Below are 144179 nucleotides of genomic sequence, written 5' to 3' on the forward strand. Positions count from 1 at the left end.
CCTCAACTATTAAACTGCAATAAGACCACTCTTGCCAACCCTTTCCTATGTAATCTTGGTTTGTCCACTATATCTTACACTGCCGAAGATTGCGTCTGAATATGCAAGACTATAAGAATGCTTTTGTTTCTTGCCTTAAGAGTACTAAAGCTACTAGAAATGTCTATAGTTAAGTTGTCAAATCTGCAGTGTACCTTGGAATGGTTTCACTAATCTGGTATGCTTGACTGCCATCTTTTCTTCTGATCTAGCCCTAATTATGGCTGCAAACTGAAATTCTGCATCACTCTTATATACCTGCTACATCAGTGTGTTTTTATCTTTCTGAATCTAGCAATGAAATTTACTCACATACTCATGCTACTATGCTACAGTAATTAGGCAAGCAAGATTTCAAGATGGCTGATACTATCGGTCTACAACACAGTTCATTGCTTTCTGTTGCTATCTATTAAGAAACAAAAGGATATGGATTCAGCTGCTGTTCTACCTCACCACCACCTCACTCCCATTCTAGGTTTCATGTATGGATACTTCTATTATAAATGCCACTCATGTAAAGAGATTCACCAAAGAGGAATAGAAGGTCCTGGAAGTACTTTGAAACCATGGTGAATAATCAGCCAGCAAATATTTATGTACAATGGAGTGCAATTTGTATTTTGAATGCCAGAAGTTTGTGGTACATACAGGAACACTGCAGGGGGAGTGAAGGGGCACTTTTCCCCTTCAAGCTGGAAGTATGTGCTAATAGTTTGCTGTAAGCATACATTTAAGGTAGCCTACATAAATAAATATTTGGTTTCAAAACATTTGGAGTGTAATTTATTATCTGAACTGTATATAATATTAACACAAGTTGTTTGTTTTTAGATACCATGTTTGACATTTTGTATCAACTGCCACTGTCCACTTCCCACTGAAGAAGCACTTAACAGTTACACTAACAAATGCAGAGACAGCAACACAAAAAGAAGTAAGAAAGGTGTGTGTTTGCGTTTGTGTATGTGTGTGTGGTGTGTGTGGTGTGTGCGGAGCAATCTGTTCACAGGTCAATGAAAATGAATGACTGAATGAATAAAATCTTCTTGGTTTACAAGATATATCTCTTCGAATAAAGCACTCAGGCTTTTGATGACTGTCTCTGCCATCGCCATCACAAGTTAAATACCAGGGTTGGTGTGGTGTTTCACTTATATAGCTGTGATAGCAGCATCTGGAACCTGTCAGAGAGGGCCAAAGTGACACACACGTGGGGAAGTGAGTGAGTTGGGCAGCTCATAGTATCTCTGGCCCATTTCAGGACAGAGATGTCAGATGGTGCTAGGGGCCAGCAGTACTTATGAAACCATCACTTCTGCCTCCCAACAAGTGCCAAGTATCCGTCTTTGCTTTTGTTATACATCCAAAGTGTTCCCTCCATGCCCTAAAAAGTACGTACCCCTGGCCTCTGTTAAAATTGTTGTGGTTTATTTTAATCCCAGCTGCTTACTTTATAATGGAGTCCCAATATGATGATGCATAAGCCAAGACTCTTTTCTTTTCAAATTGTATTTTATGTCCATTTTCCAGGCTATGATCAATCACGACTGACTTCTCGTGCTTCTTTCATTTAACACGTTGTGTGTGCTTGCCACAACATGCAGCAACTGTGCAACTAGTTTGTCCAATGTAAATGCTATTGCATTAGCAGGGGATGCCACACATGGTGGGAACGTGAAGCTCTACATTGCCCTTAATGAGGCATACATATCTCGTATCTTGGAGCTGTGCCGCAACACTGGTCTCAGTTCATGTTCCTGCAACATGAATCCTATCTTGCTGTTTGTTGCTATATGGCATGGAAGGAATGCAGCCGGATTTGTCTCTTTTGCCAATTCATGTCTTTTCTGGTGGCAGCTGAAAGCATTTGTAGTGTCACTCTTGCTGTAACTAATTTCTCTGGACGTGCATCGCAAGTATTGCAAAAGTAGTAGTGTAGTAGCATCTAAATAGGACAAACTATTCACATTGTTGCTGAGTAATGTGCTGACTTCATACAACATATTAAACAAAGGAAGAATGAGAAATCAGCAGTGGCTGAACAGTGTCTAACGAAATGGACATAAAATACAATCTGAAAAGATGAAAGTTACGGTCCCATTATAAAGGACGCGACTGAGATCAGAATAAACCATGACAATTATTACAGAGACCAGGGATACATACTTAGTAGGGAGGCAAGCTCTGGATATTGATCAAAAGCAATGACAGAGGTCTGGAACTTGTAGGGAGCCAGGGGTGACAGTTTCACACACGGCACTGGCCCCTCATGCCACCTAACTTCACTCTTTCCCATGGTGGGCTGGAGCTGCTATGAATCCAACTCACCTTCCTGTGCATGCATCACTTTGGCCCTCTCTGGAAGCTAACACACACTGCTTTCACATCTTTATAAGCAGAACACTGCACCATTCCCAAAGTCTACTGTTTTACTTCTGATGACAATGGCTGAGACAGCTACTGAAAACTCAAGAGTCTTATTTGAAGTAACATGTTTTGTAAATCAAGAACATTTTTATTAAAGTTTGGCACTGCAGAGGTATCCGAGGACACATGTATGAATGTATAACCCAAGAGCACAACCCATGAATACAAACTTGTATAGCCTCTTTCAGTACAACATCAAACGACATTATTAAGAGCGATCATAAATGCTGAAACAGCTACATAACATAGATCATAGATCCAGGGTAACACTCTCTTCAATGCTTCCTTGTTACCTCTCCATACCAAACACCTGCAATTTTTATCTGACTTGCACAACATTTTGTTCATATAAGCCCATATCAAATTAAAGGGATGAAGCTAAGATCCACATTTCATTGAAGAAAATGTTTTAAAAATATTTTACACAAAATCTGCTACCTTACTTCTTCATGAGATGAAAACTCAGGCTGCAAAGCTTCAAAACCAGTAAAGCAATTTTCTATATTGTTGCACAGTTTATTGTTGACTGTTATTTTGAGAAGTCTGAGGATAATGACTGAGACTTTCTCATAGTAATCTCAAGATATTTTAAGGTATTTATTAAACAGCAGGAAGCTAATATACTGAGATTGAATACCCACACAAAACAGATCAACCTCCTGCATTGTTATTGCAGAAAGCAATCAAAATATTGAAACACACAAGCACTTCCACTTTCATATATAAAAATATTATATAAATAAGAATATAAAAAACAGGAATGCATCATTCTTGGAGAAAATATATTTAGCTTTCACTAAAAGATAAACCAAATATAATTTTTCTGCCTGTATAAAACATTTGTTGTGCTAATAGGAGTATTATAATTTGAAATTACAATTACAGATTGATTACAGCACAGCTGAATAAGTAAAATAAAAATAATGTAAAACTAAATCTGACTAGAAATTTAATCTAAAATACTTTTAATGTAAAACCTAGAAACTCCAAATCATATTTATGTGTGTGTAATGTGCACAAATTTCATTAATAATTCATTTAGTTGCTTTAAATAGAAGAGTTTGTAACAATATCTGTGTACAAAACAGTATCAAATAGTTAATAAGTACTTGACAGAGATGGTAATAAGCAAACAGTTATGAGACATGCATAGTCACAGTCGGGTAAGCTTGTAATTCCACATTGGTAGCTGAGGACTAAGGGTGAAACATTTTTGAGCTGGAGTGCTACATCAGTGGATTTCAATTACCTCCAAATTAATTAAGTGGCCTTACTTTTTGAAGAAGTTCGAAAGGTGGGTCACTGGCATACATTCATGATGGAACCCTGAAGACATATTCAAATATCACTCTCCTACACCTCTTACAAAAATTACGCACAGTGACATGTTAGTACCATACGTTGTGTGTTTTAAATTTAAAATTGCATGTGTCTTTCCTGTTCATCTTCTCCTTTACTTTTTTAAACAAATATCCAAAATAAAGCTGTGCATATTCTGTTATGGCAGGGCATATACACATAAACCACAAACATGGTAATACCTGAGGGAATGTGATTCATTATAAAATAATCCTAACTATAAAATAACTGGAATGGTTTCACAAATACTTCAATGTTGAAGACTTTTTGTACTTCACACATCAACCATCTAAAATAACAGATGTCATATTCATTAATTTATCATCACTTTATGGAAAAAAAAATTTCCAAGGTTTTGAAATCACTGCAAAATAGATTTCTCTCTCACTTGCAAGAGCAGAATTTTTTATACATTCAGGCAAGCAGATTTAAATCATTAGTTCTTCCACAAAATTGTTTACAATTCAACGCAGTGAACATTCCACATTGAATTTTTTTAAAAATATCGTCCATGTATTTATTTACTTTTCTAAGGAAGTTTGAAAACTGGATTACTAGCACACATTCATGACAGAATCTTGAAGAAATATTCAACCTGCAACAGTAATGCAGTGAAGAAATTGCTTTTCATCGAATAATAACAAATACAAAATAAGTGAACAACATACAAATAAACTCTCTTCTTCAATAAATCATTTACTAACCTCTAACAAACCATCTTCTGGTAAATCAGAACAGTGGATTGCATTTAACACCTTCGTTTTACCAAATTTTGCACGTAAAGTATTTGGACGAAGTTCTCTTGCCCTGTCCTGCATAAGGCAACACAAACACTGCGTCTTAATGTACAGTAGTGATGTTAATTACGTTTACAGTAACTAACTACATTAACCTATCCATAGTCAGTAACATGAAACAAAGACACAAAAATCTTAGAAGTCATCCTGGTATTCATTTTATAACACTACGTATAGATCTCTTTAATGATAAGAGGAAACACGAATTTAAAAAAAATTATCAGTTCCTGTAATTCAGTATGGAACACAAGGTGCTGCGATTAAAAATCCATTTCTATTTTTCCACAAGGGCATTGCAGCTCCTACAGTTACTAATCTATATTTCTAGAGACACAGAAAAATTACACTGAGTGGTAGTACACAGCACGGCAAATAGTGCATGGGCAGGAATGAATAAACAGCATAGCAGTTAAATTATGTAGCTTCTTCAGTCTTTTATGAAGGCATGACCACCAATTAGCTGTCCACTCGAATAAATGGCCAGTGCCAAATTGTGGTTGAGAGAAGAAGTTGACTGCCCAATGCAACAGGTAACTGATAACCAGTGTCATCAAAATCCTCCTCGTTTCTCCTCCCCCCCCCCCCCTCCCAAATACAGGTAAAATCGTTTTTGTGACACATGTTTCAATCATAGAGCCTCTTGGCCTCCATCTCTGCTAACTTCTGCCTCTACACCCATCTCCACCAATCTCCATAAGGGCCACTTCACTCCATTAATCTGTGTCCACACTCTTTTCTCTATTGTCTCCTCCTCTCCCTCATTTCTATTCTGTTCACTTGTTGCCTCTTCCTCCCAGCCATTAGCCTCTCTCCCTTCTCTTACCCTTTCATTTGTTCCTCTTACCTACCCAAATTGATACAACCACTTGGCCCAGTTGGGTTGTACGAACAAGACAATGTAATTGGGTTGAATAATGTAGCTGTGCATGTCTGTGTTTTTTATTAGCTCTGAAGGAAGCTACAGTTCGAAAGCTTAGGTGTGATTTTAGTATTGTTTATGAGTCTGTTGCCCACTCAATACTTAAACTATTGTGAGTAGTCACCTTTACTAGTTATATTATTCAAAGAGTACTTTGATCAACCACACAAAAAGTTTGCAAGATGCACTAAGTTTCTAAGTAAGTTTTCTTCCTGCAATTTTACTATTTAATATTTTTTTCCACAACTTCAGCTACTTTATTTGTTGTTACCATCTTTGCTTAAATTCACACATTCAATCTACTAATATCAAAGCATGACATTGCAAAAATTCAATTAGAGCAAGGAAAGTTTAAGGCTCAAATAACTTACAGGTTCAGGTGGGCCAACAAGAGCTCGAAATTTGCTAGGTGTGTCAGGAGTATCACTAACAATTTCAAGAGCTACACACGGTCCACTAACAAGTTGACTAACCATTGCCTGCAAACAAAATAAATACCAAGTCAGTAACACACTTCTACCATCTCTAACAAAATAAAAAATATTATTGGCAAACAGTAAACAGGATAATTACAGCAAATATTTTTAACGTTAATTCACTTTTCAAAAATTACAAAAGCAATTCTGGTAAACAGTTTCGAGAAGTGTCAGAATGCCTGGAATAGGTTTTTTTTAATGCAAAATTCATTTTTTGTTACCTTTCTCATCTCATTCTTCTAATTCATGGGCATTAAGAGTAGCTGACCTCTCCGGCAGACACCACCTTGATGGGTGGAGAGGCTTGCATATCCGCATGAAGCTGAGGGCTACGTGGAGGGTAGAGGACCTACTGCCGGAAAGACCTCAGCCGATGGATCAGACTAAGAGTGTCCCACAACGTCCAATCTTCCCTATCCACTCCTAGTCCTACCAATTCCATTTCTCAACCCAAGGTGTGATGCAATCCATGCCGAGGGGTGCATGGCACATGGGAAGATGTGTCACAAACTGAGCCTCAGGGATACTGGGCAACCTCCCTGAGTAAGTAGCCTTACAGCACGCAGGGTATTCGTGTTGTGGACCGTGTAGATCCCCAAATCTTGTGGGACCAATATAGACACGATTAAAGAAAATAAAGAAAAACAACTGAGACCTCAGATACCCAAACATCGGGGTCAGGACCGATGGAAGGCATTCCCACTATTGAATCAGGGTCTAGACCTGAGCCAGAAGTAGGAACTGTAACAGAGAAGTTGACCCAGATCAAGATTAAAGCCTGGTCTGGGGGCCAGAGTAGGAAACTCCTCAGGAAACAGAGACAAACACAAGTGGAGGGAATTAAAGGGACTTGAACCTTAGATCCCCCCTCAGGTTGAAGGGGATACGCAGACCCCCTCAATCTCAAAGACAAGCAGCGGGAGGATAAGGGAGGAATATAAGACTCCTCCTCCCTGGATAAGCGAGCCCAGAAAAAACAGAGGCAAGAAATAGGGGAACACACCTATAGTACTGCAGTCTCCATTTTTAAGATGACAGTTATCCAGGAAGGCTATCCACTGGTGGCCATCACCTGTAGCAGAAGGAATCTGTAGAGATGGCCCCCTTTGAAAAGATTGGGGTGTATGCTGGTCCAGGTCCCAACTTCAGGAGGGTCTGTCTAGATCATAATGCCCTCAGTTTTGTTTGTGAGGGGGTACACACGGTGGAATGGCTTAAGGGTAAGGTGCCAATGATATCCCTTTGGGAAGATGCGAAGCTCCTGGTCAAGATGGCAGCAGAACTTCTTAATACTGCAAAGGTATCAATATGTGTACCGAATATCCTTAAGGATGCCTCTCCTAAGACTCTGTTCGATAAAATAGGGACTCAGAACCCAAAAGTCTCGAAAGAAGATTGGAGAGTGATCAACCAGAAGGTTGCACCGGAAGGACAAACCCTGGTGATGGAGGTAAGAGAGAAGTACCTGAAGGCGATGAGAGAGCAGGACCTGAAATGGTTTTTAGGGCTCTCACAGGTCACTGTCAGGGTTCTCAAAGACCCCAAAGGCAATGATGGCAGCAAGACGGAGAGTGGAGGTGCTGCAGATTAATCTCCCACAGTAAAGGGGCCTCTGATGCCATGAGCCACTGCCTGGGGAGGTAGGAAGTGGACGTGGCCCTGATACAAGAGCCATACTTATATAAAGGGGGAGTATCGGGCCTCGGTGGCACTGGAGGTAAGCTGAAATCTAGAAATCTAAGAAACTCCAGAACAAGCATCTATGTAAGAAATGGAATTTCTTTCATGCCAATGATGGATTTCTGCTCCAGGGACGTAGTAACCACTGAAATGCAGAATTGTGAGGAAGGTATTGTGAGGAAGGTATCATGAGGGAAATTATTTTAGCCTCAGCATACCTTCCTTACGAAGACAACTCTCCTCCTCCTTTGGAGGTGAGGAGACGTAGAGGCTTGCCATCAGCAAGGTGACAACTGCTGCTGGGATGCAGTACCAATAACCACAACCCAGTGTGGGGCAGCAAGGACACCAACAGTAGAGGTGAATACAGTCTTCAATTTCTCTTAGCTAACAACTTGGAGGTCCTGAATAGGGGCAATGAACCTGCAGTCAGGAATAGCAGAAGAGAGGAAGCAACTGACATAACTTTTGGTTCCATGATGATGGACAGCTATGCCAAGCAATGGCATGTGGTGTTAGAGCCATCCTCATCGGACCACATGTACATTAAATTCAAGGTTGAAATAGGAATCAGACAGACCATGACCTATAGGAATCCTGGGAGACATATAGGAGGGACCTTAACTTAGGCTTATCAGAAATTAAAACCTAGATCAGGAATCCAGCAGAGTCTGTTACCTCTGCCATAGTGAGCTCATATCAGGACAGCTGCACAATCACCAAGAAGTGCACACATAGGAATGTGCCTTGGTGGAATAATAACTTGGAAATTGAAAGATAACGGGTACAAAGACTGTTTAACATTGCGAGACATGAAGAACAATGGGCTAAATATCGTGAGACCCTTGTCAACTACAACCTTGCAATCAGACAAGCAAAGAAGATATCCTGGAAGGCATTCTGTGAGGAACTGGAGAGCACAGCTGCTCAAGCCAGACTTCACAGAATCCTCACTAGAGTACCAATCAATCCAGGAGGTATGCTGAGGAAGGAGGATGGGGAATATACAAACACAGCACATGAGATGCGGGAACTGCTCCTCAAAACTCACTTTCCTCAATATGCTCTGATGGACAAGACAGACCAGAATGTGATCCCAGAGAGACAATGATTCTCAGGCACTCGAAGACAGGACTGGGACTTCAATAAAATCCAACGGGTGTTGGGAACATTCTGACCGTTCATGTCACCTGGCCCAGATGGAATTTTTCCCGCTCTCCTGCAACAGGCAGGTTAGTCAGGGTTAGCCTAGCAGTAGGGATCATTCCCAATGTTTGGAGGGCAGTGAAGGTTGTCTTCATTCCAAAGCCAGTGAGAACTGATCATACCATGGCCAAGGATAAGAGACCAATCAGTCTGTCCTCCTCCATTCTCAAAACATAGGAAAAACTGGTTAATGTATATGTTGGGGAGAGGAGGCTAATTAGGGCCCCTCTACATTCAAACCAACATGCACATCAACCAGGTAAATCAAGTGAGACAGCTCTCCACCAACTTGTTGGGAGGGTGAAGAAAGCCCTTCACTTCCTGGATATCCAGGGGGCCTTCAATAACACAACCATCAAATTCCATGATAAGGGCAGCAGAGGTGCATGACCTAGGGACCACTATGTGTAAGGTGGACCAGGGCCATGCATAGTGGAAGGAAGGTAGAGGCTACCATGATGAATGAAAAGATGGTAATTAACACCACTAGAGGTTGCCCACAAGGAGGAGTTCTGTCCCCTTTATTGTGGAATCTAGTGTTGAACAAACTCAATGAGAAACCAAATTCCAGACAATGTTTCTGCCAAGGATATGCAGATGACCTCGTCATGGTAACACTTGGCAACTTTACTAACACAATTAGAAATATGGCACAAGGAGGATTGGGCAATGTGCAAAATTGGTGCATTAAACAGGGTCTGAGGGTTAATCCTAAGAAGACTGTTGTGGTGCCATTTACGAAGAGGCATATCCAACACTCAAGTTGGAATCTAAAGCTCTTCGATGAAACTCTACCTGTGAAGGGGATAGTGAAATATCTAGGGCTAACCTTAGATAAGAAACTAACGTGGATCCCTCACATTAAGAGTATCTGCTCCAAGGCAAAAAATACTCTAGTGAGTACCAGAAGGGCTTGTGGTAAAAACTGGGGCCTAAGCCCCAGAGGTACACACTGGATAAACACCACAGTGGTTAGACCTAGGATTTCTTACGGGGCCGTAGTGTGGTGGAAGAAGGTAGAACAGTAGGTTGCAGCTAAGGAGCTTGCTAAGGTTCAAAGACTGGCCAGCTTAGCCATAACATGCAGAATTAGCAGCACACCAACCGCTGGGATGGAAGCCAAGCTGGACATGCCTCCACTAGACCTTTGGTTCAAGATGGAGGCAGCAGCTAGGGCATACAGACTTAAAACTGGATCTCATCAGGATATCCAGAATCACACACTAACATAGTGAGTGAGGTAAACATAGGAATGGCTTGGGAAATGCCTGCCAACTATATAATAGCCCCTAACAGCTTCAACAAGCCTTACAATATAATAACTGGAAGCAGGGAGCAGTGGGAAAAAACAGTTCGACACTATACGGGGAACATTGTTTGGTTCACCAATGGGTTTAAATCAGACCAAGATGGTGGGGCAGGGTTGTACGTGGTTCAGTCAAGATTGGAGGCATCATCTCTCTAGGAAAACTGGTCTCTGTATTCCAAGCTGAAATTGCTGCAATCAAGGTGTGTGTGTGGAGGAGAATATGCATAGATGCTACAATGACCGTAGCATCTATACCTATTCAGACAGCCAGGCAGCTCTGAAATCACTGGCAGCTCCCAAAACAAGATCTAAGATAGTTGCAGAATGCCACAGGGCTCTGGTGGAGCTAGGGAGAAGCAATAGGGTAAACCTAGTGTAGGTCCCTGACCCTCAGAGATCTGTGGCAATGAACAAGCCAACAGACTGGCCAGCATGGGGGCAATGATTCCATTTATTGGACCGGAACCTGTCCTGACAATCACCAAGACTATGATCAAACTAGAACTAAGGAACTGGCTCAGGAAACAGCAAGTAGAATATTGGACCAAGGTCCGTAAAAGAAACATCGTAAGATGATGATGCCCAAGCCATGTTTTAAAAGAAGCTCTGTAATCCTAGGACTGAACAGGAAAGAGATCAAACTCATGACTGGACTGATGACGGGCCATGACAATTTCAAAAAACAGACAACGGGTATAACAAAAGAAGACCATAAGTGTAGGATCTGTGATGAGGGTGAAGAAATTGCATCATACCTAATCTTCGAATGCATGGCATTGGAGAGCAAAAGATACAGAATCTTCGGGACAACTGTACTCGAAGAAATTGTGTATAACAAAAAACTGGTAAAGGGACTCCCTGCACTATTTAAGGGCATTGGTGGGCTTTATTAGATATACAGGGAGCGATACCGCACAATAAAACGTTTCAGTGTGGGCAGTGGTGGGTTATATCTAAGCTGTTTTAGCTTCCCTGTCAAAATCAAATCAAATCAAGAGTAGCTGATCAGGAGCAAGTAGCTGATCAGGGGCAAACGGATTGTCTGAGAGAAACAAGAGTGGTAGACATGTGAGACAAGAAGAGTAATTGGCCATTTCATCCACCATTCTAGCTATCAGTGTGCTGAGAGATGGTGGACATAGAGATTGCTATTAACAGCAGACCGCAAGTGCAAGTGTTTTAATGCTACATGGGAGAAATTGTGAACTTTTAGTCATTGTGATTCCCATACTAAATGTTTAGCAACCCATAAAAAATTAACTGCACCAATAAATTAAATTTGTAATGAAATTATGCAATAAACTGTGACAACAGAATGAAAAATGTATCAATGATGAAAGCAAGGAATGAATCGTTTTTTAACTGGATTCATTGTAACCTCATGAAATATTAAGCATGGTTGATTAATATTTCTGACATATAAGCTCTTTGGTATCCATATTCTTAAATTGTTAACTGAGAATTTATTTATTTTTTACAAATTAATTTGCAACTGCTGCCTTTAATTTAAAACACCAGCACTTATGATTCAATGTAATTTGGAACACTATGCAAAGCACAACACATCCACATCACTTAATAACACATGTCTAAGCAAAACACATCCTCCGAAAGCAGGCATTCAGTTCCCAGTCTTGGCACTTTCCAGAACAAAAACAAAATCTCACTGCTTTATAGAGAACTAGTGTGAGTTGCCTTGTACTAAATACAGGATCTAAACTTAAAACCTCGTTCTTCCCTTTAGCATCCACTCACTTGCCCTTCCACTCTGTCCCAATTTCAGTGCCTCTCCTCAGTTTGATCGTCATCTTACTGTACCACTTATTTCCACTCCTGCACTCTACTTTCATTGTCAACCTTCTCGACCGTAATGATCAAGTTAGTAGCATTGTAGTGATACATCCCATTCCTTCAATGAGAGGTGGTATCACGTCCTTAAGTACATATTGTCAAAGAAACGGTGTTAGTGACAGAGTAGTTGATACGTGGTGAGCACCCCACTGTTGGGAGGTGTTTTAAATCGTAGGTGCTGATACTTGAATCAACAATTCAGTGACTGCACAGAAGTGGATAGCACTCAGAAGACCATACCTGCTGAGGTGGAGATAGGCGTTCTATGGAGTGGATGGTGCGGAGGAAAGAGCTCCATGAAATCTAAAAACGTGAAATGTCAAAGATAATAAATATATTGTAATTGTTAATTATCATCAAGTTGAATATCAGGTCTGTACATAGTACGTAGTACAGAGAGGTAATATACGAGTTGATATCTGTCCTCATTTATCACGTATTGAGTTGTACTTTTGAAGATGATATAAGAAGGTGAATTAAATCTCACTACTTAATTAACTAGTGGGATGATTGAGGACAAGAAGTTAATTTTCACACTTGAGGAAGAAGGCACACTGATTCAGGACACAGACTAGCTGGACACTGATAAATAATAGGTTGGTTGGTTGGTTGGTTTGTGGGGGTTAAAGGGACCAGACTGCCACGGTCATCGGTCCCTTTTTCCAAATACTAAAAACACCCACAGAGAATAAAAACGAGCAACAGACGATAAGACAGATAACACAGAACAAGAGAAACGTACACAAAGACCAGAAAAGACGAACTAAAATCACACAGTGTGACGGTTGTTGGCCGACCATACAAACAAAAGGGGAAAAGCCAACCACCGGAGAAAAAAAAAAAAAAAAAAAATCAGACAAATCGTAGGCCATAGGCCAGAATCAACACAAAAACACACACTTACATTAAGCGATAAAATCCCCCTGCCCGAATAAAACTCAGAACTATGTCCGCTATGGAAGAGTCGTCAGATAAAAGCGCAGAGAGCGTATCAGGCAGCGCAAAAGTCTGCCTGAGCACAGTTAAAATATTAAACAGAATATGGACCACCGCCAAGGACGCCCCACAACAACAAAGCGGGGGATCCTCACAACACAGTAAATAACTGTACGTGAGTCGGGTGTGGCCAATGCGGAGCCGACAAAGGACGACTGATTCCATGCGGTTGGCTCGCATGGATGACTGCCACACAGTAGTCGTCTCCTTGATACGGCGGAGTTTGTTTGGCACGGGCAGGTTGCGCCAATCAGTGTCCCATAAATCGAAAACTTTGCGGCGTAATAGTGCCCGCAAATCAGTCGCCGGGAGGCCAATCTCCAGAGATGGTGCACTAGTGGCCTCTTTCGCCAGGCGGTCAACGGTTTCATTTCCGGGTATCCCAACATGGCCCGGGGTCCAAACAAAGACCACAGATCTGCCGCAACGGGCAAGAGTATGCAGGGACTCCTGGATAGCCATCACCAGACGAGAACAAGGGAAACACTGGTCGAGAGCTCGTAAACCGCTCAGGGAATCGCTACAGATAACGAAGGACTCACCTGAGCAGGAGCGGATATACTCCAGGGCACAAAAGATGGCGACCAGCTCAACAGTGTAAACACTGCAGCCACCGGCAACGAACGTTGTTCGGAATGGTCCCCTAGAGTTACTGCATAACATGATAAATAATACTTAACAGTAACCGAATATTCAGTAAACAACCTTAATTGTACATAAAATGAGTGTTCAGGTGACAACTCATTTAGGTGTTTGGTGCATGAGGTGAGATATAACAAACAACCACACAGCTGAACCCAATCTGGAACATTTCAGAAAGAAGCCGCTGATACCTTCAGAGTTGCAACTGTAGACAGAATTGAATCACTGTATGCACTGTATTCTACAGCTAGCTACTATATGTGACATACCCTTTTCTGCTGATTAAAGTTATGTATTCCATTAACATTGTGCCTGTAGACATTAGCATCACAGACACTTAAAAACCTCAACATGCATTTGGTGATGACTCATCAGAAAATGCCAATTGTCCGAATATAGACAATTTATTTACAATTTGGTTATCACTTGATAACACATACTTATGTCTTTACTCTGCAACCTATCTTACAGTCTATAGCTAACACTGTTTCGGGTGCAGTACCTTGTTGCCAAACGGCAACAGATAACATAAATGTACAAAATACTAAATGGACTGTATTGAAAAAATGACACTAAAAAGTCACATATCAGTTAATAAAAAATTTCTTTAATATACTTTAGTAAAGCATCAATTTTTGATTTCTGCTTTCTCCTTTAGTTTCCAATGTAGACAACCAACAGCAAAACTCTATAACAAAAGCTGAATTTTCCACTTTCTAGAAGAAATCTAATTCCCAAAAAATGAAAAAAGCCAAAAACAAAACAAAAAATTAAATAAAGGTGGCAAAATTGGAAGTTAACTTTGGTCTGTTTCTGTTAATAATGCACATTAATACCAAATGGCATTATACCCAAGACACACTGTTAATTTTCCTAGTATTTCAGTTCGAACTGTTGCCTCATTATTGATGCACCAGTCTTTTTGTCTGCACTGTTTTAATTTTGTTTTCTGGATGATTAATCAGACATTTCATTGCCTTCCCATACTTCTTTCTCCTTTCTGGCTGTAAGTCCTATAATATATACTTTTGATTACAAAATTCCTTAACACGTCTAAGAGAGATGAGTGTCTTCTAATTTATAATAATCATAGACTGCTACTACGCTCAGCTGTATGCTGTGCCACCGGGTGGTCCACTTTACTCTTGGTCAGTTTGGAGGATGAATTGCTGCTGCTAAACTGTAGCCCAGAGCATAGTGGATCACCCTGTGGCACAACATGCAGTTGAACATAATACACTTGATTTCAATGGCTTCTTCACAACCTCTCAACCACTAGTTTCTTTGAACTATGCAGATGGGAGTAATCCTTGCAACACATTGCTCACCTTTTTTGCCCTGTATGGTTCTCTCCTTTTTAGCTACCTGTCGTCCCCCCGCCCCCCTCCCAGCTTCCCAACACTGCAGCACTTTCCTGCTGCCTTCTAGTCCTTGGACACTCTGCCAAGTAGTATTCTTCTTCCCCTATCTGTACTCTGCTATCCCTCCCCCTTCCCTGCCCCACTCCAGTCTGCTGCTTTAGTTCAACACAACAAAGCCCCAGAGATAGCGATCATATGAACATGAGGCATGGTTCCTTAAAAAAAATGTGTGCATGTTTTCCTTTCTTTTCTGGAGAAGACTTTGGCTGAAAGCTCAGTGTGTAACAGTCTTTTCATTGTGGCTGTCTGCAACTCAACCTGCCTTCATTACAGTGAGTAGCAATCTCCACTTTTCACTAATATTGCTGATATTCCAACCTGGACTTTCCATTGTTCATTTTATAATAATCATATCATTTCTCAAACACTGTGCTTATTACGGATTCTTATTTCGGTGTAGTGCTTCAACTCTGGCTCCGCTGTTTATGTTCACATGTGATATTTGCTTGATAAACTACATATCTGTCTAATGTAAACAAAGAGTTAATTCAAATGTATTACTATTGCAGAAGGTATATAACATAAAACTGTAAATAACTTTTCTCAAACTATTAAACAATACCGTGCATTCAGGGACAACTCCTTTGTATACTTCATAAAATTCTTCAGCATTTGGATAGTCCATATAAAACATTTGCATTCCTGTAATTCTGAAACCACTTTTTTGAATTTCATATATGATATCACCCAGTAAACCTGCAAAATAAACATGCATAAAAAACACTGTGTTAAAAATGGTGCATATTTCACAGTCTAAATTTTTCAGTGTTATGAACAGAATGACTGGCCAGTACTTACATTCAGGAGGTGAAGTTACAGTACTGCCGATACACACACATGAAAGCATAAGAACTGCGCTAGCTTTCAGAACTCTTCCGGGAGGAACTAATAGTTTCCAAAATCTACGATATTTTTTGTACTTTCATGTGTATTTAAGTAGCAATTCTGGAACTTCACCTGACCTGCCCTTCAGTCACCTTATAATTTTATAGTAAGTATGTTTATTTTCATTCCTACCTTTAACTAACAATTGTCACTTAATATTCTTTTGAAATTGTTTTAGGGTATGAATTCCCTTCAGTTACATTTATATTTCATTTACTATGTCAATGTATTTCAAAGTCTGTGATTTCATTTTCAGGTGTAGGATATTAATCACACAATTCCAGAGACATACACCTATGATGAAACAACAGGCTTTAAAATGCATCATGCATAATAAATCAAATACAAGTGAGACAGAAGGTGCATTTCTCGGCCCAATCACAATTTGAATTAACTGTCATGATGCACCCCTGAACAATGTATACAGTAAAGTAAAATCCTTTTCATTTGCCAGGTAAATCGGCTTGACATCATGTAAAATGATGAAAGTCCTCAAAACTTAGACAATTCCGAACAATATGTCTGAACTGAATGCCATAAAATGAAATTGACTAAATGTAGGATTAAAAATCACCAAACTGTTTTGTCAAACAAAATCCTGAAATCAGTATTTGCAGCCAAGTTCTACCGTGTATTCAGATGAATATACACTACTGGCCATTAAAATTGCTACACCACGAAGATGACATGCTACAGACGTGAAATTTAACAGACAGGAAGAAGATGCTGTGATATGCAAACGATTAGCTTTTCAGAGCAATCACACAAGGTTGGCACCAGTGGCGACACCTACAATGTGCTGACATGAGGAAAGTTTCCAACCGATTTCTCATACACAAACAGCAGTTGACTGGCGTTGTCTGGTGAAACTTTGTTGTGACGCCTCATGTAAGGAGGAGAAATGTGTACCATCACTTTTCGGACTTCGATAATGGTCGGATTGTAGCCTATTGCAATTGTGGTTTATCGTATCGCGACATTGCTGCTCGCGTTGGTTGAGATCCAATGACTGTTAGCAGAATATGGAATCGGTGGGTTCAGGAGGGTAATACAGAAGGCCGTGCTGAATCCCAACGGCCTTGTATCACTAGCAGTCGAGATGACAGCCACCTTATCCGTATGGCTGTAACTGATAGTGCAGCCACGTCTCAATCCCTGAGTCAACAGATGGGGACATTTGCAAGACAACAAACAACTGCACGAACAGTTCGATGATGCTTGCAGCAGGATGGACTATCAGCTCGGAAGCCATGGCTGCGGTTATCCTTGATGCTGTATCACAGACAGGAGCGCTCATGATGATGTACTCAATGACGAACTTGGGTGCACAAATGGAAAAACGTCATTTTTTTTTTATGAATCCAGGTTCTGTTTACAGCACCATGATGGTTGCATCCGTGTTTGGCGACATTGCAGTGAACACACATAGGAAGCGTGTATTCCTCATTGCCACACTGGCGTATCACCCGGCGTGATGGTATCGGGTGCCATTGGTTACATGTCTCGGTCACTTCTTGTTCGCATTGACGGCACTTGGAACAGTGGTTGTTACATTTCAGATGTGTTACGACCTGTGGCTCTACCCTTCATTCGATCTCTGCAAAACCCTACATTTCAGCAGGATAATTCACGACTGCATGTTGCAGGTCCTGTACAGGCCTTTCTGGATACAGAAAATGTTCAACTGCTGCCCTGGCCAGCACATTCTCCAGATCTCTCACCAACTGAAAACGTCTGGTCAATGGTGTCCGAGCAACTGGCTCGTCACAATACGCCAGTCACTACTCTTGATGAACCGTGGTATCATGTTGAAGCTGCATGCCCAGACATATCAAGGCCGTTATTATGGCCAGAGGTGGTTGTTCTGGGTACTGATTTCTCAGGATCTATGCACTCAAATTGCGTGAAAATGTAATCACATGTCAGTTCTAGTATAATATATTTGTCCAATGAATACCCGTTTATCATCTGCATTTCTTCTTGGTGTAGCAATTTTAATGGCCAGTAGTGTAAAATTTGTCTAGTTTAGTAGACCAGCTGGAAGAACTGAAAACAATGAATGAGTCATTAATAAATAAGGACCATCAACATGAAATATTTCATGTGTGCATTGTGTTATTTACATTTGTTGTACTGTCACTGGAACAGTATTGTTGTACAGTAATTTACCAGCAAAGGACGTTTAAAAAGAGTACAACAGAATGGACAGGAGCACTTGGTAACCCCAAATTTGAAGCTGCCTCTCAGCTCACATCCCTGCAATAGACCCAGGTGCAAGACCTGTCCCATGTATCGTACCACTATTACCTGTTATCCCATCAAAGGCAAGGCTACCTGTGAAAGCACCTACATGATGTACAAGCTAAACTGCAACCACTATGCTGCTTTCTACATGGGAATCACAACTAAGAAACTATCTGTCCTCATTAGTGGGTTCTGTCAAACTGTGGCCAGGAGACAGCTGGACCATGCAGTTGCTGAACATGCTGCCCAACATGATGTGCTGCATTTCAATGACTGCTTCACAGCCTGCGCCATCCCAGTTCTTCCTACCAACACCAGCTTTTCTGAACTGCGTAGGTGAGAACTCTGCCCATAACATGTCCTCCTCTCCTGTAAACCCTCCAGCCTCAACCACTGCCAGTCCCTGTCCTCCACCTACCTATCCTCTTAGCTTCTCACACTCCAACAGTAGACATGCCTCCTTTCACCAATGCATCTACTAGTTTTTCCCTTCTCTCCTTCACCCTCTCTGTTTTCTGCTACCACCCACTCTTCCCCTGTCCCACCAGCACAACCTCCCAACTCTGAACCTAGCAGCCATATCCTGTCCTGACCATATTCTTGCATTCTCTCACAAGCAGGACATCTTCCCCTTATCCTGCTATTCCTCCCCCTCCCTGCCACCGCCTTACCCCCCCCCCCCCCCCACACACACACACACAAGCCTCCCCAGATTGCTGCTGCATGTGTGTGTGTGTGTGTGTGTGTGTGTGTGTGTGTGTGAGAGAGAGAGAGAGAGAGAGAGAGAGAGAGAGAGAGAGAAGGACCAGAAGTCTGGTCTGATATCAAAGTGTACAGCAGTAAAATAAATTATAGGAAGTTTTAATAATGGAAAGCCCGGAGTGAAATAAACAATATTAAGAAAAGGTCGATTGCAATACACTGCATTGGGAAGGCATTGAGTTGCTGATAGGCACCATGAAGAGACTACTAAATATTAAATTTTTTGGACGTAGTCCTTCTCTGGAAATAGAAAACAAACATGCGCGCGTGTGCACGCGCGCACACACACACACACACACACACACACACACACACACACACAATGGAATTGATGCTGTAATATGCAACATGTGTGCTGTGTTATTTTCTATAGTGCCAGATAATGTTTGACAATTGTCATTCACTTAGAAATTTGCTTACTGTAATGTTTGTTACTGCACAGATCATTCTTGTATAATTAAATGAAAGGCAACAACAGCAAAATTCACAGTGTAATTATATCAGCCTTCAACAAAAGTAAACTGATTATTAGTCCGTTATATATTACAGGTCTCATGCATATGAGAAGTTTGATGCGATCAAATAAATTTAGTCAAACAATTATAGGTTATCACAAGGAAAAGGTTTATAGAGTATGACAGATATTAGACTATCAAGTCATATTCAGTCATACTGCGACAAATTTTGCACACACAAAGATAAAATGTCTTCCTGTGTTAGTTAGTTAGTTAATATGACAACACAAATAATCATACATTACAACAAAGACAAACACCACAGCCATTTACATGAGACAGATGTACACAGGACACTTCATAACAGATTAGAGATATGCAATGGCAAAGTACTAACACTAGAACCTTGCTGTATGACATCTGATTACTACAAGGTGCAGAACTTTGCTTTCATCATTTGCCGACAGGTGGTGACAACAGTAAGTAGCGATCAAAGGAACAGTTCGCAGATGTCAGGCAGTTTGCTTGGACCTCAGTCAGCATAACCTAGTTCAATTTGTGTCTGCATCATAAAGTTGTCCTTGATTGAAGATGTCAGTTTACAAGCCTAATTCTCATCATTTGTGGTAGGTGTTACTGTTTTGTTGCAATATGAAGAAACAGTAGCTGAGTCTCATTGAATGCTCTTAAGTATGTACAGTAAGGACACTATTAGTGAAAAAACGTGTCGTGATTGGTTTCAATGCTTTAAGAACGGTAATTTTAATGTCATAGACCGGCATAGTGGTGGAAGAATGTTTTCGAAGATGCAGAATTGGAGACATCGCTGAGTGAAGATTCGTGTCAAACTCAAGAAGAACTGGCACGATTAGTGGGAGTGACACAGCAAGCCATTTCAAAATGTCTCAAGGCTATGGGCATCATTCAGAAAGAACGTGGGTCCCGTGTGAGCTGAAACCAAGAGACGTTGAATGGCGTTTACATGTTTGTGAACCGTTGCTTCAGAGGCAGAAACGGAAGGGATTTCTGCATTGCACTGTGACCAGGTACGAAAAATGGGTTCATTACGATAGCCCTAAAAGTAAAAAATCATGGGGATATCCCAGCCAAATTGAATATTTACGGCTCCAAGACAATGTTCTGCATTTGGTGGGACCAGCTCGGCGTCGTGTACTATGAGGTGTTAAAACCAAATGAAACAATCATAGGTGCCCATTATCGAACACAATTAATGTGTTTGAGCAGAGCATTACAAGACAAACGGCCACAATACAGCAAGAGGCACGATAAACTGATTTTGCAGCGCAACGACACTCGACTCACGTTGTTAAAGAGGTCAAAACATACTTGGAAACATTACAATGGGAAGTCCTATCCCACTCGCCTTATTCTCCAGACATTGCTCCCTCTCACTATCACTTGTTTAGATCAATGGCACATGGCCTGGCTGACCAACACTTCTGATCTCATGAAGAATTCACAAATTGGATCAATTCGCAGGTCGCTTCACAAGATGAACAATTTTTTCAATGCAGGATTTGTACACTGCCCGAAAGATGGGAGAAAGTAGTGGCCAACAATGGAAAATACTTTGAATGATACATGTGTAATTAATTTCTTTCATTAAAGCCTCAAATGTTGGGGAAAAACCGGTGGAAGCAAAGTTGTACACCTTGTACATGGTAATGAAAATGTCATTTGTATTACCAAAATTGTGGCAAATGTACAAAACTTTTCCCTGTAAAATAACTATCATATCACACCTTCCTGAACTGCATGAGGCTTTATTACACAGCATGTACAATTCTTGAATGTTGCTGTCGTCTTTGGAGTCATCTTTCCATCAAGATCACGACTGGATGCAGGGAAGAAGATGGAAAGCTCCTAGAGTATGAAATAAAACTAGATGTCAAAAACAGATTGTAATAATTGTAGGAGCACAATATACGCTGAGGTGACAGAAGTCATACGATTACAATATGCATATATACAGATGACAGTGGTATTGCGTACATGAAAAAGGGAAGTGCACTGGTAGAGCTGCCATTTGAACTCCGGTGATTCACGTGGAAAGGTTTCCGAAGTGATTATGGCTGTATGACAGGAATTAACAGATTTTGAACACGGAATGGTAGTTGGAGCTAGACGCATGGGACATTCCATTTCGGAAATCATTAGGAAATTCAATATTCTTAGATCCACAGTGTCAAGAGGGTACCAAGAATACCCAATTTCAGGCATTACTTCTCACCAAAGACTCGCCTGCTGATGGCCTTCACTTATTGACCAAGAGCAGTAGCGTTTGCGTAAAGTTGTCAGTGCTAACAGACAAACAACATTCCATGAAGTAACCACAGAAATCAGTGTGTGATGGCGACAAATGCATTTGTTAAGACAGTGTTGTGAAATCGGGCATTAATGGGATATGTCAGCAGATGACCAACGCGAGTGCCTTTGCTAATAGCATATCCCCTCCAGTGCGTCTCCTGGATTCATGACCATATCAGTTGGACCATAGATGGCTCGAAAACCATGGCCTGGTCAGATGAGCCCCAATTTCTGTTGGTTTGAGCTGATGGTAGGGTTTGAGTGTGGCACAGACTCCATGAGCCATGGACCGTTACTGTCAACAAGGCACTGTGCAAGCTGTTGATGCCTCCATAACGGTGTAAGCTGTGTTTACATGGAATAGATTGGAGCCAGTGGTCCAACTCAACTGATCATTGATTGGAAGTGATTATGTTTGGCTTCTTGGAGACCATGTGCTGCCTCTCGTGTTCCCAAATAATGATGGAATTTTCATGGATGATTATGCGCCATGTCACCATGCCACAATTGCTGGTGATCAGTTTGAAGAACATTGTGGACAATCTGAGCAAATGGTTTGACCACTCAGATCACCTGACACAAATCACATCAGTCATTTATGGGGCATAATTGAGAGGTCAGTCTGCGCACAAAGTCAGGCAGTGGCAAGAATTTTGCAATTATGAGCAGGTATAATGGCAGCATGGCACAATATTTCTGCAGGGGACTTCCAACGACATGCAATGCTGAGCTGTTGCACTAGACTAGGCAAAAGGAGGTCCGACACGATATTAGGAGGTATCCCATGACTTTTGTCACCTCAGTGTACTACACTTTCCAACAGCACTTTAATATAAAATAGTACAAAAATCTATATGACATAATACAACAGAATTTCCAGGAATCAGAAAAAGTCACACAGTTCATGATTTTGTATCAGTACCACAATTAACCTTGAAGGCCATTACACGATTACAATCAGATACAATGTTACATCGATTCTATCAAGTGCCGCAAGACAAGCTAAAATATTTGGGGACCCAGACTGATATATCTATGAAAACTGACCAGGAAACTATAATTGAATATGTTTCAGAATACAAAATCAAATAAGGGTAATGAAGGAGTAGGTTTAGTAATAAATAAAAAAAAAATATGAATGCAGATAAGCTATTACAGACAGCATGGTGGATGCATTATTGTAGCCAAGATAGACACAAAGCTCACAACTAACACAGTAGTACAAGTTTATATGCCAACTAGCTTTGCAAGATGATGAAGAGATTGAAAAAATGTGTGATGTGATAAAAGAAATTATTCAGATAGTTAAGGGAAACAAAAATGAAATAGTCATGGAAGACTGAAATTCGATAGTAGGAAAAAGGAAGAGATGGAATGGGGTAAGGAATGAAAGAGGAATCCACCTGGTTGATTTTGCACACAGAATAACTTAATCACAGCTAACACTTGGTTTAAGAATCATGAAAGAAGGTTATATACGTTGAAGAGGCCTGAAGAGACTGGAAGGTTTCAGATAGATTATACAATGGTAAAGACAGAGATTTAGTAACCAGGTTTTAAATTTTAAGGCATTTCCAGGCACAGATGTGGACTCTGACCACAATTTATTGGTTATGAACTCTGTAGGCTAAAACTGAAGAAACTGCAAAAAAGATAGGAATTTAAGGAGATGGGACATATTTAAACTGAAAGAAGCAGAGCCTGTAGAGAGTTTCAGGGACCGCATTAGGGAATGATTGATAAGAACAGGGTAAAGAGATACAGTAGAAGAAGAACAAGTAGCTTTGAGAGATGAAATAGTGAAGGCAGCAGAGGATCAAGTAGTAAAAAGGTGAGGGCTAGTAGAAATCAATGGTTAATAGAAGAGATACTGAATTTAATTGATGAAAGGAGAAAATACAAAATGCAATAAATGAAGCAGGCAAAAAGGAATACAAACGTCTTAAAAATGAGAACAAAAGGAAGTGCATAATGGCTAAGCATGGATGGCTAGAGGATAAATGTAGGGATGTAGAGGCATACGAGCGATACTGCCTACAGGAAAATTAAAAATTAAAGAATTCTTTGGAGAAAATAGAACCACTTGTATGAATATTAAGAACTCAGATGGAAAACTAGTCCTAAGCAAAGAAGGGAAAGCAGAAAGACGGAAGGAGTATGTAGAGTCAATACAAGGGCAATGTACTTGAAGGCAATATTATGCAAATGGAAGAGGATGTAGATGAAGATAAGATGGGAGATACAATACTGCATGAAGAATCTGACAGAGCAATGAAAGACCTAAGTCACAACAATTCTTCCATCTGGTGAGCAAGATGTATGAGACAGGTGAAATACCATCAGACTTAAAGAAGAATATAATAATTCCTATCCCAAAGAAAGCAGGTGTTAACAGGTTTGAAAATTACCGAACTATCAGTTTAATAAGTTATGGTTGCAAAATACTAATACAAATTCTTTACAGATGAATGGAAAAGCTGGTAGAAGATGACCTCAGGGAAGATCAGTTTGGATCCCATAGAAATGTTGGAACGCACAAAGCTCTACTGACCCTATGACTTTATCTTCAAAAATAGGTTAAGGAAAGGCAAACCTACTTTTCTAGCATATGTAGTTATAGAGAAAGGTCTTGACAATGTTGACTGGAATACTCTCATTCAAATTCTGGAAGTGGTAGGGTAAAATACAGGGAGCAAAAGGTTATTTACAATTTTTACAGAAACCACATGGCAGTTTTAAGAGTCGAGGGACATGAAAGGGAAGCAGTGATTGAGAAGGAAGTGAGATAGGGTTGTAGCCTATATCCCATGTTGTTCAATCTATCTTTACATTGAGCAAGCAGTAAAGGAAACAAAAGACAAATGTGGAGTAGGAGTTAAAATCCATGGAGAAGAAATAAAAACTTCGAAGTTTGCTCACAACATAGTAATTCTGTCAGAGACAGCAAAGGCCATGGAAGAGCATTTGAATGGAGTGGACAGTGTCTTGGGTCTTGAATGGAGGATATAAGATGAATATCAACAAAAGCAAAACAAGGATAATGGAATGTAGTTAAATTAAATGAGGTGATGCTGAGGGAATTAGATTAGGAAATGAGACACTTAAAGTAGTAAAGGGGTTTTGCTATTTGGGGAGCAAAATAACTGATGATGGTCGAAGTAGAGAGGATATAAAATGTAGACTGGCAATGGCAAGGAAAGCATTTCTGAAGAAGAGAAATTTGTTAACATCAAGTATAGATTTAAATGTCAGGAAGCCTTTTCTGAAAGTATATGTATAGAGTGTAGTCATCTATGGAGGTGAAACAAGGACAATAAATAGTTTACACAAGAAGATAATAGAAGCTTTCGAAATGTGATACTACAGAAGAATGATGAAGATTAAATGGATAGATCACATAACTAATGAGAAGGTACTGAATAGAATTGGGGAGAAGAGGAATTTATGGCAAAACTTGACTAAAAGAAAGGATCGGTTGGTAGGACATGCTCTGGGGCATCAAGGGATCACCAATTTAGTATTGGAGAGTAGTGTAGAGGGTAAAAATCATACAGGGAGACCAAGAGAGGAATACACTAAGCAGATTCAGAAGGATGTAGATTGTAGTAGGTTCTGCGGGATGAAGAAGCTTGCACAGGATAGGGTAGCATGGAGAACTGCATCAAACCAGTCTCTGGACTGAAAACCACAACAATAACAATAACAATAACAACAACAACAACAACAACAATTGAATGATTAATGTTATATCACAACTGTCATCATTTTTGGAGCACAACTGCTGGCACAGTTTCATGCAAAAAAGTCCTGCTTGCCTACTCCCACACTGACGTTGATAATCTGTCGTGCATTTGCAAGATATAAACTGAAAAATGCTCTTGGGAACCACAGGTTTCAGTGAGGTAATGGGAGCTAATCCATTTTTTTTCAACTACCACACCCACTAACCTGGATCCAAATAGTACAGTATATGTACTGAAGAGGAGTTTTTGTTGCACTGATTTGTATGGTCCAGAGGGCATAGCTTTGAACAAATATGCAACTCATATACCTATTTTGTACGAGGTAAATACAATGAAAATGCAATAACTGTGTTCAGTGAATACCTGGATGCAGAGAAGACTACCAAATCTATGGAGCGCTTGAGGTGGTTGACCAAAAAGCAGTCCCTGGAGCCACAATTTAGCAGCAGCAACACACCAACAGTTTTAGCAGTAAATTTCTATCAAATGTGAAAAAAAAGATAATGCAAAATGTAATGAAAGTGGAATTACCTCCAAGAAGGCAGCTGGTGATGCAGATGCATTTTTTTATGTGGACAGCAGAATCTCTAGCTTCAGATCACAAGTATGTTGCAGATGTGGGGGAAGATGTTGACCTTCTGGTCATAATAATAGATCTCCAAACTCCATTCCAATGTATATTTCCTCTCACCAGGGACAGGTATAACCGAGCGAGGTGGCACAGTGGTTAGCACACTGGACTCGCATTCGGGAGGACGACGGTTCAATCCCGTCTCCAGCCATCCTGATTTAGGTTTTCCGTGATTTCCCTAAATCGTTTCAGGCAAATGCCGGGATGATTCCTTTGAAAGGGCACGGCCGATTTCCTTCCCAATCCTTCCCTAACCCGAGCTTGCGCTCCGTCTCTAATAACCTCGTTGTCGACGGGATGTTAAACACTAACCACCACCACCACCAGGGACAGGTATAGCCCCTCAGCTCCTCTTCCATCCAGGAAATGCAGCAGAGAAGAGTGTTGCCAACCATAATGACCGTTGTGACTTTGTGACAGCATTATTCAACCAAGGCAAGGTTCAATTTCTTAAGACCCTCTCCAAAAATCCGGATCTAAAATAATGCATTACTAAATTCGCTGATCTTTTGGTCCACCCAAAAGAAATAGTAGCTGCCAGTGAGAAATTACTGACTGACCTTTATTGTGGAAACCACCCAAAAGCAACACTCAACAAGCTGAGGTATAAGTAGTGTGTAACATCAGCCTACAAGACAAACACAACTTCCATACCTCCCACTGAAGCTGCAGCTCAATAACACACCTTCAGATTTTTCCATCAGGTGGAGCACTGGATTAGAATCTACTTGGGTTGAGAGCAATGGGTGTAGTAGTTGACAAAAATGGGTTGGCTCCCATTACCTTACTGAAACTCCCATCTCCCGAGAGCCTTCTTCTGCTTATATCTTGCAAATGCAACAGATTGTCAACATCAGTGTGGATGCAGGTGAGCACGACTCTTCTGCATGAAACTGTGCAAGAAATGTGAAGGGGTGTGACAAATGTAGAAACCAAATTTGATCTGGACAAGCCTCTTTCAGTACTACTTCTGAAGGAGCTGAAGTGACACAAAGTATTATTCACAGAATATAATGCAGCATTATGCATCTTTGGTAATCAAGTTTTCTCTATCACAACATTACTCATTTTTTTTAAGTTGAAGAACAGCAACAATTCACTGTTCAGACTGGACCTTCCACAGCCACTGATGCTTTGCCTGTACCTTCAATTGCCCAAGACCCAACACCTGGAGCTACTAGTGTCTGATGAAAGCACTGCCTGAACGACCAACATCTAAATGAAAATGAATAAAAATACTGTGCACAATATCAGACATCAATACATTGACAGTTCACTATACAACTTACCAGTCTTTTGTACTCATATTCTATCACTAAATGCTTTCTTTCTTTTGCAGACGGAGAATTACTCAATATAATGATCCAATCCTTGGCTCAACATAATCCCATTTCATGATACATATATATTAATACACAGATTTCATAGTCATATTTCTGTTCAGTGTGATGTACCTAATACCTGTATGCTGAAACATAATTTGTTAATGGTGTCATCAAACATGATTTCCCATCAATTCATTCAAAACAGCAACTTTTAAGTATAATACATTGAATGTATATGGCTGATGAGAGACTGACAGGTTGGTGGGGTTGATTGGCTCTAGGGCACAGATGGCATTTTTTGATTTACTCCCTCCAAATCCTATAAGAAAACTGAATATGACATGTGTCTCTTGTATAAAATTTAACATACTTTCACATGGTATATGGGTTTCGTTGATAACACGTACATGTTTTGAGTTTTTGTGGGTGGAGTGGGTGTTTTTGATGTTTCTGCAGATGGGCCAAAAATCGCTTCACTTCAGCGAACTCTAGCGCTAATACTGCTCATCAGAAAATCAAACCTTTCTAGTGCTCTTTGTAGGAAATTTTGCCTGTTTCACTTTTGTACGGGTTGGTCCTCTTCAAAAGCAACATAATTTTCAAAATATAAGTGAAAAACAAAAAGTGCTAAAATTTTGAGGTTTTTTTCATATTATACCGTGAGGCTGACCTCCTACATGGCAGCAAACTTCAAATAAGGATTCAGCTTCCCAGAAAACATATAGAAATGTTGAGCAAATAGCTTCCACAATTTTGTTATGAAAATGCCTGTTTTGACCTCTAATACAGTAGACTATAAGGAATCAAGATGATAGAGAGATGAAGAGAAGAGCAGTTTGGGTAAGTTTGTATACTTCACAGCAATTCGCAGTGCTGGAACAATTACGCCCATGTACAGGAATCTAAGTGACAACACATTATTGTCACTGTGTTTACGAGGGTAGAGACAGAATGTGAATCAATGTTTCAGTCTTTTGATGTGGGAACATCTACTGAGAACAATGTTTGTTGGTTTCAACACAATGAGATTAGGCAGTTAGATGCCATAGGTTGTTTCAACAATGGGACAGTAAGCAGGTGTAAAGTTTTAAAATTGTTAGGAATAACTCCTTGGTTCAATATGAGACAATCACTACTGGCAACTGGCTCCATGCGAACGCTCGACCCTGAAAAATGGGTGCTTAAGGCAACTGCAGGCTACAACAAGGAGAAACAAGAAAAGGAAGAGAGAAGGTGAAGAATATCTAAACCATGAAGAATATGCATCTCGAATGTATCAGGAATAACAGAGACGAGTCCGTATCAAATATAAACCTTGAATTAAATTTGCAGATAACTGTATTTCCTGATAAGTTCATTTCATGCAAATAAATAAATAAATAAATAAGTAAAATAAAAAAAATAAAAACTGGAGCTAGGGATCTGAAACTTTTCAGAATTTTTCAGGATATCACTTGCAGTCTGCAGTCAGGAAACTGCTACAAACAGGAGTAAAAATACAAACTGAGCGATTATAAAAAGTAAGCTTTATTTTGATGATTAGATGTAAATATTTCTCATGTGAAAGCTTGTAAATCAAACAGCATGATTGTAGACTACTTTTTAGTTAGACGTACATGTTGTTGGTTTGTACTTAAAATTACTATCATCTATGTAATACAGTCAGTGCATAGAATCCAAAAATGTTGCTGTGGGAAAAAAATTTAAAAAAGACTGAAAAAGTCAAAAACTGCATAAACAAATCAAAATGTGAAATAGTGTGAATAGCTATGTATCATTAATGTTCAGCAAGAGACACTCCTTCATCCCACTGGGAGTTCACACTTGCGAGCTATGACATGCAAACATTATGAAAATTTGCTAGCATTTTTCCATGCACTCACAGGCAAGTGACCAAGATAATTCAAACTGCACCACAATGTGGACTATAAGTAGCAGAACTAAGACTTGGGTGATACAGCAGACAAAAAGTTTTTTCAATCATATGAAGTAGTGTAGTATCAATGTTGTGCACCTTCATATTTTCGCAGTGCAATGATTGTTCCACAAAATTTTGGGGGTGCAGCTGCATAGATTTCACTTATTCCTCTGATATTTGGGCTGTACGAGGTCTGTTCAAAAAATTTCAGAGCTCTGTCCACAAATTTTTTCTATCCTTACCTTTTACTTATTGTGCAATGTCTCCTTCGAAATACTCTCCACCACAATTGATACACTACTCCCAACGCCGTTTTCACTTCTGGAAGCAGTCTAGGTACACCCCTTGCTGGATCGCATGAAGTGTCATCTGTGAATTTTCTTTTATCTCATCTATCATTACAAGTCTTCGACCTTTCAACAGGATTTCCAAATCCGCATGGGCCAGGTCTGGAGAGTATGGAGGATGAGGCAGCAAAGTGATTTTGTTTTTGTACAATAGTCACGCCGCAACATGGAGTAATGCGCAGGAGTGTTATCATGATGCAAGAGCCATGAATTCCAACCACATTTCAGGCTGTTTCCTCACAGGCATCACAACACACCCCAATACCACTGATTAACAGTTTGTTCCTGAGACATGAATTCATGATGAACTAATCCTTCAAAATCAAAGAAAACTACCACCATGGCTTCGACATTTGACCTGACCTGATGAGCTTTTTGGTCTCACAGAACCTTTCCCAACCCCTTGTGCAGATTGAACTTTGGTCTCAACATCATAACCATAGACTCATGCCTGATCACCAGTTACGATTCTCTTAAGGAACATCTTGTTCTCATTTGCATGATCCAAAAGATCTTCAGAGATTGTGAGGCAAAGACCTTTCTGGTCTTGATTCATGAGCTGTGGGACGAACTTGGCAGAAACACGATATATTACAATATGCTGTGTCAAGATTTCATTATATGATCTAAATGAAATGTTACATGCTTCTGCAATCTCTCGGACAGTCTGTCTTTGATTGACATAAACAATCTCACTGACGTTCCTAACATAAACGTTGTTGGTGTATGTCGAAGGGTGTCATGAACAATTGTCACCTTTAACTTCTGTCTGGCCATTTTTATATCGTTTGAACCACACATAACACCAAGTACGGCTTAAGACTTCGTACTTCAATTGGTGTCTCTCTGTAAAGCTTTTCTGAGTTTCACCAAAATTTAATGCAGACACATTGCTCCTCAAACTCTGCCATCTCAAAATTCGCAAACTGTGCGACACATGCTCTACTCAATATAGCACTGAACAATAACAGACATACAACAATGAAACTTTTGGCAGTTACACATTAAATACAGACATGTGCAGGGATGCACATGAGGCATGTGCAGGGATGAACATGAGACTGGATTCATGATTTTCTGTCAGAGAGGTCACAGTTTGTAATAACTGACAGAAAGCCATAGAGTAAAACAGAAGTGATTTCTAGTGTTCCCCAAGATACCGTTATAGGCCCTTTGCTATTCCTTACCTATATAAGTGATAATCTGATCAGCTGTCTTACATTGTTTACTGAAGATGCTGTCATTTATCGATTAGTAAAGTCATCATCAGAAGATCAAAACAAATTGCAAAAAAATTCAAAAAAGATATCTGTACGGTGCAAAAGCTGGCAATTGACACCAAATAACAAAAAGTGTGAGGTCATCCACATGAATGTTAAAAGGAATCCGTTTAACTTTGATTACATGATGAATCAGTCAAATCTACAGGTGTAAATTCAACTAAATACCTAGGAATTACAATTACGAACAACTTAAATTGGAAGGAACACATAGAAAATGTTCTGGTGAAGGCTAACCAAAGACTGTGTTTTATTGGCAGGACATTTAGAAAATGTAACATATCTACTAAAGAGACTGCCTACACTTGCCCGTCTCCTTTTAGAATATTGGTGCACAGTGTGGGATCCTTACCAGATAGGACTGACGGAGTACATCGAGCAAGTTCAAAGAAGTGCAGCACATTTTGTATTATCGCAAAATACGGAAGAGTGTGTCATTGAAATGATACAGGATTTGGGGTGGACATCATTAAAACAAAGGTGTTTTTCATTAAAGCAGAATCTTCTCATGAAATTTCAATCATCAACTTTCTCCTCCAAAAGCGAAAATATATTATTGACGCCAACCTACATAGGGAGAAATGATCACGATAATAAAATAAGCGAAATCAGAGCTTGCACAGAAATATATAGGTGCTCATTTCTTCTGTGCGCTGTACAGAATTGGATTAATAGAGAATTAGTGTGAAGATGGTTCGATGAACTCTATACCAGGTACTTAAATGTGATTTGCAGAGTATCCATTTGGATGTAGATGTAGATGCAACCGTATTTCGCTCCAACACACTCCTGACATGAAGTTACGAATGTTCTGGAATTGTTTGAACAGGCTTTGTATACCATCCAGCTATCTTCAGAATGAACTGTGTGTCTGGTGCTCCAGCACTAGCTCGTTTCTTTTAAACCTGCAGTCCCCATCACTGCGCATGTGGCCACAGATACACAAGGTGTCACAGACATTGATTGGTGGCGAAGAGGGGTGCCCACAAAAGGTGGATGCTCAGTCGTGGAGAGAGACAAGAGCCCCAAGATGAGATCAAAGTCCATAGGCTTTGAAGACGAATCATGAGAGATGTCAGTGAGAATGACATCAATATAATCAGACGATTTACTTCCCATTGCCATCAGGAGTTGATGCTTCCTCTTCAATTTTTTGGCCTGGGGAGGCTTAAGAGCCACAACTCCAGCAGTCGTAGTTGCAGCTCTGGATTGTGGACTAGAGTGACCCTTTAGAGAGGCAGGGAGGTCTGCAACATCAGAAACCATGGCCTTTTCTAAAGTTCTGGATGTGCTTCGAAATAAATGCAGCAACACAAGAGCACTGACAAACATAGGTACTAGTGCTGATGCCACAAACCTCCCATTCGTGTTGCATCATCAGTTTTATGAACTTCCTGTTTAAGAACAGAAGCTAAGGAGGTAGTGAACATAAGGGGCTGAATGTCCTTATGGGTCTTTTTGGCTACACCATATGAGATGCACTTTGTTGTTTTAAACTCCTGTATCTTCCTTTCTTCAAGGAAGACATTGCAGTCCCTTCTCCAGACACTGTGATCTCCACAGTAATTTACACACTTTGGAGGAGATGAACAACTAACTTCTTCATGAGCAGCCTTCATCACATATGCCACAAGTGACTTCTACTTTACAGCCGAGACTGGTGTGTCGAAAGTGCTGGCATCTAACACAGTGCATTGGGTTGAGAACTAAGACCACACATTTAAGCCAAGGAAACCTGTTTTCACATGCTATGGAAGCTTTGTGCTGTTGAAAGTAAATATAAATGAGTATTATATTTTCAGTGTCAACAATCCCTTCGTTGGCCCACTCAGCTTTCAGTTCCTCTTTGGGAATACTGACAAGATGTCTGCATGACACAACATCTTTGCTGCAGTTCAAGGTGTTGTGCAGTTCAGTTTCGATGGCATACTCTCCAAGACACTGAGCTTTCTCGAGGTTCATTACTTCTTGGGAACTAGACATTTCTATTGACAGTGTCCCATTTCATAATCACTTGACAGATTTTAAAGTTCTGCCATGCCCTCTAAACCCTTTTGAATGTAAAAAGGGAAACTCTCTCAAAGCTGTCCTCTGTCCCTTTTAACTAATATAAACAAATTCTGACCAGCAGCATGCATTCTGTTACTATTAATATCAGAACTCTGGAAAATCCCAGAGTCAGGAGAACTGGCTCGATGTTGATATCCACCAGCGGTACACCCATTTTGCTGGAGTGGAAGAATTTAATTTCAAGGTTTCCATCGTGGTCCCACGAGCAGCTAGGAAAATTAAGAGTGCACCTGGACAGAGCCGTACATACCTAGGTAAGCCTTCCAGCTCACAAAACCTACTTACCCTACAGATAGTTCTATAGTTTAAGATACAATGCTCGGTGGGCAACTAGGTTGACCACTCCATTTCTGGCATAATATTTAAAAGACTGACTTTGCTGTCTTTTCAGAAGCCATGAATTATTATCTTGGACACATTTACTGTTTGAGCTCAACCATAAACGGCAACCTGACTTGACAACTGGAAGTAAATCTTAAGTAAAACCTGCCACATAAATTTCAGTAATCACAGCTCTTCGATTGTACTACCTGAATTAACCATATCCCAATTCTCTCCAAAAAAAAGAACCATCCTTAGCAGTACCTCAGATTAAACTTGAGTAAGAATAGTTAAGACACAGTTTCCAGAGTGGCTAAGCCATGTGTCTCCAATATACTTTCTTCCAGGAGTGCTAATCCTGCAGAGTATACAGGAGAATTTCTGTAAAGCCTAGAAGGTAAGAGACAAATTACTCTACTTAATATTTTCTTTTCAAATAAATCTTTCCATTTTTTGTCACACTTGAACATTTCCCAGCTGCTGACTAACTGGTCTCCTCGTGACTAATGATTCATAAAAACGTGAGATGGTCATATACTCAAACTGAAAGGCTACTCTTGATTCCGAGGCCATTCAGTCTTTGTGACAGTACAAACCACCAACTAATCACATGCTTCTTTCTCAGATGAATTGATTCACTGTAAAATCTGCCCTACAGATACGAGCACTATGTGCTTCTACCCATAACTTTAAAGACGAATATTAATGGGTGGACTACATATTACCATTGACAACATATTCTTCTGGCTCATAAGGTGTATGGATAATGATGTATTTTACATGCAGCTAATGTGAACAGAAAAAAATGGCACGAATATCTTTTGGGTTTTTATTTATTCAGTGATGTTGCAATCAAACTATCAGTAATTTTCTTTTCACCAACAAATATGGTGTAGTCAGTGAAATTTTTCTTTCCTCGACTGCTTTATATGGGTAACTGCCTCACAGGTTCATGAACTGTAAAATAAATATGCTGTACACTTCTCTGGATATTCTTGGTGCATCACTCACATTTCCTAATCCATTCTGGCATTGTTAAACTGAATTCCACATAAAGCCGACTATTAATCATAAGGTCTAATACCATCTTTTTGATATTTCAATCATGCTTCCCCATTCACCCTGTAGCTATGCACAGTTAAGGTTCATCAAGTTCTAGCCCCTTCAGGTGAAGTAAAAATCCACAATAACATCAACATCAGTATCAGGTGTGATCCACAGGTATGAATACACTCTTGTATTTGTTGTAATATGAAAGTAAACAGCATCTGAATGTCATTGTGAGGAATTTCTTTCCACACTTGAAACAGATGCTCTATAAGTTCATGAAGACTGCTTGCTCGAAGCTGGTGTTAAGGTGCAAGTTTTATTGTATTTTTTTTTAAGTTTTTCCTCAACTAACAATTGTTTGTATTGCTGTCTTCTGCTGAAATTAAACTGTTTAGTTCCTTTTTCCAACTGAAAATTTTTTCAATACTAACTTATTTTAAATCCTGGTTGCTTTCTGTCCTCCATACCCTAGGTGCAGCAATGGCACTTTTAACATACTTTACCACTCATGATAGAGCTCCCCCTCCTCCTTTGGTTCCTTGGCTTTTCTTCTATTAACCAAACCATGTTACCTATCCATTTTCTGCTGGAAAGGGCATGCCTAGTGTAATCACATCTGTTGCCAGAATCAATAGGAACCATGCCAATGTGTGACCATGCATGCAATGTAAGCAGTCATCCAATTCCAAGTTAACTCTCCTGGCTGAAGAGTTCAAATGAGGTCAGTCATAGCATTTCAGAACAGATACAAATTCAACACTGGTAACTCTCAATGGTGATGTTGCCTTCACCAGCTCACACATGATATTGTACCTAAGTTGCCTGTCAATACTACTGTCCAGAAAACCCACTACAACCACAGTGTTCTGTTTCCTGGATGCTTTACAAAGTTATCCAAAATCCTTGTCACCTGACACAGATCAGCAGGAGGTACAAAAAAAAATTATCTGTGACTTTGTTTCTTATCCAGGTTTATCCTACCAAAGTCAGCAAACACTTCTAGCACAAGAACCATATAACAACAAAATTTTCTCTCTCTTAACTTGACATCCTTATTTTTCTATTTATTATTGAAAAAATGTTGTGCCCTGTCTATACCTGTCTCTACCTAAGGATTACCCATTTCTAAATGAAGCAATAAGTCATAGTTATTTTTCCTAATATCACAAAGCTGTCAGATGAAGTTCTATGCCTGTTCCTTCTATGACCTATTACCATTTTTCACCATTCTTCCTCTTTCACCATCCCAAATCATTTCTAGCTATATATAATTCAGCCTAGGGCAGTAATTTTCTCGTCTCCTTCCATTATCTTCCTAACTCTATTGCCTATCCTACAAAACCACTGAAGAAATTCATTTACTTTCCTGATTACCACACCACTACTGTAACCCAATTGAAAAAAAAACTATAGCATCCATCACACAATACCAAGGAAACAACAATTCTAAGGCAAGTGAGACACTTTTGAATAATGATCAAATATTAATTTGGTAATAATGACTTAATTAAATTACTGAGAAACAAGGAAATACATTTACAAAAATTTGGCCTATACCCAACTGTGTGTAAAAAGAACTACTCGTACAAGTTTTATGGGAAAAAAAATTAAAATTTACACTACCTTCCAGAGGTATGAACTAAATAATGAAGAGATAAGCTCTACTTTAATTGCTGGATACACAAAAAAGTACAACTATGATTACAGTGCCAAAACATAGACAAAAATGTGACTATGACCAGACTTTGCAATCCTTTTGGGTTTCCCGGAATAATACAGAAAGAAGACTGGAACATTTTACACGGCTTAAACCACACATTAATTCACATACAGGGTGACAATTATTTAACTAGATGAAAAAAAAGTAAATTAGTTACAAACTACAGCATCACACACTTTATTCGACATGTAAACATCACTAGGAATATTTGGACTTATGTTATGACATTTGATATGCCCACCATCACTGGCGACTATGTAGTGCAGATGCACAGCGAAATTCTGCATGACCCGCTGAAGTGTCAGAACATTGATGCTGTCAATGACCTCCTGAATGGCTGTTTTCAGTTCCTCAATGGTTTTTGGGTCATTGCTGTACATCTTGTCTATAATATAGCCCAACAAAAAAGAGTCACACATGTTCAGATCCAGAGAATATGGCAGCCATGGCCCACGCCAGTGGCCTCTGGGTACCCCAGAGCCAGAATGCAGTTCCCAAAGTGCTCTTCCAGGACATCAAACACTCTCCTGCTTCAATGCGATCGATCTCTGTCTTGCATGAACCAAATCTTGTCAAAATCAGGGTCACTTTGGGTAATGGGAATGAAATTATCTTCCAAAAACTTTCACATACTATTTGGTAGTCACCACGCCATCTAGGAATATCACATTGATATTTGCATGACTGGGCATTGCAAACCACACAGTAACCCATTGAGAGTGAAGAGGCTTCTCGATCATGAAATGTGGATTCCCAGTCCCCCAAATGCATCAATTTTGCTTGCTGATGAACTCATCCAAATGAAAGTGAGCTTCTTTGCTAAACCAAACCATACATAAGCATACTAATTCCCATCATACCCCATGGTCAACTGTGCAGTTTGAATGTTCTAATGCAAACGATTCAGAATTTATGATGATTTTATTTCATATAGTTCAGTAACTGTCACCCTGCATTTATTGAGTTATGTCAACTACACCAAGTGCTACTGCAAACTAAATGACTTATATTTACAAGAGTACGAAACTCACTCATCTCACCATGTGCAGAGCTGCTAACCTTGACAGACATGGAAGAATGGATACTACACTTAGAACAGTACACTTAGTATGAAGACTGAAAATATACTAACTTATGTTCATTTTATATGTATTATTGCCACTTGTTGATTCAGGACATGTAAGTGACTGAAAATTTACTAACTTAGCCTATGTTCATTTTAAATGTATTATTGCCGCCTGTTGATTCAAAGCATATGTATTTTCCTTTTAATTTGGTAAACAGATAGCTTTACTTATGTTAATGAAAGCATGAAATAACTGTAGTACACAGAGACTACATGAACATAATTACTTCAACACTGTCACATCAACCACTACTTAAGGCAATTCTCCTCCTATGAAGCAATTAAAAACATAATCATCAAAAAAGGTATACCCTTTCAGCAGCTTCTACTGAATCAGATCCATGAACAGCATTGTATGATTTGTCTTTGCCGTACTTTGCTCTCACACTCTCTGGGGCACTTGTACGGGCAACCTCAGAATCTGTTGGTCCAATAGTTTCGCGCCATTTGGCTATACCATTTTCCGCAACTAGTTCCATTGCTAGTACAGGTCCTGATGTCATAAACTCAACTAAGAATCTGTAACACAAGAAATAACTTGTGGAGAAAAATACCTTTTTTCTGATTTTATATATATGGTCCACATACATATAAGTCAACCCTCAACTCACAATATAGACACAGAAGCAAACTGGCTTCAACAAGAGAAACAGAATCAGCCATTTTTTTCTCTCAATAAAACTATGCTATTTATGTGCCATCCAGATCTGTTTTGAACATTATCTCACACTATGAATAGGATTTCAAAGGCCTCTCCTACCTTACCTAAATACTACATCATTTCGGCTGTTTGCACATATCTCCTACAGCAAGGCAAAGCTTTCATCTCTTTCTCTCATAACAGAAGAAATCTTTATAAATCAAACTTTGCAGTGTACCTTTGTGTTTTTATTCAGGTAACCTTTGATACAATGCACAGTATATTCAACATCACTCCAAGTTTGACCCATACTGTACACCTGCTTCATAAATTCGTTATCACCAAACATGTGCACGACACACACTCCAAGCTCTAGATACTGAAGATTAGTCTAAAAAATTTTAGCCTTTGATCATACTACTGAAGATCTCATAATTTTAGTCTATGATGGAACTCACCGAAGGCTTCAACTTTACCACCCTTTACAATTTAATGTCATCACTACCACCTTAATAATCAATGTATCCATACATCCAGTTCCTTGCTAATTCCCTGCTTTCATGTAATCTATGTAGAATTTCAATGGCTCTTAGCCACAGAATAAAAATGCGAGACTGCAAACAATCACAGCAATAACACATTTGAATTTTCTCTCCAATAAAATGTGCTGCCATGTGCCTGGCACAAAGTACCACCATTACATGCAAACAGAGGTACATTCACTTCAAGTGAATGCAACAATAGCACACATAGTTGGAATGAGTTAGTAAAAATAAGTTAAAATAACTACAAATATCAGTTCAACCACCATTGCATGCTGTAACTTCTTGCTGCATTCGGGAACCTGTAGGTAGAAACTGTTGCTAGAGCCTAACAACAAAAGTAGAATGACCATTTAATCAACTTCCACATGGGTCTGACCTATCAAAATTCATTTGATAAATGAAGTCTCAACATAATTCAAACACAGAACTGACATAATGTAACACATGAAGCTGCTGTATAACTTATTTTTAATTTTATGATCAACTGCAGTCAGAGACCATTTTTCAGTAACTGCTATACAACGTTATGGACACAGTAACCATAACGTTGTACATCGGGTAATGGAAAAAATCTGTCTCACAATTAAAATTAAATTATACAGCTACTCCACATGTTACAGTATTTCATTTCTACAATTCAACAAAGCTTTCAAACACAACCAACTAAAATAATTCAAAAAGCTGCCTATCCCAACTGGATTCTCCCTCATCAGAGCAACAATTGCCATCCTACACTCAAAATATAGCTGTTCGCTATGCACAGATGACACAATGATTTACAGCTTCTCTGTCTTGCAATACTTTCTTCTTCAACGAAGTATGGAAACCAATGTATTCTCAAATTTCTACTAAAAAAGTAAATAACACTGACCTATAAAGGCAAGTAAAGAGGAATCTGACAGAAGCTGTTGGTTGATCTCTTGACTGCTTATTGATTTCAAGGTACCTTGTGTCTTCATCACTGGGGATCGGTACTGCGCAGTCTTGGAGAAATTATGGCAGGCAGTCAAGGATGGAAGCCTAAGAAATCTGTTACAAGGGATGCTGCTGCCTCACAATAACGCCCGTCCCCATACTGAAAATGTTGTAATGCAGAAGTTGCCCCATCTCCTGAAGTCAATGAGTGAGAATTGGTATTCTTATACAATTAAATCAGTCGTTAATATTAAATACAAATATGCCTGTGTTGGCAACAGTAGTCTAATTAGTGAGCTCAACACTGTTTAATTGCAAGTGAGCAAAATGTGCTGCTGGCTCGCAGTAAGGGCTAGTAGCACAAATGTATCGCAGAAGCCACGCCAACTCATGCAATCCCCTCATACAATTTTCACGCCTTTAGTCCTTAAAAAAAGCCTTGAAGGGTCGTCAGTTCCTGTTGGACAAGGATGTGCATTAGGCAGTTACAGTGTTTTATGAAATGAGTATCTTCAACTTGGTGCATCAATACAATGATTGGCTCAATACTCACAGCGATCTTACGTGATAGTCTTACTGATTCTGGACTGTACGGCCTCTGAATGAAAACTTTTTGATCACCCCTTATATTAATAAAGGGACTCTAAATAAATTCCATAACGGGACACAAAATAAATTCCATAATCAATGAGACACAGAAAGTACTGTGGTGTAATTACCCCTCTTCCGTGAAATAAGACTTTGAAATAGCAATAGCAAATGCAGAAATACCATTGAAATTAGACATGTGAAATTTTAATCGTAACATGTTAGCAGACAAATTGTGATCTTTTGAAAATATTCTAATTGATATCCAAATACATTTTATAATCAGTTAGAATAATTTATCATAAACAATCCGCAGTTTAATGACATTTGCAAACACAAAGAAAGGATGATGATATTCTTGATGGATCTGCAGCTGGATCATACAATCATCGAGGTAAAATATTTCTACAGTCCACCTGGCTTTCATCTTCAGGTGAGAATCTCCTGTGAGATTAGCAGGTAATTTTTTCACCTGAAGAGAGTGGCCAGATTGAGTGTAGAAACATTGTGTCTAGATGTCTGTATGATTCAGATGCAGACCCATCAAAAATATCAATTAATATGCTGGAAAAGTATAAATAGTCACATATAGAAAGGATTTATAACACACTGGTATCTAGTATGCTCATTTTCATTGACAGTATACTTTGCTTTACACGTACGGCAAAAATGGTTTTCCCTCATGTTCTTTATAAAACTCCTGTGCTTGTTCCTTTGTAAGGCGTGCCATCTTCAATTTTGTTATTTTAAAGTCATTTGCATAAATCATTTTCAGTATTTCACCATATTTATCAGCCACATCAGGCTTCAGCATTCCAAAAGTCCTGTAAATAAAAGTAGAAAAATTTGTAAACTAGCACACTAGTCAAATTGCTAAATGTTTCAATACTATGAAAAGTACATAAAAATTTCATTTGGGATAAAATATGAAAACAAACGAATATATTAAAGAAGTAATATAGCAGGTTCAGATAATAGAATATGGAACAACAGGAGTTATTAAAACTTTTATCCAATATAGATGTGCAACCAAGCAACTGTGATGAACAAAAACTATAATAAATGATTGCAACCAGATGCCTTTTGTTTACATAAGATATTTTTTTATTTTACCACTATCAGATACCATGTCACCTAGTGACATCATCAGATGGTGTACAGTTTTTAGTGTTTGTTTGTAGCATTGGGGGGGGGGGATCATTTGCATCCATGGGGTTAATATTGGTGCACTCGCAATTAAGTTTTTAAGAATGTGGGAGGTGTTAAATGTGGCATAGTTTGTGTAGCAGTGTAGAATGATCACAGCTGGCAAATAACTGTAAATCCACAAGTGCATCAAGATTAACCACACAAATGCAAATAACTCCACACAGCAATGCACACAAACACTAAGAACTGCATACAACTGCATACCGTATGATGAAGGTGACTTGAAACTGGTAGAGGCAAAATAAAAAATTTCTACCCTCAGAAAAGGTGACATGTAATCATTTCTGATAACTATGAAAGTTATTGTTGCAGAACTACAGCAACTGACAGCATCTTTTCTTGTTAAAGAATAAAAATGTACATGAAAGCAACTCATACACCAATGTCAAAAACTCTTTGGACAGGAACATCAAAGAATATTCATGTGTGCCTTCTCTGATATACCTTTCTTTATTTAATTTATAAATTTTCAACTGTTGTGCGAGTACTCAAACTTTTGTGTCTCACACATTTAGAATAAGTATCTGGGACAGGGTTTGTTTAATAATATTGTATTAAATATCTTATCCAATAATTATCTCAAGCAGTTAGAGAACTGACACATGATGGTACCATTGGTAATATCTTAGATTTCTTGGTGGCAGACCTCAACCAATTCACTTGCGAAGAGTAGGTCATCAGTAAACGTAAGGCTGTTGTACCACTAATCACGACAAATGTGAAAGAGATTGTTAAGAATGATAGGAAAGTATTTCTGTCTAGTAACTACGACAAGAAACAGACTGCAGATTACCTGAACAGTCAACTTTTAACATTTACCTTTGAAGCAGAAAATGAGAAGCATCAATGGACAACATTCAGGGGTATTGTACAGTACACTATAGACATGTATCTGCTGAGCAAGGTTGTGAAGGATGGGAAAGAGCTACCAAAGCTCAACAGCCATGTTAGAATGTAGCTAAAAAAGCAAACAGAGCTTCATCACAGATTAAAATAAAGCCGAGGTCTTTATGAAATTTCTGAGCAAAAGCAAAATTAGGGCTTAGGTGGGGGCATTTCCCTCCTCTCTATTTCCAAATAAAAATGGGTTGAGCCATCTACCCAGCAAAACAGTAATCAAACTGGCATCGGAACCGAGGATGACGAGACAACAGAGTAACTGGTCTTCGGAAGTTATTTCAGTGTAGAAATTGCAGTACAGTTCCTTCTTTCAACCATGGCACAAAAGTCTAAATGAGAGATATTTAAATATGTGATTGCAGAATAGAATTGCACAACAAATGAATCAAAAGAAATGCTGCTTCTCATAAGGAACTAACAATGAAGCATTACCATACATGGAAATTTGATGTGGCATTTTAACATCAAGAATTAAACCAAATCTTCAGACGATAAGAGAAATAACAGAGCTCATAAATAAATAGAATTTTTCAACAACAACAAAAACAACAACATTTGTCCTTAACACAACCTTATGAGGACAAAAAGGAATTGGCACAAACCAAATGGTCTTAAAAAGAAACTGATTATATTTTATGTCAAAAAGCAAAATTCACTTTTGAATCCTGCAAAAGTTCGGCAAGCAAGATCCAATTTCTTAAAATACAAACCATCAAAGATTTTTTAAAAACTGTTTTTATTTAACTCCTTACATGTTTCTCTATTTTTCGACATAGTTTCCAAATTTGTTTAAACATTTGTCATAAGCTCAGCAACTTCCCCCTCACCGGCAAGATAGTGCGACGGCCTACTCACCTGAAGATGGCGGGCAGATGGACAGCCGAAATATTGTGTCTGGATGACAAGATATTCCGGTTGGAGACCTGATATGAGTACAACGAATTATTACGCTGGGAAAGTTTACAGAGCCACATAAAGAGCCTCTACGGGGAGGAGATGTTTGAACTTGTAAGGAAGTTTGATAAACTTCGTAAGAAGAAGGAGAAGTTACTGACCACCCGCACTTTTCTGCTGAGATGCTGGACTGTAGGTATAATACCTAAATTTGCCAGAATTGTTCATTACAATGGGACAAGAATGGCCAACAGCATTCAGAAGCATGCTGGTTTTGTCTTAGTAAGGGAGCACATTCGTTTTACACGTAGGCAACTGGATTTCAAATCCAAGGATTTATTTTATTTGCATTTGAAAGTTTCAGCATTGCTGTCTGCTGCATCCTGGAATTGAGCTGACAGTTCATCCTGTGCAATATCAGACTGGGTCCATGCAAATGTCGTCAGTAGCAATCTTCCAAGTTTCAACAGCTTCCTTCTCAGTCTACAATAATGGATGATGACACCCATTGACATATTAAGATTAATCTCACAACCAAACAACTGGAATATGCTACGCTGGCAGTATTGGAAAAGGGATTGAATTTTGCACCTACACCCAGGAATGTTCCCATCATGGAATTCATTTCCACCATTGAACAAGTGGTGTCCAGGTTTCCTGGCGATCTAGCAGATGATGTTAGGCAAGAGGTCTCTCATACATTGCATCAGGTGCCACCCCTGCGACGTAACATTTCCTCACTTGAAAGAGCCGTGATCTGTTCCATCAGAAAAGACCAGGATTTAGTAATTCTTCCAGAAGACAAGGGTAATGCAACCGTTCTTCTTTTGCGGGACAATTATGTGGATAAAATGGATCTTTTGCTTGCAGACTTGGCATACCGAAGATTGAAGAATGAGCCAACCGAACGTATAAAATGCAAGACGCTTTCACTTTTGAAGAAGAGTTCATTATCTGACGATGTTCTGAAAAAACTTCGACCTGATGCTGCAGTCCCGCTGAGATTATATCGTTTACCTAAGATACACAAGCAGGGAGTACCCATTCAGCCTACTGTCAGCTATTCAGATGCTCCTACTTACAACTTAGCCAAGTATTTAGTGTCCATTCTCAGTCCCCATGTCAGAAAATGTGAACACCACATATCCAATTCTCTGGTTTTTATTCAGTGTTTGAAGTATTTGTGTCTCAGTCCCACGAATTTGCTTGTTAGTTTTGATGTTGTGTCTCTTTTTACCAGAGCTCCTCTTGAAGATTCTTTGCAGTTGATTGGGGAAAAATTGTATGAAGAAACAACTAAGCTTAGTCGCCATGTGTTGATGTCGGCGTATTTTTTATTTAATGACAAATACTTTGAACAAATTAATGGAGTGGCTGTGGGAAGTCCATTATCCCACATAGTTGCCAATTTGTTTATGGCAGATTTTGAGGACATGGCACTGAAGACGGCGTTCTTAAAACCAATTTGCTTCTGGAGATACGTTGACGATACGTTTATGGTACGGCCAATGAGAGGGATGCTCTAGATCATTTTAAATGTCTGCATCCCAATATTAAGTTCACTATGGAAATTCAAAAGGGTGGAAAACTTCCGTTTTTAGATGTCTTGGTCCACAAGAGAGATGATGGGACATTAGGATATAGAGTTTATCGTAAGCCCACGCATACAGACCGATATCTTCATGCTTTAAGTTGTCATCTATCGTATCAATGCAACAGGGTCTATGTACATTGGTAAAAAGAGCTCCGCAGATGACAAAGAGATTGATGAAATGTATGATGAGATAAAAGAAATTATTCAGATAATGAAGGGAGATGAAAATTTAATAGTCATGGGTGATTGGAATTTGTTACTAGGAAAAGGAAGAGAAGGAAATGTAGTAGGTGAATATGGAATGGGGTAAGAAATGAAAGAGGAAGCCGCCTGGTAGAATTTTGCACAGAGCATAACTTAATCATAGCTAACACTTGGTTCAAGAATCATGAAACAAGGTTGTATACATGGAAAAAACCTGGAGATATTGGAAGGTTTCAGACAGATTATATAATTGTAGGACAGAGATTTAGGAACCTTGTTTTAAATTGTAAGACATTTTCAGGGGCACATGTGGACTCTGACCACAATCTATTGGTTATGAACTGTAGATTAAAACTGGAGAAACTGCAAAAAGGTCGGAATTTGAGAAGATGGGACATGGATAAAGTGAAACAACCAGAGGTTGTACAGAGTTTCAGGGAGAGCATAAGGGAACAATTGACAGGAATGGGGGAAAGAAATGGGTAGCTCTGAGGGATGAAGTACTGAAGGCAGCAGAGGATCAAGTAGGTAGAAAGACGAGGGCTAGTAGAAATCCTTGGGTAACAGAATAAATATTGAATTTAACTGATGAAAGGAGAAAATATAAAAATGCAGTAAATGAAGCAGGCAAAAAGGAATACAAACGTCTCAAAAATGAGATCGACAGGAAGTGCAAAATGGCTAAGCAGGGATGGCTAGAGGACAAATGTAAGGATGTAGACACTTATCTCACTAGGGGTAAGATAGATGCTGCCCACAGAAAAATTAAAGAGACCCTTAGAGATAAGAGAAGCACTTGTATGAACATCAAGAGCTCAGATGGAAACCCAGTTCAAGGCAAAGAAGGGAAAGCAGAAAGGTCGAAGGAGTATATAGAGAAGGTCTATATAAGGGCGATGTACTTGAGGACAATATTATGGAAATGGAAGAGGCTGAAGATGAAATGGGAGATACGATACTGCGTGAAGAGTTTGACAGAGCACTTAAAGACCTGAGTCGAAACAAGGCCCCCGGACTAGACAACATTCCATCGGAACTACTGACGGCCTTGGGAGAGCCAGTCCTGACAAAACTCTACCATCTGGTGAGCAAGATGTATGAGACAGGCGAAATACCCTCAGACTTCAAGAAGAATATAATAATTCCAATCCCAAAGAAAGCAGGTGTTGATAGATGTGAAAATTACCGAACCATCAGTTTAAGAAGCCACGGCTCTAATTAACATGAATTCTTTACAGGTGAATGGAAAAACTGGTAGTAACCAACCTTGGGAAAGACCAGTTTGGATTCCATAGAAATGTTGGAACACGCGATGCAATACTGACTGCACAACTTATCTTAGAAAATAGATTAAGGAAAGGCAAACCTACGTTTCTAACATTTGTAGACTCAGAGAAAGCTTTTGAGAATGTTGACTGGAATACTCTCATTCAAATTCTGAAGGTGGCAGGGGTAAAATACAGGGAGCGAAAGGCTATTTACAATTTGTACAGAAACCAGATGGCAGTTATAAGAGTCGAGGGGCAGCAAAGGACATGGAAGAGCAGCTGAACAGAATGGAACAGAATGGTCTTGAAGGGAGGATATAAGACAAACATCAACAAAAGCAAAATGAGGATAATGGAATGTAGTCGAATTAAATCGGGTGATGATGAGGGAATTAGATTAGGAAATGAGATGCTTAAAGTAGTAAATGAGTTTTGCTACTTGGGGAGCAAAATAACTTATTATGGTCGAAGTAGAGAGGATATAAAATGTGGATTGGTATGTTGAAGAAAGAAACAAAGCCAAACAGATAATTACAGCATCCAAGAAGAACTCTTGGGAAGACTTTGGAAATAGGTTGGAGACCTTGGGTTAAGCTGCTGGAAAACCATTCTGGAGTGTAATTAGCAGTCTTCGAAAGGGAGGTAAGAAGGAAATGACAAGTATTTTGGACAGGTCAGGAATACTGCTGGTGAATCCTGTTGATGCCTTGGACAGATGGAGGGAATATTTTGAAGAGCTGCTCAATGTAGGTGAATACACGATCAGTAATGTTTCAGATTTCGATGTACAATGGGACAGGAATGATGCTGGAAATAGGATCACATTTGAGGAAGTGGAGAAAATGGTCAATAGATTGCAGTGCAATAAAGAGGCTGGGGTGGATGAAATTAAGTCAGAACTCATCAAATACAGTGGAATGTCAGGTCTTAAATGGCTACACTGGATAATTGAAATGGCGTGGGAGTCAGGACAGGTTCCATCAGACTGGACAAAAGCAGTAATCACACCAATCTTTAAACATGGAAACAGAAAAGATTGTAACAACTACAGAGGAATCTCTTTGATCAGCGTTGTGGGTAAAATCTTCTCAGGTATTGTTGAAAGGAAAGTGCGAGTATTAGTTGAGGACAAATTGGATGAAAATCAGTGTGAGTTTAGGCCTCTTAGAGGTTGTCAGGACCAGATCTTTAGCTTATGGCAAATAATGGAGAAGTGTTACGAGTGCAATAAGGAATTGTATCTATGTTTTATAGATCTAGAAAAGGCATATGACCGGGTTCCTAGGAGGAAGTTATTGTCTGTTCTACGTGATTATGGAGTAGGAGGCAAACTTTTGCAAGCAATTAAAGGTCTTTACGTCGATAGTCAGGCAGCAGTTAGAGTTGACGGTAAATTGAGTCCATGGTTCAGAGTAGTTTCAGGGGAAAGACAAGGCTGCAACATGTCTCCACTGTTGTTCATATTATTTATGGATCATATGTTGAAAACAATAGACTGGCTGGGTGAGATTAAGATAGGTGAACACAAAATAAGCAGTCTCGCATATGCGGATGACTTAGTTGTGATGGCAGATTCTATTGAAAGTTTGGAAAGTAATATTTCAGAGCTAGATCAGAAATGTAAGGACTATGGTATGAAGATCAGCATCTCCAAAACAAAAGTAATGTCAGTGGGAAAGAGATATAAACGGATTGAGTGCCAAATAGGAGGAACAAAGTTAGAACAGGTGGACGGTTTCAAGTACTTAGGATGCATATTCTCAATGGATGGCAACGTAGTGAAAGAACTGGAAGCGAAGTGTACCAAAGCTAATGCGGTGAGCGCTCAGCTACAATCAACTCTCTTTTGGAAGAAGGAAGTCAGTACCAAGACTAAATTATCTGAGCACCGTTCAATCTTTTGACCAACTTTGTTGTATGGGAGCGAAAGGTGGGTGGATTCAGGTTACCTTGTCAATAAGGTTGAGGTTACGGATATGAAAGTAGCTAGGATGATTGCAGGTACTAGTAGATGGGAACAATGGCAGGGGGGTGTGCACAATGAGGAAATCAAAGAAAACTGGGAATGAACTCTATAGATGTAGCAGTCAGGGTTAACAGGCTTAGATGGTGGGGTTATGTTACACGCATGGGAAAAGCAAGGTTACCCAAGAGACTCATGGGTTCAGCAGTAGAGGGTAGGAGGAGTCGGGGCAGACCAAGGAGAAGGTACCTGGATTCGGTTAAGCATGATTTTGAAGTAATAAGTTTAACATCAGAAGAGGCACCAATGTTAGCACTGAGTAGGGGATCATGGAGGAATAAGGGGGACTATGCTCCAGACTGAACACTCAAAGGCATAATCAGTCTTAAATGATGATGATGGTGATGATGATGATGGGCAATGGCAAGGAAAGTGTTTCTGAAGAAGAGAAATTTGTTAAAATCAAGCATAGATTTAAGTGTCAGCAAGTCGTTTCTGAAAGTATTTGTATGGAGTGTAGCCATGTATGGAAGTGAAACATGGACGATTAATAGTTTAGACAAGAAGAGAATAGAAGCTTTCGAACTGTGGTGCTACAGAAGGATGCTGAAGATTAGATGGGTAGATCACATTCTAATGAGGAGGTACTGAATAGAATTGGGGAGAAGAGAAATTTGTGGCACAACTTGACTGGAAGAAGGGATTGGTTGGTAGAACATGTTCTGAGGCATCAAGGGATCACCAATTTAGTACTGGAGGGCAGCGTGGAGGGTAAAAATCGTAGACGGAGACCAAGAGATGAATACAATACACAGATTCAGAAGGATGTAGGTTGCAGTAGGTATTGGGAAATGAAGAAGCTTGCACAGGATAGTTTAGCATGGAGAGCTGAATCAAACCAGTCTCTGGACTGAAGACCACAACAACAACAACACGTACTGCCTATGCACTAACTCCTTCACTCATTCTTCTGGCTGATGTGCTGGCTTTCTACTACACCCTTCACGTTTTCACATTTATCTGTCTGAAGAGCTGAGTCAACACCTCTCCATAATGAATGAGATTTGAATCTCAGAAAGATAAAATGACTTTAGTATTACCCACAACAGATATTGAGCAAAAGATTTTACACAAAGACACATTTTACTTTGAAAGAATAATGCATTATCATAAAGGTGATTTAAGTCAGAATTTGTTGCTGCAATGAAGTAAGAGAAAATCTGTTAACAATGAAGTTTAATAACAGCTTACAAAATAACATCACAACAAAGAATGTGATATGCTAAGCGACCATGCTAATACGTCTATTAGATGTACTGATGGATTTTCTTACATGCAATTACAGTTATATGTTTCATCATTATTCAAGTCATTTCATGTGTAAAAATCTGATTAAGAGAACTCAGCTGTTCATTTATGTGCCTGTTTATTACAGACAAGTACAAATAACTATTTTGATAGATGCAGAGTACACCTACACACTCAGAAAGATGTGAGAATCCTAAAAAGGGCTTGAAACAAAATTTAAAAAATCTTATTTTCCTTAGATGGTTCCAATTCTCCAGAAATATCACTTGAAGCAGTACCAGCTCAGTATCTACCTGGCAAATTTCTACCTTCCGGCTGCACTGAACCAATCAGCTGTTGTTAATCATGGAAACAATACCAATAATACAGATACATTTAGGATGACGAAAAAATAAGTAAAAATGTAATATAACAAGTTAATGTGCCTACTTTATGAATGCACCAGAGCTGTACCAATGTAATGTTCATCACTGAATCTAAATGTAGTGTTAATAATCACAAATTATTTAGATAACTCTCAGATATATTTCCAGTTTTACAGTTTTTATGAACCATAAATATGAGCCACAAAAAAAGACTGAATATTTTGAGGTTGAAAGTAGATACCTAAATTGGACACAGAGGACAGAGCGACCATGGACAACTGCTAAATGTCAGTATCCGAGTAATGATATAAACATATTAAAAACAAAGATTCCAAGACTTACCAAGCGGGAAAGCGCCGGCAGACAGGCACATGAACAAAACACACAAACACACACACAGAATTACTAGCTTTCGCAACCGATGGTTGCCCTCTCCTTCCTGAAGAAGCAACCATCGGTTGCGAAAGCTAGTAATTCTGTGTGTGTGTTTGTGTGTTTTGTTCATGTACCTGTCTGCCGGCGCTTTCCCGCTTGGTAAGTCTTGGAATCTTTGTTTTTAATATATTTTTCCCATGTGGAAGTTTCTTTCTATTTTATTTACATAATGATATAAACAAATTTTTAATCTCAGTTGATGCAGACCACTGAATCACAATATACAGTGCTTTCGAATAAATGGGAAATTATGACTAAAAATGTCAGTTCACTGCAAATCATATCCAAAATTGACCAAAAGGTCGAATAACAAGAAATGTATAAAATTATTAGGTGAAGATATTTTTCTTACTTCTATCTCCTTTTCACAAAAGTGGCAAGAAGTGACACTTGGACAAGAGATTTGGATTGAAAGAAGTTCAACATATAAAAAATTCAAGCACATAATGATTAAAGACTCACAATTGCAAATTTTAATGTACAAGCTGTTTTTAACACTCCAAAATGAATTTGTGACTAAATATTATACCTCAGAAAACTTGCAGTGCATAATTTGATCTTAAAAAATTTAGAAATCACCTAAATGGTCAGCAAGTTTTCATCTGTATTTTCCACTGAGAAGATGTACTACAATTGTAAAACTGACTCATTCCATATTATAGCAAGAGGTCACAATTATGATCAATGGAAGATACGAATAACTAACACACTAAGTAACTAATTATAGAACCTGAAAATTCAAGATAGCACTTGTTACTTGTAGAAGGAGACATATGGCACATTAGAGTAAACTGAAATCACATGTATGTGACAAAATATCACGCAAGTGACGTGGGCATAAGCAGAAGAAATTTATGTTGGTTTCTGTATTTACTATGCCACACAAGAACCATCTGAACTTGCAGTCTATTTATCACCCACTTTGAAACATTACTGTAAAATAGAGACACCTTCCTCAACAACGGGCAAAAATCTTATGAAGTTGCAGTACGAATCTTATCCTTCTATTGTCCGTAAAAGGCTGTACTACAATTTTCTCAACTGTAAAAATAACTAAGACTTTCCCTACAATTCCACAGCAAAATGCTTATGTATTCCACAATGAAAGAAACCTGTTTTGATTTTTAATATGACAGAATCTGATGGATATTACATTGAAGTAGCCTTGAAGATAAAGGTTTGACCTCTTCTATGCATGTCCCTATACACAAAAAAATTTCCTACCACAACTGCAAAACTTAAGGACATGTTCAGAATATATAAGGATTGGAAGTGAAATAGTGGTAACTATTTATTCACAACTGATACAAAAGAGTAATATGTTTGCAGCTGTTACTGTCCTTCAAAGTAGTCACCAGCGCTGTGTAGATCCCGTTGCCAGCGATGTGGAAGGCGTAGTATACCATTAGCAGAGCCTGCTCTATTGATGGTATGAATGGAGCAGTCTACTGCCTGTTGAATCTCTGGAACAGTTCTGAAGCGAATGCCATGAAGTGGTTCCTTCATTTTCGGAATCAAATCAAAGCCACAAGGACTTAAGTCGTATTACTGTTCATCACTTTCTGCACAACCCAGCCATCATTTTGCAGAACAATGTGGGGACACATACAGTGCAAGCCGTGGCTGCTCTGTTCGGTCGATAGGGCTGGGAAGTACTGTAGCATCTACCATACTCCCCAGACTTAAGTCCATGTGACTCTGATTTGATTAAGATGAAGGACCCACTTCATGGCATTCGCCTCAGATCTGTTCCAGAGACTGAACAGGTAATAGACCGCTCCATTCGCACCAGAAACAGAACAGGCTCTGCTAAAGGTATACAACGCCTTCCACATCGCTGGCAACGGGTTCTGCACAACGCTGATGACTACTTTGAAGGACAGTACCAGGTGCAAACACGTAACTCTTTTGTATCAGTTGTGAATAAATAGTTGCCACTATTTAAGTTCCTACTCTTATATGAGAAGGAAATGATTCCAAGGGAGTCTCATGAATATTACTACATTCTATTGAATGCCTGAAACAAACATCAAAGAACGCTCTCATGCAGATTGAGGGTTATGTGAATTGCATGTTTTGTGAACGGCAGTATTTGACTGAATCTCTTGTCTACAGTCTGTCCTGATGCTTTACACTGTAAAATGTGTTTCAAAGCAATAAAATTTATACTAGATTCAGTATGTCTATTTCATTTTTTGCAATGTGTCTGAAGGTGCAATAAGTTTTTCTAATGCCACAAAATACAAAGGAGCTATACCGCCCTCCCCTCTGCTCAAGGTGTCAACCAAAAGAGAGCAAGAGGAATTCCAGAGAACAGATACGTGGAAAGGCTATACTGAAGGCCTCTACAAGGGTGAGGAATTGTCTGGTAATGTGACAGAAGAAGAGAAGTCGGTCGATATGGCAAACATAGGAAATCCAGTAGAAGAGTGAGAGTTTGGTAACAGGGATTTAGAAGGTTTGCTATCCAATAAAGCAGAAGGTATAGGTCAAATTTTTGGTGGTAGTGGGTACCAGACGACTAATTGAGCTGCTTTGTGGAATCTACTAGTGTGGAGATATATCAGACTTCTAGAAAAATATCATCCACACAATCCCACAAGTGCAAATAAGTGTGAGAACTATTGCACAATTAGCTTAACAGTTCCTGCTTGCAAATTGGATGGCGTATATTATATCTTCACAGCCACTGTTAATGTTGTTGTTGTTGTTGTTGTTGTTGTTGATGTGGTCTTCAGTCCCGAGACTGGTTTGATGCAGCTCTCCATGCTACTCTATCCTGTGCAAGCTTCTTCATCTCCCAGTACCTACTGCAACCTACATCCTTCTGAATCTGCTTAGTGTATTCATCTCTTGGTCTCCCTCTACGATTTTTACCCTCCACGCTGTCCTCCAATACTAAATTGGTGATCCCTTGATGCCTCAGAACATGTCCTACCAACCGATCCCTTCTTCTGGTCAAGTTGTGCCACAAACTTCTCTTCTCCCCAATCCTATTCAACACTTCCTCATTAGTTATGTGATCTACCCATCTAATCTTCAGCATTCTTTGCAGCACCACATTTCGAAAGCTTCTATTCTCTTCTTGTCCAAAGTATTTATCGTCCATGTTTCACTTCCATACATGGCTACACTCCATACAAATACTTTCAGAAAAGACTTCCTGACACTTAAATCTATACTCGATGTTAACAAATTTCTCTTCTTCAGAAACACTTCCCTTGCCATTGCCAGTCAACATTTTATGTCCTCTCTACTTCGGCCATCATCAGTTATTTTGCTCCCCCAATACTACTTTAAGTGTCTCATTTCCTAATCTAATTCCCTCAGCATCACCCTCCTTTCAAGACACTGTCCATTCCATTCAACTGCTCTTCCAAGTCCTTTGCTGTCTCTGACAGAATTACAATGTCATCGGCGAACCTCAAAGTTTTTATTTCTTCTCCATGGATTTTAATACCTACTCCGAATTTTTCTTTTCTTTCCTTTACTGCTTGCTCAATATACAGATTGAATAACATCAGGGAGAGACTACAACCCTGTCTCAATCCCTTCCCAACCACTGCTTCCCTTTCATGCCCCTCGACTCTTATAACTGCCATTTGGTTTCTGTACAAATTGTAAATAGCCTTTCGCTCCCTGTATTTTACACCTGCCAACTTTAGAATTTGAAAGAGAGTATTCCAGTCAACATTGTCAAAAGCTTTCTCTAAGTCTACAAATACTAGAAACGAAGGTTTGCCTTTCCTTAATCTTTCTTCTAAGATAAGTCGTAAGGTCAGTATTGTCTCACGTGTTCCAGTATTTCTACGGAATCCAAACTGATCTTCCCCGAGGTCGGCTTCTACTAGTTTTTCCATTCGTCTGTCAAGAATTCATGTTAGTATTTTGCAGCTGTGGCTTATTAAACTGATTGTTCGGTAATTTTCACATCTGTCAACACCTGCTTTCTTTGGGATTGGAATTATTATATTCTTCTTGAAGTCTGAGGGTATTTCGCCTGTCTCATACATCTTGCTCTCCAGATGGTAGAGTTTTGTCAGGACTGGCTCTCCCAAGGCCTTCAGTAGTTCCGATGGAATGTTGTCTAGTCCGGGGGCCTTGTTTCGACTCAGGTCTTTAAGTGCTCTGTCAAACTCTTCACGCAGTATCGTATCTCCCATTTCATCTTCAGCCTCTTCCATTTCCATAATATTGTCCTCAAGTACATCGCCCTTATATAGACCTTCTATATACTCCTTCGACCTTTCTGCTTTCCCTTCTTTGCCTTGAACTGGGTTTCCATCTGAGCTCTTGATGTTCATACAAGTGCTTCTCTTATCTACAAGGGTCTCTCTAATTTTTCTGTAGGCAGCATCTATCTTACCCCTAGTGAGATAAGTGTCTACATCCTTACATTTGTCCTCTAGCCATCCCTGCTTAGCCATTTTGCACTTCCTGTCGATCTCATTTTTGAGACATTTGTATTCCTTTTTGCCTGCTTCATTTACTGCATTTTTATATTTTCTCCTTTCATCAATTAAATTCAATATTTCTTCTGTTACCCAAGGATTTCTACTAGCCCTCGTCTTTCTACCTACTTGATCCTCTGCTCCCTTCACTACTTCATCCCTCAAAGCTACCCCTTCTTCTTCTACTGTATTTCTTTCCCCCATTCCTGTCAATTGTTCCCTTATGCTCTCCCTGAAACTCTGTACAACCTCTGGTTCTTTCAGTTTATCCAAGTCCCATCTCCTTAAATTCCGACCCTTTTGCAGTTTCTTCAGTTTTAATCTACAGGTCATAACCAATAGATTGTGGCCAGAGTCCACATCTGCCCCTGGAAATGTCTTACAATTTAAAACCTGGTCCCTAAATCCCTGTTATCCATTATCCCTGTTATCCATTATATAATCTATCTGATACCTTTTGGTATCTTCAGGCTTCTTCCATGTATACAGCCTTCTTTTATGATTCTTGAACCAAGTGTTAGCTATGATTAAGTTGCGCTCTGTGCAAAATTCTACCAGGCGGCTTCCTCTTTCATTTCTTAGCCCCAATCCATATCCACCTACTATGTTTCCTTTTCTCCCTTTTCCTATACTCGAATTCCAGTCACCCATGACTATTAAATTTTCTTCTCCCTTCACTGTCTGAATAATTTCTTTTATTTCATCATACATTTCTTCATTTTCTTCGTCATCTGCAGAGCTAGTTGGCATATAAACTTGTACTACTGTAGTAGGTGTGGGCTTCGTATCTATCTTGGCCACAATAATGCGTTTACTATGCTGTTTGTAGTAGCTTACCCTCATTCCTATTTTCCTGTTCATTATTAAACCTACTCCTGCATTACCCCTATTTTATTTTGTGTTTATAACTCTGTAGTCACCTGACCAGAAGTCTTGTTCCTCCTGGCATCGAATTTCACTAATTCCCACTATATCTAACTTTAACCTATCCATTTCCCTTTTTAAATTTTCTAACCTACCTGGCCGATTAAGGGATCTGACATGCCACGCTCCGATCCGTAGAACGCCAGTTTTCTTTCTCCTGATAACGACATCCTCTTGAGTAGTCCCCACCCGGAGATCCAAATGGGGGACTATTTTACCTCCGGAATATTTTACCCAAGAGGATGCCATCATCATTTAATCATACAGTAAAGCTACATGCCCTCGGGAAAAATTACGGCCGTAGTTTCCCCTTGCTTTCAGCCGTTCGCAGTACCAGCACAGCAAGGCCGTTTTGGTTATTGTTACAAGGCCAGATCAGTCAATCATCCAGACTGTTGCCCTTGCAACAACTAAAAAGGCTGCTGCCCCTCTTTAGGAACCACACATTTGTCTGGCCTCTCAACAGATACCCCTCCGTTGTGGTTGTACCTACGGTATGGCTATCTGTATTGCTGAGGCACGCAAGTCTCCCCACCAACAGCAAGGTCCATGGTTTAAGGAGGGGGGGGGGACACTGTTAATATGTTGGCTTTATTTATATTTTCAATTCCTTTAGGAAATTTACTGTACAATTTCACTCCCTGCCACCAAATGAAGTTCCCTTTTTTTTTCTGACTGAAAAATATTTATGACCTATTCCACAAAACACAAAAACATATCTGCAAATGGCATTTACAGCGATTAACTCTAAATATACCGCACAGTAGCTGAAAAGATAGAAGAGAGTGTGCCTGGTGGTCCACGCAGTGAACTGTTCACTGTAGGGAGAATACCTTGCCCATAGTGCACTTTAGGTTAGGCTGGTCCCCCCCCCCCCCCCCCACCACACACACACACACACACACACACACACACACACACACACACACACTCTTCCACAAGATAGACATACTTTTGCATCGGCAATTGCGTCCCTCTCACAAACATATTCATGTCCGCACAATATAACATGAAACTCAATTCTGCTGATGCTCAGTTAATTTCCCATAGCAGATGAGATGATGATGCGGCTCTATATCAATGAAGACCATTTCCAGAGGCAGGTATGGTAAAAGTGATAGTTACCTGAAAACTACTTTAGCTCTTTCTGCTGTTAGCAACTCTGTGTTAAATATTTCTGATGCCAACATTCTGACTTCTGCAATATAAAGGTACCATAATTTTTGACATAATGGAAACTTTTTTGTGGTAACATGTCTTTTTTACTTATCCAGAACCTATAAAATAATAGATTTTTAACTACAGCCTCTGACAATAAATTTCAATGACTAGTCCTGTAACATTAACGTAGATGAACTATGAACTACAGTTACCTTACTGTCCTTTAAAATAGTCATCTCCAATAACTATGCACTGCTGAGCTCTGTGACACTTGTGCTGGAAACTTTGCACGAATTCTTCCTTTGGGACAGTTTTCCAAAGCTGCCTTAAATTTCATTGGATGTCAGGAATATCATGAAATCTCTTTCCTTTCAAAGTGAGTCTGAGTCGAGGGAACAGAAAGAAGTTTGGAGGATTAAGACCTGGCGAGTATGGTGGATGTTCAAGTTGCACCACCCCCCTTTTCTGCCAGGAACTGTTTGATGATATTGGCTGTGTGTGGGTGAGCACTGTCAAGAGCAAAAACCCAGGAACCTTGTTGTGCGTACAAGGATTGTACCCTGTGTAGATGTTGCATGAAATGGGTCAAAATTTCAATGTACCATGCAGCGTTCAATGCTGTTCCCTCAGGAAGAAATTCCTTGTGGATAGTGCCTTGACTATCGAAAAAAGTGATGAGCTTCGTTTGGATGCATGATTTTTCGATTCTGGCCTTTTTCCGAAGAGATGATGTCGGAGAACCCCTTTCCATGCTTTGTCGTTTTGTTTCAGGGTAGTACCGGAGACAGCAGGTTTCACCCCCAGTGACAATATGGTTCAAGAACGCATCCATCGTTTCGACAAAATCCTGTGAAGCGTCTAAACGTGCCTGTTTCTGATGTGGGACAAGACGACAACATGTTTTCCACTTCCCTAACTCATGGGTAACGATTTGTCACACGGATTCACAGTTCATCTACAGTTCATCTGCTATCATGCGCACAGTTAATCGATTGATGTGTGTGATTAATGTCCTCACTTTCTCAGAGTTTTCATCACTGATGGCAGTCACTGGTTGTCTGCTAAGGGGATTGTCAGAAACACTTTCCTGGCCTCCTCGAAAACGGGTGAACCATTCGTACACACACTTCATAGACAGTACTTGATCGTCATAACAAGTACCAGCATTGCGTGCATTTCTTCCAGTGTCTTGCCAAGCTTAAAACAAAACTTTAAATTGATCCTCTGCTTGTTCATTGTCGTGTTCTCAGTTCAGAACCTTCATCCAACAGGTCTAACACGGAACACACAACGATGCTCAACTGAACTATGGTGGGGGATGGTTGTCAACACTGGCCACTATGCAGGTACAGCGTTGTGAATGGCCAGTGTTGCCCAATCGACCGTTCTGACTTCATTCACCAAACTTTACTGTCAGAGGTTGTATAATACAAAAATAAAATACTGAAGCAAAAGAGAGCAACATTGGGAATTGTTGCAAAACATGCGTCGCAAGACGTTTCAGTGCACTAACTCTGCTTTTTCCATCTCGAGGTAGGGTCCTCTACAGACATGACTGGAGATATATAAATGTTTACAGAGTAACCTCACGAGTACCAGAACACCATTACAGTGTTTTTCTCACTGAAAAGCATGTTGTATTCAATATCATTCTGCGTATTATAGCAGTATTCTGTTGCACAGACTGACTGTTGGATGGTTTGCATTAGGTCTGTTAGTAATCCAATGGACAAGGGTGAATAGAGGTCCAATACCTTAATCTCTATAATGATCGTGTAACCGCTCTTGTGATGGAAGGGAATTTGACAGTGTGGAAGCTGGTGCATGGTAAGGCTGTGAAGCAGTACATATAATGGTATAGTGAAACTCAAACAGGATAATCAAGTAGATACACAACAGAAAACCCAAATTACACTGCCAGACACAACAAAAAAATGAAGCACCCTGAAGAGAAGAAGAAACTACAAAGTTTGAGGGAATATGTGAAGTTATTTCAGTTATTACAAAACTGAGTTAAATTTACAAAGAACTTGGAAATATCAACCCACTTATCATTGTAATGTTACATCATCTAACCTGGATGCATTCACTAACTCTGTTGGCAAGGCTTTCATAATTCCACTGCATCCTCTTCTGAGGCAGCCTGGCCCACTGTGATGGAGCTGATTTCCAAGCAGGTCCCTCATGTTCTGTTGGGGACAGATCTGGTGTCTTACTGTCCATTGTTGTTGTTGTGGTCTTCAGTCCTAAGACTGGTTTGATGCAGCTCTCCATACTACTCTATCCTGGGCAAGCTTCTTAATCTCCCAGTATTTACTGCAGCCTACAGCCCTCTGAATCTGCTTAGTGTATTCATCCCTTGGTCTCCCTCTACAATTTTTACCCTCCACACTGCCCTCCAATACTAAATTGGTGATCCCCTGATGCCTCAGCACACGTCCTACCAACCGGTCCCTTCTTCTCGTCAAGTTGTGCCATAAACTCCTCTTCTCCCCAATTCTATTCAATACCTCCTTTTAGTTATGTAATCTACCCATCTAATCTTCAGCATTCTTCCGCAACACCACATTTCGAAAGCTTCTATTCTCTTCTTGTCCAAACTACTCCATACAATTACTTTCAGAAATGACGTCCTGACACATAAACCTACACTTGATGTTAACAAATTTCTCTTCTTCTGAAACACTTCCCTTGCAATTGACAGTCTACATTTGATATCCTCTCTAATTCGACCATCATCAGTTATTTTGCTCCCCAAATAGGAAAACTCCTATACTACTTTAAGTGTCTCGTTTCCTAATCTAATTCCCTCAGCATCACCCGATTTAATTCAACTACATTCCATTATCCTCGTTTTGCTTTTGTTGATGTTCGACTTACATCCTCCTTTCAAGACACTGTCCATTCCGTTCAACTGCTCTTCCACGTCCTTTGCTGTCTCTGACAGAATTACAATGTCACTGGCGAACCTCAAAGTTTTTATTTCTTCTCCATGGATTTTAATACCTACTCCGAATTTTTCTTTTGTTTCCTTTACTGCGTGCTCAATATACAGATTGAATAACATCACAGAGAGGCTACAACCCTGTCTCACTCCCTTCCGAACCACTGCTTCCCTTTCATGCCCCTCAACTCTTATAACTGCCATCTGGTTTCTGTACAAATTGTAAATAGCCTTTCGCTCCCTGTATTTTATCCCTGCCACCTTCAGAATTTGTAAGAGAGTATTCCAGTCAACATTGTCAAAAGTTTTCTCTAAGTCTGCAAATGCTAGAAACGTAGGTTTGCCTTTCCTTAATCTTTCTTCTAAGATAAGTCGTAAGGTCAGTATTGCCTCAAGTGTTCCAACATTTCTACGGAATCCAAACTGGTCTTCCCCGAGGTCGGCTTCTACAAGTTTTTCCATTCATCTGTAAAGAATTCGCGTTAGTATTTTGCAGCTATGACTAATTAAACTGATAGTTCGGTAATTTTCACATCTGTCAACACTTGCTTTCTTTGGGATTGGAATTATTATATTCTTCTTGAAATCTGAGGGTATTTTGTCTGACTCATACATCTTGCTCGCCAGATGGTAGAGTTTTGTCAAGACTGACTCTCCCAAGCTCGTCAGTAGTTCTAATGGAATGTTGTCTACCCCCGGGGCCTTTTTTTGACTCAGGTCTTTCAGTGCTCTGTCAAATGCTTCACACAGTATCGTATCCCCCATTTCATCTTCATCTACATCCTCTTCCATTTCCATAATATTGACCGAAGTACATCATCCTTGTACAGATCCTCTATATACTCCTTCCACCTTTCTGCTTTCCCTTATTTACTTAGAACTGGGTTTCCATCTGAGCTCTTGATATTCATACAAGTGGTTCTCTTATCTCCAAAGGTCTCTTTAATTTTCTTGTAGGCATTATCTATCTTACCCCTAGTGAGATAAGTCTCTACATCCTTACATTTGTCCTCTAGCCATCCCTGCTTAGCCATTTTGCACTTCCGGTCGATCTCATTTTTGAGACGTTTGTATTCCTTTTTACCTGCTTCATTTACTGCATTTTTATACTTTCTCCTTTCATCAATTAAATTCAATATTTCTTCTGTTACCCAAGGATTTCTACTAGCCCTCGTTTTTTTACCTACTTGATCCTGTGCTGCCTTCACTACTTCATCCCTCAGAGCTACCCATTCTTCTTCTACTGTATTTCTTTCCCCCATTCCTGTTAATTGTTCCCTTATGCTCTCCCTGAAAATCTGTACAACCTCTGGTTGTTTCAGTTTATCCAGGTCCCATCTCCTTAAATTCCCACCTTTTTACAGTTTCTTCAGTTTTAATCTGCAGTTCATAACCAATAGATTGTGGTCAGAGTCCACATCTGCCCCTGGAAATGTCTTAAAATTTAAAATCTGGTTAATAAATCTCTGCCTTACCATTATATAATTTATCTGATACCTTCTAGTATCTCCAGGATGCTTCCATGTATACGACCTTCTTTCATGATTCTTGAACCAAGTATTAGCTATGATTAAGTTATGCTCTGTGCAAAATTCTACCAGACGGCTTCCTCTTTCATTTCTTACCCCCATTCCATATTCACCTACTATGTTTCCTTCTCTCCCTTTTCTTACTGTCGAATTCCTGTCACCCACGACTATCTTGGCCACAATAATGTGTTCACTATGCTGTTTATAGTAGCTTACCCGCACTCCTATTTTTTTAATTCGTTATTAAACCTACTCCTGCATTACCCCTATTTGATTTTGTATTTATATATTCGATTTTGTATTTATATACCAAAAGTATTGTTCCTCCTGCCACCAAACTTCACTAATTACCACTATATGTAACTTTAACCTATCCATTTCCCTTTTTAAATTTTCGAACCTACCTGCCCGATTAAGAGATCTGACATTCCACGCTCCGATCCGTAGAATGCCAGTTTTCTTTCTCCTGATAACGACATCCTCTTGAGTAGTGCCCGCCAGAGATCTGAATGACGGACTATTTTACCTCTGGAATATTTTACCCAAGAGGACCCCATCATCATTTAACCATACAGTAAAGCTGGATGCCCTCGGGAAAAATTACGGCTGTAGCATCCCCTTGCTTTCAGCCATTTGCAGTACCAGCACAGCAAGGCTGTTTTGGTTAGTGTTACAAGGCCAGATCAGTCAATTATCCAGACTATTGCCCCTGCAACTAATGAAAAGGCTGCTGCCCCTCTTTAGGAACCACACGCTTGTCTGGCCTCTCAACAGATACCCCTCCGTTGTGGTTGCACCTACGGTACTGCCATCTGTATCACTGGGGCATGCAAGCCACCCCACCAATGGCAAGGTCCATGGTTCGTGGGGGTGGGGTGCCATTGGAGTTTCCTCAATCATTATGTCATGTGCGGGTCAGTGTACCATGACACCAGGAGTAACACCACACAGCATCTCCAAAACAATGGATAAATGGGACCTCTAAAAAGATCACCTCCATAACCTCTGATGATAGTCATCAGCCCAGTGCAAAACCATGATTCGGCAATGAACACAATGCAGTGCCAAACACAAGCAATCCCGGTCTTGACATTTGGATGTAGCCATTTGTGTTGTGGTGCTAACACCACCCTACTAATGGAACAGCAATTCTCTAGTCCGGCATCTGCTATTCTCTGACCAATGGTGCAGGATGACACAGAATACTGCAAGGGATCCGTTACTTAACAGATGGCAGGAACAGATGTGAAGTGTTTACAATGTGCTTAGTGCACAATACAGTGATCTTCCCCTGTATTGGTCAGAAATGACCGACTGGAACTTTGATGAGTATACCTGCCCTCATGTTCCATGTAGTTTAACAATGGACTGCTGTCACACCCAAATCCTTCACAAATCTGGATACTACTTGATCCAATCAGACAACCTAATGGAGGACCACAATGATGCCCCTTTCAAACTCCTGTCAGGTACAGTTGAAAGTATTTCACACAAGCAAGCAATATCTCCGTGTCCTTCACATTGATCACACAAAATATGACACTGTTTACACCCCTAATATACCCAACGAGGGCTGGTAACAACACTTAACCCAAACAACATTAACTCACACTGGTTGCTGTTCTACCTGACAGAGAGAATTGCAACTCCAATTATTTACACTGCAACCAATGGTGTGTATGTGTATCACTTTTATTGGCAGGCAGTGTATCTTGATAATAATTCATAATCCCACCTCACCACCTCAAGTCTGTAAACCTAGCAATCAAAATGATACTAGCTTCCTTGTATGTTTTTAGAGGTAACCTAACCACATTGAGCAGCATGTGATTGATTCTTGTTCAAAAGTCAAAATTTTGCTGCCCTATCAAGTGTACAAATCCATGTTCTCTAATCAATATAATTTTTAATTTTCTTATATGCACTATAGTCTGCACCTGCAATTCCTCCTCACTCTGCTTTTGACCCTTATAACATAGAATAAGAGTTTGCATCATAATACTTACTTCTGTAATGTTTTACCAAACTTCTCTCTTGTAAAGTTATCAGCAAAGTCTGTTATGTTCATCTGCCGAGAAAAAATTGTTATGATGGCTCCAATGTAAATATCCTTTGCACTAATTCCTTCACATTTCGTTCTTTTCAGGAAAGTGTTGTTATTTTTAATATCAAACTGGAATAAAAGAATATGTAACTATAAAATTGCTATAACAAAAATAACATAGTTCTAAAAGCACACACAATTGCAAAACTGGGGGAAACATACGCAACAAACACTAGAATAGTACATGCTAGCTCATTACCTAGCATTACTTATTTATCCTACTTTTTTTTCAACCTGTAGTGGATGTCAAAAGAGTGTGTGTGTGTGTGTGTGTGTGTGTGTGTGTGTGTGTGTGTGTGTGTGTGTGTGTCTTTTTTTCTTCTTAATTGTAACTCTTGAATGACTGGGAGGAAGAAATGCTGTGAGTGTGAAATACCACTGGTCACCTTTAAGTGTGTGGGTAGCAACAAGAAGGGGTGAGATGCAAAAAAAGTATAATTCTGGTGTGCCTTGAAAACTTTCAACCAAACTTCTGATGCCTGTAAGAGTCATAGAACACGAGAAAGATTTCAGTGAAATACCTTCTGTTTATTTTCAAAACAAGTCTGCAATTCCATAAATGCTACTAAACTGTGCAGTTTTAGTTTTCTTATTTACAATAAGGCCCAATACTTGAATTCTGCGCCTTGATTTCAATTCTATTTAGTCTTTTTATTTTCGTCCTCAATATTCTGACAAGTTATAATGGAGTGTATAATAAGATCCTGTTCCACTTTCTTTTTAAATATTTTAGGATTTCCAGCTTCCTGTCTGATTTCTACTGGCAACATGGTAACTTGCATCCAAATATAAAACCCCATTCTGAACCCTATGAAGGAATGAATGAATCAAATTACATAAATAACCCCAGTACTATTTTTTAAATTGTACGTTAATTTGGCAGAAAGAAAAATTTAACATTCATTATGCATATTAACACTGAAAAGACAACATTTTTAATAAACTACAATACCAATCAGTAGCCCAAACTACCAAGTTGACTTCTCATGTGTCTACAACTATAACCTATAAATGAAAGACCGCAGCTCATGGTCTTGCGGTAGCATTCTCGCTTCCCGTGCATGGTGTCCCAGGTTTGATTCCCGGTGGGGTCAGGGATTTTCCCTGCCTTGACATGACTGGGTGTTGTTGTGTTGTCTTCATCATCATCATTCATCCCCATTATGGTTGGAGGAAGGCAATCGCAAACCACCTCCGCTATGACCTTGCCTAGTCAGCGGTGCGCGTCTCCCGCATCGTTCCCTACACTCCACGGAGTGTGGCACCTCATCATCATAAATGAAAGGGACAGTAATATGAAAATGATTAGTCACAATCTGTTACTAAAGTATAGTAACACAGCAGTTTCACTGTCAGTAAATATGAATATAGACTCTGAGGAGAAAAAGGAAACACCACATAGGAATTACCTTAAAGGGACAGAAAATAGTAGATGTGGTGTACACATACAGACAGATAAAAAATCAAATTTTCACAAAACTTGGGTGATTCATTCAAGAGAATGACCTTCACAAACTGAGCAAGTCAATAACACTTTGGTCTACCTCTGACCCTTAAACAAGCAGTTATTCAGCTTGGCACTGGCTGACAGAGTTGTTGGCTGTCCTCCTGTATGTGCCACACACTATCCAACTGGTGCATTAGATCGTCAAAATTCTGAGATGGTTGGAAGGCTCTGCCAATAATGCTCCAAACGTTCTCAGTTAGTGAAAGACCCAGGGACTACACTTGCCAAGGCCTAATTTTCCAAACATGAAAACAAGCTGTAGACAGTCTCGGTGTGTGCGGGTGGACATTGGTTTTGCTCAAATGTAAGTCCAGGATGGCTTGTCATAAAGGGCAACAAAGCAGGACAAAAAATATCGTCAACGAACCACTGTGTTATAAGGGTGCCATGGAAGACAACTAAAGTGGCTGTGCTATGGAAAGGAACAGCAGCCCAGGCCATCCATCCTCGTTGTCGGGCCACACAATGTGCGACAGTGAGGTTGGTATCCCACTGCTATCTGGGATGACCCCAGAAATATTGTCATTGGTTGTCAGGGCTCAATTCGAAGTGGGACTTACCACTGAAGACAATTCTACTTCAGTCAATCAGATTCCAGGCCAAAGATGTAGATGTAGATGTAGACAAGTCTGGAGACACCCCAAACAGCGGTGGGATACCAACCTCTGTTGCCCACCATATGGCCAGATCCGACAACTGGGCCATAGCAGGAACCCTTTGGTTATCACCTGCAGCACCCTTGAAGAACAGCAGTGTGTTGACAATACTGTATGTCCCGTTTCGCTGCCCTTCATGGCAAGCTATCCTGGGCTTTTATTTTGGCAATATAATGCCCATGCGCATACGACGAAAGTATCTACTGCTTGCCTTCGTGCTTGCCAAACCTCAGCTTGGCCAGCAAGGTCACCACATCTCTTCCCAATTGAGAATGGTGGGAGTATTATTGGTTGGTTGGGTGTGGGATTGAAGGGACCAGACTGCTAAGGTCATCGGTCCCTTGTTCCACGATAAAATCACATGAAATAAAAACTGTCAGTCGTTAAAAACGGAGAACTGAGACAAGGGACGACACAATACAAGAAAGACAGACAAAGACCAGACAAACGGAACTAAAATCACACCGAGTGTGAAGGTGGTTGGCCGACCATGAAAATAAGGAAAAGCCAACCACCAAATGACATTAAAACCCACAGTTTAAAACCACAGGCCAAAGGCCCAAGTCAATACAGGAAATAAAAGGACCAACACTCAAATCATACGATAAAAACCCCCTGCCCGAATAAAACTCAACACGAGGTCCGCCATAGCAACGTCATCACATAAAAGGGCAGGGAGGGTATCAGGCAGCGCAAACGTCTGCCTGAGTCCTGTTAAAAGCGGGCAGTCCACCAAAATGTGGACCACCGTCAGAGCTGCCCCGCAGCGACATAGCGGTGGGTCCTCCCGGCGCAACAAATGGCCGTGCGTCAGCCACGTGTGGCCAACGCGCAGCCGGCAGAGGACGACAGAGTCCTTCCGAGAGGCCCACATGGAGGAGCGCCAAACACCGGTCGTCTCCTTCACCGCCCGAAGTTTGTTGGGCGTGGGCAGGGTGCGCCACTCGTCACCCCAGGCACCAAGCACTTTCTGGCGCAAAAGCGACAGGAGATCACACTCCATAAGGCCGAGTTCCAGAGCCGGTGAACTCACTGCCTGTTTAGCCAGCGTGTCAACCCGCTCATTGCCCGGGATGCCGACATGACCTGGGGTCCAAACAAAGACCACGGAGCGGCCGCAACGGGCAAGAGCATGGAGCGACTCGTGGATGGCCATCACCAAACGGGAACGAGGAAAGCACTGGTCAAGAGCTCATAAACCACTCAGGGAGTCACTACAGATGACAAAGGACTCACCTGAGCGGGAGCGGATATACTCTAGGGCGCAATAGATGGCAACCAACTCGGCATTGTATACACTGTTCCCGGGTGCCAGCGACCGTTGCTCACAATGATCCTCTAGAGTAAGAGCGTAACCAGTGCGACCAGAGACCATCAAACCGTCAGTATAGGCCACGGCAGATCCGGGAAACTCGGCAAGGAGAGAAACAAAGCGGCGGCGGAGGGCCGGAGGAGGGACCGAGTCTTTTGGACCCTGTGCCAAATCCAGCCGAATGCATAGTCGGCGCGCACACCAAGGGGGCAGACGGAGATTGGCCCGGAAAACAGGCGGGAGAGGAAAAAACTCAATCCCACACAGTAGAGCCCGGATGCGAACCGCGATCGTACACCCTGACCGGGGCCGCCTGTCTGGAAGATGGACGATCGAGTGCGGGAACAGGAGACGGTAGTTGGGATGCCCTGGCAAACTACAAACGTGGGCAGCATACGCGGCCAGAAGTCGGTCGCGCCGGATCCGCAATGGAGGAACACAAGCCTCCACAAGTAAGCTGTCAACAAAGCTTGTCCGAAATGCTCCTGTGGCGAGTCGGATCCCGCAGTGACGGATGGGATCCAGCAATTGCAATGCTGATGGCGATGCCGAACCATAAGCCACACACCCATAATCAAGGCGGGACTGGATCAGCGCTTGATACAGCCGGAGAAGGGTGGACCGATCGGCACCCCATCCGGTGTGGCTAAGGCAACGGAGAGCGTTTAAATGCCGCCAGCATGTTTGTTTAACCTGCCTAATATGAGGCAGCCAAGTCAACCGGGCATCAAATACCAGTCCCAAGAACCGATGCGTCTCTACCACAGCAAGAGGTTCGCCGTCAAGGTAAAGGCGTGGCTCAGGGTGAACCGTGCGACGCCAGCAGAAATGCATAACGCAGGTCTTAGCGGCCGAAAACTGGAAGCCGTGCACTACAGCCCACGACTGCGCCTTGCGGATAGCGCCCTGCAGCTGGCGCTCAGCAACTGCAATGCCAGCGGAGCTGTAGTAGAGGCAGAAGTCGTCTGCATACAACGAAGCTGCGACGGATGATCCCACCGCCTCAGCGAGCCCATTGATCGCAATTAAAAACAGAGAGACACTGAGGACAGACCCCTGTGGGACCCCGTTCTCCTGGACCCGGGAGGAACTATGGGACGCAGCAACTTGCACGCGGAAGGAACGATACGACAGAAAATTCTGAATAAAAATCGGGAGCGGGCCCCTAAGACCCCACCCATGAAGTGTGGCCAGGATGTGATATCGCCAAGTCGTATCGTACGCCTTCCGCATGTCGAAGAAGACGGCAACCAGATGTTGGCGGCGTGCAAAGGCTGTACGGACGGCAGACTCTAGGGAGGCCAGATTATCGACGGCAGAGCGGCCTTTACGGAACCCACCCTGAGACGGAGCGAGAAGGCCTCGAGACTCGAGGAGCCAACTCAACCTCCGGCTCACCATACGTTCTAGCAACTTGCAAAGAACGTTGGTGAGGCTTATGGGGCGGTAGCTGTCCACCTCCAGCGGGTTATTGCCAGGTTTCAACACGGGGAGGACGATGCTTTCTCGCCATTGAGACGGGAACACACCCTCAACCCAGATGCGGTTGAAAAAATCTAGGAGGCGTCGCTGGCAATTCACAGAGAGGTGTTTCAGCATCTGGCTGTGGATGCGGTCTGGCCCAGGAGCCGTATCAGGGCAAGCAAATAGTGCACTCTGGTATTCCCAGTCGCTGAAAGGAGCATTGTACGACTCCGCGTGGCGCGTGTGAAAGGAAAGCCTCCAACTTTCCAACCGCTCTTTCCGCGAGCGGAAGGCCAGTGGGTAATTCGTAGATGCGGAACACTGAGCAAAATGCGCTGCTAACCGGTCCGCAATCGTGTCGGAGTCAGGACATACCACTCCATTCAGAGAAAGCCCAGGGACAGAGACAGGTGGCCGATAGCCATGGAGTCGCCTAATCTTAGCCCAAACCTGCGATGCAGAGGTACGGACGCCAATGGTGGAAACATACCGTTCCCAGCACTCCTGCTTCCATTGGCGAATAAGGCGTCGGGCACGGGCACGGAGGTGTTTAAAAACGATGAGGTTCTCCAAGGACGGGTGCCGCTTATGGCGTTGAAGAGCCCGCCGGCGATCTCTAATCGCCTCTGCGATCTCGGGCGCCCACCAAGGCACAGTCCTCCGCCGAGGGGACCCAGATGAACAGGGAATCGCAGATGCCGCCGCAGAAACGATGCCGGTGGTGACCGACTGAACCACCGCATCAATGGTGTCATGGGAAGGAGGTGCGATAGTGGCGAGAGAGGAGAACAAGCCCCAATCAGCCTTATTCAGAGCCCATCTGGAGGGGAGTGCAGAAGAGTGACGCTGTGGTAGTGACAGAAAGATGGGGAAATGGTCACTACCACATAAGTCGTCATGGACACTCCAGTGGATGGATGGTGAAAGTCCGGGGCTGCAGATAGAAAGGTGGATGGCCGAAAATGTGCCATGGACTACGCTGAAATGTGTCGGCTCTCCCGTGTTTAAGAGGCAGAGGTCAAGCTGCGAGAGAAGAGTCTCGACATCTCTACCCCGGCCAGTAATCGCGGCGCTACCCCACAGGGGGTTATGGGCGTTAAGGTCGCCCAGTAACACAAAAGGAGGAGGCAGTTGTGCTATCAATGCAGCCAACACATGACGCAAGACATCACCATCTGGCGGAAGATACAAACTGCAGACAGTAATAGGCTGAGGCATCCACATCCTTACAGCGACAGCCTCTAAAGGTGTGTGAAGAGGTACACATTCGCTGTAGACAGAGTTAAGGATGTAGACGCAGACTCCACCAGATACCCTCTCATAAGCTGCCCGGTTCTTGTAATAACCCCGATACCCACGTAGGGCAGGGGTCCGCATTGCCGGAAACCAAGTTTCCTGTAGGGCAATGCAGAGGAAAGGGTGATTGCTGATGAGTTGGCGAAGCTCAGCAAGGTGGTGGAAAAAAGCGCTGCAGTTCCACTGGAGTATCGCTTTGTCCATGTCCGAAAAAGGCGTGAAGGGACCGAGGAGGCAGATCACGCCACTGGGTCACCTGCTGCCACCGATGGAGGACCAGTACAATCTGCTTCCATGGTGTCTGAGGGTCCGGCGAGATCCAGGTCCTCAGCGGACGCCCGGATCTCCACCTTATCCTCGAACGCAGGGCCTGTAGGGAGCAGTGGGGTGGATGCCACCGCGTGTTCCTTGGCCTTAGAGGTCTTCTTCTTCGTCTCGTCTCTCTGGTCCTTGGGTTTCATTGGCTGGGAGGGCTCCAGCGAGTCAGTCTCCAGGACGGAGGAGGAGCGGGAAGCCCTGCGACCAGCCGCTGGTCTGCTTTTCTTCCATTGGCTGACGTCACCCTTCCCAGAGGCAGAAACCTGGGAAGGAAGGGACCCAAGGGACCCTTTCCGTGCTATTCAAGCCGGGGAAGTTTGAGGCTTCCCCAGCTTAGAAGTGGGGACTGATGTCCCCGATGGTTGGGGGGTTGCTGCTCCTGAGGCAGGTAGTGCAGGAGCAGCAGGGAGGGAAGTGCCCCCCACCATCAAGGGGGCAGGTGTAGCATTCCAGCTCTGAGAGGTGGCAGTCTGAGGGAGAGCTTAGGGGGCCATAACAGTAGTAGCCGCGGCGTAAGAGGCAGTCATTCGAACAGGATGGAGGCGTTCGAACTTCTGCCTGGCCTCAGTGTATGTCAGGCGGTCCAGGGTCTTATACTCCATGATTTTGCACTCTTTCTGGAAGATCCTGCAGTCCGGCGAGCAAGGCGAGTGGTGCTCTCCGCAGTTTACACAGATGGGAGGCGGAGCACATGGAGTATTGGGATGTGATGGGCGTCCACAATCTCGACATGTGAGGCTGGAAGTACAGCGGGAAGACATATGCCCGAACTTCCAGCACTTAAAGCACCACATCGGAGGAGGGATATATGGCTTGACGTCACAACGATAGACCATCACCTTGACCTTCTCAGGTAAAGTATCACCCTCAAAGGCCAAGATGAAGGCACCGGTGGCAACCTGCTTATCCCTTGGACCACGATGTACGCGCTGGACGAAGTGAACACCTCGCCGCTCTAAATTGGCGCGAAGCTCGACATCGGACTGCAATAGAAGGTCCCGATGGAATATTATGCCCAGGACCATATTAAGACTATTATGGGGCGTGATTGTAACCGGAACATCCCCCAGCTTGTTACAATCGAGTAACCGGCGGGACTGGGCGGAAGACGCCGATTTGAACAAAACCGAGCCCGAGCGCATTTTGGACAAGCCCTCCACCTCCCCGAACTTGTCCTCTAAGTGCTCGACGAAGAACTGAGGCTTCATGGATGTAAAGGATTCACCATCAGCTCTCGTACACACCAGGTAGCGGGGCGAGTATGTTTCGCTGGCATCCTTAGTCTTTCGGTCCTCCCATGGTGTAGCCAGGGAGGGGAACGATTTGGGGTCATATGTAGTTGCGTTGTATTGAGCCCTGGAACGCTTAGAGACTGCTGGCGGCTGGCCGCCAGCAAGAGATGATGTACCACGCTTCATTGCGGGTCATCCGCCCTGATGCCACCTACTCCGACCAAGGGCCCTCCCCACGGGCGCCACCCAGCCTCAGCAACGACCACCTGGCAGGATGGCCATTGCCGGGAGTCCCAATGCCCCAAGGAGATAGGCATCTACTCCTTGGCATACGTGGGGAGTTAACGGCGCTGGCATCAGCAGAGCGATCCCTGTGTAGTCAGGGGGCTACAACCAACAGGGTACATGGCGGCCCCACCACAACGGACTGGCTACCGTGCTGGATTTCAGGTGATGTAGTCCAATATCGTCATTGGCGCATAAAGCGACACAGCATAGCAGACTGCAATAAACTGCACCCAAGAACAAATCCACGCCCAAGAGATGGTAGGTGAGCGGGACTGCTAAGCAATGACGACAAACCTGGCTACAGATGGTAATGCATGATGGACACATCGCTCCTTGTAAGGCGCTCTTCCCCAATCGGCTCGCTCTTCGGAAAATTTAGAAGGATGGAGGTCAAACCCATTAGGGGACCATCTCACAAGGCCAAAACGTTTGAGACTCCTTTGAGTCGCCTCTTACGACAGGCAGGAATACCGTGGGCCTATTCTTACCCCCGAACCCTCAGGGGGCGGGAGTATTATTGGCAAGGGCCTCCAACCAACTCAGGATTTTGACGATCTAAAGCACAAACTGGACGGAATTTGGCATGATATCCCTAGCAGGACATATAACAACTCTGTATAACAATGCCAAGGTAAATAACTGCTTGCATAAGGACCAGAAGTGCACCAATGTATTAATGGCTTGCTCTATTTGTGACCATCATTTGTCTTGAATGAATCACCCAGTTTTTCTGAAATTGTAATCATTTGTTTGTCTGTACATACACAGCACCTCTACCAATTTCTGGACACAGTTTTAGCATTTTTCCCCAACAAAATTTTGAGATCTGAAGGATAGGTAAACAGTAAGCTGGCAAAAAAATGTAAGGACTTCTGTATTTATGAAGATGTTGCAAACTCTAACTTGAATTAACATCAAATTATTGTCTCCTTTACAGGATTTATGGTCTGAACAGCAAATAAACATGAAAGTTCTGTAAATAAAAGCCAATTTAGCTAAAGGATATCTGTGGGTATTAACAAGTTAACACCAACTTTGAATTAACAGCAAGTTCTTGCTCCTTCTCCCACACAGGATTTATGAACTTTTGCGATGAGATAATGCATCACATCAAACAATAAACATAACAGGACGATGATGTATAACATAATGTCAAAACTACAAAAATAAGAACCACAGTACTGGGGTATGTGTAGTGAGATTTTCTCTGCCACATAATACTTAGTGTTTTGTCAAGCAACAAAAGTCAAACAAACAATTAAAATCAATCAATGAAAAGCAGTCAAAACACCTACAGTGCTCTCTTCATCAATTCCACTCAGTTCAATGTTCAGTGGCCTCTTGGCCAGTATACGTGACTTTTGCGGCTTCAGTTCATTAACCTGCTGGACAATCGACATTTTCTGTCTAGCCCTCTCAGCTTCTTCACATTGTTTCTGCTTTAAAGCCTTGCCATACCGATTTTGAGCACTGTGATAGTCCAGAATTGTTCATTGTTAACATCAATCTTGAAGACACTGCCAGCTCACTTCAGGCCATCATATACTTCATATATGGCTACCAATGACTTTTTGGTTGACCATCATACACTCTTTATTAATGGGAAAACTTGCTCTATGAAGACTTGACCATGACTCAGAATGAGAACCTTTTGAAGAAAGCTGTACAAATGCTGACAGGTGGTATCGTCACCCAATAATTCTCCCCAAAAGTTATCAATTCTCTTCTCACTTCCCTTGTAACTTGCGCAGTGATCCAAAAATTCTTACTTGCCAAGAACTTGTGTGAATTCTTTCTCAACTTTATAACAGGGATTAGCATTCATCTAATTCTATGAAGAGGATTTCTGCAAGCCATTGAGATTATACCTTCCTAGTACTTAGGCTGCTATTTATCGCAGCTGCGTCACAAAAAACAATATTATGAAATATTATTATTAAAATATACATTATTCATAACATTGTCATTATTCCATCCTTGATCACATAAGCTGATCTATCTACAAATACCATACTTCAAAAGTTACTTTTAGAAGGAGGTTTAAGCACATTTAGACCAAAAAGTCTCTTTACTTAGTCCTAAGCATCACAAAGGTTAATTTCTTTGGGAGCAATAAGACGAGCTTCATCATCAAGTTTTATATCACATATGGATCCAGCAGCAGATAACACATCAGGCTTAGCTACCCAGTACATCACATCAGCACTTTACAGGAAAGGTGCCATGGGGGCCACACATTGGAATTCTCTTAAAAAGGACACGACCTGTCCCAAAACAAAGCAAAAAGAAGATATTTGTGCCAAGACATGTTTGGAGATGCCTTGAACAGTGGTGAGATACCAACCTGACTGTTGCCCACCATACGGTCAGGCCCAACAACAGGAGTGATGGTCTCGGGTGCCATTTCTTTTCATAGCACGAAACCTTTGGCTGTCACCTGCAGCAGGGTCTTCGTGGTCTTCAACATCATTCACCAACTGTAAATATCTGTTTTAATCTTTTACTCTTTTACTTTTCACACCCCGATTGGCCACATCACCATTTTCCAGCCAGCACATGGAGCAAAACCTTTTTAGGGAAAGGCAAATCTTAGTGCTTATTAAATCATTTATAATCAGCTCTTCTTGGCTGTAAATTCTTCAACATGTTATAAATTGATCTCATAAAAGGTGCAACACCCCAAATGGTTTTTGAGGCTGCATTCTTGAGACTCTGGTGAGCTGTACGAAGACCACATAATCTTACATCAATAGAAGTTAACACACTGTCCCCATGAATACTCTTCAGATCAAGACACAAGAACTTCAAGAATGCCTAGTTGACATTTGGACCATCCATTGATACTTGAAGCACATTGGAAAGAAGCACATTGGAAAGATTCAGGTCAGAAGTTTCTTTCTTAAACTCATTTAACATATTAGCAGCAGTGGAACACCAAGAGGAATGCCTAAAAATATGGATGAAAAGTACTGTGCTTCAACCTATTTGTTAACTTTGTAACAATATTTGAGAGCACATCCCTTTGCTGCAACTCTGCCACCTTGTTAAGGCTCTCATCAAATAAGATTACAAACAGTGTGTCCCCTTCAAGGTCAGAGAGAACATTTTTCCTAAAGTGTGGAGCTAACCCATAAATGATAACATGTGGTGTCTTGGTCCACCCAAGCTGCGTGTTACTACCTACATTATCATTAGGGAACAAGACCAGAAACAATGCAGTCTGCTTGCCTGTGGTAGAAACGGGCACATAGTTCCCAACGCCCTGCAGAGTCCATACTATTTCCAACCTTGTAACATCATCCTGGATTACATACTTTGAAATACAACTATTAGCCAACACAGAATAGTGGCAGTGGTGGAAGTGACACCAGACTGAGGTTGCTGGAAGGACAATGAGCTAGCCAGCTCAACTACAAAACCCTCGATTCACCAGCCACCACCATCTCACTCAAGCATCAAGAGATCATCTCCATCTTACCCAGTTATCTCGGTAGATGATAGGGAGAGTTATCTGGAAGTACCAGCCTGAATACAACTGAATATACCAATAAGGGAATGAAGATATCTCCTGTGTGATACTATCAGGGGAATAACAGGGGTAGTCCATGATCGGTATGTTCAGTTTTGGTACAAGTGTACAATGAAGCCTGGATTAATGAAACCAACCCTGTCATCTAAAGAGGAAGAGGAGAACAACAAAAACAATGGAAAAGCAGGTCAGCAGGGTATACTTTGCTGATCCTCAGTCTTCACTGCAAAACCAGTGGCACATTTCCATAGTGAACACAAAAACATTACATTAGAAAAGGAAATGATTGGTTACATCAAGCCAAATTTTGAGAATGCCAAAGTCTGGTGGTCACTTTGGAGTGCCACCCTGCTGACAAGGGACCCCAGCTTGCTCAAGTCCCTGTTCTCCTCGCTTATGTTTCAAAGAATTATTGGAACATACTTTTAATAGTACAACACACACCAATCGTGGAAAATAAACAATCATCAGTGAGGATATACAGAACACACACTAGAGATGGTTTAAGAAAACCTTTGAGTGATTTGGTCCTGTGCTCAAATACCAGTTGTGCTTTTTCTTTCTTTGAACATTTTTCACACTCGCTGGCCCTAGGTGTTGTGATACACAGGCATCCTTTAAGAGTCTGTGCATCACTTAATGATTGCAGCTGTTCCTTTGTCAAGGACTGATGAAAAAGACAAATGTCTACTGTCTTTCTGACCACTGTGACTGCCTTGGAGTGCTTAGCTCCTCCCACATGGCTGATGAGGACCATCTTCCTCATGCTGCTGGCAGTGAAAGACTTGCCACACAGTGTACAATACGCCTGGAACTCTGACATTTTGTGGGTTTGGATGTCCTCAAACATCTGGTCATTCTGAAAGAACAGATGCAATGTATCCATATAATCTGACTGGCCCAGCTGAGCAATGGACCCACCTTCTTCAATGTGGATCCACAAGTACATTCACTCTTCTTTGGGAATCTCAAGAGTAATGAACAGGAGTAGAGTGGAGAGTGACTGCGGATAGATGGCGCTCAGGGGAAAGTGGATTGGCCATGAGGCACGCCGAGATAGTTCGTGCAGTTGTGATAACGCTGTATCCAGGATGGCGCAGTGGTTAACGCACCTGCCTAGTGAGCAGGAGATCCCGGGTTTGAATCCCAGTCCGGTACTCACTCATCACCGCCACTCCACAAAATGTCCCACTGCAAATGACAACAGTAATCCCCTTCAATTTACATAGGATGGAAAGTTGTTTGTTGTCACTACTCCCGCAGCAAGTAAAAGCTAGTTTACCTTCGAAGACAAGTCGAAAAACACATGTGAGCAGATAAATAGTGACCACATCAAACAGGTATATCCCCAGTGTAGTGGAACGACTTGGGAGAAAAAAGGGCTCATTTTCATGTTACAACCTACCTCAACATTAGCTTTCCACACACGAGCTGATTTTCCTAATGGTCCACAGATATTTCCAGCAGACTCTTGGATACCTGTAGCCCCTATCTGTGCATTCATGGAAGCCCAACCTCGAGACTGCATCCACAGGTTTCGGGACTGGCAATCCAGCCTGACAACCACATACACACACCTGTGGACCTCGTAACAGGCCACAGTCAGTCAGGAAGTCCACCAAGCTGATCTCTTCCCACACATTGGTTTCCATCACTCTCACAGCACTGCGCTCACATAGGTTAACCTGCAACCTCTCTCACATGATTTCAAAGAAACTATTCGGCAGAAAATTCGGATTTTACATTAGTTAGAGCTTTATATGTCAATTTATCGATGGAGTACCTATTATTTTGTTAATGGTCATCGTTATTTTGATATTTCGCATGAACATAACACATTGCATGAAATTCGGATTTATTGCAATTAAAAATTGGGATCACTACGAATTTGCATTTGGTGTATATTAGACCATATCTTACTGCATATGAAATTGAGTTACTATACTGTATTTTTCTTTAAACTTGGGCGGAGATCATTACCCAATTCCAGTCTCGAGAAAATGAACTGTTTATAGCACGTTCACTTATGAAATATTCACAATCTGGTTCTTAACTCATAAACAGCTCGAGATATCACAACAAGATTCTGGCAAATGACAGCATATAAAGAGGAGAGTATTTTGTCATATGATAAACATGCACAACTTTATTATCTACCACAATATATGGATAATGTAGACCAATGCTATAATTTTTTAAGGGTCTGTTCCAGCTGGAAAAATGAGAATTAGTGTGTCTTTGCAACAAGATAAGTAAAGAAATGAAATGTTTATTTTTATATGGAGTATGTAATTTTTCATACACTTTTGACCTGAATTTTCATCAATTCCTTGTTTAGTAAATCAGTGCTTCCGGATTCTGTCACAATTGCAACTGCATTATGCCCTTAGCGAGGTGACATTGCGCAAATTCTGGTTTGTTTTGCCAAAAGAAGCAAGTAATGAGAGAAATGTAGATGTTACTCAAAATTTGCCACTGATGAATGAGTGGTTTCCAGGTGACAGCAAGTTTTTGTTGCTACAAGTATAACAAGTATTGAAAAACTTAAGATTCTTGTGCCATGAAATACCCTGACTGTGAAAACTCACACACAAATATCTCATAAACTGGAATGTAAAAAAACAGGGCAGAGAAAGAGATTGTTGAAACATTTCTAGGTGGTATTCCAACTGCAGACTACTGTGTTATAACAGCAAAGCTACAAAATTTGAAATGAATTTTCAGAAAAAAATTTTTCATTGTGTGATCATACTGTCTGTAGCTGCTTTATAATAATTGAAGGTATTTTAAATCTAGCTTTGCAACTACAGTACAAGAAACAACAATGCCAAATAAGGGAATAACTAAAATCCATGCAAGCAAATATATTTTCTGATGTGAGCAAAAATCAGACTTAACATAAGTAATAGTGTAAATATATTTCATTACGACCACTGATGACATTTTATTTCAATAAAATAAAACACATCTGGTGGTAAAAATATTAATTTTCTTCTAGCTGCAAAGATGGATATAAAATACACTAAGTAATTTCAGAAATAAGCTCAGAAACATGAAGGCCACTTGCACTAAGTGTAAAAGTGGGGGGGGGGGGGGGGGGGGGGGGAGCACTACAGTGGTTGCCAATAAAATGTTGCTTGTACTATGCTCATTATTGTAGGCCACTACCCACTGTGTTATGTCCATTACTTTACTGATATTGCTCAATTTTCAAGAAATATATGAGTAAAAACCACCGGCAACTGTCTTCTTAGTATTACCCATACTTTCTGTCAAATACATAAACTACATTCAAAGTATAAAAATGTACTACAATTAATAAAATGCAAATAATACACCCCGCTGTACAACATACTGGTGGTAAGACACAGTCACTACTCCTGAAATCCATCACCCGTGGCCTAAAAAGCCTGTTGCGCTTTCCAGAACTTGTGGTTTGTATCAGAAACAGCACATACATATAGAAAAATACTTCTTGTTAACTCTTTGTTTTTCTAGTAAATAATGGACAGCATTCTGACAATAAGTACCTGACAATATGTACAAACACTTAAAAATAAAAATTAAAAACTTAATAATTTATTTAAAAGTTACCAGCTCCACAGTATCATCAGCTGTGAAGTACATTAAATAAAATTTTCTTAGTGTCTGCGATTCATTGTCAAACCACTCTGCAATGAATGAGTATCGAACTCCATCATCACCTGTCTGTAAAACAAAGGATAAAATGCAATAATTTGCATAAATACTAACGCTTACAAAAAATTTAAAAAATACTCAGTTTTGATTGCTTACCTCTCACAAAAAATTCTTGCAATCCATAACAATTAGATAAAAAAGAAACACTATGTTTGTAAAGCTTAAAAAAATACTTTATTAATGTTGAAATTGCAATTAAGAACTACGAATGATTAACAGTGAGTATTTTTATTTAAGGAACCTATATGTTTAGAGGGATTCAGTAATGTTTGGCATTTTAATTGCAATATATTTGGGTTTAATGGCTGCACTTATCATTCTCAACATGACCATTTTCATTCTATGAAGTTACAGTTGACCTATAACAGATTTAAAATAACCTTTATTAACTAGTGCTGATTAACGTACATTACATTATTTTGATGGCAGTTGATCCTATGTAATGTTTCTTTTCAGTAAGGAATAATGCTATGTTAAATATGTATCATACAGTGTATTATTTTCATTTAACACATTTTTGTATTACTGGAATGGAGATGGAAGAATTTGCATATGTGGTTCCCTTACATAGTTCCCTAGCCCCTTTCTTCTCCCCTCCATTTGTTCTTCACCTTTCTGGGCAGGTCTATGTGTGTGGTAGGTAGTACGCAAGAGGTTCATTTTTAATTAATCACCTTGCAATGACTAAAATCATTTAATGCTGATAACTGTTAACTAGGTTTACATTTTACCCTCATTTGCTGTTCACAAATAATTTTATTTTAATTCTGTTATAGAGCTGAATATGGTATGGTCATACAGAATGGACACTGACATTGTCTCTATTAAGTCATGTCACAAATATAGTGGAATTTATGTGTATAAGCTGAACATGTGGGAGTTGCTTTGTGATGTCATAAACAAAAACCCCATGACGAAACTTCACTTAGAAATGTACTTTCATATAATAAAAAGACAAAAAACTGAATTTATTATTAAGTTTTTTATGGAGTAAGGTACTTCAAAAAGTGTTCTTCACTTTTTGTTATCATCAGTTTTGTGTTCCTGCTGCCAGTTTATGTGTGCAGTATCTCCTCATGTTTATTATGATCAATATTTCTTTTATAAGTGTTACTATGTAGTACCGTTTCTTGGTCTATATTAATCCGTATGGATAGAGCTCTATGGTCATCGAAACAGTTTTCAATAGCCCAGGCCACTAATTCTTCTATACTTAAATTTATGAAAAACTGGTGAAGACATGTCAGTGAGTCTGGTGGTTTTCTCCCTCTTGTTGAGTCAACTTGGGTAATGTTATAGGATGGTAACATTCAGAATATTCTTAGAGAATTTACAAATAGCTTAAAGATCATGTGTTCACATCACCTTTTATATCAACGTGTTTTTTATTTGTTAAGAGTTCAACATCCATAACCTGCAAATTATTGTAATATGTGCAGGAGAGGGTATTTCTTATTGTAGCACATATTAAGATCTCTAACCATACCATTCACATATGGAATAATGACTGTATGTGTATGTGCAAGCTGTTATTTGGCTAATTTTATTTATGCAATCTCCACATGGTATATATCAAGGGAGCTAACAAATATTTACAGTTACTGCCCTGAAAAGTTGTTCTTGAAGTTCTTTATGGTTCTTCGCTTGAGCAGATCCTTTTACGAATGTCAGGCAGATATACTTTTTCACAATTTCTCTCTCTTTCCATTCAGTTAAGCATGTGATCATTCCTGTCACCCATTTTTGTACACATTCAACTTCTCCTGTTAGTCCAGTCTCATGAGGGTCTCGTGTATTTGAGCAGTATTTGAGTGTACACCATGCAGTGGTTTGCAAGTAATGCCTTCTGCAGACAAACTGCAACTTCCCAATGCCTTACCAATGAAATGTACCCGCCATTTGCTTTACCTATGTTATCATAATACTTAGTATTTTAACACAATGATCCTGCCAAATATTTCTATGACATACCTGACTTTAGTTGAGGCAGATTCATCCTGTAACCACAGGATACCATAACTTCACATTTAGTGAAATTCACAACCTTGAATTTCTCAATAATAATAAGTTTGCAGTTTCTCACTAGGCTAATATTTTGTTGAGATCTAACTGAATGTTACTGCAATTTTCACCAGACATAATTTCCTGATGGATAATTGCATTATCTGTAAGAAACCTGAGATAGCAACTAATATTAATGTAAAGCATCAGCAGCAACAGTTCCATAATCTCCCATGATACTTGTGTGTCTCAAAATGATTCTCCATACATTACATCATGCTGTGTCAGCCTATGAGGAAATTATTGATCCAGATACAAATCTGGTAAAACATCCAGTAGGAATGTATTTTCTTTACAAGGTATTGATGTGATAATGAATCAAAAGTTTTTCGAAATTCCAGAAGTGGCTACCTCTGCTGACATCACTGAAAATATCGTGCAAAGAGTGAGTTTCACACGAGAGAGGAGAAGGACAAGACAGAAAGAGAGAAACAGGAAGAGACAGAATAGTAGGAATGTATTTTCTTTACAAGGTATTGATGTGATAATGAATCAAAAGTTTTTCGAAATTCCAGAAGTGGCTACCTCTGCTGACATCACTGAAAATATCGTGCAAAGAGTGAGTTTCACACGAGAGAGGAGAAGGACAAGACAGAAAGAGAGAAACAGGAAGAGACAGAATGAGGGAAAGGGGGGAGGCTGAGACAGATGGAGACATGGTGGGTGGAGACCATGAGATGGATGGAGAGGAGGGAGGGTAAGAGAGAGGGGGCAGGCAAGAGGCTCAGAAAAAGAGGGTAAGGGTAAGAGAGAGGGGGAGGTCGAGAGAGACAGAAAGAGGGGGAGGTCGAGAGGGACAGAAAGAGGGGGAGGGGGAGAGGGCGAGAGGGTGAGAGGGCGAGAGGGGGAGAGGGGGAGAGGGGGAGGGGGAGGGGGGAGGGGGAGTGAGCGAGGGGGAGAGGGCGAGGGGGAGAGGGAAGAGGGGAGATGGGGAGAGGGCGAGAGGGAGAGGGGGGAGAGGGAAGAGGGGGAGATGGGGAGAGGGCGAGAGGGCGAGAGGGCGAGGGGGGCGAGGGGGAGAGGGAAGAGGGGGAGATGGGGAGAGGGCGAGGGTGAGGGGGTGAGGGGGGTGAGGGGGAGGGGGGAGGGGGAGAGGGGGAGGGGGAGAGGGCGAGAGGGTCAGAGAGAAGGGCAGAGAGAGGTGAGAGGATGAGAGACACAGAGAGAAGGTGGTCGAGAGGGACAAAGGTAGGGTGAGAATAGGACGGACAGTGAAGGGGGAGGAGGAAATGGGCAGAAAGAGGAGGATGAAGAGACTAATAGAGAGATGCAGAGGAAGTGATGAGCAGAGGGGGGGTACAAGATAGGCGGAGGGGGAAGGGGATCTGCAAAGAGTGGGAGAGGGAGAGAGGGGGTAGAATGGCATAGAGAAGGGAGGGGAGGACAGAGTGAGGGAGCAGGAAGTATTGAACAAGGAGAAGGTTGGAGCAGATAAGATGGACAGAGAGAGTGGGAGGAGGCGATGAACAGAGGAAGGGGGAGATGGGCAGAGTAGGGTAAGAGGTAATGAACAGAGAGGGGGGACGACTGAGATGAACAGGGAGAGTGAAAGGACAGATAGGAGGAAATGGACAAAAGCAGGGTGAAGAGGAAATGGACAGAGAGAGTGAAAGAAGGATATGAACTGAAAGAGAAGGGTAGAGAAAAGGGGATTAGGAGATGGACAGAGAGAGGGGGAGAAGGTGAGAGAAAGAGGGAGGGAGTGGGAGGAGATAAAAACAGAGGGGGAGGGGAGAGAGGGAGGAGATGAGCAAAGAGAGCTGTAGTTTCAGATGGACAGAGATTTGGTGGGGGGGGGGGGGGGGGGTTTAGGAGATGACAGATGGAGGTGGGGATGAAAATGGACAGAAAGAGGAAGTAGGAGGAGATGGACAGAAAGAGGCAGAGGAGGAAATCGACTAGAATAAAAATCAACTTCACAAATACCTGGGCAATGTCATGTACTCTGCCTAGTCCTAGTATAAATAGGTGTAAGCATTCTATATGACAAAAATAGTTCATCAATGTCACTGTTTAGTGACCTCTAGAGGCCATCTATTATTATCTGTTCTTGCTTTATTCAATTCAATGTTTAGTCAAAGATACCCCACAGTAAGTTTACCCACTCAACCACTTTTATTTTCTTTCAGTTGAACCCTTTTTTGTCACCAATTTTCGCACTTGTGTGATGCAGGCCGATACATATTCTTCCCTGCACTAACCACTTTGTCTCAGAAAAGCACTTGCATGTTATGTCCTGAAGTATTTGTTGCATGTATTCCAGCTTCTGTCTTCCCCCACAGTTTTTATTCTCTACAGTCCCTCCCAATACCATGGAGGTGATTCCCTGATTTCTTAAAAATATGTCCCTTCATCCTACCCCTCCTTCTTGCCAATGTTTTCCATATGTTGCTTTCTTCACTGATTCTGTGAAGAACCTCCTCATTCCTTTCCTGATCAGTCTACCTAACTTTCCACATCCTTCCATAGCATCTCACCTCAAACCCTTTGATTGTCTTCTGTTCCTGGATTCCCAATGTCCCTGATTTATTACCATACAATTCTGTGGTCCGAACATACATTCCTCAAAAAAAAAAAAAATAATAATAATAATAATAATAAAAATAAGGCCTATATTTGATACAAGTAGATTTTTGGCCGCAAACACCCTCTTTGCCTGAGCCAGTATGCTTCAATGTCCTCCTTGCATTCTCCATCATAGATTATTTTGCTTCAAGGTAGCAGAATTCCTTAATTTCATCTACTTTGTGATCACTAATATTGGTGTTAAGTTTCTTAGTATTCTCATTTCTGATATTTCTCATTACTTTCATCTTTCTTTGCTTTTCTCTCAATTCATATTCTGCACTCAAACTAATCATTCCATTCAAAAGATTCTATAATTCCCTTCATCCTTCAATGAGGACACCAATATCATCAGTTAATCTTATTGTTGATAACCTTTTGTCCTGAATTTTATTCCCACTCTTGGATCTCCCTTTCATTCCCGTCACTGCTTCTTGAATACAAAAACTGAACAGTGGGAACAAATGACTGCATCCCTGCCTCACACCCTTTTAGTCTGGATGCTCTTTTCTTGGTCTTCAAATCTTATTATTCACACTTAGTTCTTGTACATATTGTGTACATCCCTCTTGCCCTACATCTTAGTTCTGTATCTTTTTCAGAATTTTGAACACCTTGCACCATTTTATATTGTCAAATGCTTTTTCTAGGACAACAAATCCTATGAGTGTATCTTGATTTTTCTTCAGTCTTGCCTCCATTAGCAAACACAATGTCAGAACTCCCACTCTTGTACCTTTACCTTTCCTGAAAACAAACTAATTGTCATCTAATAGATCCTTACTTTTCATTGCTATTCTTCTGTGTATTAATCTTGTCACCAGCTTGAATGCACTAGCTGTTAAGCTGGTTGTGCAATAGTTCTCACACTTACCTGCCTTGCTATCTTCAGAATTGTGTAAATGATATTTTCCAAGAGTCTAATGGTATGCAGTCAGTCTCAGATTCTACGCACCAAATTGGATAGTTGTTTGGTTGCCATTTCCTCCAATGATTTTAGAAATTCCAGTGGAATGCTATTTATACCTTTTGCCTTATTTGATCTCAAGTCTTCCAGAGCTCTTTTACAGTCTGTTTCTAATATTGGACCCCTTGTGTCACGGGTAGGCAACCACGAAGCCATCTTGATCTATTATTGCATATGAATGCATCAAAGTGCTCTACTTCTTTAAAAAATACAATAACTACTGCATTTTTAATTTTTGGATACTGTAAAATACCTACTTATTAATAAAAGTTTTATTTAATAATATTTCACAAATATATACTTACATTCTTTGCACAAGAATTATCTTTTATTTGACATGAAACTTGGCTAGATGTTCTTTTAACAATGTCCTTGATATTTGGTGCACAGCTTTTTACTATCAGTCAAATACAAGAGTGCATGTGTTTATCATTCAAACTTGCCTATGGATATTTTTAATAAAATTCATTTTTGAAAATGACGATTCACAAATGTAAGTAGAAGCAAACAGGGTCTTTATCCTGAAACGAAAGGAACAGAGAGAGGGGAGACAAGGATGTTTCTCCTGAGGGATTAAAATGCAGAGATATGTTAAAAACAGTGGAAAACTTTCCTGTCTTTGGCACAGAATAAGAAAACCATTTTTGGAACCTCTTGATGCTGGAGCTCCATCGGTGGTAATGTTTCCAAGCTTGTAGATAGGTATTTTCTTACATATGATCAGTTGCTTCATGGGAAAAAATATACCTTCTCCTCTTGTACAGCCTTCACAGAAATTACTGTCAAAAGTTCTTCCTTGACATTAAAGTTTTTAAAAATAATCCTTACAGAAACTGGCAACTGAGCACTGCCTGTTGCAGCATTGGACTCATCAAACTGCACTGAAAAATAACAACACTTATCCAAGTTTGTTTTAAAAAACATCATTAGATGCCGTTTCAAGTCTTCTTGTGAACATTCTTGATGAAAGTTGAAGGGGTCGAATGGCAGCCAATATGTCATACTTTTTTTAAAGTTATGTAAGAACTGAACAGCATCTTCTCTAAATGCTTCTTTCAGGACCTTCAAAGGGTTTCCTCTTTTTCGCCAACACATTCGAAACACAATAAGAAGCAAAAGTGTCAGCTACGCGTTTCATGAAGTGATTTTGCTGAAAACTTAATTGATTTTTAAGTTTCTGTTTTTTCCTCCTCAGTTTAAAGTACAAAGGAAACTTAGCATTACACCTGAGTGCACCAATGCAATAGTAGCTTGGCACAGTAAACAACTGCATGTGCCATTTGTTTCTACTGCAAAAAAAGGTCATGTTCCCATCTGGAACAAAATTTAAAAAAATTAATTTTTTTATATAAAGCTCATTATGTTTGACTTTCTTTTTTAAAAATAAAAAAATTCAAGGTGACATCTGAAGATTGTAGTCACAAAATTTCCCTGTGACCAAACACAAACTTTGAGATAAAATTCACTTTGTCATTGCAAATTGTGACAATGTTCTTGAAGATGTGTTAGCACATATGTATGCTCAGTACTGACTGCACACACAAACTATTTAGTGTTCTGGCTACATCATTCCACACACTATTACATCACAGAAGTTAGCAGTGCACCGTAATGGCATGAAATGCACTGATTTTTCCTGACACGTACCAAACCAATAATGTGCAAAGATAAATGAAATAATGTGGCAACAAGTGGCAGACAGGGTGCGGCTGAATGAATAAACACAAAAAGTATGCTCAGGTATGATAAGCACGGTTTCAGAGTTTCAAGATAGATGTTGGTACCCATTCTACGCACTTGTTAAGAAACAACACAAACTTGTGTTGAACAAGTGTGCATTTTCAGGGCTACAAAAAACAACTGTCATTTTTATTCATCAATTTTTCTTTTGCACTCTCAGTACTCATGCAACCTAACAAATGAGCACTCAGAAAACACCAGTAGTTTGCAGTCAAAGTGTTGCTGACTTCTGCCCTGTCTTTCAAAGCCACTCAAATTTCCTCTTTTATCACATTGTCGCACAAGTCCTCCTCACAGAAGCCTTCAAAGCATTCCTTTCAACTACCCACTCTCTCTCCTCTACATTTAACCTTGGGATCCTCATTGAACACTTGCTTTTAATTTCACCACAGGTTGTTTTGACTTTTCTATGTGCTAAATCAGTCCTCCCGACGATCATTTCTTTTTTTGATTTCTACATATTTTCCCTTAGCTGTCCTGCACTTACTATTTATTCCATTCTTAATGTATTTATATTGCTGTATCCCTGTCTCTACCTGAATATTTTTATACTGCCTTCTTTTGTCAATCGACTGCTGTATTTCTGCTACTAGCCAAGGTTTCTTCACAGTTACCTTACTTGCATCTATGTTTGTTTGTCCAACATCCGTGACTGCCCTTTTTAGAGATGTCCACTTGTCATCAAATGAACTGCCAACTCTGTTGTTCCTTACCATAGTATCCACATCCATAGTGAACTTCAAATGCATCTCATCAATCCACAGTACTATTTGTATCCCACTTCCAGACAATTCTCTTAAACTTCAGTCTACCCTTCATTATTAACAATCAAAAATCTGATTTCAAAATATCTGTCTGGCCATGATGTAATCCAAATGTAATCTTCTCAAGTCTCCAGATCTGTTCCAAACATATCTGTTCCTCATGATTCTTGAATAGAGTACATATCATTAACATCTAAAATATACTGCAGATCTAAATCAGTCTTTCTCCCATAACCCTGTCTTCTTTTCCTTCCACTATAACCACATTCCAGGTACAGATGACTGTCAAATTTCCTCCTCCCTTCACATACTGAATTACCAGTTCAACATCTCTGTTTCGTGGTCTTCAGTCTGCAATGTTGAAACGTACACTTGAACTGCCATCATCAGTTTTGGTTTGCTGTCAAATATGATGGAAACAACCCTATTGTACCCTATATTCATTTGACCAGAAATCCTTATCTCCTTTCCATTTAACTTCACTGATTCCCTATTGTATCTGGATTGAGCCTTCATTTCCGATTTCAGATCTTCTACCTTTCTTGCTATGTTCAAACTTCTGGCAGTCCAAGTTTTGGCATGTAGAATGTTATCTAGTCATTGGTTACTACATTGTTTTCTCATTGTCACCTCCCACATGACAGTCCCTTTCGGAGATCCACATGACAGACTATTCTGGACTCTTTTGGCAATGGAGAGAGCACCATGACACATTTTTGATTACAGGTCTCACATCCTGTGGATAATGCAGTGGTTTCCATAGCTTTCTGCATCCTAAAGCTATTGACCATTGCTGATTCTTCTGCCTTTTAGGGGCAGTTTCTCATACCAAGAGCAAGAGAGCACCCTGAATCTCTGTCCCCCACCATCTTCGACAAAGCTGTTATCAGAACAAAAGTAACATCTTACGCTAGAACCCTTCAGCTGCTATTGCTGATGGATTTTATTCAAAATTTTAGCAGTGGCTGGGTTCAAAGCATAGGTCCCAAGACATTTTGATCATCAGTCTGAGATGCTACGTCTAGACCACAGATGAAGTGAAAATTATACACTTCTGGAAATTGAAATAAGAACACCGTGAATTCATTGTCCCAGGAAGGGGAAACTTTATTGACACATTCCTGGGGTCAGATACATCGCATGATCACACTGACAGAACCACAGGCACATACACACAGGCAACAGAGCATGCACAATGTCGGCACTAGTACAGTGTATATCCACCTTTCGCACCAATGCAGGCTGCTATTCTCCCATGGAGACGATCGTAGAGATGCTGGATGTAGTCCTGTGGAACGGCTTGCCATGCCATTTCCACCTGGCGCCTCAGTTGGACCAGCGTTCGTGCTGGACGTGCAGACCGCGTGAGACGACGCTTCATCAAGTCCCAAACATGCTCAATGGGGGACAGATCCGGAGATCTTGCTGGCCAGGGTAGTTGACTTACACCTTCTAGAGCACGTTGGGTGGCACGGGATACATGTGGACGTGCATTGTCCTGTTGGAACAGCAAGTTCCCTTGCCGGTCTAGGAATGGTAGAACGATGGGTTCGATGACGGTTTGGATGTACCGTGCACTATTCAGTGTCCCCTCGACGATCACCAGAAGTGTATGGCCAGTGTAGGAGATCGCTCCCCACACCATGATGCCGGGTGTTGGCCCTGTGTGCCTCAGTCGTATGCAGTCCTGATTGTGGCGCTCACCTGCACGGCGCCAAACACGCATACGACCATCATTGGCACCAAGGCAGAAGCGACTCTCATCGCTGAAGACGACACGTCTCCATTCGTCCCTCCATTCACGCCTGTCGCGACACCACTGGAGGCGGGCTGCACGATGTTGGGGCGTGAGCGGAAGACGGCCTAATGGTGTGTGGGACCGCAGCCCAGCTTCATGGAGACGGTTGCGAATGGTCCTCGCCGATACCCCAGGAGCAACAGTGTCCCTAATTTGCTGGCAAGTGGCAGTGCGGTCCCCTACGGCACTGCGTAGGATCCTACGGTCTTGGCGTGCATCCGTGCGTCGCTGCAGTCCGGTCCCAGTCTCTAAGGGCACGTGCACCTTCCGCCGACCACTGGCGACGTCATCGATGTACTGTGGAGACCTCGCGCCCCACGTGTTGAGCAATTCTGTGGTACGTCCACCCGGCCTCTTGCATGCCCACTATACGCCCTCGCTCAAAGTCCGTCAACTGCACATACGGTTCACGTCCACGCTGTCGCGGCATGCTACCAGTGTTAAAGACTGCGATGGAAAACTGGCTGACACTGACGGCGGTGGCGGTGCACAAATGCTGCGCAGCTAGCGCCATTCGACAGCCAACACCGAGGTTCCTGGTGTGTCCGCTGTGCCGTGAGTGTGATCATTGCTTGTACAGCCCTCTCGCAGTGTCCGGAGCAAGTATGGTGGGTCTGACACACCGGTGTCAATGTGTTCTTTTTTCCATTTCCAGGAGTGTATGTTTATAGATATAAAGAAGAGTGAATGCTTGTATGTTTGGGATCTCCACTCAAACTCCTGAATCAATTTCAACCAAATTTGGCACAAAAACAGCAAGTCTAACAAGTATCAGCACTATGAGGTTTATAATCCCCCTACCTCCAATGGGAGCAAAGATGCAGGCAAAAACGTGTTTTTTCCAGCCCCTGGTATGTAGACTATCCTGCATGACATGCGGATTGTGTGGGAATAGTATCGACTAGACTTACCAGCCTGCTTTACAGGGCAGCCTACACGTCAGGGGCAAGAAATGGTTTTCTAGCCCCGACATGCAGATCAGTGCACAATGGGTGTTTTGAGCTGGAGTAGTACCAGTCTACTTAATCACTCTGCTTTGCAGGACAGCCTACACGTAAGGGGCAAAAGAATTTTTCAAACCCTTGATGTGTAGGCTGTCCTGCTTGACAGATGTGTTGTTAGAGTAGTAATAGCTACTTTATCAACCTGTTTTGCAGAGATTACACATGCTGATCGGCATGGCTGAGGGAAGATTGAAATGGATAGAGGAGAGTACAGACAGATAAAAATGGGAGTGTGAGGTGTCCATAGAGACAGGTTTAGGAAGGTGAGGACACAAAGTGGGGGAGGAACAAATGGAAAGAGGGAGGGGAGGATGAGATGGACAAAGAGGTGGGAGGGGGGGAGGGGTGTGTGGGTGTGTGTGTGTGTGTGTGTGTGTGTGTGTGTGTGTGTGTGTGTGTGGAGAGATGTGTGCAATATATGTGTTAAAGGCATATGCCTTATTGGGTTTTGCCTACAGCCTGTATTCAGAGGTTTATTTAAGCCACTATCAGCTAGGTGAGTCTGTCGTGGTCTCAAACATGGTTATGACCTTGCAATAAAGTCACTTGTGACAGCTGCACGCTTTGATATGCGGCTTTATATGGCTACATCTTTTATTAATCTGCCGAAACCTCAGTTCTAGGTTAATATAAAACAACAGTTTACACAGAAGAAGAAATGGCATAGGTCTAAAGCCAGATTCAATATTATGGGAAAATAAACTAATTTTATTTTATATCGAATATAATTGTACTTGCTCCTCCACTGAATTTGACTTTGCTCTAAATTTTGCATTCAAAGACATAATGCTAAGTTTAAAGAAACAGAGAGATGGTAGAAGAGTTTTTACTCTATGATTGGTACAAAATAAGAGAAGAGTATAGTTTATTTCGCCCTTAGTTAAAGTAATTTTTCCATATCAAAGATATTTTTAACTTCAAACCTAGTACACTCAGAGCTTCAAACACATACAATATATCTACCGATACCGTAATGAAATGAATCAGTTGTTTGTGATGCATATTAAGTTAGGCTGGAAATGATGGGCAACATGAAATGTTGATATGCTGGAGGCAAATTGTATAAATGTGATAATACTAGGTTTGAATGAGAAACAGTATAGTGCATGAAATACTGGCTTGCTATGTATAGATGTAGACGAAAATGATTTTATCTTCCAATAGGCAAGAAGTATTAAGAAATCTGCCATAATTTCTGTCAAGTGACTCATGTACAAGTCCAAAACATCTGAAATCAGTCTCATGATTTACATGTGTTCAAAATTCGTGAAACATCTTAGAATCATGCCCTAAAAGCAGTGATACTGCAAATGTAAGCAGTACAATGAAAGCCATTTCTAGAAGCCTGGGGGAAAATATTAGCAGCAGACACAGCAATGCTGATAGAATCAATTAATAGAGGCTCCCAAACAGCACTCATGCAGAAGTAAAGAGGCATTAATTAACAATGACACAAAGTTTGACAAGCATAATTTCTGTGGCTATATTTTGCAAATAAGTAACACTACCAATTTTCAGCTTTCTATGTTATTAGTCACAGCAATTCATTCCCACACAACCACCCATGTCTACATGGGTCATTCAATAATTAAAGAGACAAATTGGTCTGGAGAAAAGTGTTTATTTTAGTTTTTATTTTTACAAAACAATATTTTTTCTACTTTTCATCATAACCCCTTGAACAGTTATGCACTTGTTCCAACAGGCTACAAGGTTTTTTTTTTTAATTCTGGTTGCAAAAAACTCTTTATCTTGATGTTTGAACCAATTTCCCACAAACGTTTTCACATCCTTGTTGTCCTGGAACCTCTTCCCACATAATGCCTCTTTCAGTGCACCAAACAAATGGAAATCACTAAGTGCTAAATCAAGACTGAAAGGGGAATGAGGCAGTACTTCCCAGTCCATTTTGTTGATGGTTTCACGGATTAGTTGAGCAATATGAAGACGTGTTGTCTTGCTGGAGGATCACACCTCTCTTCTGAGATCCACAACCTCCCTCTCTCATGGCTGGCTTCACCTTGTTTAAAAGCAAATCCAAGTAGTACTGGCTGTACATTGTACACTGTTCTACGAGATAATCACAAAAATCTAGACCTTCAGCATCCCAAAACACTGTAAACATGACCTTTCTTGCCGATGCTTGGGTTTTGAATTTTTTTCTTGACAGGTGAGTTGGTGTGCTTCCACTCCATGCTTTGTCGTTTTGATTCTGGCTCATAACAGTGAACCCAAGTTTCACCACAAGTTAAAATTTTCATGAGGAAGTGCTCACCCTCTCTTTCATAAAGTTCCTTTTGCTCTGTGTACACTCTCCACCTTGTTTCCTTGTGTAGCTGCATGAACTCCTTTGCGACCCATCTTATGCATGTTTTGAAGTACTTCAGCTTGTTACAGATAATGTTGTGAACTGTACCAGTACTAACTTGAAACTTATCAACAATCATTCCTACAGTCACCCGGCAGTCAGCCCAAATAATGTCATCAATTTGACTTTCAAGCGAGAAAGTTGAAACTGCAACTGGTCAGCCAGAACGGTGTTCGTCAGTCACTGAGTCGTGATAATTTTGAACTGCTCTACTCACTTGTAAAAATTTGCACAATTCATACAACCTTCACCATAAACTTTAAGACATTCTACAGTCAATATTCACTTGCTTCTCACCTTCAGGAAGTACAAAACAATTAACTGAACATTGTTCAACTAATGTGGACATTTCAAGTGGACTTGCCACCTTGAAATGAATTTTTGAGGTTATAAACAAAACAATGTTGATACATCAGCTGATCACGGCTCATCCCAGTACTGCTAACTTAAAGCCATAGAAGTACCAAACTTGCCCTACTAACAGCTTTTTCCCCAGACCAATTTCTCTCTTTAATTATTGAATGACCCTTGTATTTATCTTTGTGCCCGAACCCCTTTTGGTTTCCAGATACATTCAGCTGATGTTGGCACAATAAATTGACCACAGGAACCATTAAAAGAAAAAAGAAAACTAAGTGTCTGATATACATTGCATTTTTACAAGCATGACCGTTTACATTTTTATTTTATTTGATGCAATGTTTCATTTTTAAAATATTTGTCTGTTTGTCTCCTTTGCATTCCTGTACCATTCATCCACATATGATTGAACTTTGATGAGTTGTTATGGTCACACCCATGAAGGTTTCTGTGGGGTAAGTACCATCACCTCCCATAAGGAGAGGGGGTGGGGGGGGGGGACAACTCAGAAGGAAAAGAGGGTGAGAAAGGCATCACTACGGAATGTCTACAGCAATTTCAGTCAAATTTTGTGTAGTTGTGACTCAACTTTTTTGTAATTATTTGTACAAAAATATTGTGACATTATCCCAACCACACCTATAAAGGTGTGTTTGGGCTGAGAAAGTACGGCATAAAAGCATAACTTTGATTTTCTGGAGCAATTTCAACCAAATTTCATTTACACATGACTCATTATTTGCATAAAAATACTGCCGGAGTAAGATACCCCTACTACCACTAAGAGTAAGGGCAACAATGGGAAGGGTTTACATGTAGAAATGTCCGAAAATGACCTACTAGTATTTATTTCCGATAATTAGACAAATCAGAATACTTTAAAAGTATGAAGCACACTCCATTTCTCATTTGGGTTGTACAGTGCATCAACCACATCAGGATTCGCGACCAATGATAAGGCCATATGACTCGACAGCACAGATTTATTTAACATCCTCTCTAAGAGTCGCATGGTGTAAAACAGTTAAGAATCGGGACAGTTGCCGATGACAGTCCTTTTTTTCGAAATGCCATTCACTTACTGGCACAATTACAAATTTCTTCAGAATTCAGATAAAACTACAGGGTAAAATTTGCAAGAGAAATGGGCAAAATACGTGTAAAAATGAATGAATTATGTTTAATCCATATGGAACACACGACATAAGGTTTAGCGTTTGAAGATATGGTTGAAAGCAAGTTTGTGGATTAAATCTAGAAAATCCATGCTTCCTACACACTCAAGTTATATACTGCATCCTCAAGAGGACAGCCGAAAAATTTATTTGTTTTTGCAAAACACAAATAGATCAAAAATATTGTATATCCCAACACAAATAAACTACTTTCAAAAATAAAATTACTATCATCCCTTGTACAAGTAAGTGTATCTATTCAATCATGCACCAAGTTCATTCGTAATATGCAAATGTGGGGTATTTCTCTCCAACAGATTTAACAACTTGTTTTGTTTTATTGGTAAAACACTAATAGTTCTGGAACCTTATTTTAAATTTGTGTTATATCAGTGCTGCCAGCATTCCCTACATGAGCGAATCCTGAATGAAGCTTACATGAGTAACGATGACTCTGACAACAGATACATATAAATGTACATGGTACTATCCTTCCTTCTGGGTTCCATCCTTGAGGAAGAGAAAAGAATACATTGAAGTTAGTGAAGATTAAAAAAGAAGGGCAATTCACTTGTAGCCCAGGACGAAAAAAAAAAAAAAAAGTTCAAATGTGTGTGAAATCTTATGGGACTTAACTGCTAAGGTTATCAGTCCCTAAGCTTACACACTACTTAACCTAAATTATTCTAAGGACAAACACACACACCCATGCCCGAGGGAGGATTCGAACCTCCGCCGGGACCAGCCGCACAGTCCATGACTGCAGCGCCTTAGACCACTCGGCCCAGGATGAGGGGGGTCAGTTATTTCGAGGTGAAGATGATATTGTTAAACTATTAATGCATTTTACAACATATAGGAAGGGAGCTAGATGGGTAGATCATGTAACTGACTAGGAGGCACTGAATCAATAGGGGAGAACAGGAATTTGTGGCACAACTTGACTAGAAGGGATATGTTCTGAGGCACCAAGGGATTACCAATTTAGTATTGGAGGGCAGCGTGGAGGGTAAAAATCATACAGGGAGACGAAGATATGAATACACTAAGCAGATTCAGAAGGATGAATGTTGCAGTAGTTACTTGGAGATGAAGAAGCTTGCGCATGATAGAATAGCATGCAGAGCTGCATCAAACCAATCTCAGGACTGAAGACTACAACAACAACAGGAAGGGAGAGTGAGATGTGGACAGATTTTTTTTATTTTTTTTTTTGGGGGGGGGGGGGGAGGGGGAGGAGAAGGGGTGGGGCAGGGGAAAGGGGAAGGGAAAAACAAAGGAGGAAGGGTGGGGGAATGTTTCAGATCTGCAAGTAAACTGATAATACAGCATTAATACAGCATGAATGTGTAGGGAGTGGTCTCATCACCATACATAACACACACTCTACAATGTTAAATAAGGACTATATTCACCTTGTGATGTAACTGCTGACAAAAGATTATAACTGAATACTGTGATTGGGTTGGGTTCTTTGGGGAAGGAGACCAGACAGCGAGGTCATCGGTATCATCGGATTAGGGAAGGAAGTCGGCCGTGCCCTTTCAAAGGAGCCATCCCGGCATTTGCCTGGAGCGATTTAGGCAAATCACGGAAAACCTAAATCAGGATGGCCAGATGCGGGATTGAACCGTCGTCCTCCCAAACACGAGCCCAGTGTCTAAACACTGCGCCACCTTGCTCGGTAATACTGTGATTCCAAATTAGTAAAGTCTATGATACAGAATGCATTTTATCATACTTACATAATTTTACTCAAACAATATACTTTAAATTACTATGTTGTGCTCTATTTAAATGTATTATGTATGTTTTATAATTATTTTGTGTTAAAAGTTGATTGTACACAGTACACGAGTGTTATTACATTTTTATGAACAGTATAAACACGCTGGACAAATCATATATGTGGAGAGGCAAAGAAAGATGTATAATCCCTGTGAAAATGTTAGTACTAAATTTGGAATGGATTTATATCTCATTATCAATATGGAACAAAGACTTGTAATTTTACAAGTTGTGAGTAATTCATTAGTTATTTATGAATATTCACGAACAGTTCTACTTTTGAACATTAAGACTGAAATTAAATTGTTCAAACACTTTCAAAAGTTGATAACACTTCATAAATTAATAGTCTTTATTGTAAGGTGACATGTTAAAGATGCTGTTTGCTATGGTCTTATTAAAAATTTTGTGAATAGTTCACACCCATTTTGTTTTGACCATTATAATGGGCTAATGTGATTTATTGTATGGGACGTAACAAAATTTTGTGTTGATATGAAGCAGAATAGTGTCATGCACCAAGCTGCCAGAATCCACATCACCGACTGAGATATGTAAACTACACAGTTTTTAATGCTTGTAAGTGTGGTACTCTGCAAATATTGCAAATTGAAGCACTCATTTGTAGTTAAATTAATATATCTAAAAAGTGCTCAGGTTATAACTTAATAATCTGAAAAATTTTGTTTATCGCAATAGTATGCACATTTTAATCAGTATTTCAAAGATTAAAGTTTAGCTTGTTCTGTCATGAATTTCTTAAAAACTAGAGCTAGATAAAAAGTATCGAAAAAAAAAACAACTTTCTGATGGAAAGAAAGAGCATATGTATTGGATACAATTTTTTTTTAATTTTAATGTGAGGGCTAACCTGATAAAAATGTAAACAAAAGCTATAGTATTTCTTCTATTTCATGTAAAAAGTAAATAAATTACTGATTTAACCACATAAATATTTAGCTACACATGAAAACTGAACTTTAACCCGAAGAAAAAATTCTTGGTGTTTAGTGGATTGATAAAATGGAGCAAGTGAAATAGCAAGAAAATACACTTACCTGAACAAAATTTTCCATTATTCCACACTTCCTCTAAATTTTTCAACATACCAATTACTGAACAAATGGCTAATATTGTGATAGTATTGTATGGAAAATAAGCGAGAATGAAGGAAAGAGCTTAAAATCAATGTTCCTCCCCTCTCCCTGCCATCTTTCTACAAACATTAGTTCCATGTCCACCCTTGCAACAATTGCTGACTATGTTGTTATCATCACTGCATATCACCTTTTTCTGCAAGACTATGGCCCTTTCTAGAAGTTCAAATGTTATGAAACAAATCTTTTGGACTATTCTCTCATGTTTTATCACTGACATGGTCTGCTGAGCTTATACAGTGTTTCAAGCTTGGCGATTGGTGTCCTCAGTTCACAGGAATTGCTGACAGTTGAAACTAACAGTTAATGGAAAATGTTATTAGTGTTCAAGTGGAGAAAGGTTTACACATTACAGCAGAAGTGGAATAACAATTACATTTAATGCAAAACACATCAAGAACTGAATGACACCACTTGTCCACCACTCATTCGTATAAAATCACATTTTATAGTGCAGCCAATTGTAAAAATTTGAAAATCCAGTATTGATCAAAACATTGTGCCCCCACCAAAACACCACAATAACGCAGTACGGGACAATCCAAATCAAGTCAACTGTTTTTGGTTGAGTTTTTTTTTTTTTTTTTTTTTTTTTTTTTTTAGTACTCATGCAATTAACAAATATTGCAAATTCTAACTGCTTTTGAGTATGCGAGATGTTTTTATTTTTTGGGTTTCAAAATGTGATAAGTTGTTTAATTTTCAAAATGTTTTTAAAAGATCAATTTGAGTATTACTCCACAACTATTTAAGTTACAGAGTTGACTTTGGTGTCATTTTAAAACTTTTCAACAGTGATTTGAAACACAATGCTACCATAAAATTAATTTAAATCTGGTCAAAATGCAACCTCTTTTTTTTTCAAAATCTGAAAATACCCATTTTTTGCAGAAAAAAAGTGTGTCTCTTACTATTTCTGTTTGACTTTGATACAATTTGAAAATGCAAACAGGACATATGAAATGGAACTTAATTTTTTGATATAGTGATGCACCACATTGAAGATTCTTAGCTGTTCATGTGGTATGGAACAGTCACCAGTTAACAAGTGTGTTACTACTGTTGGATGTAAGTTAGGTCTATAGTACAACACACTTGTTGCAGTGTTTACAAATGTTATTACATCATCAAGCATGAGAGATGCTCAACCTCTCAAGTGTAAGTTAATTTGTTTAGGGTACTTACAAACAACATTAAATTGGTCATTATTGAAGCTGATTTTGAAAATAATGGACCTCCACCTCTGTTATTAATTCATGTTTCGTGTAAAAAGGGAAGCATACCAGTTTTCTGTTTATACAGAATAACTTGTGAGAGGCCTAAGTTTTCATAATCTATGATTTTGCAAGACACTACTCATTTGTGCTTCAAAATGAAACTCAGTCCTACTACTGGACCATCACCTAAGCTACACAGCACCTTTCTGTAGTATACTACATTGAGGATAACACAGCAGTCAAACATTTGACTTACACACTGGTGTGCAAAACTTAAGGACAAAAGTAGCTTTTGCATTATGTATCACTGCCAAGCAAAATACCTCAATGAAACTTGGACCATACACAGAAAGAACTGCTACACTATAGTGCAGAAGGTAACTGAAAGAAATACACAATGAGATGACCAGAAATCCAGAAATGATGCTTTTATTCAAAGACAATAATTATACTGAAGTCACTGCAATTTATGAAAGTCCCCTGGACATTACAAAAAGCGGGAGATGGTTCTTAAAAGGGTGTGTGGTCACCATGAGTGACAATGCATACTCCACAACATGATTCTGTGCTGGACACAAGACTGCTAAAGGGTGTCAAATTAAACACCTTTCCCGTATCGAACACTACACTATAGTGCAGAAGGTAACTGAAAGAAATACACAATGAGATGACCAGAAATCCAGAAATGATGCTTTTATTCAAAGACAATAATTATACTGAAGTCACTGCAATTTATGAAAGTCCCCTGGACATTACAAAAAGCGGGAGATGGTTCTTAAAAGGGTGTGTGGTCACCATGAGTGACAATGCATACTCCACAACATGATTCTGTGCTGGACACAAGACTGCTAAAGGGTGTCAAATTAAACACCTTTCCCGTATCGAACAGCTAAGTCCCACAAACCATCTCAAAAAACAAAAGGGGGGGGGGGGGGAGGGGGACAGTGAGAAGACTGGTGAGGATTTCTTGTGGGAGTGCACTCCACTTCTCCAACAGCGCAGTTGGCAACTGCCGCTGGATATTCACATGTGTGCATGGACGATCTGCGATATGTCTCCCTGATGCATCCCACATGTGAACGATGGAATTTAAGTAAAGGAACAGGCAGGCCAGTTCATTTCCTGAACATCCTCTCATTCGCAGAGCTCCTTCACTTGTGCTGTCCAATGTGGTCATGTAATGTAAACATAAAAATTAAATCAGGGCCAAATGCAACCGTGAAAAAATTAACATAGGAAAGGAGTACAGTGGCACAAAAAAAACAATAAGCAATGAGTGTACTGTGCTCAAAGATTTTGTCAGTATGAGCTGCAACACCAATCTTCTTACACCATAACACCTCACCATCAAAACAACAGTGTTCAACAAAGCTGTACTTACCATCATATGGTGAGCAGGAACACTGACAGACATACTGGTTTTGATGGTGCAGGTGTTATGGTGTGGGAAGGCATCATGCTGCATGGGCACATATTTGAAATCTTTGAACATGTTACACTCACCTGTCAGTGTTATTGTGACACTGTACTCTTTCCCAATTAGTGTCTTTCCAGACTGCATCAAGAACTGCAGGTGGAGGAACCCCTGGAACAAGAGAATACTTGGCAAGTTGGCTAGCAGCTTCGACCAAAGCGTCCGATCCCACTCATCGGCTCTGATCCGTGAGGTAAGGCTGTCGTGGTGTCTGACGTCATGACGGCGTGGAATTTAGTTTGTGAGAGTGGCGTGTTTGTAGGTGTCATTTTGATGTGATTGGTGGTGCTCTCTGGTGGTGTGTTAGGTGATGTTTTTTGTTTAGATTGCTTGTGTGGCGTGTTTATATGTGGCGTATTGTTGTGGTGGGTGGTTCTCTCTAGTGGTGTGTTTGTGGGTAGCGTGTTACATGGTGTATGGGGTTCATTTGCGTGATAGCATTGCATGTGTGTGGTATCGGGACTGTGCTTTCAGCAGAATATTTTTCAGTGAGTTAATGATTTTAGTTTTGTTATTTCGACGTTATTGTAGTTTTTTTCAGGTCGGCGTATGTGAATTTAGGTAAATTGCTTTTTTTTATGTCTTTGGTAGGTACGGATATGACTGACAAAGTCAACAGTTTTTGGTTGTCGGCAATGATGGGGGACAGTGCGTTGTCTCTAATAAAATTTCTTCAACTGTTCAAACTTTTGGATGGAGTCGAGAAGTGTTCAGTATGTCGTGAAGAAATGAGGCTTACTAAAGTTCCGACGTCACGGACCAAGGACGGCTGTATGTGGAGATGATGTAAGGATAATAGGCCAAGAGAAGTGTTCGATTCCAATTCTGTTGGTTTGTTGTGGTTTTTGAGGTAGTGATGATTATGGACGTGGTTGTAGTTTTGGGTTTTATGATTTGGTATCGGTAGTTTCTGTTGACCTATATAGATAGAGGGAAGTGTTCAATTCCAATGTGTGGAATGTGGCTGTTCCGGTATCAGGAGTTGCTGTTGAGCTATATAAGTTAAGGGAAGTGCTATTTGTAGGATTGTGAGCTGATGTTGAACTACATAGGTCATGGGGTGTGTTCGATTCCAATCTGTGGGATCAGGAGCTGCTGTTGAGCTATATAGGTCAAGAGAAGTGTCTGATTCCAGAGGATATTGTGTTTAATGGAATTGGGGGAGTTTTGTGTTGCCGGTTTTTTTCGTCGTTTTGTGTGGTTTGGTATGGTGGCGTGTGTCTAAATTTGTATATATTTACTTTATTCCCACCAAAAGAAACCCTATTTCCCACTCATAGGTTTTTTCCAGAACGTGTGTGTGTTTGTTGGTTTTATTTCAATGTATTCTCGTGTTTGTGGTCACGTTTACGTAATGACATCATAGGCGCCATATTGGAGTCATAGTTTATGGTCGTTTCCGTCATATTTGTAACGTCATGGGTCAAAGCAGATGGTGGAATCGTACGCTTCTGTATTTCCCGCTAGCATGCTCTTTGCCCATACTTAAATCCTACTGATAGGGAGAGGATAGTTCTGTGAAAATGATAAAGTGAAAAATATAGCAAAATTGGCAATTTTTAACTAAATGTTATGAAATCAGCAGGTTTTAAAAACTACCCAGGTCAAATATCACACTCTGGCCTACAACCCATTAAGTCTTAGATGGGCTAGTTGATTGTATCCTATCAATCCATATATATCAACTCCAGGATGCTATCTGGAAGAGTCTCCGTACTGACCTGGCATAAGCAATTGTGGTCCTCACTTAAAAAGAAAAAAAAAAAAAAGTCTATCGAAAATTATTATACAAGTAAGGCTTCAACAAACAGTGCTCAAATAACTGCTTTGTGTGGCTTTTTTATTTTATTTGGTTTCATCCTGTGATAGAAAAAGATTGTTTACAACTCTTCTAACTAAAATGCAGATAATGTTCATTATGATTCATTTTTACTCAGGTGTCTCTATTCCCTGCAACTTTTATTACTCAGATTTTTTATCAGATTTATACTACAGGACTATGCTAATAAACATGTAGGCCTAATTCAAATTTTGTAGTAAGCTAATACCACAGCTTGGTGTTTGAGGGAAAGTCTTTATTACACAGTTTCATACCAAAGTCTCTTACCTCTTTAATCTAATAAAATGTTCTTAATTATATACCTTAACAAATTATTTTTTCTCCATTTCATTTTTAATCAATGTTTTAGTAATAAACCAAAGGAGTGCTTTCAAGATTTACCACATTATAACTTTTTTTTATATTTCAGTACAATAAGGATTATATCGTAGCATTGTTATGTTACCTATCAAGTTAAAATGTAAAATAAGCTGTTAGATGGTAACAATTACAGTTTCCTAGCATAACAGTTTTGAAGTTATGGACAACTTTCTTTCACAGTACTTTCAGAAAATGAGCAATTTTCATTTCTTGGAATTTTTAAAAATGTCAATAAATGGTACATGCACTGAAAGAATATGAAGTTTTGTGCAGGGTGGCACATAAAAAACAGTCTTTGAATACTACAGAGCTCATTATCACCTGCCACTTGTCATGAATTCAGTAAATATAGACCTTTCTGTTAGCTTATTTCTTTACTAAATTGTTATTACATGTTTATCTATTTTTAGTTGTATTGGCTCATGGTGGGCAACAATTTGTGCATATCTGGCAAGCAGGCAGTACTCGGGATCTACTTTTCATGCACCAACCTGTAATTTCCATTTATGCTATAGATACACACAACAAAGAAATATAAATAAATATCTGACTATGAGGTCCAAAACTTTGTGACATGCTATGGACTGACCTATACACAACACAGTTTAGGAAGCCAATTTAGATTTCCTGTTTGTCACACACACTTTAAGTTAGAATCCAGTGGTCAAAATGACCTCAAACCCAACCACTGCATCAGCCAATACATGTTCTACTAAATATCCCTGTTATGAAAGGCAGCTGAACTGCAGGAATGAATGTAGCTTCAGACAGAATAACATTTCAGTACTATTAGCAGATATCAGCTTAACATATTAACAAGTAATATGGGATTGAATAAAGAGCTCCTATTTTTCAAATTCTTGCTAAAGGAAACCCCTCAGTGCTCTCACTCTGTAACAAAGACACACTAATTTTGAAAAACGATTCTCAATAAGATGGAAGAAGATGTAAATGTATCAAGTGACACAGAATATTGGCAAACAAATATAGCACACAGCAATGGACATCTCTAAAAAAAGAAAAATATGAAATTAAGGAAGCAGAGTTATTTGAAACTATCTTTTGTTTGCCAATATAAACTTCCTAAATGAGTCACTATGTTTGCATATGCATTCCCTATCAGAACCACACATTTTTCTTGTGTTCTAATTTATGATGAAAGGAGAGAGCAAAATGTTGAGAATGCAATGCTAGACCGTCCTGCCCCTCTGTCTGTCTGTGTGTTTCAAATTGAAGATGTGATTTATATTTTATATTATCCACTTTCAGTTTAGTACTCTCAGTATGTCTCAAACAGCTGACTGGAAAATTAGCATGAAATACCCTGCACAATCCAGAACAAACTAAAGCATTATTTCATCTCAAAAGTGTGCTCCAAGAGTTTCCAACATCATATGCATCTGGACTCAATGGATTTCTGCTGAAGGCAAACAACCCCTACATTGTATTTCATTTTGAAAGTGTTCCATTTGGTCATTTAACAAATCAGAAAAAAGCACAAAGGTGAATTGGAATATTGGGATTATAAAAGATGATTGCAAGCAACTTACAGAAGCAAAAAGATGAACACACAGTCGGATAATATACAGTATTAATCGCAACAAACACATGTTTTTGTGTAGAGGGTGTCTGAAGCATTACCACATTCTCACATTTGTAATCATGACATACAAAAAAAATAAAGCTTTTCATGTCACAAATGAGCATAGGCCTATGTTATGGTACATAATTACAGTGTATTCCTTGCTGTAACTCTTACTAAATGAAATGTAATGTTGATTAGCACATCAGAAAGCCATTGCATACACCTTGTGATATGGCATAAAAAAACATTAAAAAAAACATACCTTCCCTACATCAATTATGTATTTGTTACTAACTACCTGGTCACAACTATTACATTACCAGCATTTCAGAAGTATGCAATGGCCAGTACTGGCAACAGCCAATACTGCACATGAAACACATGTATTGCAGCCAACTGATCACCCAGAAACCGCAATAATAAGTCGATTCACTCATATTCAAAATTGAGCACAGATGATGAACAAAGTAAGGACGCAAATATTGGGTGATGAGGTGCTGATTACATTGAAAGGTGGTCTTCAAAAGAAATCAGAAAAATGCACAAAGTTGAATTGGAATATTGGGATTATAAAAGATGATTGTAAGCAACTTACAGAAGCAAAAAGATGAACACACAGTCGGATAATATACAGTATTAATCGCAACAAACAAATGTTTTTTGTGTAGAGGGTGTCTAAAGCATTACCGGTAGCTGTTTGGAGGGAGGGAGGGTAAAGCAGTACTGTAAGTGCATGGAAACTAGTGGTCCTTATTAACATTGGATTTCCCGCAATTAACCAAACATAAACAGAGACAAACAAACTGAAAAGTAACAACACATGCGATATCCCCAGTGCCACAAATTGTACACGAGCATATATAAGAATTGCCGCCGTATGGCAGAATTTTTAGAGCAAGTGATGTAAGCCAAGGCATTTGTGACAATGACATTTGATCTGAATTTTCCTGCACCCTGACATCAAGAAACTAAAATAAATTGTTCAAACCTGTTCAAACAACATGAAAGCTATCATTAACAAAAACCGGAGCTTTCCAGAAAACTGTGAAAAAGAGATAAAGACTCATCAGACTCAATTAAAGAATAAAAAACGCAAACAAAACAAAATATGCTCTTCAGTGTTGACCAATGAATCCTTACCATATTCACTTTATTGACAGAAACTTATTTACACCACTATTACACACCAACACTTCTCTTCAGCGCCACTACGTTTATTTACTACGTTCTCATTTGTTTTTCCTTAGAGGTAATGCCAACACACAGCAACAAAGAACAACGAATAGTCTTGAATACATTGAATCGAAATTTGAAACTCATTTCCAAAAATTAGTCCTTTGAAGTCTCTCACTCTCTCAGTCTACAAGATATTTTATGCGAATACCGCTCTGGGTATTTGTTGTTTACTGTCATAATTTGGATACTTCAAGAATTCCAGATCGACATAGAAATAATTTCCATCTAATGCACGAGAACAGAAAAATGTAATATTCGAACGAGATCAACTATTTCTAGCAGCTTTTTTGGGCATAACAGAGATCCAGCTCTTTTACGTAACCGTTTTTTTAAAAAAAGAAAGAAACAGTGCGTCGGTTCTTCACCGATCTCTGCTTGTAGATGACGGTAAGATTCAGTTTTCACCATGTTAGTTATTGCATTTGGAGAGGTCTTGCATGGGCCACAGGTCTATAAGTCTCTCCTGCTAGGGTCTGTTTCTTTATTTGTTGTGTCTTGTTAATGCCTTGGGACTCCGTGCCGATGCCAAGGTTCTGCTCGGATGGTGTCTACCTCTCGAATGTGTCTGAGTCGGTCTACTTTCTTATGAATTTTTGTAGACTTCAGTTTGATCATTTCTACAACAGGTTTCATATTGAGCTGTCATTCAGTGTCTGGATGAACATGTATTGTGAAACCCTAAGCATACACCGAAGGACTTTTATTTTGTAATATATATATATGTGTGTGTGCTGTATTTAAGTCTTGTCTGCGAAGCCCCATGATGTGCTCCCAAAAAGGATTTTTAATAGTGCAGTTGCCTTGTAGAGCCTCATTTTTGTTGAGAAGTCATCTTCCAAACTGAATAATCCTTACCTTTTATGACAGTAACTGGTTGGTGATTGGCTTTGCTTTTTAATTTCCTTGTATTTCAGCAAGTTTTCTTAATGCAAAAGAAGTCTTACTGAAAACTATAGCTGCTTTTTTGATCTCATTAACAGTTTTCTCTCAGTATTGTGTGTCGCACATTTGATACAAAGAGTGTGCTAAACATGGGATACATGGAAGGTTCAAAAGCATAGCAGCTGGCTTCATTTTTGAAGTACTGTCAGGTATTATGATGCTGATTTCAAACTTGAATTATATATGATTGGAACTCAATTTCAATACTTTCTGCAATGTGTCTTTCTTCAGATGAGATGCACTCTAGAAACTTTGACTTTAACTAGATCTAGTCATCTACAAAATGTGCTCTGAGTGCATACAGGTTAATATTATGTATGGCTGTCCACCTGTCGTTCGCCATCAATAAGATATGCATTATCATCATTAATAACAACCATTACTATGTTATCATTAAAAATAACTCAGTCCGATAATAACATTTTTTAAACTATTTCTATGACAAAATATCACATCCTGTAAGTATATGAAAGTTAACCAGCAAAAATTGTTTGCATATATTGTCAGTCTAATGTTTTTTCTCATTATGGTGCATATAAACGCTTGAAAATGGGACAAATGCTGAAGTAAATATGATGTCATTAAAATTATAGAAGTTGTTGGTCAGTATTACAAGAAATTAATAATTTTATTTAATGTGATCGGCTTGATAGCATTGACAGATTTAGTTATGAATGTTGACAACAGAAATCGTTTGAAAGCAGTGGCATCACAAAAGCAACTAAATCAGGTTCTTGTTAATAATCAAATTACATTGGTGAGCTGGGTACAGAATGAGACTCGCTTTGATTTCCTGGGTTGAGTTCTCTGTCTAAAGTGGAAGCAATTAGCAGTGAAGATGACTCAGATTTCTCGAATTTCTCTAGAAGAATCACCATTTGACTGCGATCGTGATCACCCCCTGACCCACACCATTCCAAACGTTCTGTTCGATGCTTGAAGTTTGGACATGTCTTCAAGTTTGATGAAGAGCCAGAAGAACAGAAAGCAATTGCTGGTAGTAATGGTATTTTATTTTTTATCTGCTTTCCCGAAATGTTGCCTCAAATCACTTGAAACTCTTCTATGTGAAGGCGATATGGTTGACTTATGTCCAGCAGGTCTGAAAAGTACATTAAATGGAAAAACTTAAATACACTTTTCAAATTGTAGAAACTTAAAATGAGAAGAAAGGTGCATGCAGTCTATTTCTATAATCTACACAGTCACTAATACAGTCTGAGATTCTTATCCTAAGGCAATGAAAAAAAAGAAAAAAATATTTATAGAAGGGAAAAAAATATATAAAAAATGCTGTCCAGCGATACCAGTGTTGTTGAGCTTCCTGACCCAACTGCTGGGGATGGAGCAGGGGCAACTTTGAAATCTTAAACAGCGCTCCCATTTTTAATGTAGAATAGAATTCTATGGGGCAAAATACGTAATTTTTGTGTGTAACACTTTTATCATTGTGCAATAGATGGCGCTATAATTGACAAATAACAAATTTGAGTTACAAAACGGTATTATCTCGAGAAAAATGCATAGGATCAGAAACAATGAAACAGACGTGTATGGCTAACGACTCAGTGTTTCGCAGTTGTCTCCATGTGCCTTTTTTTAACCTGACTTGTTGGCTGTTATGATAGAAGAGGAAACTGAAGTGGTTTATAATTAAGGAGAAAGCAGCACTAGTGTTGATAATGCTGTAATCTTTTATGTTCATCGTTTTACAAACACATTTAGATCATGCACTTTTTCCTGTCGGCTTATTCGACTGTTAACCACTGAGGGAACTATACAACTACGAAAAAGGAATCCTCAAAGAACGGTTGCTGGAGAGAATACTGAAACTGTGATATTAGATGCAGTGAAAGCGTTTCTGAAGAAGAGAAATTTGTTAACATTGACAAAAGATTTAAATGTCAGGAAGTCATTTCTGAACGTATTTGTATGGAGTGTAGCCATGTGCGGAAGTGAAACATGGACGATAAATAGTTTGGACAAGAAGTGAATAGAAGCTTTCGAAATGTGGTGCTACAGAAGAATGCTGAAGGTTAGATGGGTAGATCACATAACTAATGATGAAGTATTGAATAGAATTGGGGAGAAGAGAAGTATGTGGCACAACTTGACAAAAAGAATGGACCGGTTAGTAGGACATGTTCTGAGGCATCAAGGGATCACAAATTTAGCACTGGAGGGCAGGGTGGAGGGTAAAAATCGTAGAGGGAGACCAAGAGATGAATATAGAAGGATGTGGGTTGCAGTAAGTACTGGGAGATGAAGAAGCTTGCACAGGATAGCATAGCATGGAGAGCTGCATCAAGCCAGTCTCAGGACTGAAGACCACAACAACAACAACAGATGCAGTGAATCATAGCCCCTGCATTAGCACTCAGCAATACAGTCGTGAATTGAGCGTTAGTCGTATTAGTGTTTCCCGAACTTTGAAACACATAAAACATTACCCATTTCATATTTACCTACATCAAGAATTTCATGGCAATAATTTTCAGACTCGAGTAACATTTGCTAGTGGTCACTTTGCTCGAGTATTCTCTGATGAGTCGTCTTCACAAACCATGGTATGATTTACTGATACAACATGCGTTACTGGAATATGAAAAACCCACACTGGTTATGCCGAGTTGTTGGTTAGCACCTATGGAATGTGAATGTTTGGTGTGGAACAATTGGTGAGGATCTCAGCAGTCCATTTTTTATTGATGTAATCTGAAATGGTGATAAATGTAGAACATTCTTGGAGGTCGATCTTCCAGTACTGCACGCAGTGCTTCCTATGGACCTGTGACAAAGAATGTGGTTTTAACATATTATTTGTCCAGCACATTATTCTGTAGCAGCTCGAGAAGTACTAGATCGTGTGTACCATCATCAGAGGATCGGAAGAAACGATCCAGTGTCTTGACCTAAAAGATCGCCAGATCGTACTTCATCTGACCTGTTTGTGGTGTTACTGAGGAGCAAAGTTTATAATGAAATGCCAGCAACATGTAATAACATGATTCAGCATATCACCAATGCATGTTAGCAGATTACATCCGAAATACTTCTCAATTGTGTCAAATCATTCCATTTAGTTGTGTCGAATCATTCCATGTGTGAATAAGTAAGTGCATGAAATTGGGCAGTGATGTGAGAATTTACTGTGAAATAATTCTTACAAACAACCACCCTGTTGATGAGAGGTGAGAGGACACATATCAAATAAGCTTTTTTTCACAATTATTGAACACATTTGGGTTTTCTTTTTCTGGTCCAATGCATTTTTCTCTAAATAATACCGTTTAGGAACTGAATGGTAAAATTCCTCTTATAGCAATGGCACAATAGTGTGCTGATGTTGGCATTGACCTGCCATGAAGTAAATGATTAAGGCTGTTCCTGTTCTATAGTTGACAGGATTTTGTACACACATCAAAAGAAGGTTTGTATCACCTGTGTCCCGAGAGTTCCGGAACCTGTACAGAAAATTGGAACACAGATCAACATAAACACCATTTCCGCCCTTTTTATTGCTCATGAAAACCACACATTGTATGTGATACCACCATGCGGCGAGACCTTCAGAGGTAGTGGTCCCGACTGCTGTACACACCAGGACCTCTAATACCCAGTAGCACATCCTCTTGCATTGCCGTGTGCCTTTATTCGTCATGGCATATTATTCACAAGTATATGAAGGCACTGTTGGTCCAGATTGTCCCACTCCTCAATGGCAATTCTGCCCAGATCCCTCAGAATGGTTGGTGGGTTATGTGGTCCCTAAACAGCCCGTTTCAGACTATCCCAGGTATGTTCAATAGAGTTCATGTCTGGAGAACATGCTGGTCACTCTAGCTGAGCGATGTCGTTATCCTGAACGAAGTCATTCACAAGATGTGCATGATGAGGGCGCGAATTGTCGTCCATGAAGATGAATGCCTAGCCAATATGTTGCCAATATGGTCGCACTATTGGCTGGAGGATGGCATACACGTATTGTACAGCCATTACGGCGCGATCTATGACCACCAGTGGCATACATCGGCTCCACATAATGCCACCCCAAAGCAACAGGGAACCTCCACCTTGTGGAGTCGCTGGACAGTGTCTAAGACGTTCAGCCTGGCTGGTTGAAGGTATATGCGACACTCATCGGTGAATAGAACATGAAGCCAATCCTGAGCGGTTCATACAGCATGTTGCTGAGCGCATCTGAACCACGCTGCATGATGGCGTAGTTGCAAAGATGGACTTCGCCATGGACGTCGGGAGTGAAGTTGCGCGAAGTTGCGCATCATGTAGCCTATTGCACACAGTTTGAGTGGTAACACGACGTCCTATGGCTGGACAAAAAAAATTATTCAACGTGGTGGCGTTGCTGTCAGGGTTCCTCCAAGCCATAATCCGTCGGTAGCGGTCATCCACTGCAGTAGTAGCCCTTGGGCGGCCTGAGCGACTAATGTCATCGAAATTTCCTGTATCTGTATCTCCTCCATGTCTGAACAACATTGCTTTGGTTTACTCCGAGACGCCTGGACACTTCCCTTGTTGAGACCCCTTCCTGGCACAAAGTAACAAAAATGGTACAAATTGCTCTGATCACTATGGGACCCAACTGCTGTGGTCATCAGTCCCCTAGAACTTATAACTACTTAAACCTAACCAACCTAAGGACATCACACACATCCATGCCTGAGGCAGGATTCGAACCTGCGACCGTAGCGGTCGCGCGGTTCCAGACTGTAGCGCCTAGAACCGCTTGGCCACTCCGGCCGGCCGCAAAGTAACAATGTCGACGCGATCAAACCGTGGTATTGACCATCTAGGCATGGTTGAACTACAGACAACAGGGCCATGTACCTCCTTCCTGGTGGAATGACTGGAACTGATCGTCTTTTGGACCCCCTCCATCTAATAGGGGCTGCTCATGCATGTTGCTTACATCTTTGGGTGGTTCTGGTGACATCTCTGAACAGCCGGCCGGAGTGGCCGAGCGGTTCTAGGCGCTTCAGTCTGGAACCGTGCGACCGCTACGGTCGCAGGTTCGAATCCTGCCTCGGGCATGGGTGTGTGTGATGTCCTTAGGTTAGTTAGGTTTAAGTAGTTCTAAGTTCTAGGGAACTGATGACCTCCGCTGCTAAGTCCCATAGTGCTCAGAGCCATTTGAACCATTTGAACCATCTCTGAACAGTCAAAGAGACTGTGATTGTGATACAACATCTGTCTTCAATAGTTCTGGGAACCGCGGTGATGCAAAACTTTTTTTGATGTGTGTATGTAGCCTTGCCCACTCGGTAAATTATTCATCCTCATAATGCAGACAATTCGTAACAAAATGTTTACATTAATATGAACGAACATAATTCCTTGCATTCAATGTCGCTACCGTAAGTAAAATATAATTGAACTCAGTTGCGTTATTTGTCGATTACAACGCCATCTGTCATGCAACGAGAAACGTGTTGCATGCAAAAGTTACATGTTTCCCATAGAATCCGATTTTACAATAAAAATTGTATGTTCATATTTAAGATTTCATAGTTGCCTCCCTCCCCACTCCCTGGGGGTGAGGGACAGTATCCAAATTGATTTCACCAGTCAGAATTTTTATAAAAATTCTTGACACACATTTTTCCGTTTTGTAATCCTACTCATAGTTTTTAAATATTTCATTGTCTTAAGATAAGTATCCTACATGCAATATTTAATAATGAAATATTGTTACAATGAACAAGATTCCTATCAAACTGGATTTGAATGAAGAGTGATGAGTCAATGATTCAAGTCAAACTGCAAGATGAATCAGCAAACAAGCCAAGAATGTTGTGAACTGAATCAGTGAGACAGCCTTGAATGCAAAGAGCAGGGCTACTCCCGAGTCGCCTTGCAATCCATTCCATACAGAGTTAGAGCAGGACCAGGAGCTGGGACCAAGGTGCCAGGAGCTGAGAGCCAGAAGCCAAGGGCGCAGTTACTCATCAGTCAGCTCTGATCATTCCGTGATGAGTTGGGAGCGGTAGGGGAGCCAAGCACTTCCTTCATAAAACACTATCTCTCACGGTAAAGTGTTGAATGGGTAAACATGGCACTTCTTTGCAAGCTGTCTTTTCAAACCAAAAGCAGAAATTTTTTTCTGTGTTAATGAAGTGTTCTAAGGGAGTGTCCTTTCTGTGCTTTCTATTCTATTAATGGCTGACAAAAGCTGTTCATAACAGTAAGGTATACAAACACATACATAACACTTTGTATATAGCACAATTTTTGCAGTATAATGTATGTCATAGCGGATTATTCAGCATACTGGGTAGGAAACTGTCGTGGCAGTCTGTCCTACAATTTTTGTTCCATGTACTGATATCACTCTAGAGACCTTTCGGATCTGAAGAGCTACTGCTCCTTTTGTCCAAGTAACTTATCATTCACTGCATAACATCATCTTTCTCTCTGAATCAGTCCAGCAGTGGATCATCCATCTTTAGTCATGACTGCAGCAGCCACTTTAGAAGACGAATTAAAGCTGAAGCTCTTTTTATGTATGTATTACGAAAAGTTCTTAAGAAGAAGCTCCCCCGACTACTAAACAAACGTTCTGGTGTGTGAAGTATGTTCTAATTTGTACGAAAAATTATAATTCACTGTCCGGAAAGTAAAATTCTTCCTTTGTTCTTGAAATTAACTGAAACAATGAGAAGAAACACCAGCAGGAATATGCCTTTACCAGTACCACGAAATATTTTGTCTGCATATCTGCTTTATTTGAAGACATTCTTGCTTGGAAAAGAAATCTCCTAAACCAAATAGCTTGTAAATTTTATTTTATAGTTTATAGGCTGTTGACAGTGAGACTACGTCACCTTTTAATTTGTTCTAATATTTGTCAGTCTTTTTTATGTTTTTTATTCTTTTAACAGATAATCAACATATTTTCAATGTTCACTCATATTTCTGAGTTTTGTGCTTGACTTGCAAATTATTAAGAATGAAAAGTCGCAGAAACTTGGAAATGAATAATGAAACTTTTGCCAATGACAAGACATAGCCCAGGAATATCGAATTTGCAGTTCCTTTTCATCTCTCCACTGGGGACATTACTCACTATGTCATAGTACTAATTCACATCTTATACCTTTGTTCTCTATCATAAGCCTCTTGAAATCTTCAAATATGGATAACTCATTAGCTGACATTTAATATTAATAAACTGAACCTTTCTGAGAGAACCTACATGTGCTAGTGTTTTGGAACAGTATTTATTTATAGGAAATAAGTTATAATGTGATTATAATATAAAACACATCAAATAAGAGCTTGACGAAATTCAATATGGCATCACGCTTGTGCTCCATCCAAGTATGTCTTTGAAAGGAGGGCAGCCCTGTTAAGTCTCATAATGTATATGTAAATAAAGATACATTTAATGTAATAGTGTAATTCGAGATAATTAGACATGATGAGTTTAGATTGGAAAATGATAGGAAAGGAAATTGCACATGCTCTGTAGGAAAATGACAGGAAACTATATGAAGGATGATCTTATGTACTGCATATTTAAGCGTTCGAGTCTCGTTCAATATGTAAAGAAGTTGTTCTAGCAGCCAGTGAGAGGACATGGTGCAAGTACATCCAGGTATTGAAGCAAACGCTGGAATAAAAGCTGCTGTCGCCTGAGTTCCAAGGTTGTATTTGGATCACTCTAATGACTAGATGACAAGCTGTGCTCATAAATTTCAACTAAGTTTAAAATCTGTAGCATTGTCGCCAGAACTGATCATAGCCCTTTGGTTCTGAGTTGAATGGAAAGTTAAAAACCAGAGACTTTGGAAATTCTATGACAAAATAGGCTGCAACTTTCTAGACTTGTGTCTTAGTGTTAAGAACTGTAGTCCTCCTATATGGTTCAGGTATTTACTGTACAATGGAATTTGCCAACCAGGCACCTGACTGTTAGTAACAAACACACAAAGGTATTTTGGATGAGGGAACTCTCCACTCAGTCTAGGTCGTTATACCTGTACCACACACTGAAGTACTAACATGAGACTTTAAAAAATTGACCTCACAGATAGGAAATAATAAAAAAATAAAGCAAAAAATCCTATTAAAACCCTGCTTATTAAATACCAAAACATACACATACAAACTATCATAATTTGAAGCACTACTAAAAACAGTGAAATTCACTATTATTATTAGGTAGAGAAAGCCGTCTGTAACAAGAAAGTGACAGCAGTGAGTTGTTTAGGGTAAATGTAAATGTAGGACTATATCGACGTAAGAAGCTAATCAGAAATAGGTAGCAACTGATTTTTAAGTGCAAGAGGGTCCTGGCACCACCAGAAATTCTGTAATACTATTTTTTCATTGTATTTTTCAGTATTATGTGAAATAGTTTGAGTATGACATGATTTTGGTGTACTGTGAGTGACAGGCACCAGAGGTAATGAGGCCCAGTTTCCATTGCAGTGTTGCAGAGACACAATGGTACTCTGAGCTGTCAGTAACTGTGCTAGGGTTTGGCACTGCCCCTCTCTCACCCTTCCCTTCAGTATATCCTTCACAGTGATGAACTTGTTTTCCTTTTCCCACAAATACAGCTAATGCCGAGCGTAAGCATCAGCTGGCCCATACTCCCTTCCACACACCCATATCCGAAACTGCAGCCTTAGTGCTTCGACAAAGATGTCTCCCTTTCTCCACCTCGTCCCTCCCCAAAACGTAGCTTACCGTCAACTCAGGTGGTCTCACTGGAAACCCAAGCTCATGCATGCCCCCTTTCCCTGCACCACAGCAAACCCTGCTGTTCCTCTCCCCTCCTTGTCCACCTGCCTGCACGCCTACACAAAGTTTGGGACCAGCCAGCTTGGGCTTGCAGCTCGAGCTGTACTGTGATGATCCTGCGCCCCTGGGAGAACTGCCAATACTGCACCACACGAAAATTATCTTTCTGCAACTTTTTTGCACAGATATAGCAAATTCTGTAATTTTTAAGGTTGATTTAATAAAAATAAAGGATTAATTAAAACTTTTGCGAAAATGAGGTGCATAAACTCAAAACACTGCACACAACAAATTAAATGTACTGTATCATTGTAGTAAATAATGTACAAATTGTACAAACCTTCTAAAACAATTTAAAATAGAAATATTTATGGCTTATTATTTGTGGCAGCTACTGTACGCCGACTTTATCATGCCAAGTCATAAACAACAGATTTTCTTTGCACCTAACAAAGTATTAGCAGTGTAACTTCCTGGCAGATTAAAACTGTGTGCCCGACCGAGACCCAAACTCGGGACCTTTGCCTTTTGCGGGCAAGTGTTCTACTATCTGAGCTACCGAAGCACGACTCACGCCCGGTATTCACAGCTTTACTTCTGCCATTATCTCGTCTCCTCCATTAGCTGTGTGTGAGTCATAAATAGGAGATAAAGTGAAAATGGGACTTTAATTAATTGTTGAGAATGCTTCCCTTTGCAGTAAATGTGTCCTTATAGTTTTACTTTCCATTTCCTTGCTTTGAGGGCAGTGAACTCATTGATAATGCCACTGAAGTCAAACTTAGCAGCTGGGTCGTATTATATCGACAATGTGCTTCACCTTCACTCAACCTTAAGTAGTTTTTTTAATCATATTTAATTTGCTAAAATTGCACTGAAATCTTCATAAATAATCTCAAATCTTTTTCGATGTTTCGATAAGCATCAAATAACCTCACTCCCCCGAAAATAACAAATTGAAAATACACTCCTGGAAATTGAAATAAGAACACCGTGAATTCATTGTCCCAGGAAGGGGAAACCTTATTGACACATTCCTGGGGTCAGATACATCACATGATCACACTGACAGAACCACAGACACATAGACACAGGCAACAGAGCATGCACAATGTCGGCACTAGTACAGTGTATATCCACCTTTCGCACCAATGCAGGCTGCTATTCTCCCATGGAGACGATCGTAGAGATGCTGGATGTAGTCCTGTGGAACGGCTTGCCATGCCATTTCCACCTGGCGCCTCAGTTGGACCAGCGTTCGTGCTGGACGTGCAGACCGCGTGAGACGACGCTTCATCCAGTCCCAAACATGCTCAATGGGGGACAGATCCGGAGATCTTGCTGGCCAGGGTAGTTGACTTACACCTTCTAGAGCACGTTGGGTGGCTCGGGATACATGTGGACGTGCATTGTCCTGTTGGAACAGCAAGATCCCTTGCCGGTCTAGGAATGGTAGAACGATGGGTTCGATGACGGTTTGGATGTACCGTGCACTATTGTGTCCCCTCGACGATCACCAGAGGTGTACGGCCAGTGTAGGAGATCGCTCCCCACACCATGATGCCGGGTGTTGGCCCTGTGTGCCTCGGTCGTATGCAGTCCTGATTGTGGCGCTCACCTGCACGACGCCAAACACGCATACGACCATCATTGGCACCAAGGCAGAAGCGACTCTCATCGCTGAAGACGACACGTCTCCATTCATCCCTCCATTCACGCCTGTCGCGACACCACTGGAGGCGGGCTGCACGATGTTGGGGCGTGAGCGGAAGACGGCCTAACGGTGTTTGGGACCGTAGCCCAGCTTCATGGAGACGGTTGCGAATGGTCCTCGCCGATACCCCAGGAGCAACAGTGTCCCTAATTTGCTGGGAAGTGGCGGTGCGGTCCCCTACGGCACTGCGTAGGATCCTACGGTCTTGGCGTGCATCCGTGCGTCGCTGCGGTCCGGTCCCAGGTCGATGGGCACGTGCACCTTCCGCCGACCACTGGCGACAACATCGATGTACTGTGGAGACCTCGCGCCCCACGTGTTGAGCAATTCTGCGGTACGTCCACCCGGCCTCTTGCATGCCCACTATACGCCCTCGCTCAAAGTCCGTCAACTGCACATACGGTTCACGTCCACGCTGTCGCGGCATGCTACCAGTGTTATAGACTGCGATGGAGCTCCGTATGCCACGGCAAACCCTGGCTGACACTGACGGCGGCGGTGCACAAATGCTGCACAGCTAGCGTCATTCGATGGTCAACACCGCGGTTCCTGGTGTGTCCGCTGTGCCGTGCGTGTGATCATTCCTTGTACAACCCTCTCGCAGTGTCCGGAGCAAGTATGGTGGGTCTGACACACCGGTGTCGATGTGTTCTTTTTTCCATTTCCAGGAGTGTATCTATATCTGTGTCAGTCCTCTCCACCAGCTCTTTCTACTGGAATTTGAAACCAGCTATTTCGTTAATTAGCTCTTATGTATCGATACTACTGTTAAATTAGGCAACAATATCTGCTGCATATTTTTCAGGATAATATAAAGAGCCCTCATTTAATGCCTTTGGGACAGGAAATTAATTTGATATGAAATGGTGTTTTATGTATGACCTGTTTCCCATTTTGCTTGTTATGCTGTCACATATTTTGAAGCAATCTAAGTTACACAGTTTAATTCCAGTCCTCAGTTGGCAGTAATCGACAAAACAGGGAGCCTTCGTTTAGCCAGTATGTTTTTTGCTTCAAGACCTAGTTGACGTCCTTTGAGAGCCTTAAATACTGTAGCAAAGTAGGACCTAGAACTCCAGTGTTGAATACGAGGTAGCTGTGTAGGCACTTTTGACATATAACCGAAGTTACAAGAATATGGTAGTAGTCATTCCCTTATGTACTACCTTGACGAAATGCCACTGTGAAAACAGCATGCGTTTTCAGTATTGAACGGAGGTAATGGCTTCTTATTGCAGGTGAAGCTACGGACATGTGGTGCAAGAGCATTCACGTGCCTCTCCCAGTAAATTCTTAAATCGTCATCTCTCTCTCTCTTTTTATTTTTTGTACTGCTCATTCTTCGCACTCGCCTCTGTGCCTGCGTCATCGATGGTGGCCTGTCTCGCCATGGCCTCGGTATGGTCCTGTGACTCATATCCAGCCCTGAATGTAGATAATGTTATGCCCATGGACCCAGTAACTTTTTTCGCTTCTCCCTTCCACCCCAACAACAAACTTAGTTAAGTTTGAAAAACTGGAATAATTATACACTACTGGCCATTAAAATTGCTACACCACGAAGATAACGTGTTGCAGACCCGAAATTTAACCGACAGGAAGAAGATGCTGTGATATGCAAATGATTAGCTTTTCAGAGCATTCACGCAAGGTTGGCGCCGGTGGCGACACCAACAACGTGCTGACATGAGGAAAGTTTCCAATCCATTTCTCATACACAAACAGCAGTTGACCGGCGTTGCCTGGTGAAACGTTATTGTGATGCCTCGTGTAAAGAGTAGAAATGCGTACCATCACGTTTCCGACTTTGATAAATGTCGGATTGTAGCCTATCGCGGTTGCGGTTTATTGTATCGCGACATTGCTGCTCGCGTTGGTCGCGATCCAATGGCTGTTAGCAGAATATGGAATCAGTGGGTTGAGGAGGGTAATACGTAAAGCCGTGCTGGATATCAACAGCCTCGTATCACAAGCAGTCGAGATGACAGGCATGTTATTCACATGGCTGTAACGGATCGTGCAGCCACGCCTCGATCCCCGAGTCAACAGATGGGGACATTTGCAAGACAACAACCATTTGCACGAACAGTTCGACGACGTTTGCAACAGCATGGACTATCAGCTCGGAGACCATGGCTGCAGTTACCCTTGATGCTGCATCACAGACAGGAGCACCTGTGATGGTGTACTCAATGACGAACCTGGGTGCACGAATGGCAAAACGTCATTTTTTCGGATGAATCCAGGTTCTGTTTACAGCATCATGATAGTCGGTCCATTTTTGGCGACATCGCTGTTAACGCACATTGGAAGCGTGTATTCGTCATTGGCGTATCACCTGGCGTGATGGTATGGGGAGGCCTTTGGTTATACGTCTCGGTCACCTCTTGTTTGCATTGACGGCACTATGAACGGTGGACGTTACATTTCAGATGTGTTACGACCCATGGCTCTACCTTTCATTCGATCCCTGCAAAACCCTACACTTCAGCAGGATAATGCACAACGGGTGTTGCAGGTCCTATACTAACCTTTATGGATACAGAAAATGTTTGACTGCTGGCCTGGCCAGCACATTCTCCAGATCTCTCATCAATTGAAAACATCTGGTCAATGGTGGCCGAGCAACTGGGTCGTCACAATACGCCAATCACTACTCTTGATGAACTGTGGTATCGTGTTGAAGCTGCATGGGCAGCTGTACCTGTACACACCATCCAAGCTGTTTGGCTCAATGCCCAGGTTTATCAAGGCAGTTATTACGGCCAGAGGTGGTTGTTCTGGGTACTGACTTTTCAGGATATATGCCCCCAAATTTGCGTGAAAATGTAATCACATATCACTTCTAGTAGAATATATTTGTCCGATGAATACCCGTTTATCACCTGCATTTCTTCTTGGTGTAGCAATTTTTTGGGCCAGTAGTGTATTATTGTAACTCATCCATGTCAAGGAAACCTTACACACATTCAGCTATAGGTGTGAAATACACAACAACAACAATCGCAACAAGCCGTTGATTGTCGATAGCAAGAGACAGCTTTCCAATGATTACCCTGAGAGCGTCCAATTCACTACCCTTGTAGGGCAGATATTACTGCTCGAGAAGCTCAAGAAAAAATTACCAGAGACCTGAAACTACACTCACTATACTCTGTACAGGAATGTTTTTACTCTGATGACAGTGAATCGATGAACTAAATTGTCTTCAAGCTTAATAAATTTGTTAATGAAATATATATATTGATCGAAAATTTATTCTACATTGCTTCAAAATATGTATAATATTAGATATTATTTATTTTGTAATTTATAATAATGTAAGTGTGATGCAGTCTGCCCAGCCACAGCTGGTCAATTCTGCAGACGTGGTTGTTGTTGTTGTTGTTGTTGTCTTCAGTCCTGAGACTGGTTTGATGCAGCTCTCCATGCTACTCTATCCTGTGCAAGCTGCTTCATCTCCCAGTACCTACTGCAACCTACATCCTTCTGAATCTGCTTAGTGTACTGATCTCTCGGTCTCCCTCTACGATTTTTACCCTCCACGCTGCCCTCCAATGCTAAATTTGTGATCCCTTGATGCCTCAAAACATGTCCTACCAACCGATCCCTTCTTCTAGTCAAGTTGTGCCACAAACTTCTCTTCTCCCCAATCCTATTCAATACCTCCTCATTAGTTACGTGATCTATCCACCTTATCTTCAGTATTCTTCTGTAGCACCACATTTCGAAAGCTTCTATTCTCTTCTTGTCCAAACTAGTTATCGTCCATGTTTCACTTCCATACATGGCTACACTCCAAACAAATACTTTCAGAAACGACTTCCTGATACATAAATCTATATTCGATGTTAACAAATTTCTCTTCTTCAGAAACGCTTTCCTTGCCATTGCCAGTCTACATTTTATATCCTCTCTACTTCGACCATCAGTTATTTTACTTCCTAAATAGCAAAACTCCTTTACTACTTTAAGTGTCTCATTTCCTAGTCTAATTCCCTCAGCATCACCCGATTTAATTTGACTACATTCCATTATCCTCGTTTTGCTTTTGTTAATGTTCATCTTATATCCTCCTTTCAAGACACTGTCCATTCCGTTCAACTGCTCTTCCAAGTCCTTTGCCGTCTCTGACAGAATTACAATGTCATCGGCGAACCTCAAAGTTTTTACTTCGTCTCCATGAATTTTAATACCTACTCCAAATTTTTCTTTTGTTTCCTTTACTGCTTGCTCAATATACAGATTGAATAACATCGGAGAGAGGCTACAACCCTGTCTCACTCCTTTCCCAACCACTGCTTCCCTTTCATGCCCCACGACTCTTATTACTGCCATCTGGTTTCTGTACAAATTATAAATAGCCTTTCGCTCCCTGTATTTTACCCCTGCCACCTTTAGAATTTGAAAAAGAGTATTCCAGTCAACATTGTCAAAAGCTTTCTCTAAGTCTACAAATGCTAGAAACGTAGGTTTGCCTTTTCTTAATCTTTCTTCTAAGATAAGTCGTAAGGTCAGTATTGCCTCACGTGTTCCAACATTTCGACGGAATGCAAACTGATCCTCCCCGAGGTCTGCATCTACCAGTTTTTCCATTCGTCTGTAAAGAATTCGCGTTAGTATTTTGCAGCCGTGGCTTATTAAACTGATAGTTCGGTAATTTTCACATCTGTCAGCACCTGCTTTCTTTGGGATTGGAATTATTATATTCTTCTTGAAGTCTGAGGGTATTTCGCCTGTCTCATACATCTTGCTCACCAGCTGGTAGAGTTTTGTCAGGACTGGTTCTCCCAAGGCCGTCAGTAGTTCTAATGGAATGTTGTCTACTCCGGGGGCCTTGTTTCGACTCAGGTCTTTCAGTGCTCTGTCAAACTCTTCACGCAGTATCGTATCTCCCATTTCGTCTTCATCTACATCCTCTTCCATTTCCATAATATTGTCCTCAAGTACATCGCCCTTGTATAAACCTTCTATATACTCCTTCCACCTTTCTGCCTTCCCTTCTTTGCTTAGAACTGGGTTGCCATCTGAGCTCTTGATATTCATACACATGGTTCTCTTCTCTCCAAAGGTCTCTTTAATTTTCCTGTAGGCAGTATCTATCTTACCCCTAGAGAGATAAGCTTCTACATCCTTACATTTGTCCTCTAGCCATCCCTGTTTGGCCATTTTGCACTTCCTGTCGATCTCATTTTTGAGACGTTTGTATTCCTTTTTGCCTGCTTCATTTACTGCATTTTTATATTTTCTCCTTTCATCAATTAAATTCAATATTTCGTCTGTTACCCAAGGATTTCTAGCAGCCCTCGTCTTTGTACCTACTTTATCCTCTGCTGCCTTCACTACTTCATCCCTCAGAGCTACCCATTCTTCTTCTACTGTATTTCTTTCCCCTATTCCTGTCAATTGTTCCCTTATCCTCTCCCTGAAACTCTGTACAACCTCTGGTTCTTTCAGTTTATCCAGGTCCCATCTCCTTAATATCCCACATTTTTGCAGTTTCTTCAGTTTTAATCTACAGGTCATAACCAATAGATTGTGGTCAGAGTCCACATCTGCCCCTGGAAATGTCTTACAACTTAAAACCTGGTTCCTAAATCTCTGTCTTACCATTATATAATCTATCTGATACCTTTTAGTATCTCCAGGGTTCTTCCACGTATACAACCTTCTTTCATGATTCTTAAACCAAGTGTTAGCTATGATTAAGTTGTGCTGTGTGCAAAATTCTACTAGGCGGCTTCCTCTTTCATTTCTTAGCCCCAATCCATATTCACCTACTATGTTTCCTTCTCTCCCTTTTCCTACACTCGAATTCCAGTCACCCATTACTATTAAATTTTCGTCTCCCTTCACTATCTGAATAATTTCTTTTATTTCATCGTACATTTCTTCAATTTCTTCATCATCTGCGGAGCTAGTTGGCATATAAACTTGTACTACTGTAGTAGGTGTGGGCTTCGTATCTATCTTGGCCACAATAATGCGTTCACTATGCTGTTTGTAGTAGCTTACCCGCATTCCTATTTTCCTATTCATTATTAAACCTACTCCTGCATTACCCCTATTTGATTTTGTGTTTATAACCCTGTAGTCACCTGACCAGAAGTCTTGTTCCTCCTGCCACCGAACTTCACTAATTCCCACTATATCTAACTTTAACCTATCCATTTCCCTTTTTAAATTTTCTAACCTACCTGCCCGATTAAGGGATCTGACATTCCACGCTCCGATCCGTAGAACGCTAGTTTTCTTTCTCCTGATAACGACATCCTCCTGAGTAGTCCCCGCCCGGAGATCCGAATGGGGGACTATTTTACCTCCGGAATATTTTACCCAAGAGGATGCCATCATCATTTAATCATACAGTAAAGCTGCATGTCCTCGGGAAAAATTACGGCTGTAGTTTCCCCTTGCTTTCAGCCGTTCGCAGTACCAGCACAGCAAGGCCGTTTTGGTTAATGTTGCAAGGCCAGATCAGTCAATCATCCAGACTGTTGCCCCTGCAACTACTGAAAAGGCTGCTGCCCCTCTTCAGGAACCACACGTTTGTCTGGCCTCTCAACAGATACCCCTCCATTGTGGTTGCACCTACGGTACGGCCATCTGTATCGCTGAGGCACGCAAGCCTCCCCACCAACGGCAAGGTCCATGGTTCATGGGGGGAAGACGTGGTTATAAGTTGTAATAATCAGTAATATGTATATGCACTCTAGTACATGATGATGATCATGATGTCTGGTTTGTGAGACACTCAACTGCCCAGTCATCGGCGCCTGTACAAAGTCCATATTTTTGTGCAGTCCAATTGTTTTGTTGACAGTCCAATCCAGCCACTGTCACGAATGATGGTGATGATGAAATGATGAGGACAACACAAATATCCAGTTCCCGGACAGAGAAACTCCCCAACCTGACTGGGAATCGAACCTGGGACCTTGTGATCCAAAAGCAGCGACATTAACCACTAGGCAGGAGCTGTGGACGTAGTCTAGTACAGGAGTGTTAAAACTAAGATACAACATGGTACAGTACGATAATTACTCTTTATTTCATGAATATTTCATAGTAAGATAAACGCAACTGGTCTACTCAAAAGCATAGAACACACTATCTGCACAAGCAGCAGAGTCAAAGATCACTTGTCATCGATGTTACATGGGAATGAGTTCCTAAAGAGTCCCACCCACCCCCACCTCCATAGTGTAGAGCAGTGGGAGGGGGGGGGGGGGGGGTGATATACTCATTGCTCTGTGTGGATATTGAAGTCTTGTAGGTATGTGGGCAGGCACAGAGCATGGGTATAATGGGATTGTTGTGGGGCATCTCGCAATGGAGTCTTGCACTGAGGTTGGGTTGTGATAGGTCATCCTCATCTCCCACCATCGCTGGCATAGTGGGTAGAAACGTTTGAGGGATGTTAATGGTGAGGAAGCTGTCAAAAGATAGCCACAAAGAGACGCCTACTGTGTCGACATCATTAGGCAAACCACAAGAATGGGTGAAGTGTTAGCTGACGAACCCATTCTCGATGTCAAGTACAGGAAGTTTGCCTTCAACAATGAGGAAGTTGGTCATCAGTTTGATGCTCAGGTAAAAGGGTTGGAAACCGTTGGTGCCAAGCTTTTTCTCGAAGTTGGCGATGGACACAGTGTATATGGTCGTATTGTCACAGAGATCACCGGGAGTCGATGTTTTGGCGGTAGATGGATCATCTTGAAGTGTCCACTCCAATTTTAAGCGGTTTATCGACGCTGTCGTGAGTTTGCTGTTGAGAAGTATGTCGAAGGTCTGTGCGAGGACAGTGCTCTATATAAATAATTAACGGTCTACCTTCGACATCGTCCTTAAACTGGCTTATTGCCCCATAGATCGCAAGGAGTTCATCGTCGTAAGCTGACAAGGAAAACAATCTGAGCAGTTGGTGGATACCTTCCACCTCCTGCAGGAGAACTGTGACATTTTTGAAGTTGCTCACCATTATTGATAACTTTGTATGAAGGAGCAGATGGGCCATGGTTGTCACATGTGTGAGGCGGTTTTTTATTTGTACAAAAGTTGTTTGCATGTCAGACGTCCACAGCAATTTCCGTTTGTCGTTGGTACTTTTGCCTTTTAGTGACTCTCCTAGTGGTGCCTGTATGATAGCTGCATACAATGCGGAGTGCTGGTAAAAACTTATCATCCCCAGGAAAAGGCATAAATCTTGGTAGTCTTATGGAGATATAGTTAATGGATGATTTTCAATTCATTGTGGTGTTGCACAAATGTCAGGAGCTTTAACTATGTGAGCCAGGAAAATAACTTTGGTTTGTCTTTGATAATGACGCCGGGGTGGCCGAGCGGTTCTAGGCGCTTCAGTCTGGAACCGCGCGACCACTACGGTCGCAGGTTCGAATCTTGCCTCGGGCATGGATGTGTGTGATGTTCTTAAGTCAGTTAGGTTTAAGTAGTTCTGAGTTCTAGGGGACTGATGACCTCAGATGTTAGCGCTCAGAGCCATTTGAACCATTTGATAATGACGCTGTTCTAAGAAAAAAAACATTGAAGACTTGTTTGAGGTAGCTTCATGAGTGTCGTTATCTTCTGAGAAGATGAGAATTTCATACAGGTAAGTATAGCAAAAGGACAGCTTGAATAGGATACTGCCTAAAAACCATTGTCACGACTGGATTGCATTTTTGAGGCCTTATGGCATAAAAAGATATTCAAACATGTCAAATGGTGTAATGATTTCTGTCTTCTGAACATCCTCCAGGTGCATCAGTATTTGGTGATAAGCTTGTTTACAGCCCAGAATAATGAATACACATGTGACTGCAAGTTACTGAGTAAAGTCTGATATATTGGGTATCAGGTAATTATCAATGATTGTGCACGCTTTAAGAATTCTGTAATCACCAAATCTTCAACACTGGTTTGATGGATGAAGGCCATGGGCTGTCTATCGGTATAAGCGCTCTTGCTTTTAGTAGTTGATCGACCACTATTTTCGCCTTGTGAAGTTCATCAGATGGAAGCTGACGTGATCTTTGTCGAACTGGGGCCTTATCAGGCTAAATATCTAGTAAACAGCACTATTTGTGATGGCACGTTGGGCGAAAGATACTCACGAATGGTCTGTGGGTGCCTGCAATACGGACTGGATGTAGTGGGAGTAGTGTGTACTTGTGAGAGAAGTGCGTTACCGACCTTTTTGTTATGTGAAGGTTGCGTAGATGATGGTGCTTCCCATGAGACAGTTGGAGGTATCTTGTGACTGTGTTGTGTCTGCTTGGTGAATTTGTTGTCGGCAGATGAAGTTGGTTGCAGGGTTTAGAGAAGGTTTTGTGTTGTGGCGAGTTTGACAGGCGTTTTTTGTACCGCCAGTCGTACTGTTTCATTATCCTCTTGGAGATGTAGAATCACAATTGGGTTTTAATGTAACGAAACTGGTTTTGCTGGATTTGTTGGAACGTGGTTATGTAGTCAAGGAAATGATGGTAATGTTAATCCATTTTGGCATTGTTCGTCATTTGGAGGAGGTGCGATGATGTTGTGTCAGTAATATGGAAGGGCATTGCTGATGATGCTGGAGACTAGACGACCGGCGTCACAGATTAGTGTGCCAATGGATAAATACATTAGTAGCCCATAATGGCAGAGGGAATTGGCTCCAAGACTCACCAACCTCTGCAATTTGAGAGTTCCTTGTAGGTCACGTACAAATCCCAGATCTAAGTGTGCATTTCAGAGTCGTAAACGGTGACTACAATTGTCTACTGTACAAAGCTGTGTGACAGTCGTCGTAGGATGTGGTGGTTGAGGTCAGGGATGCTGCACTAATGTCTGAGCCTGAATCGATTAAATAATATTGCTGTCCAAGTTGATCCAGGATATAGAACCTGCTGTCATTACATATTGATGAGGTATGCAGTGAACCGTCGACACTTGAAACAAGGCAACTTGCATCGTATTTGCGACTCGGTGAACCTGTTCCGAGTAATGCGAACCTTTCGGTGGTCACTGGGAGAATGACAGTTACAAACAGTATCGCCGAATCGTGTGTGATACTAGCAGTAGTGCGGGGTGGAGGCTGGTGAAGAGCGATTTCCAGTAGTTTGTTTTATTTTCCAAGATGTGTGGCAGTGACATCATGATCGGCAGCAGTCGAGTGCATCGGTCGAGTTTGGCAGGCGCAGGCAGCAGTGCATGGCGAGGATAGTGCTGCTGTCTGCATGTGGTTGCATTATTGTCAACTAAATTGATATATTGCCTGTGTTACGTAACTATGAATATTCTATCTGCTAATATGGACTTATGCTCAAATGGTTCATACTTTTTCGTAATCATGGTGGCCCACACCTGAGGCGGAAGTTTTGCTACCTACAATATCCACAACATGCAATTGGTCATTGATTGTGGCTCAACTGATGATCATCGTTGGCACAATAGCTGATGGTGCGTGCTACTTCTTAAATATTCTTTGTATATTACTTGTTGCAATTGCTGGTCTGCTGTCCCGGAGATATGTTGCTGCATTTTACTGTCGAATATTTATTTTCTACTGGTGGTGCCAAGATGTTATTGCTGATCACATTCACCCAGATTGCTGAAGAGTTTGATATACTTAGCTGCATCGCTCATGATGTTGCGGGTGGCAAGCATGCCATCCACTATGATGAACTATATAAAGGGCTGATCTGAGCGAAAGTTTATGTTGGACGCCATATTGTGAGGGGTTGCTATAAGTGGTTGGATCAGTCTTGGGCCAAGGAAGAAAATACGGCAATAGTGCAGCTGAATGTCCCGTTACAGTACCTTCTGTGGTTGCTAGCAGGATCGAACCGCGTGGTTGCAAGGGCAGCTGTGTTGGCACCAGTTCGAAATTTAGTTCACGCAGTGCAGTAGGATCATCGTTCATGTTTCAGCTTTCACGTTGGTCGTCAGTTCACTACACTGGCGAGTTTCACTGTCACTTTTAATTAAAACACTTCGTTATAAAGTTGGTTGCGGAGCACCGTAAGCTGCAGCGTTGCACTGGTGGGTGAAAGCTGCGATTTGCGATGCACAGTGGTTACACGTAGGCTGCACTGTTATTCCGTAGTATCCAATTTTGTACATGCCATGACTTGTGGTTGTTGCAGGTCACCAGTGTAGCCTGGTACACTGCAGGAGCGTTGTAACATAAATGCGCAAATGTTACACAGTAAGGCAAACATGAAATATGTACATGAAAGCACGTAGCAGACAATCTAAGCACACAGCCGAATCAAAGGTCACTGCTCTAAAGTAAAGTTATTCGTCAGCGATGTTACACGGCACGGAGCTCCCACATATGTTCCCTAAGGAGACCAAATCATCCAACAATCGGTTGGAATAATAAAAATTTTGTAGTTACTGGACGTGACAACACATCCTGTAAAACAATACTATCTTTTCAGAAAATTACAAGATCAGGTAATTTGAAGGCCCACTCATGTCGGAAATATATCTAGATTAGATTAGATTAGATTAATACTTGTTCCATAGATCATAAGTACGACACTTCGTAATGATGTGGAATGTGTCAGGTTATTAAAAGATGTCTGTATAAGATATTACATTACACAAAATATTGCATGACACTAATGTTTAAGTTAGTTTTTTCTATTTATTTATTTTCCTTCCCCTCCCTTAATTTATATCTAAAAATACAGCCAATGAGTAGAAGGAGTTGTCACCTAGAAATTCTTTTAATTTATTTTTAAATGTTGTTTGGCTATCTGTCAGGCTTTTGATGCTGTTTGGTAGGTGACCAAAGACTTTTGTGGCAGCATAATATACCCCTTTCTGTGCCAAAGTCAGATTTAACCCTGCATACTGAAGATCATCCTTTCTCTTAGTGTTGTAGCTATGCACACTGCTATTACTTTTGAACTGGGTTGGATTATTAACAACAAATTTCATAAGTGAATATATATACTGTGAGGTTACTGTGAGGATCCCTAGATCCTTAAATAGATGTCTGCAGGATGACCTTGGGTGGGCTCCAGCAATTATTCTGATTACACGTTTTTTGGGCAATGAATACATTTCTACTCAACTATGAATTACCCCAGAATATGATGCCATAGGAAAGCAGTGAATGAAAGTAGGCATAGTAAGCTAATTCACTGAGATTCTTATCACCAAAATTTGCAATAACCCTAATAGCAAACGTAGCTGAACTCAGACGTTTCAGCAGACCATCAATGTGTTGCTTCCAGTTTAACCTCTCATCAATGGACACACCTAAAAATTTTGAAAATTCTACCCTAGCTTCAGACTTCTCTATATTTATTACTGTAGTTGTGCCATTTACTGTATGAAACTGTATATACTGTGTTTTATCAAAATTTAAAGAGAGTCCGTTTGCTGAGAACCACTTAATAATTTTATGATTACATCACTTAGTTCTTGGTTTTTGGATGTTATTACTATACTTGTATCATCAGCAAAAAGAACTAACTTTGCATCTTCATCAACGTGGAATGGTAAGTAATTAATGTATATCAAGAACAATAAAGGACCTAAGACCGAACCCTGTGGGACCCCATACTTGATAGCCCCCCCGTTTGAGGAATCAGCTGTTGTTTTAACATTACATGAAGTACTTATTTCAAGAATGAGATTTTCACTCTGCAGCGGAGTGTGCGCTGATATGAAGCTTCCTGGCAGATTAAAACTGTGTGCCCGACCGAGACTCGAACTCAGGACCTTTGCCTTTCGCGGGCAAGTGCTCTACCATCTGAGCTACCGAAGCACGACTCACGCCCGGTACGCACAGCTTTACTTCTGCCAGTACCTCGTCTCCTACCTTCCCAACTTTACAGAAGCTCTCCTGCGAACCTTGCAGGACTAGCACTCCTGAAAGAAAGGATATTGCGGAGACACGGCTTAGCCACAGCCTGGGGGATGATTCCAGAATGAGATTTTCACTGTGCAGCGGAGTGTGCGCTGATATGAAACTTCCTGGCAGATTAAAACTGTGTGCCCGACTGAGACTCGAACTCGGGACTGGCAGAAGTAAAGCTGTGCGTACCGGGCGTGAGTCGTGCTTCAGTAGCTCAGATGGTAGAGCACTTGCCTGCGAAAGGCAAAGGTCCCGAGTTCGAGTCTCGGTCGGGCACACAGTTTTAGTACTTATTTCAACTTTCTGCATTCTTCCAGTTAAGTATGAATTAAACCAATTGTGCACTGCCCCCCCCCCCCCCAAACCATAATGATTTAGCGTATCTAAAAGAATTCCATGATTTACACAATCAAAGGCCTTTGAGAGATCACAACAAATACCAATGGGTGATGTCCAGTTATTCAGAGTATTTAATATTTGATCAGTGAAAGCATACTTAGCATTTTCTGTTGAAAAGCATTTCTGAAAACCAAACTGACATTTTGTTAGTACTTTATTTTTACAAATATGGGACGCTACTCTTGAAAACATTACTTTCTCAAAAATTTTTGATAGAGCTGTCAGAAGAGAGATTGGGCGATAGTTGTTGACATCCGATGTATCCCCCTTTTTATGCAATGGTTTTACAATGAAATATTTCAGTCTATCGGGGAAAACACCCTTCTCCAAAGAGCTATTACATATGTGGCTGAGAATCCTACTTGTCTGTGGGGAACGAGCTTTAAGTATCTTGCTGGAAATGTCATCTATTCCGTAAGAGCTTTTACTTTTCAGTGAGTTTATTATTTTACTGATTTCAGAGGGAGAGGTTGGTGGAAATACAGTTGTTTCAAACTGCACAGGTATGGCCTCTTCTATTAGAAGCCTTGTCTCTTCTACTGAACATCTAGATCCTATTTTCTCCACAACATTTAAAAAATGATTATTGAAAATATTTCGAATTTCTGATTGTTTGTTAGTACACTTGTCATTCAGTTTTATGACACTAAAGTCTTCCTGTGCTCTTAGTTCCTCTGTTTCCCTTTCAATAATATTCGAAATTGCTTTAATTTTATTATCAGAGTTACTGATCTCAGACATTATACACATGCTTCTGGACTTTTTAATAACTTTTCTTAGTACTGCACAATAGTTTTTATAATATTGATCAATTTCAGGGGCAGTACTCCCTCTTGCTGTTAGATACAGTTCTCTTTTACAGTTGCAAGATATTCTTATTCCTTTAGTTAGCCAAGGTTTTTTATATGTTTTCTTGGAATTATGTTTAACTATTTTCTTGGGAAAACAATTTTCAAATACCCTTAAAAATGTATCGTGAAATAAGTTATATTTCAGGTTTGCATCGGGTTCCATATACACTTCATCCCAGTCTAGCTGCTTTAGGCTTTCCCTAAAGTTTGCAATATTTATATTGTTAATTGAACGCACTGCTTTGAAATTCTGATTTGATATACTGCATGGAGCTATGTCAGTTACTGTAACTAGCTGTGCACCATGATCTGAAAGACCATTCTCAACAGGATAAGCATTTATGTCCTTAAACTTATCTTGGTCTATAAAAAAGTTATCTATCTATGTCCTGCTGTTCTTTCTTATCCGAGTAGGAAAATCAATGACGGAGCTCAAATTGAAAGAACTGAGTAATACTACAAGGTCATTCTTCCTATTACACTCTTTCAGGGAATCAACATTGAAATCCCCACAAATGATAATTTGCTTCCCCCTGTCTGACAGATAGCACAACAAAGCATCCAAGTTTTCTAGAAATAGCTGGAAATTCCCTGAGGGGGACCTATACACTGTTACAATTATGAAAGTGCCATCATTTAGTTTTAGTTCAGTGGCACATGCTTCCATATGTTGCTCTACACAAAATTTTTTAGTTTCTAAATTTTTTACACTGTGGAAGCTTTTGACATATATGGCAACTCCTCCTTTCATCATATTATCTCTACTAACATGTGCAGCTAATTTGTACCCATTGATGCTAACCTTTTGCATATCAGTGACAATGTGATGCTCAGACAGGCATAGTACATCTATTACATTCTCAGTTTCCATATCTTCTAAACAAAGTAGAAGCTCATCAATTTTATTCCTCAATCCCCCAATATTTTGATGAAATATACTAACATTATTTTTCACTTTACTTTTGAGAGTATCTTGAACTTTTTTAACATCTTTAGTACTTGCCTGTCTGCGTTTCCCACTGGACACTGATCTTACACAAAAAAAAGAGTTTCCACCATGAGATGTAGTTCCTCCCCCCTTTAAATTTCCTGCTATCAGCCCAGCCAGTTTACCCTTCCCCTTCTTGTTGAGGTGTAGGCCATGTCTAGTATAGTCCCACCTACAGAGTGAATCAACAGGAACCACACCAATGTGTCACCCTGCACCAGATCCAAGTAGCCGTTCCAACTCCAAATTAACTCTTTTGACAGAAGAGCTCAAATGAGGCTCATCGTGGCGCTCCAGAACTGACACAAACCCAACACTGGTATGACTCGATGCTGATGCAATGTTTGCCAGGTCACGCTCTATGCTGTACCCCACATCTCTGTCAATACTGTTGCCTGGCCCACCCACAATAACCACGGTACCTTCCTTAGTAAAGCCTCTACATAGTGAACCTAAATCTTCTGTAACCTGCCCCAGTCCAGCACTAGATTTCTGGTATTCTGACCCTAATTCATCCTGCAGAAGTTGGCCCACACCCCTAGCACGTGAACTACCTAGCAACAAGACTTTCTTTCTCTTTGCAGACTTCCCTACCTTCTTATTCAATTTGCTGCTGAAAGCTTGTTGAGACCTGTCTACATCTACTTTTGTGAGAGGCTCATCAGTTTCTGAGTGAGGCAACAGGTCAAACCTATTTTGTACATTAATAACAAAGCTGTCAGAAGAATTTCTTGGCCTGTTCCTTACGCCTGTTGCCACTTCCCACCCCTGTTTACCCTTCTCCCCCCTTAACCTGCCCAGTTCTCGCCTAGCCTCATCTAACTCAGCCTGAAGGGCAGCAATTTTCCCCTCCTGTTCCACAATCTTTCTATCTCTGCTGCATAGCCTACAGAACCACTGATGAGTCTCGCTCATTTTCCCAATTCCCACGCCACTACAATTGCCCCAATTAAAAAAGTTACTACATCCATCACACCAGACCCTGGAGCTAAAGATTCTACCGCACGTCAGGCACTTTACACTCGTGGTACAAATCGATCTTAGTTAAAGAAAGACAATTAAGTTACTGGAAAACAATGAAAATACGTGTACGAAAAATGAGGTCTACTCGCGACAATGAAAACAATGGTTCAGAAGTTTATTGCTGGAAATTACTTCAGAGATGACGATACTCTACAGATATAAAGGGGCAGAAAACGTATTTAGCACACTAAACTATCAGTAAATGCACTTAGAATTGCGGTATGAAGTTTAATCTGAAAGCTCAAAAGTTCGGCCTGGCCGCGATATGTAAACAAAACGAACTTTACGTGATTACTGTGAAAATACGTGAGTAAGACAAAAACTTTTAATGGTACGCTTGAAGACCACTAAAACGTCCGTATAGGGCTGATATTAAATGCCACAAACAGATCTGGTCACATTGAGGACGTCCGCATCCTATCAGCGATCATGAGACAATTGTAGCAACAACAAATATAAGAATGCAGTAGGATCTAAATGAATTAGAAAGATATACATGTTGAGCGAAACATTTAACGAAGCAGCAGTGTCATTTCTCAGGCAGGAACATTTATCTCTGGAGAGAGGAATGTACAGGAACTGTGGCTCAAATTTTGAAGAATAATTGACTAAGCACAGGACACATATGTACCTAGAAGAAACAGCAGTAGGTGTAAAACAATCCTATAGATAGATACTATAGGTAGAAAGCTGCCAAATGGAACGCGTTTGGCTGTCAAAATAGTAATGGATGCACCTGTAAACACTTATCTAGTAGCATCCTGTTGAAAGACCGGTCACGAAATCAACCAAATTCTGATAACAAGCAAAAGTTGTCAGCGGTAACAAAGTTAGTTTCCAGAGATAAATGGATGATACAGGAACTGAAATAGTGGGTAGTAACGCAACGCTGAACTCCGTTTTCAAACATTCCTTTGCAAAAGAAGAAACAGGATTACAATTCCAGTTTAATTTTTGCACCCCTGCTAAGACGAGTGGTATATGTAGTAGCATCAGTGGCGTTGAGCACAGCTGAAATTGCTAAAATTGAACAAGGTCCCAGAGACAAGAGCCTATATCTACATTCCCTTTCCCATTCCGTTCGCAAATGGAGCGAGGGAAAAATGTCTCTCCATATGCCTCTGTCCGAACCCTAATTTCTTGTATCTTCTCATCGCAGCTCTTACATGAAATGTACATTGGCGGAAGTAGAAACTTTCTGCGATCAGCCTCAAAGAATGTCGTCTTCCCTCCAGGGACTCCCATTTGAGTTCATGAAGCATCTATGTAATACTTGTGTATTGATAAAACATACTGGCAACGAATCTAGCAGCACGTCTCTGGATTGCTTCGATGTCTTCCATTAATTGACATGGCAGGTATACCAAACACTGAAGCGATACTCATGAATTGCTCGCACTAGGTTCTACATGTTGTCTTCTTTACAGCAGAGGAGCTACACTTACCCAGAATTCTCCAAATAAACCAAGATCGATAATTCTCATTCACCACTATCAGCCTCATGTACTCGTTGCATTTCATATCGCTTTGCAGCTTTATGACTAAATTTATTTGATTGACATGACTGTGTTAACAGCACGCCATTAACACTGCATTCTAACATCACAGATTGTTTTAAGCACTCATCTGCATGAACTCCCATCTTTATACATTTAGAGCAAGCTGCCATTCACCACGCCAAATAGAAATTCTGTCTACGTATTTATGTATCATCCTACAATCATTCACCAGTGACACTTTTTCCACATACTATGAAGTCATCAACAAACAGTTGCAGATTGCTCTTCATTCTGTCAGATCGTTTATGTATACAGAGTGGAGAAAAATTGTCACGAAATTTCAGCCTTTCATAGCAGATGCCAGTAGGAACCAAAATTACTAATGTTGTGTGGGTCGACAATTTTTAAACTACGGGAACATGGAACCACTCGCTCCGATTGGCCGCGAGTTTGCCCTGTTGCCAGATACTCTGGACAATGCACGACCGCAAATGCTTTGCCTGTCAGAGATCGCGAGGGACGTTTGTATGTGTGAAACGACAACAGTAGCGCTGCCTGTCACTTGACGAACGGCAACAGGGCAATCCCCCAGCCAATCAGAGAGCGTGGCGCCAAGTTTTCGTAATTTAAAAATGGTGCATTGTCGACCAACACAACTTTAGTAATTTTGGTTCCTACTGGCATCAGCTGTCCAGGGTTAAAATTTCGTGACACAATTTTTCTCCACCCAGTATAAAGAACAATAACAATCCTATTACATTTCTGTGGGGCACTCCTGACAGAATCCTTGTCTCTGATTAATACTTGCTATCCTGAACAACATACTGCGTCCTATTACTTAAGAAGTTTACGATACACTCATGTATCCTAGAACCTATTCCACATGCTTGGAACTAGGTGGGCAGTGATAACAGGCTCAAAGATCCCTGATGGCACCATCGACTTTCCTGGAATCACTGACGACACTATCAGCATTCCCGGAATTACATCCCCCTCCCACATTCGCACCTGTGCCCAATGGTGCTACGTGACGTCACTGTGTTCTCTGCCAATCGCCATGGGACTCCAGAGCACCGACATTTCAGCCAATGGAGTTTAAGCTCAGCCGCCATCCCTCTAGCAATTTTCATTTTTATGTTCCGATATGCGAGTGCGACCGGAACCTCACGATCATTCTACTTCAATTCCATCCGCGCTTTTTAATAGCGACAAAATGCTTAAAAAACCACATCAAATTTGTATCTTTAACAGTCCTTCAATGACTGTTGATTGTGAACCAAGAGGTTTTTTTTATCTTTCCTGTTGCTTTAGTTAATATCGTTTCGTTAAATAGGTTTCAGTAGACCTTCTGTTTCTCATAAAGACAAGCCATACACTCCGCCACTCGGTCGCTGCACTCTGTTCTTTTGTCTCTACTACCGTTAGCCCAAACTATGGTGACGGGCGACTGTGGTCTTGTCGGTGCTGCATCCATTAACTGTTACGCCGGATCCCGCTGCAAAAAGGAATTTCACTTTCACTCATCAGAATACCAATGCTGTTAATACGTAGCAAACAAGGATATCAACTTCACCCCGTTTTGACTGACCCATGTGTGCACGACCTGAACTATTTCAAACATGAGAAAGGCAATCGACTACTCACTCCAAAGTGACTGGAGGATATAGGGCTTCGATCTTCAACTACACACACTTTGGAGCACAAAGAGCTGCCTTATTGTAAACACTGCCTACTTTCAGTATAATGTTGATATCGTTATTATATCCATCAGTCCACAGTCGAAGATTCCAGCTCAGAAAAGAATACTTTTTGTCTCACCTTGTGTTATCCTCCCATAATAAATACCATTATTATGTATACTCTTGTTTTCCTTACAGCCAAGCTCTGATTGAGCTACTTTACTTCACTTAAATATTGAACTGAATCCTGGATGGTTGCTGAATTTTAATTCCAGTTGGCATTAACTTTTTTTCAATGTGGAACATTCCGATTCATTCATATGCTATGAAGGAGCCATCTTTAATTTTATGTATCACATTATGGAAATGGTTTTCTTTGGCAAGAATTTAGCTTTTAATAAAACCTTGAAGTTAATATAGAAAAATAATTTTACATCGGAAAGAACTGAATCACAAAAAAACCAATGTGCTGAATTAAATTTCCGTTCTCTCTACATGAATTGTCACAATTACATCAGCATACTTAATTTTATTGTTTTCAAGTGTTTTGGGCTATAAAAAACTGTGGTTTAACAGAAACATTTCAATTAGTCTTAAAAGTGACATCGTTTTGGGAGAAAGAAATGGTTTGGATTGAATTTAACACTGTCTTTAAGACTTGTTGGGTATAATTCACCACACATTATGTAACAGAAAACTGCACTAAACTCCCATACAATTCTGGTCTTTAAGAAAATTAATTGGAGAATCCTTCCCTTGCCACGTCGTGATGTTCACTGTTGTGTGCATCTTTAAATGTGCTATGGACAAACTGTGATTGCACTGCTTCGTCGTGTCCCTGACTCATTAATTACTCATTGTCCACTGTGACGCCATTTAGATCCATTGTTACTTCGCCAGCCATAGCTCCAAAACTTTAGAGTATCACAAGCATGATCATTTTTGTATCTGTGCTTTACGAACAACAGAGACATCTTAATACCGTAATAATTAACGCAACACCACGTTATAGTTGCTAAAATGCACTTTTCGCCCACAACAAAATTTTTACGTCACCATGCATAGGCAACTCTACTGCTCATTTCAAAGCCTCGCTATCGTCTCCCTCCTTGCTGCTGTGCATGACATCGCTGAGCACCGCAGCTTTGCAGCAATCATGACTCTCATTACCATGATTTAAATTCAAGTAGGTATCTTATAAACCTTTGGAGTAGTGAAATAAATTACATTTATAAAATTAATTATTGCAACTCTTTCTCCCTATTAACTAATATATATATACATGAACTTGCTGCTTTCCGAGGTTACAAAGATATCTGCTTTCCATTTACTTATGACCTACTTTAGATATCGAAATTTATCGATCGACCACAAAATATCGAAAACATTTATGAAAACGATTTAATATTACTCCCTTTTGGTGTCAAGTAAAGTTGTTCCATTACAATCGAAAATCATCTGCCATCTTTTCTTTGTTGTGAGAGGACCAGTATGAAACACCAGTGGCAGCAGCAATCGGCTGCACACAACCAGGAACTGTGAACCTCCATTACTTTTTTTCATTCAGAAATTGTCCCCTAATGCAACTCTGAGTGACCTTTCCTATGATCAGGTTGTAGATTCGCTAACCAACTATTATGACCAACAAGTGAATGTAGTAGCAGCTAGGTATCAGTTCTTTAATTGCAAGAAACGGTCAAAACAAACTTATCGCGAATGGGTAACAGATTTGCAGGGTATGATGAGAAAATGCAAATTCAGATGTGCTTGTGGTGCTTTATATTCAGATGATATGTTGCATGATGTGATCGTGTACAATGTAACTGATGTCAAAGCTAGAGAACAGTTTCTGAAACAATCAGATCCGCCATTTCAGCATGTATTGCAAATAGTATATCAGTACGAATCAGGTGCCGTGTCGGCCGATAAATTTGAGGAGCCACAGATTTGTCGAATCGAGTCGCCCCTTACTCGCCTCGGCCCATACGGCAGCAACAGCTTGAGCGCGCCACGCTGCATAAACAGTTTCCATGCCACGCAAGCAGCTCTTTAAACAGGCGAACGGAATTGTCATGTCCTTGGTGCTATTCACGGCACAAACGCCAACACTGCCTGTCCCGACAACCACAGTGTTATGCTTGTGGCAAGAAAAGTCATGTACAATCCGTATGTTTGCAATGGAACAAGCATAAGAATTCTGCTCACTCACAAAAATTTAGGCACAAGGCCCATGAAATCAATGCAGTGTATTCAAAAGCCTGCTGCTGGCATTAGAAAAACTAGCAAGCAAACTGTTTCTTCAGTGTTACGCCATTCCATCAAGCTTTTTGTTCATTTGCATATTAACGGAAAATGTGTGAAATTCCAGTTGGACACGGGTGCCCCTGTTACATTGCTGAATCGTAACACATACGAACTGTTAAGCTCCCCACGCCTGTCTGAAACTAGCATGCACGTGACGGCTTATGGACAAGACTTTCCTGCCCTCTGAAAATGTACTTGGCCCGCCATGTATCGCTCACATAAGTGAACTGTACCTTTCACTGCGCTACAATCACGGGATTGTGAGAGCGTATTTGACCTTGATTCATTTAATTTGTTTGGCTTTACAATTCAGGGCAATGTATAGTCAGTGACTGCCTTCAGTGTTAAAGACAGTGTATCTGGCTTGCTGAAAGAATTCCCTGAACTCTTTTTCTGCAGGTTCAGTCATGGCTAACAATTTTGTTGCACATAGTACTATGAAAGACAATGCTCAACCGGAGTTTTGCTGGACCAGAACGGTTTCCATTGCAGTATGGGACAAAGCCGCTGCTGATCTTAAAGAATTGCATGATAGCGGAGCTATCGTGCCCATACAAGCTAGTCAATGAACATGTCCACTGGTTTTGCTCCCCAAACCTTCGGGTCTCATTCGCTTCTGTGTTGACTTTCAGTCTACAGTCAACCCACAAAATGTGATTGATTCTTATCCATTGCCACGCCCAGAGGATCTCATGGACAGATTAGGCGGCAGTCGCTACTTTTCTAAAATTGATTCGCGCGACGCATATCTTGAAATACCGCTAGATGGAGAATCTCAAAATGTATGTATTGTGAATACTCATTTAGGCTTGTTTAAGTATTTACGTTGGTCTCTTGCCAGTGGTTCCTCACCCGTCATTTTCCAATTGTATTTGGAACAGCTGACTGCTCATGTACCGAACTGTTCAAACATTTGGACGATATTGTCGTAGCAGGTCGTCCAACTGAAGAACACTTTGCAAATTTGACTGCTTTGTTTCGTGTGTTACCTGAAGAAGGACTAAAGTCTAGACTGAACAAGTGTAATTTTTTTAAACCCGAGATACAGCATGTCATAAACAGTCAAGGTGTACATCCTCTTCAGTCACATTTGTTATCCATACGAGACCTGCCTGTTCCTTGCAATGTCACAGAATTGCAGTTAATTTTGGGAAAATGAACTGTTATATTCGGTTCATACCGAATGCTGCACAAATCGCGGCTCCATTGCATTGCTTGCGTCGCAAGAACGTTCCCTTTGGTTAGAGAGATGAGTACCAGGAAACTTTTCAAAAACTTAGAGATGGAATGCTCGGCGATAGATATTTGGTTCACTTTGATCCTAACAAACCAGTTGTGTTACGAGTAGATGCTTCTTCTTACGGAATCGATGCATTGCTTTCGCACAGAATTAGTGATAAAGACAGGCTTATTGCTTTCGCATCAAAAGTGTTGTCCAAAGCTCAGTGTAATTATTCACAGATAGAGATAGAGATAGAGGCATCGGCTATTGTGTACGGTGTCACCAAATTCCACCATTATTCGTATTGCAGAAAATTCTACTTAGTAACAGATCACAAGCAATTGCAGTCCTAGTTTCATCCGACGAAGCCGGTTCCTGTACGAACTGCCCAAAAATTGCAAAGATTGTGCGTCGTCCAACAGCTCAACATGGTAATGCGGAAACACTTTCACGTCTTCCGATTGACCCTGATTCAGACTCTGATGCTTCTGCTGCAGCTTGTTGTCATATCGATGCTGAGGACTCTGGATTGCTTCAATCCTTTCCTATGAACATTAGGAAAATTGCACAGGCCACGGAAGCTGATTTAAATTTGAACATTTTGCTAAACTACATTCGCACATCTTGGTCTCGTTCATTACAAAGCATAAAGAACTCTGTAGTGCGCCGATACTTTGCACGTCGGCAGTCTCGCTATACACCGAGCTGTGATTCTTGTACAAAATGACAGTGGACAGTAATGTATTTTGATCACAAAGCTTTCCAAAAAGAAGTGTTGCAGTTACTTCACCAAGGACACTGGAGGATTGTGCGTACGAAGCACTTAGCGTGTCGATACTGTTCTTTGCGGGATATGGACACCCAAAATAGAACAGATGACGTCACATTGTCACGCATGTGCGGAAAATCAGTCCGCTCTGCCACAAAAATTCTCTGCTTGGCCTAAGTCGCAGTGACCATGGCAACGTGTGCACATAGGTTTTGCAGGACCTTTTTGGAACACTTGCTGGTTGATTGTGGTAGACTCTTATGGCAAGTTTCCTTTTGCTGTGCCAATGAAGTCGACAACGTCACGTAGCACGATTGAGGTATTCTCCTTTATTTTTGCCTCGAAGGTTTGCCTGAAGTCATAGTGTCGCACAAAGGACCTCAGTTCACGTCTCAGAAACATTCTGTACATGCAATGGCACAGAGCATCTGACTAGTACACCGTTACATCCACAGTCAAACGGCGAAGCAGAACGTTTTCTCAGAACCTTCAAGCAGCAGATGGCCATACTTCGCACCGTACACACCAGGGATCAAGCATTGCAACTGTTGCTCGCTTCCTATCGTTCCCATCCACGAAATGGACAATCGCCGGTGGAATTACCATCGGACACTGTTCCACCTGCTTCACCCTCCTCAGCATCCGGCGCCAAAGGAAGGCTCAAGTATCGCTTCGCGCCGCATGCTATTGTGTTTTTCGGCGTTTTTAGCGGCAGCAGACAGTGGGCACGAGGCGAGATCCTTCGTCGACTTAGCCCAAGTATATATCTCACTTCAGGCCCAGACAGATTGCAGCGCCGACATCGCAGTCAACTTTGCCACTGTCATGTGCACAGTAATCGTTCTGTGTTTCTTCCACCAGATTCATGGATCTCGAGAACAGCGCTGCCACAGCAGTCGCCAGAGGGTTTCATCACGACATTGCCAGGACGATCCCATGGAGACAGAGCCTCCGCCTCCTCTCGTCCTACCGATGGAGCTGGACCCACACACGCTGCAGCAGCCGACACCTTCTACATCTTGCTGTGGACCTCAGGAGGTGGAAGCGTACCCTTCTGGTCGTTTTCCAGGGACGTTCCCGCCAGAGCGAAGGCCGGATGCCGGGGTACGACTGGAAGCCTGACGTCCCCTGCAGCCACAGCTTCCAGTCCCTCAGAGCAGACACACTCCTGCCTCCTCCGCTATTGTCGAGCTCGTTATATAACGACGGTCCAATTTGGGGGGGGGAGGAATGTTACGGTGTAAAGTCAAGCGCTGTCACGCCAATCGGAAACGAAAGAGCAGAGAGGGCTGTGAAGAAGACTTCAGCCAATTGCGCGCTGACTAATCACTATCCAGGACGACAACGCGACAGCAGCAGCTTCTATGTAGAGAGGACAAAGCGCCGCGCCAACTGGTCGCGCCCAGTTCTACAGCAGCATCAAGATTAGGCAGTTCGAGACCAGTGACTTGGGAATTGTATATACTGATGAGCTTCCTTATTTACATGTCACCCTTTGCTTGTGACACTTTTGTTTTATTGTCAAACTTACACTACTGCCTATTAAAATTGCTACACCAAGAAGAAATGTAGATGATACACAGGTATTCAAAGGACACATATATTACACTAGAACTGACATGTGATTACATTTTCACGCAATTTGGGTGAATAGATCCTGGAAAATCAGTACCCAGAACAACCACCTCTGGCCGTAATAACGGCCTTGATACGTCTGAGCATTGAGTCAAACAGAGCTTGGATGGCGTGTTTGGGTACAGCTGCCCATGCAACTTCAAAATGATACCACAGTTCATCAAGAGTAGTGACTGGCGTATTGTGACGAGCCAGTTGCTCGGCCACCATTGACCAGACGTTTTCAGTTGGTGAGAGATCTGGAGAACGTGTTGGCCAAGGCAGCAGTCGAACATTTTCTGTATCCTTAAAGGCCCGTGCAGGACTGCAACATGCGGTCGTGCATTATCCTGCTGAAATGTAGGGTTTCGCAGGGATCGAATGAAGGGTGGAGCCAAGGGTCGTAACACATCTGAAATGTAACGTCAACTGTTCAAAGTGCCGTCCATGCGAACAAGAGGTGACCGAGACGTGTGATGGCACCCCATACCATCACGCTACGTGATACGTCAGTATGGCGATGACGAATACACGCTTCCAATGTGCGTTCACCGCGATGTTGCCAAACACGGATGCGACCATCATGATGCTGTAAACAGAACCTGGATTCATCCGATAAAATGACGTTCTGCCATTCGTGCAACCAGCTTCGTCGTTGAGTACACCATCGTACGTGCTCATGTCTGTGATGCAGCGTCAAGGGTAATCCAAGCCATGGTCTCCGAGCTGATAGTCCATGCTGCTGCAAACGTCGTCGAACTGTTCGTGAGGATGGTTGTTGTCTTGCAAACGTCCCCATCTGTTGACTCGGGCATCGAAACGTGGCTGCATGATCCGTTACAGCCACGCAGATGAGATGCCTGTCATCTCGACTGCTAGTGATACGAGGCCGTTGGGATCCAGCACGGTGTTCCGTATTACCCTCCTGAACCCACCGAGTCCATATTCTCATAACAGTCATTGGATTCCGACCTACGCGAGCAGCAATGTCGCGATACGATAAACCGCAATCGCGATAGGCTACAATTCGACCTTTATCAAAGTCGGAAACGTGATGGTACACATTTCTCCTCCTTACACGAGGCAAAACAACAACGTTCCACCAGGCAACGCCGGTCAACTTCTGTTTGTGTAAGAGAAATCGCTTGGAAACTTTCCTCATGTTAACACGTTGCAGCAGTCGCAACGGGCGCCAATCTTGTGTGAATGCTCTGAAAAGCTAATCATTTGCATATCACAGCATCTTCTTCCTGTCGGTTAAATTTCGCGTCTGTGGCACGTCATCTTCGTGGTGTAGCAATTTTAATGGCCAGTTGTGTAAGTATTGTCATTGATTCATTTCATAATAAAAGTCTTGAATACGATTTCCTTTAATTGTTTTCTAGCAGTCCGAGAAGTAGGTTTCCTAGACACCCCATCTTTGACAACTAGGCAGGATTCAACACTATTAACATCAGTATGTTAAGGAATGAGACATCAATTGTCGATATATAAGGAGAGGCAGTCCTCGAGGGTGCAGACATATTCATTAAACAATCATGTGTGAGGAATTTAAACAACTGGTACAGCGCTTTAATAATTGCGATTGACAGACTGAGCCATTGGTGCCCTTATATTAGAGCCACACATAGTGACTTCATTGACAATTTGAACGTGCACAGTGTGAAATCATATCAGGTAGAACAGCGCATCAAAACTTGTATCTGAAAATCCTATAAGTATAAAATCTGTGGAGGCTGAATTTATTGAAGGACCACATATGTATGTAATTATACCTGTAGATCTGAATATGATTTCGACTGAGTTCAAACCATATAGGAACAACACTGCAGAACGGAATGACTGTGTACATACATGTAAATAAAAAATATTCCACAAAAGAAAATTGTTCTTATTTGCTTTCACCCTACAATAACTTTCGTAATGAGGGTTTCAGCATCTTTTTATAAATAATGACACTGATATAACAAATTAACTTACAATGTGTTATCATTAACAATACTTTTTTCAAAATTACTTGCAACACTTCTTTAATAATTATTCTCTTTTTCGAAGAAAGATTGTTTATATAAAGACATACAAAGTAATATTAGGACATAAAAGTAACATGAGGAAAGGTGGAGAAGAATTTTTATATAGTATTCATCGCTTTTTTACAATGTTTACATGACTAGCAGCATCTTCTTCTTATACACTAAAGCGCCAAAGATACTGCTATAGGCCTACATATTCAGATACAAAGATATGTAAACAAACAGAATATGGCTCTGTGGTTGGCAACGCCTGTATAAGACAACAAGTGTCTGGCGCAGTTGTTATATCAGTTAATGCTGCTACAGTGGCAGGTTATCAAGATATAAGTGTGTTTGAACTTGGTGTTATAGTTGGCACACGAAGATGGCACACAGCATCTTTGAGGTAGTGATCAAGTGATGATTTCCCATACGACCATTTCACGAGTGTACTGTGAATACCACGAATCCGGTAAAACATCAAATCTCTGACGTCGCTGCAGTTAGAAAAGGATCCTGCAAGAAGCAGACCAACGACGACTGAAGAGAATCGTTTAACATGACGCAATCCTTCTGGAAATTGTTGCAGATTTCAGTGCTAGGCCATTAACAAGTGTCACCATGCAAACCGTTCAATGAAACATCATCGATATGGGCTTTTGGATCCAAAGGCCCACTCGTATACCCTTGATCACTGCACGATACAAAGCCTTACCCCTCGCCTGGGCCCATCAACATCGGCATTGGACTGTTCATAACTGGATACATGTAGCCTGGTCAGACGAATCTCGTTTCAAATTGTTTCAAGCGGATATATGTGTACTGGTATGAAGACAATCTCATGAATCCATGGACCCTGCATGTCAGCAGGGGACTGTTCATACCGGTAGAGGGTCTGTAATGGTGTGGGGCATGTACAATTGGAGTGATATGGGACTCCTGATACGCCTAGATACGAGGTTAACAGCTGACATACGTAAGCATCCTGTCTGATCACCTACATCCATTCATGTCGATTATGCATTCTGACAGACTTGGACAATTCCAGCAGTACAATGTGACATCCCACAGTCCAGAATTGCTACAGAGTGGCTCCAGGAACACTCTTCTGAGTTTAAACACTTCCTCTGGCCCCAAACTCCCCAGACATGAACATCATTGAGCATATCTGGAATGACTTTCAAAGTGCTGTTCAGAAGAGACCTCCACCCCCTTCTACTCTTTCGTATTTATGGACAGCCCTGCAGCATTCATGGTGCCAATTCCCTCCAGCCCTACTTCAGACATTAGCAGAGTCCATGCCACGTCATGTGGCACTTCGACAGGCTCTTGGGGCCCTACATGATACTAGACAGATGTACCTGTTTCCTTGGCTCTTCAGTGTGTATACAGAGAGATACATAATATTAATACAGTTCATTGAATTATACACTATTTATATAACTAACAGCAACTGACTGCTTATATGCTGCGATGTGTAACACTAATAGCCGGCCGGTGTGGCCGTTCGGTT

General features: G+C 40.8%; 1 protein-coding gene across 5 annotated transcripts; it reads right to left on the reverse strand.

Annotated features, from left to right (window-relative positions):
• Window positions 1-3230: 3230 nt before the first annotated feature.
• Window positions 3231-104080, reverse strand: LOC126272936 (nucleoside diphosphate kinase 7). Of its 5 annotated transcripts, XM_049976238.1 has the most exons (11): window positions 103936-104046; window positions 103784-103837; window positions 78468-78581; window positions 63174-63340; window positions 40681-40842; window positions 37642-37849; window positions 21235-21355; window positions 15688-15821; window positions 5916-6023; window positions 4533-4640; window positions 3231-4423 (listed from the first exon to the last, which is right to left on the reverse strand). In XM_049976238.1, exons 1-11 carry the CDS (start codon window positions 103936-103938, stop codon window positions 4394-4396), a joined length of 1209 nt encoding a protein of 402 aa, XP_049832195.1. In that variant the 5' UTR covers window positions 103939-104046; the 3' UTR covers window positions 3231-4393. The 5 variants fall into 5 exon arrangements, with proteins under 5 accessions (XP_049832195.1, XP_049832203.1, XP_049832222.1 ...); XM_049976246.1 differs by lacking the exon at window positions 103784-103837 and having other exon boundaries at window positions 103936-104080; XM_049976265.1 differs by lacking the exon at window positions 78468-78581 and having other exon boundaries at window positions 103936-104037.
• Between the last annotated feature and the right edge of the window lie 40099 nt (window positions 104081-144179).

This window comes from Schistocerca gregaria, chromosome 1 (assembly GCF_023897955.1).
Source record: "Schistocerca gregaria isolate iqSchGreg1 chromosome 1, iqSchGreg1.2, whole genome shotgun sequence".
NCBI classification, from domain to species: Eukaryota; Metazoa; Arthropoda; class Insecta; order Orthoptera; family Acrididae; genus Schistocerca; species Schistocerca gregaria.

What these genes read in the sequence shown, in the direction of transcription:
- LOC126272936 (XM_049976238.1), bottom strand. An exon ending in GAGTTGTCCCTGAATGCACG is followed by an intron (nt 6,024 to 15,687) that starts GTATTGTTTAAT and finishes TTTTGTTTGCAG; the next exon opens with GCAATGGTTAGTCAACTTGT. An exon ending in TTGTTGGCCCACCTGAACCT is followed by an intron (nt 4,641 to 5,915) that starts GTAAGTTATTTG and finishes TGCCTTATGCAG; the next exon opens with GACAGGGCAAGAGAACTTCG.